Genomic DNA, 144,179 nt, shown 5'->3' with positions numbered 1-144,179 from the left:
GAATAGGATGAATAAAATCTTTGATATGAGAGCTCGACCAAGAGGTTTCCTTAAAGGAGATGAGGTACTGTTGTGGGATAAGAGAAGAGAACCAAAAGGTGCCCATGGAAAATTTGATTCATTGTGGAAAGGTTCGTTCAATATCCATGAAGTAGTGGGACTGAATGCATTCAAATTGAATTATTCTGATGGAACAGTTATGCCCTATACCTATAATGGGTAGGACCTTAATCTCTATAAACTTTGAAATCTGTGGTTAAGAGTTCCTATACATAGTAGATTAGTTGTTTGTTTTGTGTCTATTTGGTGTGTGACCTCTTTGCCCCCTTTCAATTTTTGTTGTGCGAAACCAAAGATTTAGAGTTCTTTGGATTTTGTACAAAATGCAATCCCCAATCAGAGCCAATGTTATCCTATTATTCATCCTTCATAAAAAGAGTAAACCACCTTACCAAAATTTTATATGAGTCTTTATCTTTTTAGAATTTCCTTGGTTCAATCCTTAATTTGCTGGTAAAATGTCTCTCAATATGTAGCGTCAAGTTTCAAAGGTCGGTTTGAACCTCACGAACCCCTTGAACCATTTTGAAAAGAGTTCAGAATTTTCATTTAGGTACTCCAAGTTCTAAGTTGTGTCTAAGATGTTTTTAGGCTAACGTTCACTCAAGTTTTTTGTAGCAGCTCTACTTCATGCTTGCAGGTGATGTTTCATTTTCCCTTCCCCCAGGCTATGAACCCATTGAACCTAGTTCAAGCAGTTCAGTCATGTTCAACATGTTCAATGAAGTTCAAAAGACCAGCGACACTTAATAGAGTTAATCTTTTTAAAGAGATTTTTCTTGGCGCAGCATACGCTTCGGACTACCTAAACCCTCATGAAGTCAGTTCAAATTGTTCATGCGTGTTCAAATCAGGTGGGTCCCATGGACTTAAAGACATGATGGTGCATTTATTGCTGAGTATGATGAAGATTGAACCATATCTCGGGTGACGTCAACTGGCCAATTTTTGAAGGCAAGTAATCATTTTTGGGAATTGGTGGTTACTCCAAAAACGCCGCCATGCATTCAATGCACGCATGTGATGTCAAATCCTAAGGCTCAGCAAATAAAGTGATTGGTCTTTGAAACTTGTTCTTCATTGCTACGAAGTGTTTGATAGAAGGTTTGTTTGCTGGTAATTGTTCAATTGGTCTCATCTATGAAGGTGAGTTTTGTTTCCTATCTTCTCCAGTGATTTTTAGCTTCTTTTCTCTTTCATAATAAAATTTGCTGGGGAAAATAAGGGTTGTTGTTTATGAATTATGAAATCCACTCTACACCTTTTCGGAAATATTTTTAGTCTTTCTTGCACAGAGCCCATTGTCAGTGATACAGACCTGAAAGGAGAAAATTTGGAAGTTTTGAAGGAAAGGGTGTTTAAAGGAATTGATGGTTCTTTTGGTTTAGAAATTCTAAGTAGTGGTCTCGTAGAAGTGGCAGCCTTTCCTCCTGCTATCCCTTGCCCAGAATTAGTTCGGGAGTGTATTGCGAGGTACAATCCTATTTTCGAAACTATCAAGAGAGATAATGGTGAAACCCACCTCATGATTAACAGGGAAGTTATTTCCTCTGTTTTCAAATTACCTAATTATCAGTTCTCAAATTTTTCTCTATCCCAATCAATCAATGAATTCAATGCAGATAAAACTCGACACCGAAATAATATAGTGAAGCATTGATTGAAAGTTCCTCAAAGGGGTGGCTCCAGGTTATCTTAGTATCCCAACAAGAATCACATGCTTCCCCACATCCATGATGTTATATTACTGTTACACAGATTTAGAGGTTCAGCTGAGGCCTACAGCTTCGATGATTTGATTTATTGTTATGTGCAACTGGTGTTGGAAGGAAAGCAGTATGTTGACTAGGCAGAGCTTATTACCGACTCCATGAGGGAACAACTAAGCATGGTGAAGAAGTTCAAGCAAAATGTCTTCATGTCCTCATATCTGATATATTGCCTAGCATGTGTTAAAGAGATAGTGGGAATACCTAGGCAGCTCACCGAGGGAGAGGTTTCTATGTATGACTTCTACCCTATGTTGCAAAAAGATAATGCATTGCAAGATTTTAGGAGAGTACATAATGCTTTCTTGGTTGATTTGTGTTATGAGTTAAAGAACATGAAAACTAAGAGAATGTCTGAAGATGCCCACGCATTAGTGAAAAGATATGGTAGTTTCTTTGTTCATTTTTCACGTTTCTGTTATATAAGGGTAGGTGGTTTTGAAGAAGAGCCTTTCAAACTTCCTCTTTTTTGTTCAGATTGTTTTGTCCTTGCTAAGATCTGTAGGCAGTTGTCTATTGTAATTAAGAAAGCTCAACCCAGAGATAAATGGGAGGATCATTTTCCTATTCAATTATTTTTTTGGTCTAAGACCAACATGTTTTGTAATTATGTAATTTGTTTATTGTCTGGTGGCCGACCTGATTGTTTATGGTCGAGGGTTTGTATATATAGATGTAAGATCTCAGTGTAGATCATCATGGTTATGGTCAAGGGATGTAATGTGTGAATAATGTCATATCATTCAGGTAGATGATTTGGTCGATCATTGAAGATCAAATTGGTTTTATGTAAGAGGATTTAGTCCTCCAGTATTGAGCTTAACCGGAACTGTACTCAGGCATAGGAGATGTTATCTTTCCATTTCAAACACTTCTCCAGATTGTAGTCTAGATTTCTATGTAGTCAATGAGACTCCTTTTGTGATAAGCAATGCACTCTAGGCTATAGGCCTTCTTGGAAGTGGAGGCCCCTCAATTTAATTCACACACTTACTGCAAAAGTATTATCTGATTGTGGGTAGGATTCCCATAGTGGTTTTTCCCTTTACCGGGTTTTCCACGTATAAATCTTGGTGTCATGTGGATGGTGTTTATTCTTTGATTGATGTTCATGCTTAATTGGTTTACCTTCTATTTTGGTATTTAGTTTAATTATTTTGATATTAATGTTTTGGGTTTTGATATTAAAGTTTTAATTTCTTAAGGTTCTGGTAATCTATGACAACTGATTCACCCCCCCTCTCAGTTGTCTTCCGGTTATTTAAACTGTCTAACAATTAGTATCAGAGATTTGGTCCTCTTTGTAGAAAGCTTAACCGCTTGAGGAAGATCCTCTAGCGTCTAACAGTTCAAGTTCATCTAGTTCATTTGGAGCTATCTTTCAGAGAGATATTCCTAGGCTTGATGGAACAAATTACATAGTATCGAAGATTCAGATGGAGACTCATCAAAGATGTCTTGGAAAGGAGATTTGGGAGATCACACAGAATGGTGTCACACCTTATAATCCGGCAAAGCTAGATAAGGAGCTTGAGAATGATTCTAGAGAAAGAGAAGCCCTCGTGTGTGCACTTTCTGATCAACAAATAATGGGATTGACTGACAAATCATCTAGAAAGGCTATATGGGATAAGTTGGAGACTCTTAATGAAGGTGACCCTATAGTGAAGATTACTAAACTTGATGGTTATCGGGTGAGATAAGAAAACCTAAAGATGGAAGAAGATGAAAGGATTATAGCATTCATGAAAAGGGTAAATGAGATTGTTATGGGAATTCAATGTTGTGGTGGAGCTCTGAGTGAAGATGAAATTGTTTCTAAAGTCTTGAGAGCCCTACCACCGGCTTACAATATGAAGGATACTTCTATTAATGAGTTGAGAACAATGGCTAATACATTTGTCAAAAAAGATACTTTGGTTGAGAAATTATCTACTTTTGAGCTTGAAGAATTTGGACCTTTTGGAGATGTGAAGATTGAACCTTCTTTTCATGCATCTACATCTGCAACCGGTAAGCAAGATTAGAAAGCTTTGTATGCAAAAGAATTGGATGATATGAAGAGAGAAGATGATGAGTTTGATAAACTTGAAGCACTATTTGGTAGAAGAGTACCTAAAGGACCGGTAGGAAGTAAGTATGAAGGAAAATCACCTTTTAAATGTTTTGCATGTAATAAGATTTGTCATTTTGCATCTAGATGTCCTGAAAGGAATTCAAGATTTGAAGAAAGAGTTAGAAGATCTCTTAAGCTTAACCCTAGATATCAGAACAAGTATAAGTACAAGAAAAACAAAGATAAATCATGCTACATAGCGGATGAGGAAGGCATTACTGATTCTAATGATGAGCCGACAAAAGATTCTGCTAGTGGTTCGGGCAATGGGAAGGAATGGGTGTTCCTGGCTATCAAGGAAGATGCTTCGGCACTAAAAGAGAATGTACCTAAAGAGAAGGCACTTGCTGCTAAAATTGAAGACAAGGATGAATGGGTAATTGATAGTGGTTGTTCACATCATATGACTAGAGATAAAGGGAAGTTTCTATCTTTGCAAGAATTTGATGGCAGTTTGGTTAGATTTGGAGATGACAAAGCATATATGATCAAAGGAAAAGGAACTATATCATTGGATGGTAAGAACAATACTGACAATGTTTATCATGTTGAAGGTTTAAGGCATAATCTTTTGAGTGTAGGACAATTGGTGGATAAGGGATTTCAATTACAGTTCAAGGATGGAAAATGCAAAATCATTAACAAATCTAGTTTGGAGATTGCAATCGGTACACAGACAAAAGGTAATATATTTCATTTGAATTCTGGTGAGAAGACATGTTTGATTACACAAATTGATGAGAGTTGGCTATGGCATAAAAGGTTGTGTCATGTAAATTTTGATTGCATTGTGAAGATCAGTTCGACTAAGGCAGTTAGAGATATACCTAAGATTGTGAAGCCCTAGAATCCAGTATGTACAGAATGTCAAATGGGGAAATAGGTCAGAACCTCTTTTAGGAGTATACAAGATAAATCTAATGATGATATTGGTCGTATTCATACTGATTTGTGTTGCCCTACTAGAGTTAAAAGTTTTCAAGGTGATAGATATTTCATGCTAATCATTGATGATTATTATAGAATGATGTGGGTTACTTTTCTAAAGGAAAAATCTGAGGCATTTGAAAAGTTTAAAATATTTAAGGTTAAAGTGGAAACTAAGATAGGAGTGAAGATTAAATGTTTGAGGTTAGATCATGATGGAGAATTCACACCCGGTGAGTTTAATAGCTTTTGTGAGAAGCATGGTATAAGAAGACAATTTTCTGCTCCCCGGACACCTTAGCAGAATGGAGTTGTGGAAAGGAAGAACAAAACTATCTTGGATGTTGCTAGAACAATGATGATGGAAGCTAGTCTAACTCATATCTACTAGAGAGAAGCAGTGAGAACAACAGTTTATACATTCAATAGAGTACATATCAAAGGAGAAACCGGTAAGACACCTTATGAATTATGGTTTGGCAATACACCTATAGTTAAGTATTTCAGAATCTTTGGTAGTAAATGTTATATCAGGAGAGATGATATCATTGGAAAATTTGATCCTAGATGTGATGAAGGCATATTTCCATGTTATTCTAATGAAAGAAAGGCATATAGTTGTTATAATAAGAGATTCCAGAGAATTGTGGAGAGTGCTAATGTCAAAGTAGATGAGCTAAATATAGGTCAAATCAGAGTTTATGAGAAGAAAACGGTGGTGGAAATGTTTATATCTGAACTAGTAGCACCTTTACTAGAACAAAGTGTTGAATCAATTACTCTAGTAGTATCAGAAAATTCTACAATAACTGAAGAACCGGGAAGAGTAACAGAGAGTCAAAAGACTCCTAGGTATGTGAGATTGAATCATTTAGAAGATCAGATCATTGAGGATAAGAACAATGGAGTAATGACAAGAAGAAGACTGACAACTAATGAGGTATGTTTAATTTCACAAGTTGAACTGGTATCAGTAATTGAGGCATGTATGGATGAATATTGGTTGAAAGCTATGGAAGAAGAATTAGATCATATTGAGAAAAATAACACATGGAATTTGGTTCCCCGACCTAAAATTAAGAATGTTATTGGAACTAAATGATTTTGTAAGAATAAATTGAATGAGGATGGTCAAGTTGTAAGGAATAAGGCTAGATTGGTTTGTAAAGGATATTCTCAAAAGGAAGGAATTGATTATGGAGAAACTTTTGCACCTGTAGCTAGGATTGAAGCTTTAAGATTATTCCTTGCCTATGCTGCCCATAAAAACTACAAGGTTTATCAGGTGGATGTTAAATGTGCATTTTTGAATGGGGATCTTGATGAGGAAGTTTATATTGAGAAAACTAATGGTTTTTCACTATCAGATGATACAAACATGGTTTGCAGGGTAAGGAAAGCTTTATATGGATTGACACGGGCACCTAGAGCTTGGTATGCAAGGTTGGATAAATATATTTTGAAGCTTGGTTTTGCTAAGGGTAATGCTAACAGTAATCTATATAATAAGATCACTGATGATGATATACCAATTATTTAATTATTTGTTGATATCATTATTTTTGGAGGTGAAGATAAGTTATGCATGAAATTTTGTAAGAATATGAAGAATGAATTTGAGATGTCTATGATTGGTGAGATGAAATTTTTCTTAGGCTTGTAGATTATTCAAACTGATAAAGGTATTTTCATCTGTCAAAATAAGTATGCTAGGGAATTGTTGAATAAATTTGGTATGGGAGATTCTAAACTGGTAAGTACTCCTATGGTTACAAGTGATAAATTGACAAGAAAAGATGTTTTTGCACCAGTAAATCCTACAAGATACAAATCTATGATTGGAGGTCTGCTTTATTTGACTCAGACTAATCCTGACATAATGAATGTTGTTTGTATTGTATCAAGATTTAATAGTTATCTTAGAGAAAATCATGAGAGTGCGGTGAAAAGGATTTTTAGATACTTACAAGGTACATCAGAATATGGTTTATGGTACCCTGAGGTTGATAACTTTACTTTATGTAAATATACAGATGTTGATTGGGTTGGAGATGTTGATGACTGGAAAAGTACGTCTGATGGAGCTTTCTTTCTTGGAAAGAAGCTTGTTTCATGGATCAGAAAGAAACAATCATGTACTTCTTTATCTACTACTTAAGCTAAGTATGTTGCTGCTACTACTAACTGTACACAGGTTCTATGGATGAAGAAAATGTTGAAGGATATAAAGGTGGATTGTAATGCACCGGTAGTTATTCACTGTGATAACTATGCTGGTATTGACATATCAAAGAATCCAATATTTCATTCTAAGACAAAGCACATATATATCAAGTACAACTTTTTGAAGGAAAAGGTGGAAGAAAATGAAGTTAGACTAGTTTATGTGAACACTAAAGAGTAGATTGCAGATATCTTCACTAAACCTTTCCCTAATGAATCATTTGAGTACCTGAGAGATAGATTGGAGGTTTCTTCCCCCCCCCCCCCCCCACCCGACAGAGAATTGATTGATGCGGTTTTGCATTAGTTCAATATGCATTATCAAAGATACTATTCATTTTGGCACTGATGTGGGGATGCTATTGCTCTGGGGGAGTAGTTAGCTTTGAGTTTTTAGTGGTTTATGTTTTTGCTTTGATATTTTCATCAGATTTCTTGCATTGATGTCAAAGGGGGAGAGATATTGATATAAAAAAGAAAAACTTAAGGAGTTGTATACATTAGGGGGAGAGATATATGTATAATTCAGAGCTTTACAAAGATATAATTCATAGGGGGAGTTTGGTCTGTATTTTAGAACTATTTGTGGGAGATTGTTGGTTGTCTTCGATTCGGGGAGACTTGTTTGGCATTTCCTGGTACTTAGATGTTTTTCACATCTAGTGTTGCCATCAATGCCAAAGGGGGAGATTGTTGGCCATTTGGAGGAATTGATTATGTGTTGCATTGATGTTTTGTCATTGATGACAACACTAGTTGTTTGGATACTTTATCAACACCCTTTTGGTCCCGATAGGTTGAGTAGTTTCTGGTTGATTTGGATCTGGCATGATCCGGTAGGCTCTGGTATGATTTGGTAATGAAATTGGATTATTCATGATATTCATGTTCATATTTAGTCTGTTGGTTTTGGTCTGGTGATCAGATGCTATCTTATTTTCTTGGAAGCTTGGCTTGTAGTTCCAGTAAGGGTTTCACCAGTAGAGCTTTTGATGAAGATCTTTGATGATATGCATAAGTGGTGTTGGTGCAGCTTCTGGTGGAGTTTCAAGATGCTGTTGGGGATCATGTTTGAGACTTGGCGGTTGGAGATCATTTCTTTAGCGTGTGGACCTATATTGGGTCTCGATTGATCTAGGTTATGGACCTACTTAATGTAACGTGTGGATTGGACCTCTCGATGTGTTTCCGGGATATCTTATGTGTTGGATATTATTTGTTTGGTCTAAGGCCAACATGTTTTGTAATTATGTAATTGGTTTATTTTCTGGTGGCCAACCTGATTGTTTATAGTCAAGGATTTGTATATATAAAGGTAAGATCTCATTGTATATCATCATGGTTATGGTCAAGGGATATAATGTGCAAATAATGTAATATTATTCAGGCAGAGGATTTGGTCGATCATTGAAGATCAAATTGGGTTTATGTAAGAGGATTTAGTCCTCCAGTATTAAGCTTAACCGGAACTGTACTCGGGCATAAGAGATGCTATCTTTGTAGTTCAAGCACGTCTCCAGATTGTAGTCTGGATTTCTATGTAGTTAGTGAGTCTCCTTTTGTGATGAGCAGTGTGCTCTAGGCTATTGGCCTTCCTGTAAGTGCAAGCCCCTCAATTGTAATTAACATACTTACTACATAAGTATTATTTGATTGTGGGTAGGCTTCCCATCGTGGTTTTTCCCTTTACCAGGTTTTCCACATATAAATCTTGGTGTCATTTGGATGGTGTTTATTTTGTGATTGTTGTTCATGCTTAATTGGTTTAACTGCTATTCTAGTATTTAGTTTAATAATTTTGATATTAATGTTTTGGGTTCCGGTATTATAGTTTCAATTACTTAAGGTTCTGATAATCTATGACAACTGATTAACCCCCCCCCCCCCCCTCTCAGTTGTCTTCTAGTTATTTGATTTGTCTAACAAAACCACATTTTGATATTGTGTTATAGCCTCTCCTATAAGAATTTCTTAATTGAAAAGGAGGAGAAATATTATAATGGATTTATTTGAAATTTATAGTGTAAGTGTGTTTAGAGGGAACAAAGGGACAAGTAGATGAAGAAGGAATATGTTGTGGGGGAGGATTTTCCTTCCTTTTATCATGCATATCCTCTTTGTTAGATTGGAAGGAATATACTTATCATGTAAGACCTCATATTTTATTTAAGTTATGTTGGGAGATAGACCATGAATTAAATGAATAACATCATCTTCTCTACAAATATTATGATGATTAAGCTAGGCTCTACGAGAATAAGGTGGATTTAGAGAGATAGAGACACTAATATTTTTATCTTTCCCCTCTTGCTAGGGTATGTGTATAAGAAGGAGATGGAGCCATGTTGCTCTTCAATTCTTTCTCTACATTATAGATATCATTGATATATGTTTTAGGTATTTCTTCATTCACATTAGATACCCCAGGAGAGGTACAAGTATTAGGTTTTCCATTAGAATCTCTAGGATTAGGATCTACAAAATCTCTTAGGTGATCTATATCTGTAATTCATTTCCCTAAAACTATTATCATAAGACAACATGCACTATAAATGAAAGATTTGAGATCTCATTGATTGAAAGGAAGAAATTTGGAAATTCCAAAAATGCAATATGCCAAGTTGTTATGTATGAAAAGAAGCAATGTGAAGTGAAAGAAACCATTATCCAACACATGATTATAGTAATTGTAGATAAAAATCAATGTAATCATATGTAAAATAAAAAATAAATCAAATCTATTAAATGCCACTATGAAATCAGATAAAAAAATTGATTTGAAAAATTATGCAAACCACAAAGAAAATTAACCAAAATAAATTAGGGTTTTTGTGAACTAAACCTCTAAATATAAGTGATTTGGTTAAAATAAGATCTATGACTGCAAAATTGAAATTTACAATGTTCACAAATTAGATCTGAGAAAATTAATCCAAATTAGACAACTCACAAACTCAATTATAGAATTAAAAATTGTGGTTTTTGTTGATTTAACCTCTAAATTTTTGAAATTCAATTGGAAATTAAACTTGTAAATGTAAATTTGAATTTTAAATTGCATAAACACTCAGATCTAAGAAAATAAATTATAAATAAAGGTGTAAGGATTCGGGTTCACCAAAATGTAGTGGCAAAAATATTAGTGCTTTCACCCAATTAAAGGAATGAAAATAACTAATATTTAGGCTTAGGGACCATTACATTAAAATGAGGGGTGACCCAATAGATCTAGCCACAAATAAAAAATGATAGGGTTAAGAATCCTTGTTATGTTTACTATAATTTGAATTGATTACCCTCTTTTAAGTTGAATTATAAAATGCTAAAATTAGAGTAAATGTGTCGAAATTGAAGTAATTATGCGTGAATAGTGAGCTACAATCACCAGATCAAACCACAAACATACATATGAGAAATTTAAGAATATTCAGATCTATTTCTAGAAGGAGCTCCTAAAATTTTGGGACTGGTATGCCCATCACACCGGCCCTCCGTACTTTTTGTCGTCCAAAGGGGAACTCGATCATCATTGTAAATAAAGCTAATCTTGAAGATCGTATCTCCATATATACTTCCTAGACATGCATAAAGAAGGGTAAATAGGTTGCAAATAAGGGTTTTCCTAAGTCAAACTTTGGTTTAGGAATTAACCTTGAATGAAATATTACAAATACTGAAATAAACAATGGAAAGATATACCTCAGATTTGCAATGACTAAAAATGATGCTTTTCTTCTTGAATATAATCACATATGTTGTATGAAATGACATGAACATGAAGAAACCCTAATCAAACACACATGCTTGCATATGAATGATGTAATCTTGATCTACAATGATTGAATGCAGAGTATGCAGACTGTAGAGTGTGTAGCCTTAAAGATCTATGAAAATGCTTTATGATGAATGCTTCAATGCTCAATTTCTTGGATATGGAGACTTAGAATGCTAGATCCATTAAATTAGGTTGATCAAATGTCTTTATATATGAGATTCTATGTTGATTTATCGATTAGGCCAACCTCCAATAGTCATATAGAACCATCAATTTTATTTCCTACTAGAGAGATAGGTCCCATCCTTCTCTTGAAAATTGAGCCATATTGATGGGGACCAAGGTGTTAGGCACTTTGGTCCTAGGACTAGGTTGCTAGTGCCCTAGCCCTCTTTAGTTAGGGACCAAAATTTAGACCTAGAGAGGAGGATACCCCTTCAAAGAGTCATTTGGTAGGTGTATATGGCATCAAAACTATATTTTAAGGCATTGAATAGACTCAAATAGGAAATGCGGGGGAGACACGATAAATTAGGGGCACAAACATGAGGTGTAAATTGACCAGGTGTCAATTTACAATGCTACACATAGACATATATATATATACATATATATCTATATATATACATGTATATATGTTATTAAGATGAGAGGGGGTGCGTGAATCATATAAACTCACAATTCAATACATTCCTCAGATTCAACCTCAGTAGCCTTTACTTCAATATGCAACCTAGATTGTAAATCATTCAAACTCATAAACTAACAAACTTAAAACATCACAACACATTTGACACCAGATTTAACATGGAAACCCAAATAGGGAAAAAACCACTATGGGATTTCGGACCCACTAAGAAATATACCCTTCTAGAGTATGCTCGGTAAAAAGCCAATCCTGTTATAGATTACATAAACAAATTGCTAGATGTGACCCGGTTAAGGGATTTGCCTTAGATCTATTAGAATCTTGCACTTTGTTAGAAGTGACCTTGTCAAAGGATTTCAAACACTCATTCAGAATGTTACCTTGCTAGAGGATTTACAAATAAGACTGTTAGGTCCACTCGGTTAAGAGATTTCATGTCACTTTAATAGTAATAAAATATATCTGCAACTTCACATCTAAAATGCTAAAGAAGATTCTATGTGCTCAATGTACTCAAGATAATCTTGTCATACGACTTATCTTACTCCTTGCTGGGCTTCTCAATCTGTTCATCAATCAGATCTTCAATCTTCTATGCTCGGTGATCACTACAGCAGGATCACTGTTCTTCTTTTTGCCCACCTACATTTTTCATCAACAATTCCTTATTTATAAACAATTCCTAACCGCTTAATCTCCTTGATCACATTTCCCATGATCAATCTTATCCATCAGATCATCATACTTGACTAGGTTCATTGAATCCTTTGATCTGAAAAATGTTTGACATCGCCTTGGATCTTGTATTCCTTCCTTGGTACTTGTGCTAGGTTATGACCGTTCAATCTGCGTTGTAGATCTGACTCTTGTATTTTCAATGTCGTAGATCCTCAACAAACTTCTTGCATGACATACCAATCATCTATACATCTCCAGCTCATTGGCATCCTTCATTTAATAATACTTTTATTCATCTAATGTGTTCTAATATTGCTCGGTTGTTACTCGGTTAATACTGAACTTCACTCGGTAGACATTCTGCCTTCTTTAACCGATATTGATAACCTTCATTTTTACCAACTACCTCCTTGCTCAGTAACATAGAACAGTATTAAACCTATATTCATTTTATTGCGTGAAATGTTTTCTCCTTCTTGTTCAGTCTTTAAATACGCATATATAGGATATCAAAACAATCAAAACAACAAAATATTATCACTATCTAACTCAGTAATAGTTTCCCATTTGAATAACATCAAAACATACTTCTTAAGATATGGCAACATCATACTGAATCATAAAATCAATTTCTTGACATCAATGACAAAATAATATTATTAAGACAGTAATTATCCTTTATCAGTTATATCAATAATTTCCAACAACCTTCTCAATATCCTTATACCAACAAATTTATTGAAATGCCAACAATCTCCCCCTTTGGCATTGATGGCAATACCAACTTGATTCATTTCAATTGATTCGGATTCAGATTGCTGTAAAATTGTCTGTTGTTATCCTTGATTCCTCCTGAAATTCTCTCCCCCAGTCATTAGTCTTCTCCTATCTTCTCCTATAGTCTTCTCCCTTTTTGACAACAATGCCAAAAAGTAAAACTAATTCATGATTCCTTCCCCTACGAAGTAATTTCCTTACAGTTAAAACATATACAAATGTATCATCACAGTCTCGGTCAAAGCATCTTGTCTTCAATCACTATTTCTTGCACAACTTTAGGCGACCTCTAAAGTGTGTAAATCAACATCAACTCATAAATAGTATTTTGTAGAGTCATAGAATTGATATTTTCACCGAACTCAGTCAGTGAGTAGAAGATAGGGGTAGGACCCCTAACTTGCTTCTGAGATACTCAAAAGTGTCCCTAGGAAGTGGCTTTGTGAAGATGTCTACTATTTGTTCCTTTGAACTAATATATTCCAGCACAACTTTCTTTTCTTGAACTTCTACTCTGAGATAATGATACTTTATAGAGATATGCTTTGTCTTAGAGTGCATTACCGGATTCTTTGAAATATTAATAGCACTAGTATTATCACAGAATATAGTTACTGGGTCGGTAACTTTCTCATTCATACCTTCCAACAATTGTTTGATCCATGCTATATTGGTGCAATTCAATGCTGCAGTGACATCTTCAGCTTTAGCTGTTGACTGTGAAATGCATCCTTATTTCTTGCTAAGCCAACTTACTAATCTTTCACCTAAGAAGAAAGCTCCACCACTTGTGCTTTTTCTGTCGTCAATGTTTCCTGCCCAATCAACATCAGTATAAACTTTTAAATCAAAATCATTCTCTTTTTATATACTAAACCATAATCTTCAGTGCCTCTCAGGTATCTGAAAATTCTCTTGATTGCTGTCATATGGGTTTCTTTGGGATCTGCAGAAAATCTTGCAACTATACCTACTGCATGTGCTATATCAGGCCTACTGTGAACTACATATTGCAACTTTCCAATCATAGATCGGTAAAGTGTCTCATCAACAGATGCAGATTCATCATTCTTTGATAGTTTACAATTGGTAGTCATAGGAGTACTTACACATTTAGAATCCTCCATTCCAAATTTCTTCAAGATCTCCTTTATATACTTGGATTGAGTAATGAAAATCTCATCTTTCATTTGCAGCATCTGTAAACCTATAAAATACTTTATTTCACCGATTAATGACATCTCAAATTCTTTGCACATTTCATTTCCAAAGTTCTTGCATAAAGAATCATTTCCACAAAAAATAATATCATCAACAAATATGGCTGAAATCAGTATTCCATTTTCTTCATCATTCTTCATATACAGGTTGTTGTTTTCACTTGTCCTCATAAAACCAATTTTGATTAGATAAGAGTGCAACCTTTCATACCATGCTCTAGGTGCTTGCTTTAGGCCATATAAAGCTTTGTTCAACTTACATACCTGATCTTTATTCTTCTCTTCAACAAATCCTTCAGGTTGTTCAATATAAAATTCTTCTTCTAGTATACCATTCAAAAATGCAAATTTAACATCCATTTGATATACCTTGAAATTTTTGTAAGTAGCATATGCCAACAATGTTCTTACACCTTCAAGTCTTGTCACAGGTGCAAAAGTCTCACCATAGTCTATTCCTTCTTCTTGAGCATAACCTTTGCATACTAGCCTTGCTTTATTCCGAATGACCTCACCTTTTTCATTTAGCTTGTTTATGAAAAATCCACTTTGTATCGATTACATTTTTCTCTTTTGGTCTTGGGACCAGTGTCCATGTTTCATTTTTCTTGATTTGTTCAATCTCTTCTGTCATAGCATTTACCCAATCTTCATTACTAAATGCCTCTTTTACTATCCTTGGTTCAAATTCAGATATCAAACATGTGTTCTGTCTTAGTTTGTTCCTTGTCATCACTGGATCATCCTTATCTCCTATAATCTGACTTGATGCATGATTCCTTTTGACATATTTGGCTAATATAGGCTCGATAAGGTCTGTGTGATCTTCTTCATCACTCGGTAACTGGGTATTTTCTTCATTTTCTTCATCAACTTTCTCGATAGGACTTCTTGGTTGAACATATACAAACTCTTCATAATCTTCTGGTTCTTTGGAATTTCCTTCATCATTTCTTTCTGCAAATTCATCAATTTTCACATTTGTACTTTCCACTATTTTGTCAAATGATTTGATCAGACATTTAAATGCTTTACTTCTAGAAGAATAACCAAGAAATGTTTGTTCTTCTCTTTTCTGATCAAACTTTCCATTTCTGTCATATTTGTGAACATAACATCTACTCCCAAATATTTTAAAATAACTCACATTAGGTTTCTTGTCATACCAGATTTCATACAGTGTCTTCAAAGTTCCTTTTTTCAGTTGTACATGGTTCAAGGTGTAGACTGCAGTGCTTATTGCTTCTCTCCAAAATGTTTGAGGCACCCTCTTTTCTATCATCAGGGTTCTAGCACAATCTACAATAGATCTGTTTCTTCTTTCAGCTATTCCATTTTGTTGTGGTGTTCTCGGTGCAGACACTTGTCTTTTTATACCATGATCATTGCAAAATAGGTTAAATTAATCAGAAATGAACTCTCCTCCTCTATCAGATCTTAGACATTTCAGTTGTCTTCCTGTTTCATTTTCAACTCTTGCCTTATACCATTTGAACATTTGAAAGGCTTCTAATTTTTCTTTTAAAAACATAACTGACATCATCCTTGAGTAATCATCCACAAATAATATGAAGTATTTATCACCATAATAGCTTTGAACTTTCATAGGACCACAAAGATCAGTGTGCACAAGGTCTAGAATTCCTTTAGAAGTGTAGGACTTACTTGTAAAGCTTGATCTTGTCATCTTACCCATCTGGCATCCTCGGCACATTGCATTCTCAGGTTTTTCCAAGCTCGGTAGTCCTCTTACTCGGTGCTTCTTACTTATTTTGATTAGATTGTCAAAATTTACATGATAAAACCTTTTATGCCATAACCAGGTATCTTCTATTTTTGCATACAGAAAATTGTTCCGAGTTGAGTCAAGATGAAATGTATTACCTCTTTTTTGAGTCCCAGTAGTAGCTAACTTTCTATATTTGTCATGAACTTTGACAATTCCGTTTTGAAATTCTATTCGGTATCCTGTATTGTTTAGCTGTGCTACACTCAACAAATTGTATTTCAAACCTTCAACCCAATATACATCATCACATTTAGCATTGTCAAGAAGTGTGATAGATCCTTTACCTTTCATCAAACATGGTGCATCATTACCAAATCTTACATAACCTCCATCATAGTCTTCTAATTTAACAAACTTGTGTTTATCACCTGTCATGTGATGTGAGCATCCACTATCTATGATCCAAGAATCATTTTTATTTATGTGAGATATTAAGGATTTTTCTTTATACCTTTCTTCATCTGATCCATCTTTGATAGCCACATAAACAACTTCCTCTATCTTAGTTTCATCAAATTTATCATCGTTGGATTCCTCATCAGCTAGTAGGCATGTCTTTCTATCTCTCCTTCTGAAGTCTTGGTGTCCTCTGTAATGATTGTCTTTCTGTCTATCATCTCAGTATTCTGTCTTTTCACTAGATCCTTTGTCAGGATAGTTAGAAGCCATATGTCCTATTTTATCATAGTTAAAACATTTCAAAGGTAACTTTCCTTTATACTTACCTTTACCTCTCGGTAACCTTCTGGCTAATAATGCTTCAAACTCTTCTTGCTTTCTGATTTCCTCATATAGTTTGTGTACTTCTTCCATGTTTTTGTGAAATCTTTCACTTGCTCCACTGTGATTTCCTTCAGTATACTTATACATTCTATCATTGTAATCATTAGATTCATCAAGATGAAAAGAACTGAATGCAGATTCAACTTTATTTACCGAAGACCCACTATTATCAAAATTACTTAACTCAAATGCATGTAGCTTACTGATAGTAGCATCCAAGGAGACTGACATGTTTGTTACAAACCTTAATTCATTAATTGCAAAGACTCGAATGGCATAAGTAGGTAGAAGTGTTCTAAGAAACTTACTTGTTACATCCTTTTCTTCAATAGTTCCTCCTACTCCTTTGATTTGATTGACAGTTTCTTTTAACCTTGTACTGTATTGGATAATGTTTTCACCTTCATTCATTCTCATGGATTCAAGTTGACCTCTTAGACTGTCTACTTTTTCTCTTTGAACATGTTCATCACCACCATACACAAATATGAGCTTATTCCACATAGCTTTGGCATCATTACAACCTTCCAAATCATTAAACTTTGAGTCGATCAATGCTGACGTTATTTCAATCATTGCTTGAATATGTTCTTGCTTTGCCTTTATCTCTTCCATTGTCATCGGGTAGGTGCTAGGTGCACTGTAATCATTCTCTAGATAATATGTTGCATATTCTCCAATTCATGATAAGTGCAGCTTCATCCTTTTCTGTCATGTAGAGAAACTTGACTTGTTCAACTTTGGGGCATCCCTCTTATACATCTTCAGATCTTGCCTCAAGTTCCTTTAAACTTTTCTTCTGGAGTCTAAAGCTCTGATACCAATTGTTAGTAAGATGAGAGGGGGGGGGGTGAATCATATAAACTCATAGTTCAATACATTCATCAGATTCAACCTCGGTAGCCTTTACTTCAATATGCAACCTAGACTGTAAATCATTCAAACTCATAAACTGACAAACTTAAAACATCACAACACATTTGACACCAGATTTAACATGGAAACCCAAATATGGAAAAAACCACTATGGGATTTCTGACCCACTAAGAAATATACCCTTCTAGAGTATGCTTAGTTAAAAGCCAATCCTATTACAGATTACATAAACACATTGCTAGATGTGACCCGGTTAAGGGATTTCCCTCAGATCTGTTAGAATCTTACACCTTGTTAGAAGTGACCTTGTCAAAGGATTTCAAACACTCATTCAGAATGTTACCTTGCTAGAGGATTTACAAATAAGACTATTAGGTCCAATCGGTTAAGAGATATCTTGCCACTTATAGAATAAATAATAGTAATAAAATATATCTGCAACTTCACATCTAAAATGCTAAAGAAGATTCTATGTGCTCAATGTACTCAAGATAATCTTGTCATACGACTCATCTTACTCCTTGCTAGGCTTCTCAATCTGTTCATCAATCAGATCTTCAATCTTCTATGCTCAGTGATCACTACAACAACGTCACTATTCTTCTATTTTCCCACTTACATTGTTCATCAACAATTCCTTATTTATAAACAATTCCTAACCGCTTAATCTCCTTGATCACATTTCCCATGATCAATCTTAGCCATCAAATCATCATACTTGACTAGGTTCATTGAATCCTTCGATCTAAAAAATGTTTTACCTCGCCTTGGAACTTGTATTCCTTCCTTGGTACTTGTGCTAGGTTATGACCGTTCAATCTGTGTTGTAGATCTGACTCTTATATTTTCATTGTCATAGATCCTCAAAAAACTTCTTGCATGACATACCAATCATCTATACATCTCCAGCTCATTGGCATCCTTCATTTAATAATGCTTTTATTCATCCAATGCGTTCTGATACTGCTCGGTTGCTACTCGGTTAATACTGAACTTCACTCAGCAGACATTCTGCCTTCTTTAACCGATATCGATAACCTTAGTGTTTACCAACTAGCTCCTTGCTCGGTAAAATAGAACAATATTAAACCTATATTCATTTTATTGCATGAAATATTTTCTCCTTCTTGTTCAGTCTTTGAATACACATATATAGGATATCAAAACAACCAAAACAACAAAATCTCATCACTGTCTAACTTGGTAATAGTTTCCCATTTGAATAATATCAAAACATACTTCTTAAGATATGGCAACATCATACTGAATCAGAAAATCAATTTCTTGACATCAATGACAAAATAATATTATTAAGATAGTAATTATCCTTTATCAACTATATCAATAATTTCCAACAACCTTCTCAATATCCTTATACCAACAAACTTATTGAAATGCCAACAATCAATATATATATATATATATATATATATATGTATGTATGTATGTATGTATGTATGTATGTATGTATGTATGTAAATCTAGTTTTTATGCCATATACACATATATAGGTATATGCATATGTATGTATGTATATGTATATATACATATATATATGTATATATATATATATACATACATATATACATATATATAACTATCTATATATATAATTATATATATATATGTATGTATGTATGTATAGATATGTGTATATGTATAGATATGTATGTATGTATACATGCATATATATGTATATATACATATAAATATATATACATATATATACATGTATAGATATGTATATATATATATACATATACATATAGATATACATATATATACATATACATATTGTTTTATTTCATGAAAATTAATTATAACCAATCGATAACAACCGGGTTACATCATACTGACTCATAGGCCTGGTAGAACATACAAAATAGGTGACAATCGGGACCTTGAATCTTGAGATCTATCTGCTATGCAGAATCTAGCTACTTGATTCTCTTATTGATTACATTACAATGTGTAATTACAATTATATATACTGATCCAAAGGATATAGTCGACCCAAAAAGGATAAATAACCCAAAGAACAAGACCTAACATGTAAAATAAACAAGGTCAGCCTCCGCCAAGAGATTCCTTCGAAAAATCCAAAGGATGAAACGTAGATCATGGGAAAATGGTCCACGCACCAAGGAGCATAAGAATCAATGTCCAAGGCTCCGCAAGCTTTGGAAAGTGGTTCCAGTAGATCAGCAAAATGGGTCCAAGCAATCGGTAACAAGAACTGCCAACTGGTAACAAGAAACTATCAAGGAAACCGATAGCGATATCTTACCGAAAAATGATCCAAATGCGATGTGGTCTGGAAGAAAGAAAGATGATCAAGTCTTCAAGTATAACCCAACTCCACAGGATCTGGTGAGCAAAAACCGGTATGCACAGAAAGAAAAACTGAAACTGCAAACAAAAAGAAAATGTTTTTTTGGTTGATGCGAGATTGCTATGAACTGGGGATTCTTTTACATCAGACATATGGGTTTATTGAAAAAGTAAGCCACTCACTTTGTCGGGGTCAAAGGAAACCCGAGGTGATCTACCTCTGCCTGAGAAATCCAAGATGAATCTTCAACTAGTCTGACCTTCCACTTCACAAGATACTCCTTATACTGACTGCTTCGGGTACTATGCCCAATCCTACTGTCTAAAGTCTCTTCAATCTGATCCGGTTCCATCCAGGGCAACTATTTATCCAAGTGTGGAATACTATCCTCATTGAATTTTGGTTCATGATACTCATGAAGATCTACAATGTTAAACATGGGTGAAATACTTAGACTCTCTGATAACTCCACTTCATATGCATTTCCAAAATTGAACTTCCTCAATATCCTGCAAGGTCCAAACTTCTTCATCTACAACTTGTTATAAGTTCCAACTAGGAGTCTCTCTTTACTTAGATATACCATCACTTCATCGAATTCAAATTCCTTATGTCTCCTCTTCTCATCTACCTTCTCCTTATACTTGTTGTTCATGTCTTCCAAATGTTGCTTAACCTGAATATGCAAGGCTACCATGTGATCTACAAAATATTCCTCTTCTGAACTTCTTCGGTCTTCACTGCTAATGTCTCTCAATTATGATATACCTCTATGATGCACTCTAGTAATAATCTCAAAAGGTGATCTTCCGGTACTCCTATTCACTGAATAGTTGTAGGCAAACTATGCTTGTGCAAGGATCAAATCCCAACTTCTAGTTTTATCTTCAACTAAACATCTCAACAAGATTCCCAAGCTCTGATTAACTATTTCTATCTGTCCATCAATCTATGGATGAAAAGTAGAACTAAACTTCAAATATGTCTTCATCTTCTTCCAAAAATAGCTAACAAACTTAGTGTCTTTGTTTGAAACCATGCCCTTAGGTAATCCATGCAATCTCACCACTTCCTTTAAAAATAGGTCTGCTACATGCAATGCATCTGATGTGTTCTTACAAGTTATGAAATGAGCCATCTTCAAGAATCTATCCACTACAACAAATATAGAATCATTCCCTCTAGCTGTTTTGGCCAATCCAAGTACAAAATATATGCATATATCCTCCCAAGGTCTTACCCGTACTGTCAAAGGTTTATACAATCCCACATTCTGACTACTACCCTTTGCAACTTGAAAAACTCTACAACTCTGCACATATCTCTTAACATCCTTATGAATCTGGGGCCAAAAGTGTTAAGGATGTAGCCTCATTCGGATTGAAGCAAGCAATATATTATGATATATATATATATATATATATCTTTGTGTGTGCGTGTGTGTGTGTGTGTTTGAATAGAAATACACACACACACACATATATATATAATGAAAGTAACATTAACATATTATCATTGTATCTAATGACTTTCAAATTGTATTCATTATTACTACTACCGAACTGTTATTAAGCACAATAGTATCGAGCACCGTAAGTAAATTCGGTGCATAACTAATAATGGTTGACAACGTATAGTGAAGCACTATGGCTACGTAGGGTCATGACCCTACATGGCATGATGCCACCTAGGGGTCATGCCTCTACATAGACATAACTCGTCACCGATATACATATGATATCGATGCTTGCAGAAAACGATAATCAATAAAAGTGGCAATTACGTTTACAACAAGCAGTCGATAATAAATCAGTTATTCTTTGATAAAATCAAATATATATATATATATATATATATATATATATATCAGATATACATTAAAGAAAAGACTATTATTTTCTCTATCTTTGATCTATATTCCTTAACATGGTATCAGAGCCAGGTTGGTAGAGAAATAAATTAAAGATAGTGACATTTTTAATTAAAATTCAGACTTGCATTTAGAATCAAAGGAAGAACAATCATGGTGAACAGTGTTAGAGTGGAAGATAGACTCGAAAGCGCATCCAACTTTGTCTCATGGAAAATTCAAATTATAGTAATTCTTCAAGAACTTGAACTAGATGAATACTTAGAAGAAGACACAAAGATGCTCGAAGACGAACCAAAGAAAACAACCTGGAAAAGACACAACAACAAGGCTAAGAAAATAATAATTGATGTTGTTAAAGATCACATTCTTCCAACCATATCAAAACTAACTACAACTTATGATATGTTCAAGACCATCCAAAATTCATATGAAATAAATAATGCAAGCAGATTGCTCACTTTAAAACATCAATTAATGCATATCAACATGAACAAAGGAGAAACAATCACATCCTATTTCATGAGGATTTCAGAGTTGAAAGACCAATTATCAACTATTGGAAATAATGTAGATGATATGGAGCTACCTCTAATAGCACTTAAGGGATTACCATCTGTATACACCTAAAAATGGTCAGAAGATAATTAATTAAATAAGCAATTATTTAATTAATCCCCCTTCCTAATTTCATTGAATAAGTTAAGCAATTTGATTAAATTCTCCCTTTCATCTACTTATTAATAAATCTATGGTTTTATTTAATAGGTTCATTTCAATGGTCCCCTTTGATTAATTAATTCAAATTAATTAATCCTCCTCCCATTTAAATCAATTCTTCTAATCCTCTAATTAATTAAAACAAATCAATTTATGAGTTGTTGAGAATTAATTAGTCTTTTCCTATTATTTGAATTTTTAAATTCAAATTACCCACATGCCTCCTAACTTCTAACCACCTAACCTAACCATCCCTCTAACCTAACCCATTCCACCTAACCTTGGGTTTGCCTAACCCTATCCTATCTTTCACATTCTAACCTCCTTATCCTAGCCTCCTATGGTGTGGATATTTTCTTCTTGAGACACATGGCACTTTGGCCACATGTCTCCTCTCTTGGACACTTGCCCTTTTATGAGCAAAGCTCCTTGACACTTGTCACCACGGAGATGACAAGTGTCTCTTCCTCCACCCTCTTCTCCAACCTCCTCCAATTTCACCCTTAATATCTTCAGACTCAATCTTGACCGTTGATTCCTGCCACCTCACTCCTGACCTTAGAAATCCTGTAAATATCTCCCATTTTGGAGCAATAAGGATCCCATCTCATTTTCATCTTATGCATTGTTACTATAGGCATATCCATTCTAGCATATCATTTGAGCATTGTTATTATAGGCAATTGCATCTTAGATATAGTTTAATTTGATCTAGCATAATTGTTGAATCATGTAGCTTAATCAATCTCTTTTCTAGCTTAATTGCATATCATCATAGCCTAATCATGCATATCATTAGCTTAATTAATCTCTTGGATCAATCTAGCATAATCAATCTCATCTTTGCATATCATTATCATTTCAAGTCCTCTATCTAGGTGTAGTCAAGTCACTGGGATTGCTTATCTAGATCTAAGAGCAAATCCATACTCACATCTCTTAGGAGGCGATAGGTCGCTTTGTCATGGTTCATCTTTGTTTTCTTATTATTTGCTAACCATGCTTGTACTGATCTATTGAGTGTTTGTGTTACAGCTGTCAGTATCATACTTCACAGGCATGTGATTTTGGCGCCCACCGTGGGGCCAGAAATCTCATTTTCGGCCTCTCAAGCATCATCAAATCTTCATTTCTGGCCGGGTCGGAATCAGGATTTCGTACGAGCTCCTTTTTAGTCTCGTACGAGCTCCTTTATGCACTGATAGGATAATTCTTTATGACTCATACAAGCTTGAAGGAGACTGAATTGTTGTACGAGCTCTGTTTTACACTCGTACGGTCCCAGAAGGATACTCGTACGGTCAGGTAAATTGTATCGTACGAAATTTTGCTCCTGTGTTTTCAAAGCTGATTGCATTTTAGGGTTTTCATGCTTTAATTTGATTATTACTGTAGACACCTAAAATTGTCCAGTCTAATTAAAGAAATACTTTTATTTATTTAATTATTTTATCCTAATTCTTCTATTAATTAAATAAATCTTTATTTATTTAATTAATTCATTTATCCTCTTCTAGCCTTATTTCAGGTATTTAAATAAATACCTTTATTTATTTAAATTACCCTTTTCCTAAATTAAATAAATATCTTATTTATTTAACTGATCCTACTTCCTCTATTGATTAAATAAATCTTTATTTATTTAATTAATTCATTAACCTTTTCTACCCATGACACATGTCATTCATCTCTTAATTCCTACACTACCTACCCTCTCATTATTTTCTTATTTCTTTTACCTACCCTCTAGTCCTAGCCGACCATTTATCTTTTACAACTCTCAATCTTATCCCTCCATTTCTTATAGTGTCTTCTATATAAGGAGATGCTTCCTTCATTATCAACCCTAATCGATCTTTGAAGCATTCTAGCATTCAAACTTTCATATGCGATCTAGCTATCAACCACATTTCCGTTCTTTGTTGAGCTCTTGTGCACACATAAAATCTAAGAGCAAATATATCAAGCAAGATCAATGGAGATAGGAAGAATGGAGATCCAAACCCTATTGTAAATGTGATGGTATAATCTTTGTGATTTTATTTGATTTGAATTGTCTTAGGTAATATTCATATGTTATGGTGGATCTTTGTTGATTGTTAAGCTAGGATTTTGTGGTTGAATCCATTTAGTCTTTCAATATTGTTGTTTCCATTTTTACCATAAACATTTTGGCACGCTCGGTGGGACCCTTGTCCCTTTTGCATTTAACATTTTTTGTTGCAGATTTTCTATTTTTGAAGTTACAGATCTGATGTTTCTGACAACTTTTGACATTTGTGCGTCTCTACATCCTGTAACCATTTTTTCTTTTATTCTGCATCTATGATCTTCGTAATTGCATTTGCGGTTGATGTCATTTAATCTTATTTTGCATATTGCAGGGTTGCGTATGTGATTTCAAACCGCATCTATGAATCTCTCAATCACGTCTGCGTTCGAGACTCGCATCTGTGTGATCTACTCGCGTCTGCGACGAATTTAGACACGTTTGTGATTTTTTGTCCTGTCTGAGTTAGGTTTAATCACATTTGTGTCTCAGATTTTGCATTTTCAGTTTTTGATCCATTTTTTAGGCTTTATTTCGTCATTTGGATTTCAAATCTAGTTTATTTCGAGCTAACATCTTGTGATCTAGCTAATAAAATTGGTGCAACTTGTCTTGAAAGCAAATCATTTTGTCAAAGGCCCCTATTTCACAATGTCTTTTTGGATCTAAAATTTACCTAACTTGTGTGCTTGTAGGAAGGGGTGATCATTTGAAACAATCCAAACTATTAACAAATCTTTGTTGCAGGACCTTAACAAGGGTTTTCTTTTGATTTTTATTGTGTGCCTTGTTTTCATAGATTACCAAACACTTCAATTGGTGCACTAAAATTCAACCAGTGTCTTCTGTGTCTTGAGCAATAGGATCTTTTTTGTTTAATCTCTAGAGGGCCTATCTCCCCGTGTGGTCATTAAGGCTACTAGTGAGGAGAGAACGACCCAAGTGGTAGCGAGGAAAACCCACCTCTTCCGAACCACTATAAACAATTGTATCCATGGTGAAAGCTATGGGTAACGTGTGCTGATTAGTTCATACCGACACTATGTCTCCCCATAAACCCATTTGATCAAATTTATTTGATCATTTGTAGGGCATAACCCCTACCAGCTGGGAGTCTTCTATATTTACAGAGCTGAAAGTACCGCATGTATGGCCAGACGAGTGGATGCCCTTACTAGTACTTTTTTGTTTTAGAAAGCCAAAATCCTTCTAGTTGTTGGGGCAGGAGGTTGGACCTCTAGAGCGGCCCACACACATACGGTTCTTAGTAGAGATATGAAGTTCACCACGAGGAGTTTTCATGGGGACTGATGCTTGGCTACCCCGAGAAGTGGATGCCAAGGGTGGAGCTAGTGGGCTCAAGCATCTAAGTATCCGCTCTGAATAACGTAGCCTTGGGGGAAACCCCATGTGGGATCAATAACTATTGTCCTGGCCAACCATAAGAATCATGCTTGTCTTCTTTTAAACATTCAAATATTCAAGATCAAACATCAAAACATTGTGTTTTTTTGTGTCTTCAAGTGTATGCAAAACATTTTTACATCAAACAACACCCTTTCTTTGGAGTCATTTTGAGTCTAAACACTTGCAAACATTGAGTCTTCATCAACATTGTGTCCCTTTTTCACCAAAATCAATCAAACAAATTCAGATTTGGTCACAACAACAACTTCACAAATTGGAAAAATTGCACTCAGTTTTTAGAAATTCGTCTGTGTCTGATAGAATCGCGTCTATGTCATTTAGTTGTGTCTGTGAAGGGCAGAAACACGTCTGTGTTCTCTTAAGTAGCATTGCAATCAAAAAATATCAGAAACGCGTCTGTGCAATGTTCAACCACGTCTGTGTAATTTAACCGTGTTTGTGAAGCATACAGGCATGTCTTTGTTCAAAATTGGAAAAAAATACAGTCCAGCAAACAAGAGTAGTTAGTTTAAGAATTCTTGAGCTTCCTAGGTTATCTCTTCAGGTTTTCATCTAGCATTCAACCTATTTCTAGGTCTCACAAAGTTCATCATTGCTTTACATCTTGCATTACATTCACATTTATCTAAACTTGAGTCAAAAGGTCACTTGCTTGTCATCTTGCTTTGTCAACACACTACATACAACAACATTTTGCTAAGTGGTCCCTCATCAAGGTCTATCACCTTTGGGTCTCATTTGGTCTTACTCAGAGTCAAGGTCAACTTACCTCATCAAGAGAAACTATCATCTCTTTGGAAGCCACACCTACTCTAATACATACATACTTGGTCTTGTTAGGTCCCAAAAACAACTGAGAGGGGGGGGGGGTTGAATCAGTTGTCAAATGAATTTAAACCAAAAACAACTTAATCAACTTTCTGCTTAATACTAGTGAAACAGTCTATTATACCGATGGACAATTTTATCAGATAATTGCAATACCGGTAAAGATTAATGCATCAAACAAAAAGACAAAGTCATCCACAACACATAACACCAATATTTGTACATGGAAACCCTGTAAGGGGAAAAACCATGATGGGAAACCTTACCCACAATCAGATGATACTATTGTAGATAGTAAGTGTATACAAATGGCATCTGCACATGCAGAAAGGCCAAGCGCCTAGAGCTCACTACTTAAACACAAAATGGGAGTCACACTAACTACAATTGGATGGTTAAATCCAATAAGAATGTACTTGTTGGCATTATAATAGACAAAGGGAGATTGTTGGCATTTCAATAAGGATATTGAGAAGGTTGTTGATGATTATGGATATAACTGATTAAGGATGTTTACTATCTTCATATTATTATTTTGTCATTGATGTCAAGTAATTGATTTTCTAATTCAGTATGATGTTGCCATATCTTAGGAAGTATGATTTGATGAGTATAAAGATGTCGGTAAAAGACACAGAAAGAATGTGATGAATAAGGGGAGGAATAAGTTATTCAATGGGCAACTATTACCGAGTTAGACAATGATGAGATCATGATGTTTAGATTGTTTTGATATCCTACATATGTTATTGATTGTAAGGTTAATACTATACTATGTTACCGAGCAAAGAACCTAGTCGGTAAACCCTAAGCTTATCGCTGTCGGTTAATGAAGGTAGAATGTCTACTGAGTGAAGTTTAGTATTTACTGAGTTGCAACCGAGTAATAACAGAATCCATTGAATGAATAAAAGCATTATTTAATAAAGGAAGCTGATGAGTTGGAATTGATTAAATGATTGGTATGCTGTGCATGAAGTTTGTTAAAGAATCTATGGCAAAGGAAAATGGGCAAGAAGATCTACAACGCAGATTGAACAGCAATACCCTAGCACAAGTTCCAAGAAATATATGCAAGTTCCAAGGTGGGGTAAAACTTTTCAGATCGAAGGATACATTGAACCTAGTCAAGTTTGAAGATCTGATGGCTATGATTGATCATGGGAAATGTGATCAAGGAGATTAAGTGGTTGGCAAATTGTTTATAAATAAGGAACTGTTGATAAACAATGTATGCGGGCAAGTGTATGCATAGGGATGCTACATAGTGATTACCAAGCACAGAAGCTTGAAGACTTGCTTGAATAATAGAGTATAGAGCCTAGCAGATGGACAAGATAAGTCCTATTGTATTGAGAAAATAAGAATCTGCTTTAGCATTTTTTATGAGAAGTTGCAGATAGATTTTTATTACTGTTATTTTGTGAAGTGATAGAAAATCTCTTAACCGAGTGGACTTAACAGTTTTATTTGTAAAACCCTCTAGCAAGGTGACATTCTGATTGAGTGTTTGAAATCCTTTAAACAAGGTCACTTCTAACAGGGTGAAGATCCTAATAGATCTAAGGGAAATCCCTTAACCGGGTCACATCTAGCAATATGTTTGTAATCTTTAACAGGATTTACTTTTAACCGAGCATACTCCAGAAGAGTATATTTCTTAGTGGGTCTGAAATCCCACAGTGGTTTTTCCCTATTTGGGTTTCCACATTAAATCTGTTGTTATGAGTGTTATAATGTTTATATGCTTTTGAGTTTGCATGTTTAGCAGTTTTGGTTATATTGCTAAAGTATATGTTACCAAGGTTGAATCTGTTGTTTTTATGGAAGATTAAGTTTGTATGATTCACCCCCCCCCTCTCATCTTGTTAGCTTGGCATCTGTACTTACATTAAATATCACAACTATCAATTGGTATCAGAGCTTTGGACTCCGAAAGAAAAAAAGTTTGAAGGTACTTGAGTAAAAGATCCAAAGATGTATAAGAGGGATGCACCGAAGCTGAACAAGTCAAGTTTCTCTACATGGCAAAAAAGGATGAAGATGCACCTATCAGGAGCTGGAGAATATGTTGTATATTATCTGGAGAATGGTTTCATTACACCAAGCACCTATCCATTGACAATGGAAGAGATAAAAGCAAAGCAAGAACATATTCAAGCAATGATTGAAATAACATCTGCATTGACCGACTCAGAGTTTAATGATCTAGAAGGCTGCAATGATGCAAAGGCAATGTGGGACAAGCTCATATCTGTGTATGACAGTGATGAACATGTTCAAAGAGAAAAAGTGGATAGTCTAAGAGGCCAACTTGAATCTATAAGGATGAATGAAGGTGAGAACATAACCCAGTATAGTACAAGACTAAAGGAGATTGTCAATCAAATCAAAGGAGCAGGTGGAACTATTGAAGAAAAGGATATAACAAGTAAGTTGTTAAGAACCCTTCTACCAACTTATGCAATCAGAGTCTCTGCAATCAATGAATTGAGGTTTGTACCCAATATGCCAGTTTCTTTAGATGCTACTATTGGTAAGCTCAATGCATTTGAGTTAAGTAACTTTGATAACAGTGGGTCATCGGTAAATAAAGTTGAATCTACATTCAGTTCTTTTCATATTGGTGAATTTGATGATTACAATGATAGAATGAGTAAGTACACTAAAGGGGATCACAGTGAAGCAAGTGAAAGATTTCGCAAGAACATGGAGGAAGTACACAAACTATATGAGGAAATCAGAAAGCAAGAAGAGTTTGAAGCACTATTAGCCAGAAGGTTACCGAGAGGCAAAGGTAAGTATAAAGGAAAACTACTTTTGAAATTTTTCAATTGTGATAAGATAGGACATATGGCTTCTAACTGTCCTGACAAAGATTCTACTGAAAAGAGAGATTACCAAGATGACAGACATAAAGATAATCATTTCAGAGGATAATGAGACTTCAAAAGAAGAGATAGAAAGTCATGCTTAATAGTCGATGAGGAATCCAATGATGATAAATCAGATGAAGCTGATACAGAGGAAGTAGTTTATGTGGCTATCAAAGATAGATCAGATGAAGAAAGGTATGAAGAAAAAGCCCTAATATCTCACATAAATACTAATGTTCTTGGATCATAGATAGTGGATGCTCACATCACATGACAAGTAATAAACACAAGTTTGTTATGTTAGAAGATTATGATGGAGGCTATGTAAGATTTGGTAATGATGCACCATGTCCGGTAAAAGGTAAAGGATCTATAACACTTCTTGACAATGCAAGGTGCAATGATGTTTATTGGGTTGAAGGTTTGAAATACAATTTGTTGAGTGTACCACAACTAAACAATACAGGATACCGAATAGAATTTCACAAAGGAATTGTCAAAGTTCATGACACGCATGGAAAGTTAACTGCTACTGGGACACAAACAAAAGGTAACACATTTCACCTTGACTCAACTATGAATAAGTTTCTGTATGCAAAGATAGATGATACCTGGTTATGGCATAAAAGGTTTTGTCATGTAAATTTTGATAATCTGATCAAAATAAACAAGAAGCACTGAGTAAGAGGTCTACCGAGTCTTGAAAAACCTAAGAATGCTATGTGTCGAGGATGCCAGATGGGTAAGATGACAAGATCAAGCTTTACAAATAAGTCCTACACTTCTAAGGGAGTTTTAGATATTGTGCACACTGATCTTTGTGGTCCTATGAAAGTTCAAAGTTATGATGGTGATAAATATTTATATTATTTGTGGATGATTATTCAAGGATGATGTCAGTTATGTTTTTAAAAGAAAAATCAGAAGCTTTTCAAATGTTTAAATGGTACAAGGCAAGAGTTGAAAATGAAACAGGAAGACAACTGAAATGTCTTAGATCAGATAGAGGAGGAGAGTTCACATCTGATGAATTCAACTTATTCTGCAATGATCATGGTATAAAAAGACAATCCTCTGCACCGAGAACTCCACAACAATATGAAATTGCTGAGAGAAGAAACGGATCTATTGTGGATTGTGCCAGAACCCTGATGATTGAAAAGAAAGTACCACAAACATTTTGGAGAGAAGCAATAAGCACAGCAGTTTACACCCTGAACCGAGTACAACTGAAGAAAGGAACTTTGAAGACACCATATGAAATCTGGTATGACAAGAAACCTAATGTAAGTTATTTCAAAATCTTTGGAAGTAGATGCTATGTACACAAAGATGATAGAAATGACAAGTTTGATCAGAAAAGTGAAGAAGGAACATTTCTTGGTTATTCTTCTAGAAGTAAAGCATTTAAATGTTTGATCAAGTCATCTAACAAAATAGTAGAAAGTGAAAATGTGAAAATTGATGAATTTGCAAAAAGAAATGATGAAGGAAACTCCAAAGAATGAGAAGATTATGATGAATTTGTCTATGTTCAACCGACAAGTCCTACCGAGAAAAATGCAGAAGGAAATGAAGAGAATATTTAGTTATTGAGTGATGAAGAAGATCATACAGAACCCACCGAGCTTGTATTAGCCAAGTATGTTAGAAGACATCATGCATCAAGTCAGATTATAGGAGATAAGGATGATCCAATGATGACAAGGAACAAACTGAGACAGAACACATGTCTGATATCTAAATTTGAACTGAGAATAGTGAAAGAGGCATTTAACAGTGAAGATTGGATAAATGCTATGACAGAAGAGATTGATCAAATCAAGAAGAATGACACATGGACACTGGTCCCAAGACCAAAGGATAAAAATGTAATTGGTACAAAGTGGATTTTCAGAAACAAGCTGAATGAAAAAGGTTAGGTCATTTGAAATAAAGCAAGACTAGTTTGCAAAGGTTATGGCCAAGAAGAAGGAATTGTAAGGAAGTTAAGTAGCGGAAACAACTTCCTACGCTAACCTTGAGAGGAGGGTAATGCAAAACTTTTTCAGATCATTACAACAGTTATAGAAAATAGAAATAGATATAATAACATTCATACCACAACACAATGATTTACGTGGGGAAAACCCTTTCGGGAGAAAAACCCCACCCTCCAAAAGCAGCTCAATATTTTATTCAGCAATCAAAAATAGATTACAACATACTTGCAGAGCAAGCTCTTCGCAGGAGTACCATTAATCAGAGATTCAGAGGCAACTCAATAGCCATAAGACTCTTCCACACAACCTCTATCTCACACACCTCATAAATAGGAGATACAATACAAGAAACCGTCAAACGGTATTACAAAACCATGGGCTAAAACCACCCAATAAGGTGTAGCCGACCTTATCTCCCTTCTATGACATGTTAAAGCACACATCAACACGTGTCGCTCCCTTTTATAGCTCATTTATGTATCTGATACAAATTATTTTTTCCTATTTCAGGAGTACAAACTTCCGGAGGCCATAACTTGAGAACCGAGTGTCCGATTGACGAACCGTTTGAAGCGTCGGAAAGCTCGCGAAGTGCTCTATCACCTTGTAACCCGCTTCACCGGTTATGGAAACTTTTCAGGGCGTTTCAGAGCCTCTAAAGTCCCCAAAATTAAGTTTAAACATTTTATTGCACCCCTCCAAGACGAAAACTTTAATATCTTCAAAACTAGCTGTGACCTTGCGACGCAACTTTACCGGAATGCTTATCTAGCCAACCAGAAGCTTCAGGGAGAGTTTCGCACCATTTCGTGCTCAAATGAAAACTTACTATAAATAGTAACCTCACATAAATGCAAGGTTGAGACACCATTTTTCCCAACAAATCTCCCACTTGTCGAACACCTTGCAAGAGCGGAAGGGAATGTCAACACAATGAATCAATTGCCAGGGGCCATAAGGCCCATAGACTCTGAACACCATCTGAACTTCTCTGTGCTCACAGCCTTAGTTAAAGCATCTGCAACATTCATCAAAGTTTCCACCTTAACCAGCTTCACCCTACCATCTTCGACCATATCTCTAACAAAATGATACTGAACATCAATATGTTTGGTCCGGGCATGAAATGTCGGGTTCTTAGCTAGGCTAATTGCACTCTGACTGTCACAGTAAACTGTCACTGTACCTTGTTTTATTCCAATATCCGAACATAGTCTCTTAAGCCAAATGGCCTCTTTACAAGCATGAGTAGCTGCCATATACTCTGCTTCAGTAGTGGATAAAGCAACCACAGCCTGTCGCTTACTCATCCAACTAATTGCACCACCAAACAAAGTAAACACATAAGCACTGGTGGATCTTCTGCTATCAATATCACCTGCCCAATCTGAATCCACATAACCATGGATATCAAGGAAAGTCATGTCTCCAACTGAATTACCATGATAACACAAAGAATACTCTAAAGTACCCTTCAAATATCTGAAGACTCTTTTGACTGCATCCCAATGAACTCTACCAGGATTAGACATATATCTAGAAAGTACTCCCACTACTTGGGCAATATCTGGTCTAGTATAGACCATAGCATACATCAAGCTTCCAACTGCACTCTGGTAAGGCACTCTGCTCATGTCTTCCATCTCCAATGGGGATGTAGGACAATCTGAAACAGATAGTTTCGTTCCAACTGTAAAAGGAACACTCAATGGTCTACAATTCTGCATGTTGAACCTCTGTAACACTGAATTCACATACTTACTCTGGCCTAGCCATAGCTTTCTGTTCGCCCTATCTCTTCTAATTTCCATCCCAAGAATGTGCTTTGCTGCACCAAGATCTTTCATTTCAAATTTAGCAGCGAGCTGAGACTTCAGTTCTGAAATCATACCTTTCCCTTTACCAATGAATAACATATCATCAACATACAATGCAATGAATAAGAAATGATCACCATCAGATTTATAATAAAAACAGTGATCTAATTTAGAACGTTCAAATCCCAAACTCAACACATATGTATCAAATTTCTGGTACCACATCCTAGGACTTTGTTTGAGGCCATACAAAGATTTCTTCAATTTACAGACCAAATTACTTTTGCCTTTCACCACATAGTGCTCCGGCTGTGTCATATAAATATCTTCCTCCAAATCACCATGAAGGAAAGCGGTTTTCACATCCATTTGTTCAACCTCTAAATCATAAGTAGTAGCAATAGAAAGCAAAAATCTAATAGACGTCATTTTTGCAACAGGAGAAAATATCTCACCGTAATCAACACCCTCAACCTGAGAGTAGCCTTTTGCAACTAACCTTGCTTTATACTTCTCAATGCTTCCATCTGAACCAATCTTTTTCTTGAACACCCATTTACAACCAACAGGTTTTCGTCCTTCAGGCAATGGTACAAGATCCCATGTATCATTCTTTTTCAAAGCTGCCATTTCTTCCTCCATAGCAATCTTCCAGGATTCTGCATCATTCATACCTAATGCCTCTTCTACAGATTTCGGTTCATCCACACTAGTATTCAGAGCAAAAATACATCTCCAATCATCAGGTGAATACCTTTCAGGTGGTTGTCTATGTCTTGTAGACCTTCAAATAGGCTGAGTTGGAGGTTCTTCCTCTTCTTCTGAAGATTCAGAGCTAGATGAGCTCTCCTCAAATTCTTGCCTATCTAGGGGTCTCGATTCAACTCTTTCAGGTGTAGAAGGAAGTTGAATCACATCTTCTTTTTTAGTCTGTTCTGGCTGCAATGTAACAAAAGGAGACTTAATTTCTCTAAAAATAACACTTCTACTGTGAATTACCTTTTGTGCAACAGGGTCCCAAAGCTTGTATCCTTTCACACCATAACTATACCCGGTGAAGATACATTTCACAGCCTTGTTCTCCAACTTTGTTCGCTTCTCCTTTGGCACATGTGCATATGCCTCGCAACCAAAAACTCTAAGATATCTCAATGAAGGCTTGTGACCTGACCATGCTTCCATAGGCGTTTTATCAACAAGAGCTGATGTAGGAGACCTGTTAATCAGGTAGCAAGCAGTGGCAACAGCTTCAGCCCAAAACTTTTGTTCAAGACCAGCACCACTCAACATACTCCTAGCCTTTTCCATCAGTGTCCTATTCATTTTTTCTGCAACTCCATTCTGCTGTGGAGAATACGGAGTTGTCTTCTGCCTGTTAATTCCACAGTCTTTACAGAATCTATCAAAATCATTAGAGCAAAACTCACCGCCATTATCAGTTCTCAAACATTTTATTTTCTTTCCAGTCTGCAACTCAACCATTGCTTTAAATTCTTTAAAATGACTAAAAACTTCAGATTTACTCTTTAGAAAATAAACCCATGTCCTTCTACTAAAATCATCAACAAATGAAACATAATATGTGGATTTTCCAATCGAAGAGACATCTAATGGACCAAACACATCAGAATGGATAAGATCCAAAACACCACAAGTTTTATGAGAACTCGAGTAAAACTGAACGCGGTTTTGTTTTCCATAAATGCAATGCTCACAGAAATCAAAGTCAAGGTTACAGTCATTCAAACCTTCAACAAGGTTTTTATTTTTCAAGGTCCTTAGACCCTTTTCTCCAATGTGGCCAAGTCTCTGGTGCCATAACATAGTCTTCTCTGCAGGTAACTTTGCTTCAGATGAAAGAGCACCCTTAGGTACCCAAAAACCATTTCCATCTGCTGAAGGTGAAACCTTCAAATCTTCTAGTGAAGTATCCGCAGATTTACTTTTTACAGAAGTGCTATTACACTCAACAGTGTATGCTTCAAGCTTATACAAAGTGCCAAACCTGACACCTCTAGCAACTACCATAGCACCCTTAATCATCTTACATCCTGCTTCAGAAAAGACTACCTGCACACCCGCATCTATCAGTTTGCTCACAGATAACAAGTTTTGTTTTAATCCAGGGATATGCAGCACACCATTAATCCTTTTTATTCTACCATCAGAAAACCTGATTCTAACTTTACCTCGACCAACAATGTCTAGATGTGAATCATCACCCAAGTACACCTTACCTCCATTAAATCCTTCATATTCAGAAAACCAATCTCTATTGGAAGTCATATGAAAAGATGCACCTGAGTCAATTAGCCAGGCATCATTACCTGCATGAGTCGCCAAAGCCGCAATAAAGGCATCGCCATCTTCCTTGTCAGACTCAGAATCAGAATCGAACTTTTTCTTTTTCTTCTTCTTTTCTTCTTTGCAGTCCTTACGGATGTGACCCAGTTTACCACAATTCCAGCAAATGACTTTGGACTTTCCAGGAGATTTCGATCTCCCTTTGGATTTGGACTTGCCACGCTTCTCATTCTTCTTGCCTTTCTCTTTAGGTCTTCCACGAACGGTTAGGGCTTCCTTTGAACTGATGGATACCTTCCTTCGCATCTCTTCACCGAGTAGGGCACCCACCACATCTTCAGATTTCAAAACAACAGAAGTACTACCGATAGCCATAACAAGAGAATCCCACGAATCAGGCAAAGAACAAAGCAAGATCTGGCATTTCTCCTCCTCGTCTATCTTAACACCGACGGATACTAATTGAGCCACCAACATATTGAATGCTTCCAGGTGGTTTGCAATTCCTCCACCCTCTTCCATCTTCAAGGAATACAATTTCTTTCTTAAGAAAATTTGATTTAATAAAGATTTCACTTGATACATCTCACCGAGCTTAGTCCATAGCTTCTTTGCAGAGTTTTCTTCATGGACATTGATTAGAACAGAGTCTGCCAGGCATAGTTTGATTAGACCCTTGGCTTTTTGGTCCATAACATCATACTGAACTGCCATAGTAGGATCTGAGGGCCTTTGGACATTTGCATCAACAGCATCCCAAAGATCTCGATCTATTAGCAGATCTTCCATCTTTAGCTTCCACATCTCAAAATTACTTCCATTAAATTTCTCCACCTCTATTCTCCCTGACGAACTCGCCATCTGAATATTCCTGCAACAAGATCAAAAAGTGTCTTCTGCACAAGCTCCCACTCAAATCTGGATTAGTTCAAAAAACCCAACTGCCCACAATTGAAACCAAAGGTGATCAGGCTCTGATACCACTTGTAAGGAAGTTAAGTAGCGGAAACAACTTCCTATGCTAACCTTGAGAGGAGGGTAATGCAAAACTTTTTCAGATTGTTACAACAGTTATAGAAAATAGAAATAGATATAATAACATTCATAAGACAACACAATGATTTATGTGGGGAAAACCCTTTCGGGAGAAAAACCCCACCCTCCAAAAGCAGCTCAATATTTTATTCAGCAATCAAAAACAGATTACAACATACTTGCAGAGCAAGCTCTTCGCAGGAGTACCATTAATCAGAGATTCAGAGGCAACTCAATAGCCATAAGACTCTTCCACACAACCTCTATCTCACACACCTCATAAATAGGAGATACAATACAAGAAACCGTCAAACGGTATTACAAAACCATGGGCTAAAACCACCCAATAAGGTGTAGCCGACCTTATCTCCCTTCTATGACATGTTAAAGCACACATCAACACGTGTCGCTCCCTTTTACAGCTCATTTATGTATCTGATACAAATTATTTTTTCCTATTTCAGGAGTACAAACTTCCGGAGGCCATAACTTGAGAACCGGGTGTCCGATTGACGAACCGTTTGAAGCGTCGGAAAGCTCGCGAAGTGCTCTATCACCTCATAACCCGCTTTGCCAGTTATGGCAACTTTTCAGGGCGTTTCGGAGCCTCTAAAGTCCCCAAAATTAAGTTTAAACATTTTATTGCACCCCTCCAAGATGAAAACTTTAATATCTTCAAAACTAGCTGTGACCTTGCGACGCAACTTTACCGGAATGCTTATCTAGCCAACCAGAAGCTTCAGGGAGAGTTTCGCACCATTTCGTGCTCAAATGAAAACTTACTATAAATAGTAACCTCACATAAATGCAAGGTTGAGACACCATTTTTCCCAACAGGAATTGATTATGGTGAGACTTTTGCACCTGTGGCATGACTAGAAGGAGTAAGAACATTGTTGGCATAAGCTACTTACAAAAATTTTAAGGTATATCAAATGGATGTCAAATCTGCATTTCTAAATGGCATATTAGAAGAAGTTTTTATTGAACAACCTGACAGATTTGTTGAAGACAATAATAAAGATCAGGTATGTAAATTGAACAAAACCTTATATGGTTTGAAACAAGCACCTAGAGCATGGTATGAAAGATTACACTCTTATTTAATCAAGATTGGCTTTATAAGAATAAGTGAAAACAATAATATGTACATGGAGAATGATCTCAGCCATATTTATTGATGATATTATATTTTATGGAAATGACTCTTTATGCAAGAACTTTGGCAATGAAATGAGCAAAGAATTTGAGATGTCATCAATCAGTGAGATAAAGTATTTTATAGGTTTACAAATACTGCAAATGAAAGATGAGATTTTCATTACTCAATCCAAGTACATAAAGGAAATCTTGAAGAAATTTGGAATGGAGGATTCAAAACTAGTAAGCACTCCTATGACTACCAACTATAAATTATCAAAGAATGATGAATCTGCATCTGTTGATGAGACACTTTATCGATCCATGATTGGAAAGCTACAATATGTTCTTCACAGCAGACCAAGCATAGCACATGCAGTAGGTATAGTTGTAAGATTCTCTACAGATCCTAAGGAAACACACATGACAGCAATTAAGAGAATTTTCAGATACTTGAAAGGCACTGAGGATTATGGCTTAGTATATCAAAAAAGAAATGACTTTGATTTAAAAGTTTATACTAATGCTAATTGGGCAGACAACATTGATGATAGGAAAAACACAAGTGGAGGAGCTTTCTTTTTAGGAGAAAGACTAGTGAGTTGGCTTAGCAAGAAACAAGGATGTCTTTCACAGTCAACAACAGAAGCTAAATACGTTGCTGCAGCATTGAATTGTACCAACATAGCATGGATCAAACAAATGTTGGAAGGTATAAATGAGAAAGTTACTGAGCCAACAACTATATTCTGTGACAATACTAGTGTTATTAACATTTCAAAGAATCTTGTTATGCACTCTAAGAAAAAGCACATCTCTATCAAATATCATTATCTTAGAGAAGAAGCTCAAGAGAAGAAAGTGGTGTTAGAGTATGTTAGCACAAAGAAACAAATAGTAGATATCTTCACCAAGCCACTGCCAAGGGACAATTTTGAGTATCTCAGAAGTAAGTTGGGGGTCCTACCCCTATCTTCCATTCACTGACCGAGTTCAGTGAAAGTATCAATTCGATGACTCTACAGAATATCTTTTAGGAGTTGATGCCGATTTACACACTTTAGGATGTCTTCTAAAGATGTGCAGGAAAGAAATACAAGGAACAAGAATTGGAGACAAAATGCTCTAACCAAGACTAAGTTGACACACAACAACAGGAAATCACTTCATACAAGAAGAAATTATGTTTTAGTTCTTTATTTTTTGGCATTGTTGTCAAAGGGGGAGAAGACTGAAGAAAAAGAGAAGAAAAGGAGAGAAGACTAATGTATGGGGGAGAAGACTGATGACAGGGGGAGAGAATTTCAGCAATTTGAATCCAAATCAATTAGGTCAAATCAATTGGTTTTGCCATCAATGCCAAAGGGGGAGATTGTTGGCATTATAACAGACAAAGGGAGATTGTTGGCATTTCAATAAGGATATTGAGAAGGTTGTTGATGATTATGGATATAACTGATTAAGGATGTTTACTGTCTTCATATTATTATTTTGTCATTGATGTCAAGTTATTGATTTTCTAATTCAGTATGATGTTGCCATATCTTAAGAAGTATGATTTGATGAGTATAAAGATGTCGGTAAAAGACACAGAAAGAATGTGATGAATAAGGGGAGGAATAAGTTATTCAATGGACAACTATTACCAAGTCAGACAATGATGAGATCATGATGTTTAGATTATTTTGATATCCTACATATGTTATTGATTGTAAGGTTAATACTATACATGTTACCGAGCAAAGAACCTAGTCGGTAAACCCTAAGGAACCTAGTCAGTAAACCCTAAGGTTGTCGCTGTCGGTTAATGAAGGCAGAATGTCTACCAAATGAAGTTTAGTATTTATCGAGTTGCAACCGAGTAATAACAAAATGCATTGAATGAATAAAAGTGTTATTTAATGAAGGAAGCTAATGAGATGGAATTGATTAAATGATTGGTATGTCGTGCATGAAGTTTGTTAAAGAAACTATGGCAAAGGAAAATTGGTAGGAAGATCTATAGTGCAGATTGAACTGCAATACCCTAGCATAAGTTCCAAGAAATATATACAAGTTCCAAGGCAGGGTAAAACATTTTCAGATCGAAGGATACATTGAACTTGGTCAAGTTTGAAGATCTGATGGCTATGATTGATCATGGGAAATGTGATCAAGGAGATTAAGTAGTTGGCAAATTGTTTATAAATAAGGAACTGTTGATAAACTATGCATGTGGGCAAGTGTATGCACAGGGATGCTACATAGTGATTACCGAGCACAGAAGCTTGAAGACCTGTTTTGAATAACAGAGTATAGAGCCCAGCAGATGGACAAGATTAGTTCTATGTCTAGATTGTATTGAGCAAATAAGAATCTTCTTTAGCATTTTTAGATGTGAAGTTGCAAATAGATTTGTATTACTGTTATTTTTTAATGTGACGAAAAATCTCTTACTCGAGTGGACTTAACAGTCTTATTTGTAAAACCCTCTAGCAAGGTGACATTCTGATTGAGTGTTTTAAATCCTTTAAACAAGGTCACTTCTAACAAGGTGAAGATCCTAACAGATCTGAGGGAAATCCCTTAACCAGGTCACATCTAGCAATGTGTTTGTAATCTTTAACAAGATTTGCTTTTAACCAAGCATACTCTAGAAGAGTATATTTCTTAGTGGGTCCGAAATCCCATAGTGGTTTTTCTCTATTTGGGTTTCCATGTTAAATCTGGTGTTATGAGTGTTATGATGTTTATATGCTTTTGAGTTTGCATGTTTAGCAGTTTTAGTTATATTGCTGAAGTATATGTTACCGAGGTTGAATCTGTTGTTTTTATGGAAGATTAAGTTTGTATGATTCACCCCCCCCTCTCATCTTGTTAGCTTGGCATCTGTACTTACATTAAGTATCAGAACTATCAGTACTGCTCAAAATAGCATCTTCATATGTTGGATTCAATACCGGTGTAGTTTTGATTGTCTTTACAAAAACCCTCCTTCAGCCTTCAAATGATGTCTGCATGTATAGCTCTACTTATTCTTGCATATACCTACACACAATCCTTTTTCACATTCCACATTCGATCTTACAAATAAGATCTTACATTTATACCATAACCTAGGACCAATTTTAGTAGGTCGGCTCTACAAGATATATTACAATAAAATCATTTTACAAACAAAACAATATCCGATGCAATAACCAATTCAACATGTCAGCTTGATGCATTTACAGCAATAATAAATCATCTCCATAGCATGTCGTGTTGATCTAGAATAGATAAACATGTCAATGCATAACCTGGACCTATTTGCCGGTAACAACAAATATGCAAATACGAATATACAAATAAACAATACTTCAAGATAAGATGTCCAAACAATGTCTTTGACATAACTAAGTGTTTTCCATGCCATTACAAGTGTCGGTGGTCATTATATCCTGTCGGTGTACCATATACCAGTGACTGTGCATAAGTCACTAGCTTGTTGGTGAATGTTGTTGAATCTCCAAAGTGCTAGAGTTTTAGTAGGTGTTGACATCAATGACAAAACCATACCAAAATACCAACAATCTCCCCCTTTGGCATTGATGGCAACACAAGATGGAAAAACCATCAAAGTGCCAAAACAAAAATGCCAAATACCAAAAACCAACAATCTCCCAAAAAGAGATCATAACCAGAAATCAAAATATAGATACAGAGAGTAATAATCTCTCCCAAATAACAATCTCTCCCCCTGGGAGAAACATGTGTTTTCCTTGTGTTTTTCCATACCAATCTCTCCCCCTTTGACATCAAATGCTAAAGTTATTACAAAACCAATTTCATATACAAAATACCAACCAATTTAGTATACCAACTACTCCCCTTGAGAAGTAGCTTCCTCATCAAAGCCGGAGTAAAATATTTCTCTACTAATTTTGTCGGTTGATGACAAATATCAACTCTCTAAGTATCTACTTGTGGGGGTATGACCCCAAGCTAGTCTCTGAGATATTCAAAAGTCTCCTTAGGTAGAGGTTTAGTGAAAATATCTGCAATCTGCTCTTTAGTATTCACATAAACCAGTTTTATTTCTTTTGCTTCAACATTTTCCCTTAGAAAATTCAGTTTGATGGAAACATGTTTTGTTTTAGAGTGTAGTACCGGATTCTTAGATATATCAATTACTGTAGTGTTATCACAATAGATAGTAATAGGTTCCTTGCATTTTACCTTTATGTCTTTCAACATTTGCTTAAGCCATAGTACCTATGTACAATTAGTTGTTGCTGCAACATATTCTAATTCTGTTGTTGATAAAGATGTACAACTTTATTTCTTACTCAACCAAGAAACTAGTCTGCTTCCAAGAAAAAATGCTCCGCTGGTGGTGTTTTTTCTATCATCCACATCTCCTGTCCAATTTGCATCTGTGTATGCATATAGTTCAAATTTTTCATCTCTAGGATACCATAATCCAAGATTTATAGTGCCTTGTAAGTACCGGAAAATCCTTTTTACTGTTGATTCATGATTTTCTCTAGGATTACTTTGAAATCCTGAAACAATACATACTGCATTCATAATATCAAGTCTAGTTTGTGTCAAATACAGTAAACCTCCTATCATAGATCTGTACCTTGTTGGATTTACAGGTGTAGATTCATCCCTTAGTGATAGTTTGTCATTTGTAGTCATAGATGTGCTTACCGGTTTAGAGTTCTCCATCCCAAATTTCTTTAGTAACTCTTTCAAGTACTTGGATTGACTCAAGAATATACCTTTATCAGTCTATGAAATCTGCAATCCTAAAAAGAATCTTATTTCACCAATCATAGACATTTCAAATTCTTGTTGCATTTCAATAGAAAAATCTTTACATGATCCATCTTCTCCTCCAAAGATTATATCATCAACCAAATATTCTATAACCAAGATGCCATCATTAGTCACTTTATAATATAAGTTGTTGTCAACATTACCTTTAGAAAAACCAATTTTTAAAAGATACTTATCCAATCTTGCATACCAAGCTCTTGGAGCTTGCTTTAGTCCATACAAAGCTTTCCTTAACCTGCAAACCATATCTTTGTCATCTGTCAAAGAAAATTCATCAGGTTGTTCACTATAAACTTCTTCTTCAAGATCTCCATTCAGAAATGCACATTTAATATCCATTTGATATACTTTGTAGTTCTTGTGTGCTGAAAAAGCCAAAAATAATCTGACTACCTCAATTCTAGCTACTGGTGCAAAGGTTTCATTATAATCAATTCCTTCTTTCTGCAAATATCCCTTACACACTAGTTTTGCTTTATTTCTGATAACCTTTCCATCTTCATTAAGTTTGTTTCTGAATACCCATTTGGTTCCAATTACATTTTTATCTTTAGGCCGGGGAACTAATGTCCAAATCTTATTCTTCTCAATTTGTTCTAATTCTTCTTCCATAGCTTTAGTCCAATATTTATCTTCACATGCCTCATTTACTGATGATGGTTCAATTTGAGAAATAAGACATACCTCTTCATTTGCCAATCTTCCTCTTGTCATAACTCCTTTGTGCTTGTTTCCAATTATCTAATCTTCAGAATGATTCAATCTTACATATCGGGGTGTCTTCATTTGCTGCTGATCCTCAGTCACAGTGGAATTTTCAGATGGTACCAGTGTAACTAGATCTTCATTCTGTACTGGTGGGTTCAGTGTAGGTTCATTTGTTAGAATTTCTATTGCCAGTTCAAAGTCTATATACCTTGAAGTTCCTCTGAATTGTTCATCAATCTTTACATTTGTACTCTCAACAATTTTCTGCAATCTTTTGTTAAAACATCTATATGCTTTGCTCTTAGATGAATAAACAAGAAATATTCCTTATCACTTCTAGGATCAAATTTTCCAATATACTCATCTCTTTTGATATAACATTTGCTTCCAAATATTCTAAAATATTTAAGAGTAGGAGTAACACCAAACCATAGTTCATGAGGGGTCTTACCGGTTTCACCTTTGATGTGAACTTTGTTGAATATATAGACCACTGTAATTACTGCCTCTCTCCAATATACATGTGGTAGATTTGCTTCTAATAACATACTTGTAGTTGCATCTAGGATAGTTTTGTTTTTCCTTTCAACAACTCCATTCTACTGTGGTGTTCGAGGTGCTGATAGCTGTCTTCTGATTCCATTCACTTCATAGAATGTATTAAATTCCTTAAATGTAAATTCTCCTCCTTGATCTGATCTTAAACATTTGATTTTCTACCAGTTTCATTTTCTACCATAGCTTTGAATAGTTTGAAATTTCCAAGTGCTTTTGATTTTTCTCTAAGAAAAGTAACCCAACACATTCTAGAATAGTCATTAATGATTAGCATGAAATATCTATCACCTTGTAGGCTTTTAGTTCTAGCTGGACCACATAAATCAGTGTGAATTAAATCAAGAGTATTATTGGATTTTTTTGGAATACTTTTGAAACTAGCTCTAACTTGTTTTCCAAATTGACATTCCTTACATACTATATTGTGAGGTTTGACAATTTTAGGTAGATCTCTAACAGCCTTAGTAGTACTGATTTTTACTATGCAATCAAAGTTTACATGACAGAGTCTCTTATGCCATAGCCAACTTTCATCAATATGTGCAATCAAACATGTCTTTTCATTGTTATTCAAATGAAAGATATTACCTCTAGTCTGATTACCGGTTGCAATTTCTAAACCAGTTCTATTCATGATTTTGCATTTACCATTTTTGAATTGTAACTGAAATCATTTCTCAACTAATTGAACAACATTCAAAAGATTATGCTTTAAACCTTCAACATAGTAAACATTGTTAGTATTATGCTTACCATCAAGAGATATTGTACCCTTTCCTTTGATCAAACAAGCTTTGTCATCTCCAAATCTCACTAAGCCTCCATTATATTCTTGAAAGTTCAAGAATTTACCTTTATCTCCTGTCATATGATGTGAGTATCCTGATCCACTCATCTTTTACTTCAATTTTAGCTGCCAAGGCCTACTCTACCAGTTGGACTGTAGATGTCGGTTGATCTTCTATTATAGCAAAAAAAACCCATCCATTGTCTGACGGATCCTCATCAGAATCATCAGTCACACCTTCATCAGCAAGATAGCAAGATTTTTCTTTATTCTTCTTAAATCTGTATCTCTGATATTGAGGGTTAGGCTTGTATGTCCTTCTAGCTTCTTCTTTTAGTCTAGCATGTCTATCAGGACATCTTGAAGCCATATGACCAATCTTATTACAATTAAAATATTTAAAAGGTGCTTTACTTTCATACTTACTTCCAACTGGACCTTTAGGCATTATTCTTGCAAATAGTGCTTCAAGTTCTTCATTTTCTTTCCTATTTTCTTCAAGTTCTTTTTCATAAAATGCTTTCCAATCAGATTTGTCAAATGATGATGTAGATGATGTTGATGCTTTAAAGACTAAATCTATCTTTATAGTAGCAACAAGACCAAATTCCTCAATTTCAAAGGCTGAAAGTTTTCCAATCAATGTATCCCTAGTTACTGATGTATTAGGCATTGTTCTTAACTCATTTATAGCAGTAACCTTCATTTTATATGTCGGTGGCAAACCTCTTAAAACTTTTGAAATAATTTAATCTTCACTTAAGGTTCCTCCACAACATTTAATACCCAAAACAATTTCATTAACTCTTTCCATAAAAGCAGAAATCCCTTCATCTTCTTCCATTTTCAGATGTTCATACCTGACCTGGAAGCTTTCAAGTTTTGCAATTTTGACTGTGGAATCTCCTTCATTCAGTGTTTCCAAATGATCCCAAATAGCTTTAGTAGTAGACCTATCTGATAATCCAATGATTTGTTGATCTGATAAAGCGCTCAAAAGTGCTTCTCTTGCTTTGCAATCATTTTCTTCATCTTTAGTAAAGTTAGGTGGATTACGCTGACTAGAAGTGGGAGCAGTATAACCATTCTTTGTAACATCCCATATGTCCTTTCCAATGAAATTTAAATGTGCCTCCATTCTGATCTTCCATATGCCATAGTTGGTTCCATCAAGTTTAGGACTATCCTTCCTAAAGTAGTTAGTAGACATTTGGATCTCCTCAAGCTGTTAAACTTCTACAAAAAGAGGACTAGGCTCTGATACCAATTGCTAGGTCCCAGAGACAATTGAGAAGGGGGGGGTGAATCAGTTGTCAAATGAATTTAAACCAAAAACAACTTAATCAACTTTCTGCTTAATACCGGTGAAACAATCTGTTATACCGGTGGACAGTTTTATCAGATAATTGCAATACTGATAAAAATTAATGCATGAAACAAAAAGACAAAGTCATCCACAACACAAAACACCAATATTTGTACATGGAAACCCTGTAAGGGGAAAAACCACGGTGGGAAACCTTACCCACAATCAAATGATACTACTGCAGATAGTAAGTGTATACAAATGGGGTCTGCACATGCAGAAAGGCCAAGCGCCTAGAGCTCACTACTCAAACACAAAATGGGAGTCACACTAACTACAATTGGATGGTTAAATCCAATAAGAATGTACTACTCAAAATAGCATCGTCATATGCTGGATTCAGTGCCCGTGTAGTTCTGATTGTCTTTACAAAAACCCTCCTTCAACCTTCAAATGATGTCTGTGTGTATAGCTTTGCTTATTCTTGCATATACCTTCACACAATCCTTTTTCACATTCCACATTCGATCTTACAAATAAGATCTTACATTTATACCATAACCTAGGACCGATTTTAGTAGGTCGGCTCTACAAGATATATTACAATAAAATCATTTTACAAACAAAACAATATCCGATGCAATAACCGATTCAACATGTTGGCTTGATGCATTTAGAACAATAATAAATCATCTCCATAGCATGCCATGCTGATCTGGAGAAGATAAACTTGTCGGTGCATAACCTGGACCTATTTGCCAGTAACAACAAATATACAAATATGAATATACCAATAAACAATACTTCAAGATAAGATGTCCAAACAATGTCGTCGACATAACCAAGTGTTTTCCATGCCATTACAAGTGCCGGTGGTCATTATATCCTACCCGTGTACCATATACCGGTGACTGTGCATAAGTCACTAGCTTGCCGGTGAATGTTGTTGAATCTCCAAAGTGCTAGAGTTTTAGTAGGTGTTGACATCAATGACAAAACCATACCAAAATACCAACAAGTCTTACGCTTAGGACATTGCAAGTAAACCTCATATTCATTTACATTTCATGCAACTCTTGGTCTTCCATACTCTTTCCCATTTTCATCTAGTCTCCCACATCTTGATCAAGACCTAGTTCATGGTTGAAACCCGTTACCAAAAATCTAGGAGAGAAACTAAAGAGGCTCAGGAACCCACAAACATGAGTGCCTATGAGTATGACAATGATGTCCTTTTCAATTATGATCATACCACATTACCTGACATGGGTGTCTATAGAAACATTCCAAATTTTGAGAACATGGACACTACAAACAACAATGATACACATAATGACAATATGGACAACTTTTTCGTACATTCAGCAGAAGTGGAAGACTCCATTATGGATCCCCATTTTAATCGATTGGTTGAGGAAATAATGAGAAGACATAGACAATATTTCTTACAAGTGATGGCACAAAGTGGAGCCAAGATCTCTCATGATTTTGACATGTCTCAAATAATGGAACATCGACCTTTGCAAGAACCTCACCTCAACATGGATCAAAGGAGGCCTAATAGTGGTGGCAATAGAGGATCACATCTTGTGTCTGAATCCCCATCATCTTTATTTCAAAAACCTAAGGTCCCCCATACACATGGTCAAGCATATGATACTCACCTTCGCAGACCATTATAGAAGTCTTATGCAGAAAAGTATACTCAACCGCATACCAATGCTAAGGACCAACCACCAAAACAATTGGATATCCAAAATCACAATCAAAATCTGGACACAAGGAAACCCCGCATCAAATTTGGGGGCAGCACATTAGAACAAACTCATGACATGCCTGTAGAGTATGGTATACATGGACAAAACAAATATTCCATTCCTCATCATGACTCTATACCAAGTGGTCCTTATACGCAACATCATTATAGACCTCCTCCATATGAACATGTATATGATCAGTATCATCCATATATGCAATATACTTTGCCCCCACCCGATGGCTCAGGCATGGGGTATGGTCCAAGAAGTCAGTCTCCACCTAAGAACAATTTGGAACAACAAATTAAGGACTTGCAAAAGAAAATGGAGGACATAAATACACCGAAGCCAACTTACACAATGAGAGACATATGTCCCTATCCATTTGACAAAAGCATTCCAATGCCTCCATTTCCTACACACTTTGTGACACCTAAGTTTGATAAGTATAGAGGAAAAGGGGATCCTAAGGCACATATAAGACAATTTTTCATAGCTTGCATTGAGGTAGCAACATAAGAGACATATTTGATGAGATTATTCCCATAAAGCTTAGGTGCTCAAGCTATGGAATGATTCTACCAACTCCCACCTGGAATTAAGTCATGGGGTGACTTAGCAGAGGCATTTATCCAACATTTCTCATACAACATAGAGACAAACATATCAGTCACTACTTTGTGCAATACCAAGCAAAAGGATGGAGAATCATTTTCATCATTTTTACAAAGATGGAGAAATCTAGCCAACAGATGCTCTTGTGAAATTCCACAAAAACAAATGGTAGAGATGTTCACCCAAAATTTTAACAAAGACATTGGTTATGACTTGAGAAAATCTTGTTTTTCCACCTTCAAGGATGTCATTGAAAAAGGCTTAGCAACAGAGAAGGTCCTGATTGAGCAAGGCATCATTAAAATATTCAAAGAAAACAAAGAGGACTTTAAAGGAAAAGATAAACCAAGATTTTGGAACAAGAACAAGAGCACAGTCAATGATGGTGTTGTTGATGCCAATACTGTACGACCCAAAATCATTTTCTCCAGATCAATCTCTACAAACAATCAAGTGAATACTCAAACAACTTCCAAATCACGAAGGAAGTACACCCCATTGGGAGAACCACTGAAGTCAGTTTTCAAGAAGCTAGTGGCAAACAAAATAATAACAATTCCAGATTTGCCTCCATATGAGCCAAAGGTTAAACCAAATTCATGGAATGATGATGAGTATTGTGAATTTCACAAGAGAAAAGGAAATAAAATAGGAAATTGTCATCGGTTGAAGAACATCATACAAGATCTCATTGATAGAGGTGACATTGAGATTGAGGGACACTCATCCAATCAAGAACATGATATGTTTAAAGAACCATTCCCAAAACATGACAAGGGAAAAACTAAAGATATAGATGACTAGGCCAACTATACCCAAGCATCCTATAATTATGATTCAACTATCAATAACATTTCGATGGATAATTATGTCTCTGCCATTATCGTCAAGGACAAAATGTCTAAAAATTCTACCCAAAGACCCAAGATTGTCCTAAAAGGCATTGGATCTTCTTCCGAACCTACCTCTGAATGTAATGTTACAACTTGTCAAGGTAAATTCACTTTGCAAGGTGCTCCAGCTAAAAACATCGCTTCCTCATCAACCAAACCTGAATACAATCTAGTAGAACAGTTAGGAAAGACACCCATGCTTATCTCCATCCTAGAGCTCTTACGTATATCCCCCGCACATAAAGCCATTCTTGACAAAACTTTCAGAGACACTTCTGTCCCCACTGATCTCAACGTGGACCATTTTCAAGCCATGATGGGATACCTTTCTATTCCACACTCCCTTACATTCATAGAAGCTGACGACGCCTCTGTGAGCCAACCACATAATGCACCTTTACACATTGAAGCCTTCCTACACAAACATTGAATAAAATGAGTCTTGATAGATGGAGGAGCTAGTCTCAATATATGTACTTTGAACACAATAATACAATTGGGATATTCAGACAAAGCTATGAATGCTACAAATAAAATTACCATCAAGGCATATGATGATGAAGAGTGATCTTTCAAAGGCACAGTCACCTTGCCAAATAGAGTTGGGCCAGTTACAAACGATGTGGTTTGTCAAGTCCTAGACCTCGATCTCACATACAACATATTGCTAGGACATCCTTGGATTCATGAGATGAGGACAATCCCATCTACATACCACCAATGCATTAAGTTTCATCACAATGGAGTTGAAGTAACAGTTAATGGTGATCCTAATCCATTTATATACTACAATAATTTGAGACCAAAAGCTGAGACAACCATTCCCAATAATAAAGAAGCTATCCCTTCTTCTGCATACATTGACCCTGAATCACTAAAACCTTCAACATCAAAACAAGGTGAGCTTAAAGGGAAATATCAGGACAAAGGCATGGGTGAATACACTTTGAATCAAACCATGTGCTTACAACAAGTTGTGAGTTCACCAAAATAATATGGATGACCACATCCTTCTAAATAGGTATCTATCATTACACTCAAATGGGATCCTACTATCTTCCAAAAGTGGGGTGAAATGGAAGAAGACTTATACAAAATGCTTTACAAGGACCCTGAAAATGGAACACAAGATCACATCAACATACCATGCGAAAAATATGGCAAATGATTCAAGATCCTACAAAAGTTTGGGTATGATGGTAAAAGCCCTCTCAGCTTAAGAAAGGAAAGTATCATTCAATCTTTGCAACTAGAATTGACATTGAAAAAAGAGTGCTCGAAAGGGCTTGGTTTCATATCTTCCAAGGTAAATACTCGAAAGATAGCAGAAGCATTACAAATCAAGGCTTCCAAAGGTCAAAAAGAGAACCTGCTATTCCATAGACTCTGATGAATGGGAATGGGGTTCAGACAAATCCTCCAGTGACTATGAACTCACTGAGACATTCAGAGAACCAGGTGAACCCACAGAAGAAGAGGAATTTTATAGAAAATTCAAAGTTTGTCAAGAAACAACCCCTGAGGATCCCACATAGTCTTTGACTCTAGGTTCTAGGTCAAAATCATGGAGGATGAGGACACCCGTCCCCGAATGCACTTTTAGTGATGACAATTTGGACTCATTCATGATTGAGATAGATGAGGAGAGTGCCAATGATGACCTTGACAATTACCTCGACATACCTGAATATAACTACATCTTTGCTCTTAGTCCTATTGACTTTGAAAATATTGAAGGCCTTCCCCTTGTTCACCACCAACTTATTGACTAGGACCATGAAGGACCTGTACAATTTGACACATTTCAAAATGATGAAGCCTTTATTGACTATCTAGGCATACGAGATGATCTTCCGCTTGGGGACCATAAGGCAGGATACACTATAGAACTCAACAGTGTGGAATATTTTGGTGAGGGTGTTGGGCCTTCCAGTCGCAAAAATGTAAAAATAAAAACAAATCATGGGTCTTATGGTGAAAACCACATTGTGGCACTATCTGAGCCCAAAAACATAAAAAGAAAGGATGTATCTGAGGGTGAAAACCTCTCTGAGGCACCCAAAGATGGAAAGCTCGACATTCTCCCAGCATCATATGAAGAGAAATCATCTATGTTGATAGAGGAGACCATGAAAACAAACATTGGTATAGAAGAAATTCCACATAACATATTTCTGGCACAATCTCTGACAGAGATAGAAATACCAAGGTTCATAAGTTTCTTCACAGAGCGAAAAAATAATTTTGCATGGTCATATGTTGATATGCCTGGACTGGATCTGGATTTAGTAATGCATCATTTGACAATTAAACCAGGGGCAAAACTAGTGAAACAGAAATTAAGAAAGATGCATCCACAAGTGGCATTATTAGTCAAGGCGGAGCTTGAAAATCTATTGAATTTCGGATTCATACACCCAATTGATTATCCTGAATGGATCTCCAACTTAGTACCTGTCACTAAGCCAGATCGTAGCATCAGAATATGCATAGATTTTAGAGACATCAACAAAGCTTGTCCTAAAGATGATTTTCCATTGCCAAATATCGACCTGATTATAGATCTCATAGCAGGTCATGCAATGTTATCTTTGATGTACAGATTCTCTGGCTACAATCAAATAAAAATTGCATCTAAGGATCAGCACAAAACAACATTTACTTGTCCTTGGGTAACTTTCTACTGGAATGTCATGCCCTTTGGGCTAAAGAATGCAGACGCTACATATCAAAGAGCCATGACTACTATCTTTCATGATCTCATGCACGTAACTATGGAAGATTATGTTGATGACCTCTTGGGAAAATTAATAGATAGAGATACACATTTGGACAATTTCATTCATTTTTGATCGATTGGAAAAATAAAAAGTAAGACTAAACCCCAAGAAATGTGTCTTTGGAGTAACCTCCGAGAAGCTCCTGGGATTCATTGTCTCAAAAAGAGGAATTGAAGCCGATCCAGCAAAAGTAAAGCCAATCCTAGAGATGCCACCACCGAGAAATATCAGCCAAATTTTCTCTTTGCAAGGGAGACTCCAGTCCATATGAAGATTCATAGTACAACTTGCAGATAAATGTCATCCTTTTCAGCACTTGCTACACAAAAACATCAAATTCAAATGGGATGATAACTGTCAATAGGCTTTCGAGATACTCAAATATTATCTTCTGAATTCACCAGTCTTGATGCCACCAGTTCCAGAACAACCCCTATTACTCTACATATCAGCTACACCAACAACACCAGGGGCACTCTTAGTGCAACAAGATGTTGCAGGCAGAGAAAAGGCAGTCTATTACATCAGTCATACTTTGGTAGGCTATGAGCTAAACTACACACAAATTGAGTGTGCATGTCTTGCTGTGGTCTTTGCTTCACAAAAATTATGACACTACATGCTAACTCATAAAACTAAGTTGGTCGCAAGGATTGATCCATTGAAGTACCTTCTCAATAAAGTGATGTTTATAGGTCGACTAGCCAAATGGGTGATGCTCTTGAGTGAATTTGACATTGAATATGTAGACAGAAAAGCAATAAAAAGACAAGCTATCATAGATCAATTAGCAGATGCTCCCATGATAGATGATGCTCCTCTAACTTCATAATTTCCAGATGAATCCATCTTGACGGTATCACACATGAAGCCTTAGAAACTATACTTTGATGACTCATACACACAGCATGGTGTAGGATCTGGCATCCTCTTTATCACACCTCAAGGGGATTCCATTCCAAAATCATACCAATTATCATTTCCTTGCACTAATAACATAGGAGAATATGAGGCATTAACAACTGGATTACTGATTGTAGTTCAGTGGAAGATCCAGGAACTTCAGGTTTTTGGGGACTCTCAACTTGTAATTCGTCAAGCGACTAATGACTACCAAACAAAGGATGAAAAATGAATGCCTTACAAAATAATGGTGGATGACCTGAAGCAACATTTCATGAAGTTAACCTTTGAGCAAATACCAAGAGAGCAGAATCAAGTCATAGATGCCATGGCTACCATTGCTTCACTGATCGATCTACCACAGAATGAAACCCGCTATGAGTTCTTCGTGGATAACCTTTTGGTTCCCTCATATGAGATCACTCCTACTAAGATGATATGTGTCGTTGGTCCTGATTCCCAGTTATACGATTCCACTTTCACATACCTTCGTAACAACATCCTTCCTCCTAACTTATCCAACTACCAACGTCGTACTTTCATTTGTCAATCTTCCTGATACATCATTTTAACTGATATCCTATACCGTCAAGGTCTAGATGGCACTCTTCTTAGATGTTTAGAAAGAGACGAAGCTCAGATTGCGTTATGCAAAGTTCATGAAGGGATATGTGATCCACATTCTAGTGGTCCTACCTTAGCCAAGAAACTCATTAGAACTGGATATTACTGGCCCAATATGGAAAAAGACTCATATCAGTTTGTCAAGAAATGTAAGCAATGTCAAATTCATGGAAACCTTATTCATGCGCTAGCACAAGAACTTCAACCAATTGTGACTCCTTGGCCCTTTTGTTAGTGGGGACTCTATCTCATAGGCAAGATTCACCCTCCTTGCTCCCAATGGCCACAAATTCATCATCACTGCCACAGAGTATTTCACAAAATGGATTCAAGTCGTGCCTCTTACACAAGTCACTAGAAAATAGATTGCTACATTCATTCTCAACTACATCATTTGTCAGTATGGTATTCCTATTTCTATCATCACCGATAATGGATGTCCCTTCAAAAATCAAGATGTTCGTGAACTTTGTGATCGCTTCCATATTACCCATCATTTCTCCATGCCCTATTACCCCTAAGGTAATGGTCAAGCTGAGGTGTCTAATAAAACCGTTCTTAAAATCCTAAAAAAGACAGTCGATGACGCTAGCCACAATTGGCATATCCAACTAAATCTCCCACTTTGGGCTTATCATACAAGTGTTCACACACCTACAGGAGCCACACCTTATTCACTTGTCTATGGCATTGAAGCTATCTTGCCTATTGAGGTCGAGTTACCATCTTTACGAGTCTCTTTGTAAAACATAATCAGTGATGAAGACTACAGGGTCTCTCGCTTATAGGAACTTAGTCACAGTTACAATCACAAGGTTAAGCCTCACACATTTGAGGAAAGTGACTTAGTTCTCAAAGAAAACCCTAAAAATTATTAAGACAGAGAGAAGAAGGGCAAGTTTGAACTGAATTGGCTTGGTCCTTACATCATCACGGTAGCCTATGGATCCGATGCATATCAGATCTCAACCCTAGAGGGTGAACCTTTGGAGGATCCTATCAACAACATGCACCTTCACAGATTTTACACATAGCTCTTCAATTCAAAAATTCAAAAATACAAAAAAAATCAAAAAATTCAAAAATACAAAAATACAAAAAAATCAAAAAATTCAAAAAAACAAAAAAATTGAAAAATCCAAAAAAAATAAAGAGAAACATTTTGTCCAATGGTGAAAACCACTAAGGTGATGCCCTGGGCTAGTACCGTGATGAAAACTGGATCATCGACGCCATGCATAGAGACATTGCTCCTCCCTCCTTCAGGATTCAATGTCAATTTCATCCTTTCACTTTGCATACACTCACAACCTTTCCATCCATAATAAATCATCTCCTATCTGTGGCTAAGGCAAATCCTACGTCTAGTGATGGGTTTGGAACTGAGAGCATCACACGTTCCAAGGAGTACAGTTTCCTTCAGTCTATCCATGCACAATCCACAATAAAGAAACACTTGCATCGCCAATCCGCAATAAAGTTCCATCTTCTCCATAATAAAGTACCAATTTCATGGATTCGGTCAGTTTCAGATGAGACACCATAGCAGTGGACTTTCAACAAATCATCTCTTTCAATAGACTCAAACAACATTATGGTTTTGTGCTATCTATCCTTTTGTGAAAGTAAACATTGTGACCACAATCCAATAAGACTTACACAAGTGACAAGAGACACTAAACTTGAGGACTATAGTGGATGTTGGTGTCAAGTCTTGGTTTTCTTTTGATTTTATCTTTTGGTGACATGTCTTTTATCTTTTCCAGGATGTCTTTGACTAGATATTTTATCTCTAGGATGTCTCTAACTAGAAAGGCAAGGATGGGGTATCGTCACCTATTTTTCTTTGTTGTCTGTGTATGGTCTCTTAGTAATGCTATGACTTGTCCAAGGATATGAGGACACTATGAGTCTAGTGTGAATTGGGGCATTCCTTGTTTGTGACTGTTTGATCTCCATGCAAATAGGTACAATGACTTTCTGGGTCGAACATATGTCTGGATTGTCATAACCTATTTGCCATACTAAAGCTCAATGATGATAACGCACAAGAAGCTCTTTCACTTACATATCTTCTATCTTTCATCCCCCTTTCTTGATTGACCTCCATCGTCCCTGAGTCCATGTAGCCTGCTATCACATGACTGAGTATAATGACACAACAAAAAAATTTGCATTTCATGTAGTTTGCACCTGCATCATCACATGTTAGCATATCTCATTTCATACATACATATATATATCACAATTGCATCACATCCTGCACACAACACATGTTAGCACATTTTACATTTTCATCATGTAAATAGTTATTTGCATTATCATCTTCATTTACATTTCATACATTCACATTTGCATTTGCATAAATATATACAAAACATAAAAGAACAAAAATATTGCATTCCACCCCACATCATAAGCATCACATAGATACATGCATCACACAGAAACATACATCACATAGGTACACACGCATATAGCTACCACAAAGATGAATCATTTCATATATATAATCATAAGTGTCATGATACAACGATGTCAAAATACATATGGCTACAATCACTCGAAGGTGTCATCATACAAAATGATACAAAACTAATACATAGGGAGCCCTCTAAGGCTATGATGAATTCCCTCCCTTAGAGCCGGCTGGCCAGGATGGAGTCTGAGCCCTGGAAGGACCCACCCTAGGATCATCTCTCCTGTCTCCTCTATCTAGTAGTGGTGGAGGACCCATAACCCCACCGCCAGATGCCTGTCTCCTGTCTCTCCCTCCAGTGGTCATTACAGTTTGTGATGGTCTACGGAAGCTCCTAGCCTGCTGCTCTGGTGGCACCGCTCCATAGTATAGGTCTCTCCAGTAGCCTATCTCCTCCCTTGATCACAGAACATAGGTGTATCTGGCCCCTATGTCCTATGCTGCCTGCCTCCCTGCCCTTAGTGCTATCTTAACCTTTGTATAGCATTGAATAGCCTAATCCCTCTCCTGCTCAGTATCTCTCAGCTGTCTCTTGAGTGTAGCTCTCTCCCTCTCTAGATACTAGATCTCATCTACCTTTCCCTATCAGATCTCCCTCAAGGATAGTAGCTCATCCTCCTCCTCTCTCCCCTCACCCTGTCCCTGTCCTTGTCTAGGAGCCTGTACCTGTTTGGGAACCTATGCTTCTAGCACCTGTAACGACAATCCACCTCTGCCCCTCACTATGTGAGCTGGTGGAGCCTGTCTATCCTCTCCACCCTCTCTCGACCAAGCCACTCTCCTCTCTACCACTACACCTTGCCTCCTTCGTCGACCTCTACCTCCACCATCTCCATCATCATCTTTGTCACCTCCACCATCTCCATCTATTGGCTCCCCTGGATCCATCAGTCGTGGAAACGGATGCTCTACCCAATATGCAGTGTACTCTTCATCCATCCCTACATCCTCTATATCTGGCCATATATCCCAAGGCAAGGGAATCATCTCTACTAGTTGTGTCACTGCCTGATCAAAATAAATAAATGGCCTCAGATGCATCTTATCCCTCGCTATCCGTGCATACATCCCCGACCCCCGTGGCATCCTCTGTATCCTACCAAACTGCCTACCCACTCTATCTACCAACTACCTCTCAATAACATATGGTGTCTGACCAATCAGATATCTACTCTAGAATACATATGGTAGCTCCACTGCATCATCCTCCCACTCCTCGTAGTCTCAGTACGGCCTCCATACCACACTGTCTATCTCATCCATAACCTGGTGCCAATACTCCAGTCTCCCAATCTATGGCAAAGAAATAATCATATCATATAAGCGAACATAGCTGCACCCATGTCCTCTACCCCTGAAGTGTATCGGATGTGTAACCGACAGATGCTCATATGCCCACACCTACAATAGTGTCACCCCGCATCCCAATCCTGCTGACCCATTATACACAAACTAATGCAGCTCATAATACAAGTGTACCAGTAGACATGGTCCCCATGAAAACTTGGTGTGCTCAATCACCAATGTCTCCAGAGTCCTCCCCCATCCCACTACCAACTCTTGTGTCACCCTATCTAGACACAAGAACCCACTCATCGCTCCCACCAGCACTATCAATAGTGCCAATCCTGTTGCTGTCATGTTGTCTCAAGCCACATGTCCAACCCTCATCTTTAGTCCTAGATCCTAAAACACTCATCTCAGTGCATCCCTATCTCCCTCTCAATAGTAAGGAACTAACTCACCATCAATCGGTATCCTTAGTATCTTGTATACATCCTCTAAGGTGATTGTCATCTCACCCATCGCCAAATGAAATGTGCAAGTCTCTAAGTGCCATCTCTCAGCTAGCGCAGTCAGTAATCCTATGTTCGCCCAAAACTCAGGCACATACAAAATATGTCGCAAACCCATGATCTCAATTACTACTCTATCCTCGATCGTCAACTTTGCCCACAAACTTTGAGTCAAAGGGAATCTCTCCCGTGACTCTAGCATTGGTAGGTCCTCTTGCAGTCAAGCAAATCAACTGTGTCAATCCTAGTGGTACTCACTGTTCAAAACAAAGTATTGGTTTTTATCCTAGTGGCATTCCCTGTTCATCACAAAGTGTTGCTTCCTATCGTAGTGGTACTCACTGTTCGTCACAAAGTACTGCTTTCTATCCTAGTGGTACTCCCTATTCATCACAAAGTGCTACTTTTTATCCTAGTGCTTATATCTATCATATGGCACTCTATTCTAGTGGCATTCCCTGTTCATCACAAAGTTCTTCTTTTTATCCTAGTAGTACTCCCTGTTCATCACAAAGTATTGCTTTAGTCCTATCTTTTAGGGTACCTACTTGAGTGTATCCTCTTAAGTAGCTTATCCAATTGGCAACATATGTTCTATCACAAAATTGTCAATTTCTTTGGTACTCCCTATTCATCACAAATTGCCTCACTCTATCCTATCCTAGGGCCTCGGCTTGAGTGTATCCTCTTGAGTAGTTTCCTGATTGGCAATGTATGTTCTATCACAGAATTGTCAATCCTAGCCCTATCTGCTACCCTAGTCTTCCCTAGAGGACCTGCTTGAGTGTATCCTCTCAGGAGCTTATCCAATCAACAGTGTATATTCATCATAGAACTGCCAATTTGGCCTTGAAGACATAAACGCGCTTACATACTGCACATACACGTCTGTCCTGCACAAACATGCTTGAATCACACAAACATGCCTCTGTTTGGCACAAACGCCCCTATCTTGCACAGACGCACCTGAATTACACATGCATGCCTCTGTTCGGCATAGACGTGCATGTCGTGCATAAACGTGTCTGCAAGACACAGACGCACTCGCATCTAACACAGACGTTGTTGTATTCATAGATGCACCTGGCACAAACACAGACACGCCTAGCCTACCCAGACGTGCCTGGCACCAACGTAGACATGCCTTAGTGTTTTTTTCCTCCCTGCTTAACATATCTAAAGTGCATTTATTGCACTACCTAGCATGCATTTATGACAACAATTATTGCAACAAAGTACAAGGAGGTTTTGCGGTACTCATCAGCTCTCCTGCATTTGCTGGCCTCTGATATCGGTGAATGCGATCAAATCTATGCACTAAAGCCATCATTGTTGACTGCTAACTCCTCTCTGCTCTCTGCACTCTAATCTCTTGGATGTGTGGATGAAAATGAGGATGTTTTCCCCTCGTAGTCTATCTTATAGACTACCCTAGCCCTAGCCCTAGTCTCCCGAGTTAGTCTTCCTTATCCTGTGACTCTGTCACTTTATCCTGTCTTGTCAGTCCATTCTCGCCTTTCTTTCTTATCGAGAGATTGTCTACGATCTTTTCAGACATTTTCATCCAATCTCTCGAAGGGGCATATCATTCCCATCTTGGGGCAACTTTGTATCAGTTTATCTCATCTTCTTTGAAACAATGCGACAAGTTGCATTGTCTCAAAGAGGGGCAAAATATAGACACCTAAAATTGTCCAGTCTAATTAAATAAATATTTTTATTTATTTAATTATTCAATCCTAATTCTTCAATTGATTAAATAAATCTTTATTTATTTAATTAATTCATTTATCCTCTTCTAGCCTTATTTCTCATTTAAATAAATACCTTTATTTATTTAAATTACCCTTTTCCTAAATTAAATAAATATCTTATTTATTTAATTGATCCTACTTCCTCTATTAATTAAATGAATATTTATTTATTTAATTAATTCATTAACCTTTTCTACCCATGACACATATCATTAATCTCTTAATTCCTACACTACCTACCCTCTCATTATTTTCGTATTTCTTTTACCTAGCCTCTAATCCTAGCCGACCATTTATCTTTTACACCTCTTAATCTTATCCCTCCATTTCTTATAGTGTCTTCTATATAAGGAGATCCTTCCTTAATTATCAACCCTAATCGATCTTTGAAGCCTTCTAGCATTCAAACTTTCATATGCGATCTAGCTATCAACCACATTTCTGTTCTTTGTTGAGCTCTTGTGCACACATAAAATCTGAGAGCAAATATATCAAGCAAGATCAATGAAGATAGGAAGAATGGAGATCCAAACCCTATTGGACATGTGATGGTATAATCTTTGTGATTTAATTTGATTTGCATTGTCTTAGGTAATCTTCATATGTTATGGTGGATCTTTGTTGACTGTTAGGCTAGGGTTTTGTGGTTGAATCCATTTAGTCTTTCAATATTGTTGTTTCTATTTTTACCATAAACAATTACTAATTCTAACCCTAGTCTGTTTGTGAGTTTTTCGGTAGCCTAACTAGTTTTTACAAGATGATTGTTGAAGATTACGCTTGTCAAAGCTTCATTTCACCAAAACACTTCATGACTACTAATGCATCTATTTTGCAGGTTGCCTAGGAGGACTCAACCAAACTTTATGTCTTCTTTAATTTTTCTAGGCACACTTGCTTTTGCTAATGGAAATGAACAATCATGTTTTATGTGTTTTGATGATAGGAAAGTATGCTCTCACCTTTCTTAGTTTATCAGAAAGCTAGACTCATCCTTTGCTTTCATTAGTGCATATCTTTAGCAAGCCTGCCCTCCCGAGGAGCTAATAACTTGTAGCCATTAAGTCCTGTGAGAGGGGAACGACCCAAGTGGGAATGGCTAACGCTAAGTAATCCAACCCACTATAAAATAAATGTGATTTGATGAAAATCAAGTCAATGAAAGTTCTCGGGAATAGCTCTCTTCCATACCTTTGGGTATATCAAACCTTGGTTTTCAAGTTTGGGAGACCTCTTAATTGATTATTATACCCCGACGATCCGAACAGATCCCTTACTAGTTCCAAATTAAATTAGAAGCTACCTAATTCACCTCCGAAAGGGTGATAATCTTTGTGCAAGAGAGAGAGATAGTAACTCTCCCAAGACACTTGTCATATCGTGCCCCCATTAGCGTTTGGAGTTGGATAATATGGTGTTGAGAATCCATTGTGTGAGACTCAGCGAGGGTGAATTCACAAAACTGGTTCCCACTTTTGCCAACGAAAGAATTTGGCGAAAGTGGGAATTTCGGATTTGACAATGTTCGAGCGAAACATAAATGTTCGCTCGGACTACCCCTGGGAGTCCGAGCGAACCAACCGGTTCAGCAGGGTTCGAGCGAACAAGGTGGTTCGAGCGAACCCATTAAAATATCGATATTTAATGGGTTCACTCGAACCCCCCGTTCGCTCGAACCCTTGGCAGTTAGGGTTTTTTTTTAAATTTTATAAATATCGAAAATGACAGTTAAAAGGTCATTGTTATATTTGACTTTTTCTGTCTGGTGGGGGTTAGATCGAACCAGTCGTCAGCATCACGTCATCGAGCATTGTCTGCAGCAGTTAGCATCTTTCTTATTTCAGTTTTCGACCCTTGTTATATCAGGTGCACAAAATAACCCTTTGTTTGGTTTAATAATGTTTTTTTTAATTAAATTTGTAAATAATTTATTTGTTAATTTAATTTTTTAATTAAATAATTATATATAGTTATTGGTTTTGAACATTTTAGAAAAATGTTTGATAATTTATTGTTTTTCATTATTTTAGAAAAATGTTTGATAATTTAATATTTTGATTGAAATGTGTAAATTTGTTTTTAAAATTACGTAATTGTATCTAGATGTATATTTTTTTCAACATTTTAAAAAATTGTTATGAAAAACATAGAAAACTACCCTGTAGTAAATCAGATCTTAGAAAAACATTAGCAAAAAAAGAAAAACGTTAAAAAAATTAATTTAAATAAACATTAGAAAATTTAGATACCAAATTTAAACAAATTAGACAAAATAAATTTCCTCTACAATGTGACCTATTTTCACATCCTATTACACGCACAACATGACCCCTTGAGACCACATATGACACTATACGTTCTCTTAGGAGGTCATAGAGGATCACATATAATATAATAGTGTACATGTATGACATTCCCTTTAGGATCACATCTAGTGTCCTAAGGGGTCATACGTGGTTCTAAGGTGTCACACGTGTTATAACACATGCGGGACCCCTTAGAATCGCATATGACCCCTTATAAAATTGTAGGGTGAATGACATACCCCTTAGTCCATCAAATAGTGTCTTAACACATACGTGACCCATTAAAATCGCATATGACCCTTTATAAAATCAATCTTAGTGTGAACGACATATCCCAAAACCCATCACATAGCGTCTTAAGGGGTCGTATGTGGTCCTAAGGGGTCACGCATGCTTTAACACATGCGTGACACCTTAGTAGGTCACATAGGACCCCTTATAACATCCTACTATACATATGACATTCCCCTTAGGATCACATAGTGTCATAAGGGGTCATATGTGGTTCTGAGGGGTCATGCATTTGTTATAACATATGCATGACCCCTTAGAACTGCATATGACCCCTTATAAAATCCTAGTGTGAACGACATACCCCTTAGTCCATCACATAGTGTCTTAAGGGGTCCTATGTTGTCCTAAGGGGTCACGCATGCATTAACACATGTGTGACCCCTTAGTAGGTCACATATGACCCCTTATAACATCCTACTGTACATATGACATTCCCCTTAGGATCATATAGTGTCCTAAGGGGTCATATGTGGTTAGACCCACATATGACCCCTTATAAAATCCTATAACCACATATGACCCCTTGTAAAATCCTAGTGTGAACGACATACCCTTTAGTTCATCACATAGCGTCTTAAGGGTCGTATGTGGTCCTAGGGGCCACGCATGCATTGACACATACCTGACCCCTTAGTAGGTCACATGTATGACCCCTAATAACATCCTACTGTACATATGACATTTTCTATGTGTCCTAAGGGGTTGAATATGTGGTCCTAAGGGCTCACGCATGCATTAACACATGCGTGACCCCTTATAGAATCCTAGTGTGAACGACATACCCCTTAGTCCATCACATACTATCTTAAGGGGTCGTATGTGGTCCTAAGGGGTCAACATGCATTAACACATGCGTGACCCCCTTATAACATCCTACTGTACATATGACATTCCCCTTAGGATCATATAGTGTCCTAAGGGGTCATATGTGGTTTGACCCACATATGACCCCTTATAAAATCCTATAACCACATATGACCCCTTATAAAATCCTAGTGTGAACGACATACCCCTTAGCCCATCACATAGCGTCTTAAGGGGTCATATGTGGTCCTAAGGGGCCACGCATGCATTGACACATGCGTGACACCTTAGTAGGTCACATAGGACCCCTTATAACATCCTACTATACATATGACATTCCCCTTAGGATCACATAGTGTCATAAGGGGTCATATGTGGTTCTGAGGGGTCATGCATTTGTTATAACATATGCATGACCCCTTAGAACTGCATATGACCCCTTATAAAATCCTAGTGTGAACGACATACCCCTTAGTCCATCACATAGTGTCTTAAGGGGTCCTATGTTGTCCTAAGGGGTCACGCATGCATTAACACATGTGTGACCCCTTAGTAGGTCACATATGACCCCTTATAACATCCTACTGTACATATGACATTCCCCTTAGGATCATATAGTGTCCTAAGGGGTCATATGTGGTTAGACCCACATATGACCCCTTATAAAATCCTATAACCACATATGACCCCTTGTAAAATCCTAGTGTGAACGACATACCCTTTAGTTCATCACATAGCGTCTTAAGGGTCGTATTTGGTCCTAGGGGCCACGCATGCATTGACACATACCTGACCCCTTAGTAGGTCACATGTATGACCCCTAATAACATCCTACTGTACATATGACATTTCCTATGTGTCCTAAGGGGTTGAATATGTGGTCCTAAGGGCTCACACATGCATTAACACATGCGTGACCCCTTATAGAATCCTAGTGTGAACGACATACCCCTTAGGCCATCACATACTATCTTAAGGGGTCGTATGTGGTCCTAAGGGGTCAACATGCATTAACACATGCGTGACCCCCTTATAACATCCTACTGTACATATGACATTCCCCTTAGGATCATATAGTGTCCTAAGGGGTCATATGTGGTTAGACCCACATATGACCCCTTATAAAATCCTATAACCACATATGACCCCTTATAAAATCCTAGTGTGAACGACATACCCCTTAGCCCATCACATAGCGTCTTAAGGGGTCATATGTGGTCCTAAGGGGCCACGCATGCATTGACACATGCGTGACACCTTAGTAGGTCACATAGGACCCCTTATAACATCCTACTATACATATGACATTCCCCTTAGGATCACATAGTGTCATAAGGGGTCATATGTGGTTCTGAGGGGTCATGCATTTGTTATAACATATGCATGACCCCTTAGAACTGCATATGACCCCTTATAAAATCCTAGTGTGAACGACATACCCCTTAGTCCATCACATAGTGTCTTAAGGGGTCCTATGTTGTCCTAAGGGGTCACGCATGCATTAACACATGTGTGACCCCTTAGTAGGTCACATATGACCCCTTATAACATCCTACTGTACATATGACATTCCCCTTAGGATCATATAGTGTCCTAAGGGGTCATATGTGGTTAGACCCACATATGACCCCTTATAAAATCCTATAACCACATATGACCCCTTGTAAAATCCTAGTGTGAACGACATACCCTTTAGTTCATCACATAGCGTCTTAAGGGTCGTATGTGGTCCTAGGGGCCACACATGCATTGACACATACCTGACCCCTTAGTAGGTCACATGTATGACCCCTAATAACATCCTACTGTACATATGAAATTTCCTATGTGTCCTAAGGGGTTGAATATGTGGTCCTAAGGGCTCACGCATGCATTAACACATGCGTGACCCCTTATAGAATCCTAGTGTGAACGACATACCCCTTAGTCCATCACATACTATCTTAAGGGGTCGTATGTGGTCCTAAGGGGTCAACATGCATTAACACATGCGTGACCCCCTTATAACATCCTACTGTACATATGACATTCCCCTTAGGATCATATAGTGTCCTAAGGGGTCATATGTGGTTTGACCCACATATGACCCCTTATAAAATCCTATAACCACATATGACCCCTTATAAAATCCTAGTGTGAACGACATACCCCTTAGCCCATCACATAGCGTCTTAAGGGGTCATATGTGGTCCTAAGGGGCCACGCATGCATTGACACATGCGTGACACCTTAGTAGGTCACATAGGACCCCTTATAACATCCTACTATACATATGAAATTTCCTATGTGTCCTAAGGGGTTGAATATGTGGTCCTAAGGGCTCACGCATGCATTAACACATGCGTGACCCTTTATAGAATCCTAGTGTGAACGACATACCCCTTAGTCCATCACATACTATCTTAAGGGGTCGTATGTGGTCCTAAGGGGTCAACATGCATTAACACATGCGTGACCCCTTATAACATCCTACTGTACATATGACATTCCCCTTAGGATCATATAGTGTCCTAAGGGGTCATATGTGGTTAGACCCACATATGACCCCTTATAACATCCTACTGTACATATGACATTCCCCTTAGGATCATATAGTGTCCTAAGGGGTCATATGTGGTTAGACCCACGTATGACCCCTTATAACATCCTACTATACATATGACATTCCCCTTAGGATCATATAGTGTCCTAACATACATATGACGTGTTAGATCTCTCTATTCTTGAATTTTTTATGTATGTCAAAGATTTAAATATCATGTACATGTACATTAGATCTCTCTATCTCTTTGAAATATATGTTATCTCTAGATCTGAAATATATGAACTCTCTCTCTCTCTCACTGAAATATTTGAAATTTTTACATGTATTTTTTGAAAATGAAAATGATCTCTCTCTCTCTGTCATGAAGATTTATATGTATATAATCTCTCTCTCTCTCTCTCTCATGAAAATGATCTCTCTCTCTCTCTCTCATGAAAATGATCTCTCTCTCTCTGCTTACGTATTTATTTTAACTTTATGACATGTACCTAGATAGATGGCATCCCAGGATATACCTTCGCAGGCTCCTGATCAGGATCCACCTTTGCCGGCTCCTGATCAGGATCCACCTTCACAGGCTCCTGATCAGGATCCACCTGCGCAGGTTCCACATCAGGAGCCACCACAGCAGGATCCTCCACAGCAGGATCCCCCCTTGCCCGATATTGCCACTATTTTTCATTATAGTGATCGAGAGCTGCATAGGTTGAGGGCCATACTATATGACCCTCGTACTGATGGCGTGTACAAGAGTACGTGCACGTCCATTTTTGACAGTTTGCAGACATTGAGGGATCGCTTAGTATCTCATACCTCATTCTCACCTGAGGTTATAGAGGATATATATAGACAGTTGAGGAGTGAGGTGAGGGGTCCTCATTCTTTTGCTGATGTGGTGGGGGTGGTCTCGAAGGAGACCATCAAGGAGAGATGCTTCCCACAATATCAGGAGAAGAGTAAGGTGAGGGGATATCAGGTTACCAGATGTATTGACCCATAGGTTGCGTCACTGATTTACCCACGATTCTTAGCAGCCCATGGTCGTTATCCTAATAACGACCAGATTCCATTATACTTTGCACAGCAGGTATTTGCTGAGGTTCATTGTCAGATGAAACCAAACTACCTTGATATTCCGGGATATTATGGACAGGGGAGGGGCAGGATTGCTGATAGAGATGCATACCGTAGGCGTGATAGAGCTTCGCCTAGACACAGGGACCTTGTTGGCCAGAGATTTCCTGCAGTAGTCCCAGCCATGGCACCCATAGCAGATCACGTTGTGATTGCTTCTCAGAGAGAAGCAATTGATAGGATTGGACATATTGCATCAGCAGCAGCCACCATATCTTCTGACAGGGTGGGCAGATATATGATGACTCGACCACGTTCGCGATCATCCATAGATCATGCATCTTCTAGTCATGGGGGGGCTTCAGATTCAGATGATCGGTATATTTCTGCTGGCATCCCCTCCCCAGATGAGGTAGCAGCTATAGTCGGAGGTAGTAGACATGTACAGATGTCGCAGTATTTAGTCGAGGACCTACTACATGCTTATAGTTTTATTTCATCTCGACTTGGGATACCATTGGGTGATGTTAGAGAGGAGATTCTCAGAGATGTTCAGGCTACAGCGGCATCGACGCATACCCCGAGGCAGTCATAGCATTCTCATCACTCTACGCATGCTCCAGGCACTGACCCACCTACAGATCACTCTGTTGCTGCAGAGGAGGAGCTACGAGCTGATGAGCTCCATATCACAGATGAGGGCCGGTTGGATTCATGTGAGGAGATACGAGCTGATCAGGTACATATCACAGATGAGGGTTTGGACTCATTTGAGGATCAGCTGAGAGATTTGAGCCATACTGGATTTATGGACATGCTACTACAGTCAGACACTTCATCCACGATGCCCAATCATCTAGTTAGCCCCTTGCACTCCTTAGTGATATGTACAGCTAGAGAGAGATATACTGGCACGAGTGATGTTGTTGATATGATTACGGGACAGGATCAGTCTACTATACAGCCTACTCCAGGTGATACACAGGTATGTACATGTACATGTGCGTTTAAAATTTTAGAAGATATGTATACTTACATTGCAAATTTGTACCTAATAAATCTATATATATATATAGATCTCATGTTTAATTTAAATAATCTAGAACTTTCTAAGTTTTAATTTGTAGATCATTTAAATTGATTGTGGACTAATCCTTAAATTGACAGTTAGCTCATGTCACTCCTTCCTTGAGCTTTGAGCATGTGCATAGGAGAGATTCTTTAGATGCTGACATTAGTGTACAGGTTAGTTATGGTTTTTGGTATATATATATTTGATGTACATGCACGTCTAGAGAGATCTATATATATTATATTTAATATTTAAATAAATTCTACTTTTGCAGGACTCCCCCTCAGATGGTCGCTCAGTTCGTAGCTGACATGATGATCCCCAGTGTTGATTTGCTCCAGACTTTATAGCTCATTTACATTTATCTTTTTATATACTTTCATATTATATATATATTCATGCACGTACATGGAGTTTAGACTCTAGATTATACTTTATACCTGATTTATGTTTGACTCTGGATTATACTTTATACTTTATACATGGAGTTTAGACTCTAGATTATACTTTATACCTGGTTTGTGTTTGACTAGAGCTAGATTATACATGGAGTTTAGACTATAGATTATACATGTTATAAGTTTTATACATGTTTGATTATATTATATTTATACACATGTTTGATTATATTCTAGATTTATGTACATGATGTTTGATTAAATTAGATTTAAATACATGATTGATTAGATTGTATATTTCATGCATGTGTACAACGACTTGTTTAGACTCTAGATTATACTTTATACCTGGTTTGTGTTTGATCAAGATCTATTATACATGTTTGATTATATTAGATTTATACACATGTTTGATTAAAGATTAGATTTAAATTCATGTTCAAGATTAGATTGTATATTTCATGCATGTACAATGACTTGTTTAGACTCTAGATTATACTTTATACCTGGTTTGTGTTTGATTGATCTATTATACATGTTTGATTATATTAGATTTATACACATGTTTGATTAAAGATTAGATTTAAATTCATGTTTGATTAGATTGTATATTTCATGCATGTACAATGACTTATTTAGACTCTAGATTATTCTGTATACCTGGTTTGTGTTTGATCATCTATTATACATGTTTGATTATATTAGATTTATACATGTTTGATTAGATTAGATTTAAATACAAGTTTGATTTTCAAACAAACTTGATTTAAATGTATTCAATTATAAATGTTTGATTTTCAAACAAAAGAGTATGTATGAAATGAACAAACTAAACTAAGATAGGTCATGTATTGAATAGTTCACATCCAGTACATGTATATTACATAGGTATGTATATTTGTAGGTATGTGAGCTTCTAGGTATGTATATTGTAGTTAAATAGTTCACAACATGTACATGTCCTAATTCCATATTAAATATATCAATTTTACAAATGTACATATTATGTATTCTAATTTAAATATGCATTTTTTAATTAAATACAAATACAATTACATACAATTAAACACGTGCACATTTAAATACATCCTAATTTGATATAATGTATAAATAAACTTAAAAAAATATTTATCCTAAATAGTTTCAAAACAAGTTACTTGAGATCTAGAATTTATAGATTGAACTTTTACATTAAAATTCAATTCAAGTGGATTACTAAATTATGTATATATAGTTCATACCACATCAAGTGGTTCACAACGCTCTTCAATAACACTTAATATTTTGTCATGATCTTCACTATCTAGTCTCCACTTTTGAGTCCGCCCTCGACGTGGAACTGTTTGAAGAATTAGGCCAACAGCAATGACCAAGTGACTATACTGATATACCTTGTTATCAATTTGGTATTCAGTGAAATGAATCCCATGTTGAACAATTTTAACTTGTTTGAAATATGTCCCTTGCACTACAACTGATCCTGCATGTACATGTATATAAGAAACATGAGAAATTAAAAAAATTCACAGAAGCGATTTGTATGTATGTACATATTCAAATCAGAACTCAAACCTGTGGGAAATGACATTCCATCACTCATCTCAGATTTTGATAACTTCTTTCTCTCTTCTGTGCAACGCAATAAATAATAACTAACACCTTCTATATTTCCATCTTCTGCTATGACTGCAAAAATATCTCCTGCAATTTGACACAATTTAAATAAATTCTAAGTTATATGTCATTTTTAAGGAAATGTTTACATGTGTACGTCATGTACATACATACCTTTTTTAATCAATCCTGAAATATGATCGTAATCACCAGAAATCAAAGGAATGTCTTCAAAGTTTTCATCCTCATTTGAATCCTCGTATGTGTCAGAAACATCTAGTGGCACCATTTTCCATTCACTAACATATCCAAGCTCTTGGTTCTTGCAATCAACATAGTTTTCGAAAATGCATTCAGAACAAAAACATGAATAATCTCTAGTGTATAATGTCCATGGGCGATTATCTGTACTCATGACACAATGCAAAGATCTTGTCCTCTCCACACTCTTGCATCCATGCATTGATTTTCTATCCACATCTGTAAAATGTACATGTGTACAAGAATACATACATGTAGATCAAGTTGTTAAATTAAAAAAAAATAGAATAAAATACTAAAAGAGAACACGTACCGGTTATCTCCCAAAACACTCTATATGGAATGGGCTTATATGTTCTTGATGATGATTCCCCAGGATAATTAGGTTGTTCAAAGTGTTTCTTACACCATTCAACAACATCATGTGCATTTTCTATACGTTCTCCTGTGTACTTTATTTGATGCTTTCTTATAGCACGTTTGATACAAGCTCCTGCACCATCATGTTCACCCTTTCCATGACCACTCTCAAAAAAACTCCAAACATGTGGTATTTTGTCATTTCGATGATATCTACATAGTGCATAAAATGGCCTCAAAGATTTGAATTGTGCCGCACATCCATCAGACCAAACAAAATGTTTAACTATTGTTATGCCTCTATCTTTCAAATATTCAAAAAACTTCTTAAAGCAATGTTGTACAAAAAGTGTGTCATGCTCCTTATCATCACTGATATAGAAGTGGTACTCTTTCTTAATGACACGATTTTCAAATGTACTATCAACACCATCTAAATTCATCTGTGCATGTCGATAACACACATGCACGAAAATAGTGATTTGCTTTGAAAAATAATACTCTGATTGAATCTCTTTTTGATGCACAAAAGAGTAATTCTCTGCGAAGTCAACTACAGATAAAATAGTTCCAAGTGGGAAAGTGTCTCTTAATCTTTTAAATTGTTCTGCTTGCCACTTGGTAAAAAAACCATGGCATATGTATGGTTTTATCAACTTACGAAAATTTTCCATAAATGTTCCAATAGGTATTTCTTCTTCTACATAATCTAGTCTTGTAGATTCCTTTCCAAATTTTGTTTCAATTTTTTTGTACTTATAACTCTTGCAATTTACCATCTTCTTCATGTCAGTATCTTCATCTCTCAAAGGCAATTTAGCCAAGTCCCCGCATGTTCCACAAATTCCTCTTATGCAATTTATTTGACCGGTTGCATTATCATCTGATTTATCACATAAGATGGATGCTATAAATTGACTTGTTCGTTTAGGAGGAGCATTTTCATAACCATCATTATCTTCTCTAATCTTTCGAAACACCTGATAGTACAAGTCAAATTTGATGTGATAACGACAACAACAAGTTTCGAAAACTTTGTTTAACTTCACATAATATGGCCTTAACCATTCAAACATGGTTTGTCCAATCTTTATATGAGGGTTTGTTTTAGTAAACAATACATACAATTCATGTTTTGTTGTGTCTAGCCAATGTTTTACATGGAGATCATAACGATCAGGACCAATCCTTTGCTTGATAACATCTCTACTATTTGATGAAGGGCGAGTATTATCATTCCAAAAACTTGTCACAAAGTTCCTAACAACATCTTCAATTCTATCAGAACGAGGAGCTCTACACATAATTGCCCAATTCCCTTCTGAGGTAGTATCATCCAAAATCTTTCTCCTTTTAACATATTTAGATATTGTCCTTCTACTAAAACCAAACTCAGATGACAGTGAAGAGATTTGTCTTTTTTGAGGCAATCTTTCATTTACTAAAGATGTCAACATCACTCTTCTTGAAATGGTCTTATCTAGTTTTCGAGATTTTTTACCAATGTTCACCAAACCTTTCTTAACATTATCAACAATAGATTTTTGTAGCTGAGAATATTTCCTCTTTTGATTTGTTGTATCTATACCCAACAATTTCATTGGATCTATTAAGTCTTTATGAGTAAGTACAATTGATAACAATTGAGCTTTTTCTAGTGTAGTATCAAGATTGTTGAAATGCGACATTATTTCTTTTGCACTTTTATTCATTGACCTCCTTTTAGTATGTCTAGGTTCTTCACTGAGACGTTTCAACTCATCCACATCCATTTCAAGTAAATGATCTAAATTTTTATAAGAAATATTTCTCTTCACCTGTTTAGCTAGATCCACAATATGCTCATCCATATCAGTGGTAGGAGGTAAGGAGCCTGACCCCTCTCCTTCAAAGGTCTCCATTGGTTCAACTTGGACAATCTCCTCCCTATGTTCATCAACTATATTGTGTTCTTCAACAGGTTCATTTGCCCGTTCTGCACATAATTTAAGAGTTTGTGTAAGGTTCTTGAATTAATCAGAGATTATTCAATTAGGATTAAGAATAGGGGTGAATTTGGCTTAAAGCTTTACATGTTAAAATTAAAGCCCATTCAATTTGGTTTATTAAATTTAAATACTTTTTTAAGACCTTATTGTTATAACTCTAATTAAATTACTTGTTTAGGTTTAAAGTTCAATTTGTTCTCAGGTTAGGATTAAAGTTCAATCTCTAATTTTGAGCACTAATTTAACACATAAAATAAAATTTTGATAAATTAGAAATTCCAATTTTGAAAATTAAAAGTACAAATATTTTGATGCATGCATACGATAACTTAGGTGACCTCATATTAATTTGTTATGGACCATAATGTAAGTGGACTATAATTTGTCACATGTGAGTATATTTAAGACCTATTATTGCATAATAGACCTCCTAATCTGAAATGTTTTTGCATGTACGTGAAGTTGAATATAAATAGTTCACCTAAATTATTCAACATGTTTAATAGGAGAAAAATGCAATTACACAACAAGCAAGTTGATGGAAATTGAAATTTGCAAATACACATGTATTATCTCAAATTAATTATGTTTTCCAATTAAAACAAAATTATTTTTAATCCTATTAAAAATATTAGATAAAAAATATTGAATTCTAATTAATTGATACGTAATACATATTAAATTAAATATCTTCTTTGTTATAAATTTATGTCACATTTAAGAACTATAATCAATGTAATAGTCCTAATAGGCCTTATTATTAAAATCAATATGACCACATTTCACAAAATTAATATGCTTAACTACCCTTAAGACAAATATATTATGTGATATTAAAGGACCTATCACATGAAATTACTTGTACATGTAGATTAAATATTCAATATATATAATTTAGAACCTAAAAATTATGACATAATAGGTCTTATCTATTATAAATGAACTTAATTATATAGGAGGAAAATGCAATTACACAACAAGCAAGTTGATGGAAATTGAAATTTGCAAATACACATGTATTATCTCAAATTAATTATGTTTTCCAATTAAAACAAAATTATTTTTAATCCTATTAAAAATATTAGATAAAAAATATTGAATTCTAATTAATTGATACGTAATACATATTAAATTAAATAGAAATAAAATTAAAAATACATACTTGCATCATGATATCTTTGTCTTCTTTGTTCTCGATATCTTTCTTCCGTTTCGGGAGAATAATTCCTTGCAGTTTTATTTTGCCTTCTCTTCTTGTTCCCCATGCTTTTACAAAAAACCTTCAAATTATTCGCTTTCAAAATAATTTTCAAATATCTTCTCTCATCCAAAAGTGCGAATTATTTTAATCATTTGAGTGATAAAAAGCGAAAAAAAATTATAGATATTTATACGATTCCACAAATGAAAAAAAAACAAAAAATGCGTCGGCCCGTGTTCGAACGAAAGCCGACAGTTAAAAATTGTTGGGTTCGCTCGAACATGGCAGTTACCAAAAAATGCGTGCCGAAATTTAGCTTGGGGGTTCGAGCGAATGGGGGTTCGCTCGAACCCACTTTGGTTCGAGCGAACCCAATCCGATCGAACATGTGTTCGATCGAAACCCCAAAATTGGAAGTTTCTCCCAAAAAATTTCAGAGTTCTGAAGAATTAATGACTTCGGAGCTCTGGTTCAGTACATGAATGAAATAATCTTCATAACCCAAAAATATTAGATGGTAGTACTCGAAACAAGCTTTCCAACGGATATAATTTTGTTATATTTTGAATTTATTATGTTCTTGATTTTTTAATTTTATTAAAAGTTGGTTTTTAAACGAACATGAACTTCTCTGTTCAACGCATTGGGAAAAATAAGAAACTAATTCAAAAAAATTTTGAAAAATATCTATGCCCTTGGTATTGATGTCTTCTTTCTAACAAAAAAAATAAAATTGAATTTCGATTTATATAGAACAAGTTATGTGTTCAAACGTAAACCTATGTTTGAATTATGACTAGTCGGACTTCAAAACTTTATAAAATAAAAAATATTGAACATATCACTATAAAACCAAATGCATGCCCTGGATATTGATGTTACAAACCAAAATTTGAAAGAATTGATTTTTTATCATTTATAGAAAAAAAGTTATGCGTTACGGAAGGCACATCACTCTTAAAAAATGTAGTTTGTTGTAAAAAACTACTTTTCGAGGGAGATGGAAAATTTTTTAAAAAATCTTTCAAAAAAAATTGAAAAAAATGTATATAGAATCTACAAACAAAATGCTAGAAATCACTAATTTACATCATCTCCAAATTTTTAATAGTTTAAAAGTTATAGTTCTCGGAAGTTGAAGATTATTTTAAAAATGTACATCTCAGTGTCAAAAGTGGCAAAAAAGTGGGAACCATTATTGTGAGTTCACCCGCGACCGTATTCTAATTAGCTATTGGGTGTGTACCTAAGCTTGCAAGCAAAGGTTTTATCTCTCAGCCAACTTCCTTAGGTAGTGCAATGTACTTGAGGTCACTTATCATATCATGTGTTTTCTGTGTATTCATCCCTAAAACAAGAAAATCAGACATTTAAAACTGGAAAACGCAAGCAAAACATCAAATTTCAATGATCAAAAATTTGTCCAAACAACATTTTTTACCTCTGTTCTGTCTTGAGTCATATGAGCTTGTTTTTTGTCGTACAAGCCTTCTAGTTTATCGTTTTGCTTAGTAAGTTTTGTCGTACGAGTCCTCTGGTTTATTGTTTTGCTTAGTAAGTTTTATCGTACGAGCCTTCTGGTTTATCATTTTGCTCAGTAAGTATTGTCGTACGAGGCCTCAAGTTTATCATTTTTCTCAGTGGGAAGTGTCGTATGAGCTTGTGCTTTGTCATATGAAATTCCTGATTTGTTATATGAGCCTGTATGTCATGTCATCTAAAGCTGCTTAAATTGTCATACAAATTTTTGTCTTTGTTGGTCCAGAGTTGTTTTCTTGCACATCTTTTTTAGGACTATCATATTTGCTTGGTGACTTTACAGTGATCATAAACACCTGATATTTATCATTTTGTGCTTACATTGTCTTCTTTGTTCTCTTCATCAAGTTATCATCTTTCAAATCGGATTCCAAAGCTAAACACCTCAAGATTTTCAAGTACTCACCCTCAACAAGTTCAAGATCTAAACATCTCAAAGTGCATCATCACCCTCTTTGATAAAATGATCCTTCAAAACATAGTTTCTCATCAGGATCTATCATCCTTTATCACAAAACTACAATGTATGGTCAAGATAATCTTGTCCCACATCGTAGGATATATCATTCCTATTGGACTTGGTTTTTATCAAATCATCATCATTGCACCCCAAAACCGAAGATCGAAAAACTTACAAACTTTTAAACACTTGAACCAGCTTTTCATGTCATATCACTCTATCGCATTTACATTGATAGTTGATCACTTATCAAAACAATTTTTGGACAATCAAATCCTAGCACAATATTTAAGACACGTGTATGTCTGTTTTAACCAAAGCTTAGAGATGAAAAATCACAGAGACGGAAATCAAAACATTTGAAATAGTTGAAAATCATAACAACATGAAATACCAAAGCAAAACACAAGAAGACATAACAAGACAACATATTAGAGAAATCAAACAAATCCAAAATCAAAATCCAACTATGTCAAAACCTCACAAGGATTCAAATACATATTCAAATAAAGATGGCTCTTTTATGCAACTCTTAAAGAGATCCCTAAAGGATTTTGCTAAACAAGATCAAAATTACGCACCTATGTCTAGTAATGGCTCACCCCCCCATAAGCAAATTGACTCTCCAAAGGCATCTATTCCTACACTACTTGAAATCTTGCAAGAACCATCCATATCGTCCTCACCAAACAATATACCCATCAAACCTATTTCAGAGGACCCCATTCAAAGCTCATCTCCTTCATATCCAAGCATTGATTCCTTGCAACATCCCCATAACGCTCCCTTGTAAATCAAAGTCATCATTCATAGAATGCTCGTTAAACATGTCCTAATAGATGGGGGAGTTGGATTAAACATTTGCTCTTTGAGTCTTGTCTCTACTCTAGGTTATTCTTAAGATGCAGTTAATCCTCGAAAAAAGATAAAAATCAAAGCATATGATGAAGAAGAACATTCCTCTAAAGGAATTGTGATATTACCCCTCAGAGTGGGAACTTTGCATAAAGACACAACATGCCAAGTTCTAGACTTGTACCTACCATACAACATACTTTTGGGAGGACCATGCATACATGACATACAGGATATTCCATCAACATGTCATCAATGCCTGAAATTTCCATATAATGGGTAGGAAATCACGAACTTAGCTGACTCAAATCCATTGCAGTGTTGTAGTAATCCACATAACAGAGAGGTATCATCTTCAAGCATAGAATCCAAAGGACAATCATTTGCATCAATTTTGTCAAACATTGAAAAGAAAATGCAGCTAAAAGATCGAGGGAATGGAGAATATTTGCTATCATGGAAAAACAAACAAGAGCAACTTAAAATTGAAAGGGATGAAGAAGATGGAGGTGTCGATATAGTTCACACGTATGCAGGACAAACGTTAGGAACTATCCCACTTGAATCAGGATCACATTCAGTTGACTTGGACTTAATCGAGGATAATTTGGAGCTACTTGTGTGAGGTCATTCTAACGAGACTATCGTTCTAGACATGGAAATACATATTGAAATCTTTGACATCTCTATCATAACCCCTAATATCATTGACATAATTCAACATGAGGATCCTTTATCCTTAATCCCTCTTGAACCTATGGACTGGGAAAATGAAGGACATACTACCATTGACATCTTTCTGAATGACCACGCCATATCCTTATATCTTAATAAAATAAAACCCACAACAACTTTCACCAGGAATTCTGCTAACGTATCTTCGAGTCAAGTGGGTTTCAAATCTCCTAGTCACAAAAGTGAAAATCAAGGAAACAATATCAGGTATAATGTTGAAAACCATTTATTGGAAACATTAGACCAAGAAAAAGTAAAAATAAAGGATGCATCTAACAGTGAAAACCTCCTCGAGGCGCTGGGAGATGGGAGATTTGACACCTTACCTGAATTCTATCAAGAAAGGTCATCCATTTTGATCGAACCAACAGAAGAAGTTACCATTGTCACAACTGATCTATATCCAGCAATTTCTATATCAGAACATGAAGTGCAGCAATATTTTGAACCCTTCAAAAGATGGAAAATCATTTTTACCTGGTCATATACAGACATTCCAGGGTTTGATCCATATCTTACAATACATCACTCGAATATCAGTCCAGGAGAAAGCATCAATAATGGAACACAACATGGATCAGGAACAGGTATTTTATTCACCACACCACAAGGTCATGCAATCCCAAAAGCATACAAATTAAGCTTTCCATGCACCAAAAACACAACAAAGTATGAAGCTTTGGTTATGGGTATCAAAATGCCTATAGAATGGAACATTACACAACTTCAAGTCTTTGGAGACTCTCAGCTCATCATCAATCAAATCAATGATGATTATCAAACAAAGGACGAAAAGTTGATACCTTATAAAAAGATGGTTGATGATATCAAGAAATACTTTGTAGAAATAAATTTTTAGCAAATTCCAAGGAATGACAACAAAGCAGCGGATGCCATGGTTACACTTGCTTCTTTCCTTCAGACACAAGAAAATCAACATCGTTATGAATTCCTAGGGGAAGAGTTGTTTTACCCTACTCATAATTGTTCTGATTTCCAAACTATATGTCACCTTGTTGGGCATGATTCCTCCCGTTATGGTCAAACTTACACATACCTGAAAGATAATATACTCCCTCTTGACTTATCAAAAAATCAAAAGAGAAAATTTATTCGTCAATCCTCCCATTTTACTCTCGTTGTGGATACTCTATTTAAACGAGGTCTAGACGGTACTCTTTTAAGATGTCTCGAACAAGAAGAATCTAAGAAGGCCTTACATGAAGTCCATAATGGCATTTGTGGCACAAATTCAAGTGGTCTTACCCTTTCAAAAAACTCATACGCTTGGGCTATTATTGGCTAACTATGGAACAAGATTATTTTCAGATAGCTAGAACATGCAAATAATGTCAGATCCATGGGAATTTGATTCATGCACCAACACAAGAACTTCATGTTTTAGCAACATCTTAGCCTTTCTATCAATGGGGTCTTGATCTAGTAGGAAAGATAAATCCTTCTTCATCTAATGGTCACAAATTCATCCTTGTAGCTACATAATATTTCACAAAATGGATTGAGGTAGTACATCTCACAAATATCACAGGAAAACAAATTGTTGCATTTATCTTGAACTACATCATCTGTCGCTATGGAATACCCATGACCATTATCATTGATAATGGGCAACTGTTCAAGAATCAGGATGTACAAGAGCTATGTGAGAAATTCAAGATTAAACATAGATTTTCCACACCCTACTATCCACAAGGGAATGGAGAAGAAGAAGCATCAAACAAAACTATTTTGAAAATCCTCAAAAAGACATTAAATGATGTTGGAAGAGATTGGCATATTTAGTTGAGCCCTTCTCTATGGGCCTACCATACTAGTATCTGCACACCAATAGGTGCCACACCTTTCTCTCTTGTTTATGGATCAGAAGCAATACTACCAATAGAAGTAGAGATACCTTATCTATGAGTATCATTAAAAGGTCTTATTCCAGATGAAGAACAACAAGTATCTAGACTGCAGGAGTTAGAATTGATCCATGAACAAAGACAAAATACCTTTGATCATTTAAAGGTATATCAACAAAGAATGTGTTGCAGTTATAATCACAAGGTCAAACCATGAGTCTTTCAAGTTGGGGAACTAGTAGTAAAGGAAAATCCATGCAACCAGGCAGATCGAGAAAAGAAAGGAAAGTTCAAACCAAACTGGTTAGGTCCATTTGTAGTCACAACAGTATCTAGGTCAGGAGCATATCAGCTATCAACACAAGATGAAGATCAACTCAAAGAACCCATCAATAGCATGCATCTGAAGAATTTTTATGTTTGAAAAAGTAGAAAAATCCCAAAACAATGAAAAAGAAAAAAATCCAAAAAAAATCAAATATGAGAAAAAGTGCAATAAAAATAGATGGTGAAAACCTGGCAAACAGGCGCTATCTATCCACTAGCTCTTCCACCTATTAGTTCATGCATCCTTTCACTTGCATTCATTTAGCATTGTTCATATCCATAAAAAATCCTTTGGACATACGCAGGCATCCCGGGTGGCTTCTTACCATGGTCTGGATCATTGGGTATATCATACCGAATTTGTTTCTAGGCTTGGGGCAAAATCCTGCACCTAGTTGGGGGCAAAAATTTTGATCATTTTGAGCTTAATCAAACATGTAGAACAACAGTTGGACAACTCTTATCAAGCAAAAACTGAGACATATCCAACATTGAACACGAGATCAAACTGTCAACCATCAAACTATCACAAAGTCAGTCTAAGAACATCGATGATATCTTTTGGATAATGATTTTAACATGATTGTTCAACTTTTCTATCTTGATTTTCACTATCATGATTTCTGAGTGACTCCAGGATGTCTTTGACTAGAGAAACAAGGAAGGAACATGATATTTTTCTTGTCTGTTGTCTGTAAATTAATCATTGATATGTGCAAACTTGTCTTGGGACATGATCATCAAAGTATCATCAAAGACATTTCTGATATGCATATTGAAATCATTAATATTGCCTGTTTTACACAAGCAACACTCAAGTCATCTCGGTTCAATTATACCTCAATGCTTGTGCTAACTTGCCATATCAAAATCCAGGAAATTCATTCTTAGGTCATCATGGTTTAATTATACCATCGATATTTGCACTTACTTCCCACATTTAAAAATCTCAATGATGACAAAATGCAATAACCCAGTGACTGGTCTGGTCGTAGCTTTGCATTTAGCTTGCATTTCATTCTTGCATGGGATCTCGCATGCTCTTTTTATCCAAGCTTAAATCTATGGCATGAATCATCAAGGTATCATCATAAGAGTATACACAATCCAACTGATGACTCATCTCTATCTAGATATTATCGACTCAATGAAAATCTTATATATTTCCCCCCTCAACAGAACCAACATCAGCATATCTAAATTTTCCTACAACTTGATATCAACAAACTGTCAGTTCTTTATCCAATCAATCTTATCAATTCTATCAATCGATCACATCTCATCTATGTAATCTTTGTCTCATATGAGATGTATCTTTCCTAAAACTAGACATTTTGATCATGTCTTATACAGGATATATCGTTCCTAAAACCAGACACTTTGATCATCTTTGTCTTATACAAGAGGTCTCATTCCTGAAACTAGACCGAATCTCAATCTTATCAATCTAATCAATCAAGATTTATGAATAATCAAGAACCACATCATCGTGATCGTAGAACTCGTATTTTCATCAACCACAGTTGTAGAAATTAAATCATTTCTAATCGGGATATCAATTTCACAAAAAATCCAAACACTCCAAAGGTCAATTATCTCAATTGATCTCCCGAGGGGGCATCATCGTATCACAATTTATCAATCAATAGCTAGGGCATCCTATCAAACTAATACCATCATCAAAATGAGATTATTCTTTGAATCAACGTGTCATCACACCTTGCTTCAAAGAAGGGCAAAATGTATACACCTAAAAATGGTCTGAAGATAATTAATTAAATAAGCAATTATTTAATTAATCCCCCTTCCTGATTTAATTGAATTCATTAAGCAATTTGATTAATTCTCCCTTTCATCTACTTATTAATAAATCTAAGGATTTATTTAATAGGTTCATTTCAATGGTCCCCTTTTATTAATTTATTCAAATTAATTAATTCTCCACCCATTTAAATCAATTCTTCTAATCCTCTAATTAATTAAAACAAATCAATTTATGAGTTGTTGAGAATTAATTAGTCTTTTCCTATTATTTGAATTTTTAAATTCAAATTACCCACATGCCTCCTAACTTCTAACCACCTAACCTAACCATCCCTCTAACCTAACCCATTCCACCTAACCTTTGGTCTTCCTAACCCTATCCTATCTTGCACATTCTAACCTCCTTATCCTAACCTCCTATGGTGTGGATAGTTTCTTATTGAGACACATGGCACTTTGGCCACATGTCTCCTCTCTTGGACACTTACCCTTTTATGAGAAAAGCTCCTTGACACTTGTCACCATAGAGATGACAAGTGTCTCTTCCTCCAACCTCTTCTCCAACCTCCTCCAATTTCACCCTTGATATCTTCAGACTCAATCTTGACCGTTGATTCTTGCCACCTCACCCCTAGCCTTAAAAATCCTATAAATATCCCCCATTTTGGAGAAATAAGGATCCCATCTCATTTTCATCTTATGCATTATTACTATAGGCATATCCATTCTAGCATATCATTTGAGCATTGTTATTATAGGCAATTGCATCTTAGATCTAGTTTAATTTGATCATTTTCTAGCATAATTGTTGAATCATGTAGCTTAATCAATCTCTTTTCTAGCTTAATTGCAACATCATCACAACCTAATAATGCATATCATTAGCTTAATTAATCTCTTGGATCAATCTAGAATAATGAATCTCATATTTGCATATCATTATCATTTCAAATCCTCCATCTAGGTGTAGTCAAGTCACTGGGATTGCTTATCCAAATCTAAGAGCAAATCCATACTTGCATCTCTTAGTAGGTGATAGGTCTCTTTGTCATCGTTCATCTTTGTTTGCTTATTATTTGCTAACCATGCTTGTAATGATCTATTGAGTGTTTGTGTTACAACTGCAGGTATCACACTTCACAGGCATGACACCATCTACTTGGGAATCATTTATTCAAGTCATTAGTGCCCGACCGACACTACCAAAATTTGATCAACTCAAGAACAATTGCACTCAAGAAGAATCTCGACTACTTACAAGAGGGATGGGTCCAAACAAACAGGGAGAAATTCAAGCACTACATGCTAACACAAGAAACAAAGGGAAGAAAAAGAAGTTCAAATGGAAGAGAGGAAATAATCACAAAAACATAGACTTCTCCAAGATTCAATGTTACACATGTGATAAATTTGGACACACTCATAGGTTCTTCCTAGAAAGAAAGAAAGCCCAAGCAACCAAAGCTAAAGTCAAGGAAATAGAGAATCCTCTATTCTTCTTAGCCTTATCAAGCGAACTAAATTCAAACAAACATATGTGGATAATCAATAGCGGAGCATCCCAGATTTAGAGATCAATTTGAAACTTTTGAAGGGTACTCAAATGAAGAAGTTACAATTGGAGACAATTCTACCTATCCAGTGAAAGGAATTGGAACCTGTTCAATTCAATTAAGAATAGGAGTTACATTACAATTGAAAGATGTTATTTTTGTGTCGGGTATCAAAAGGAATTTGGTCTCTATTTCAGGACTAGATGATCAAGGATATCACATCACCTTCCATGAAGATAAAATTCTACTTTGGCCAAAAAATTCCAACATAAAGAATGCTATTCCTATAGGATCTAGAGATGGTACTTTATATAAACTATGTAATGCTCAAAAACAAGCACTAAATCTTGAAGTATAAAATTCTAATGAAATTTGGCATAGAAGATTAGGACATCTTTGATTTAGTGCCCTACCTTCTATAGGAAATATCACCACAAGATTACCTAATCTAAAATCTGATCATGTTGGAACTTGTAAAGGATGTGCTCTAAGGAAGAACTCAAAAGGGTCCTTTCCTTCAAGTGAACACAAATCAAAAGTTGTACTAGAACTTGTCTACATTGATTTGTGCAGCCCAATGTCATTACCATCACTAGGGGTTTTTTGTATTACGTGATATTTGTTGATGACTACACTAGGAAAACTTGGATCTATTTCATAAAACTCAAAGAATCAAATGAAGTGTTATTGAAATTCAAAGAATTTAAAGCCTTAGTGGAAAATCAAACTGGGAAGAAAATAAAGACTCTAAGATCAGATAATGGGGGTGAATATATCTCTGAAAATTTTAAACAATTTTGCATTTCTGTTGGGATTAAGAGGGAGTATACAATACCTTATAATCCTCAACAGAATGGAGTCACAGAAAGGAAAAACATAATCATCATCGAAGCCACTAAAGCCATGATGTATGATCAAAATCTACATATCTCATTCTGGGCTGAAGCCTCAAATACAGTTGTGTACATTCAAAACATATGTTCTCATTCAATCTTAGAGAATATAACACTTGAAGAAGTCTTTATAGGGAATAAACCAAATTTAAGTGATCTAAGAATCTTTGGTTGTCACGTGTATATTCATGTTCCTAAAGAAAAGAGGACCAAACTAGAACTCTCCAGGAAGAAAGGCATATTTGTTGGCTACAGTGAAACCACTAAAGGATACAGAGTCTATATTCCAGGATGAAGATCTATTGAAATCAGTAGAGATGTCAAATTTAAAGAAGATTCTTCTTATAAACTCTCTCTAAGTGTAGAAGATGATCAAACCACATAATCAGATGAAAATCCTACAATTGAGAATCAGAAGTAGAATATCATAGAAGATCATGAACCTCAATCATCTAATTTTGAGAATGCTGAAAATCCTAACAACAAGAAAAAACCACTATGGGAAAGAAAGATGATTGAAGAAAATAATGTGGAACCTGATGAAATATTTAGAGAGAATAAGAAAACAAGAAATCAATCATGCTATGTTGCACTCATGACCGAGATTACAAAATCTGAACCATTAATTATTGAAGAGATTTTAACATGTAAAGCTTAGAAAGATGCAATGATTGAGGAATACCAATCTATCTTAAAAAATGATGTCTAGGACATTGTACCTAGACCAAAAGACAAATAAGTTGTCTCTTCAAAGTGGTTATTCAAAATCAAATATGCACCAGATGGTAGCATTGAAAAACACAAATCCAAATTCATTGCCAGGGGATTTTCTCAAAAGGGTGGAATTGACTATGAAGAGACATTTGCTCCAGTTGCCTGATATACTTCTGTAAGAACCATTATTGTCATTGCAACGTCTAAAGGGTGGAAGATACATCAAATGGATGTAAAGACCATAGTTTTGAGTGGTGTTATTAAGGAAGAAGTATATATAGAAAAACCTGAAGGCTTTGCTACACATGATAGAAACCTCTATGTTTGTAAACTAAAAAAATCTCTCTACGACCTTAAGCAAGCTCCCAATGCATGGTATGAAAGGATAGATAGTTATCTCTCCAAGCTAGGATATTCCAAAAATGAAGCAGATCCTAACATATACTTCAAAATATTGGATGGTAACATGTTAATACTTGTTCTCTATGTTGATGACTTGTTGATAATAGGAGAAAATCATCTTATTGCAAAATGTAAACAAGATCTTGTGGCTAAATTTGATATGAAGGATCTAGGTCTTCTACACTATTTTCTAGGTCTAGAAGTATGGGAAAAAGAGAATTATATTTTCCTAAATCAAGGAAAATACACCACTGATATCTTGACCAAATTTGGTATGATGGATTGTAAACCTCTATCCACTCCAATGGAAACAAATCTTCATAAGCTCAAAAGTGAAGAAGTAGATTCAGAACCTATAGATCTTACATACTATAGAAAGATTATTGGATCTCTTATGTACCTAGTAAACACACACCATGATATTTGTGATGCTACTAATGTGTTAAGTCATTTCATGTGTGAACCCAAGAAGATTCATCTAATGGCTGCTAAGCATATTCTGAGATACTTGCATGGTACTATTGGACTTGGCCTAAAGTCTGAAAATGTTGAGATACAACTCCAAGGGTATTCTGATTCTGACTAGGCAGGCAGTTTCATTGATCGTAAAAGTACAAAGGGGTGTTGTTTTAGTCTTGGATCAGCTATGATATCCTGGTTTAGCAAAAAATAGTCAGTAGTCTCTCAGAGTTCCATTGAATCTGAATATATGGCTGCCTTCATGGGAGCTTGTGAAGTATTATGGTTAAGGAAATTGCTAGTTGGACTATTTGGGAAACCCCTAAACCCCACTATGATTTACTGTGATAATCAGAGATGCATCAAAATTTCTCTAAATCCCATTTTTCATGATTGATCCAAGCATATATAAATCCCTTACCATTACATAAAAGATATGGTAGACAAAGATGTTATCAAATTGACCTAAATCAACACTGAAGAGCAAAGTGCTGACATATTCACCAAACCTCTTGCAAAGTTGAAAGTGGACTACTTTAGAGGTAAACTTGGTATGACTAAATTATAATTGAAATTTCTGATATTGAATCTCAATCATATGTAATTTGATATATTCATGAATATTTTTGATGCAATATTGCAATTGTGTGTTATGTCATAAAAGGTGACTATCTTTCATGTGATGTATGTGTAAGATCGTTATTGTAAGGTGACAACCTCAACAATAGCTTGATCTATTATCAAGATTGACTACATTAAGTTGTTGTCCCAGAATGTGCCGAAAATCTTGATACTAAATTTGTTATGTTGAGTTATTGATTTGTTATCATTAAGTGTTGTTTCAAATTATGTTAGAAATTATGATAACAATCATATCATGATTGACTACATTAATTGGTTGTCCCGGAATGTGCTGGATGTCATGATACAAAAATTATTGCACCTACGATAATGACAATTTTATAGTTCTCACTAAGATCAAGGTTGTTATCTGGTAGACTTCATGTAATTGTTGTCCCGGAGTGTTGGTTATCAGATAATTCATATCTCCCTAAGATATGAAGTATTTCACTGGCAAGCATTACTGAGTGAATGTATATGCTCATGCCAAATAAATATATATCTAGAATGTTGGTCCTTAAAACATAATTATGAAATTCAATCCTCTTTTTCTAAGAGTGTTAAGGTTGTAGCCTCATTCGGATTGAAGCAATATATATATATATGTGTGTGTGTGTGTGTGTGTGTGTGTGTGTGTGTGTGTGTGTGTGTGTGTGTGTGTGTGTGTGTGTGTGTGTGTGTGTGTGTGTGTGTGTGTGTGTGTGTGTATGTATATATGTATATATATATATGTATATATGTCTATATATGTATATATGTATATATATATGTATATATACATATATATACATATATACATATATAGACATATATACATATATATATATACATATATATATATACATATATATATATACATATATACATATATATATACATATATATATATATGTGTGTATATATATATATGTATGTATATATACATACATACATACATATATATATGTATATATATATATATACAGATATGTATATATATATATATACAGATATGTATATATATATATATACAAATATGTATATATATATATATATATATAAACATATCTATATATTTAATGAAAGTAACATTAACATATTGTCATTGTATTCGATGACTTTCAAATCGTATTTGGTATTACTACTACCGAACTGTTATTAAGCATGATAGTATCGAGCACCGTAAGTAAATTTGGTGCATAACTAATAATGTTTGACAACGTATAGTGAAGCGTTATGGCTACGTAGGGTCATGACCCTACGTGGCATGATGCCACGTAGGGGTCATGCCTCTACGTAGACATAACCCTTCACTGATATACATATGATAACAATGCTTGTAGAAAACGATAATCAATAATAGTGACAATTACGTTTACAACAAGAAGTGGATAATAAATCAATTATTCTTTGACATAATCAAATATATATATCAGATATACATTAAAGAAAAGACTATTGTTTTATCTATCTCTGATCTATATTCCTTAACAAAAATTATTGCTCACTCACCAATGCTACTATTTTAGCAATGTTAAAATGTTCAGCTAAACCTCCACTGTGTTTCTCCTTTATCAGATTTTCCCTCATAGAAATCTTAGGTATGCACAATTGGGTCTTCCAAGGTGTTTTTTAGTTCCATTTAACCATTGCTTGACTTGGTCTTGTGTAAGGATATTTGGAATTAGGGATTACCAGTTGAGTTTGTGAGCCTTAGAGGTTGGTTGGTTCAAGGTTATCCTTTCGGTCTGATACCTCCTCATCAATATGAAACCATTCTTCATATATGCAACCATTTTTTATATATGTAACCATTCTTCATACATGTAACCATTTTATTTTTGTAAACAAAAGATCATTCTTCTTGAAATACATATTGAACCTCAGTTATACACATACATTCAAAAAAAAAGTAAATGCTTGCAGACTATTAAATGAACCTACTCAATATGATATGACTATAGCCATTCATTTTATTTTTTATTCTAAGAAGATAACTTATAAGAGCTTTGCATGGATTTAATAGTCATAAGACTAGTCAAGTAATCAACATACATCTAGAAGGATACATTATACATAAGAAGACACTCAATTAAGATTGATTCTGCATTTAATTATTTCATCTACAAAGGTTAAAGAAGTGTTTTTACAAATTTATGATGAAATCAGATGATTATAGCATCAAAATGCATTTACATAAAAATACAAAACTAAAACGATAGGGCTTCATACATTTTTTTTCTCCTTTTTTCAATCCACTTTTTAGATGAATACTTTTGGATCCTTCATACACATGAAGGAAGACATCATATACCTAATAAATTAAAATACCCATGATCTATATGATTTCCAAGTATCCCCATATTCCTTGGGCACCATTTTTTTAATATTATGTCATAAAATGGATAACAAATATTCCTAAATTTACTATGGAAGCATGAAGGAATAAATATTAAGTGAATCAATTATATGGTGATCTAACTGCATTTGACATGAGAGAGTTTGAAAAAGATTCTCCTAAGAGGGAAGTATCATTCAAAGTTAGTAAGAAGGTAGAAGATGATGTTGATCAGGATGATGGCTTTGATGAATTGGTAGCAAAATTTGTGAGAAGGTTAAAAGGGGACACCAAAAACTATAAAGGAAGTTACCCTTCACATGTTTTAATTGTGGAGGAATTGGTCATTTTTCTTCTAAATGTACGTTTAAAGAGGATAACAATAAAATAGGAGAAGATAGAAGTAAAAGAGAGAAGTCAAAAAGAAACCTTTATTCCAAGGAGAACAACTATTCATCAAAGGATGAATACCTTGACCTTGATGACCAAATGATGAAACACTCTTCATGTCCTTAAAGGTAGATGAAAAAGGGATGATGTTAAAAAATGTAAGAAGTTTTGTATGTTGCAAGTTTACAAATATAATGAAAAGTCAATGATTGTGTGGACTACCTTCCAACAAAAAGAGGAACCAAATGCTTGAGTAATTGATAGTGGTTTCTCCAATCACATGATGGATGAGAGGAGAAAGTTTATCAATATTAAAAAATGGAAGGGAAGATCTATGAAATTCAGAGATGAAGGTTTAGCACAAATTTGTGGAATATGTGTAATAACTATTGATGGAAAACATAAGGCAAAGGATGTTCATTATGTTAACTTGGACTAAAACATACTCTGTTGGTGTAAATAATTATTCATCATGGATATTATTACACTTTACTTAAGTTTACTTAGGATAATGCATTTTATAGTAGTTTGGATATGAGACACTTGGGTGTTTGTGCCACATTGAGATAGTGTGTGTAGGAGAAATTCCACCTTTTATGGTGTTGATCTTGTTGTTACACTCCACTCTTGTTGTTACACTCCACATTCAGTGAGTGATCCACCTCATGTGGACTATTATATTATTTCTCCTACCTACCCACACCTATTTCCTACCTACCCCTGTTTCTTATTGAGCCACATGTCATGTTTGTGTGCTCACATATCCCTAGCCTTTCCTATATAAGCAAGCTCATCTACATTGTATGTAACTATTGAATCATTATTATTGATCATTTTCTATTGATGAGAATACAGTTTATTCTTGTCCTATATTGTGTCTCTATTTTGTACATTTCATTGAGCTCTTGATCTTGGCAAAATCTCACATGGTATCAGAGCCATTGGGGCTTCATTGATTCATCTTGAAGAGGCATTATTGCGACGTCAAGAGGCAGATCTGAGGAGCAACATCTTTTGGAGGCGCCCTAAACTAGATCCGACTTCACCATTGCGTCCAGAAGGTCGTTTCCATGAATTTTGGTTATAAAGTTGGGCTATTTTGGTGAGAAAAAAATTTTCTCCAATTTTGCTATAATCGTACGGATTTTCAGAATTTTATTATATTTTTTCGAAAAAAAAAAAAAAATTTATTTTTCTGAAATATTTTTCAAAAATCAAAAATAAAAAAAAATTGAAAAAATTTAGAAATTTTTTTTGAGAAAATCAAAAATCAAAAAAAAAAAAGGCAAAAGTGTTTTTTGGGGGTCCGCAGACCCCCCCCCCCCGCTGTACGTGTGTTGCAGGTATCTTCTGACGTACCTGTTGTCGGCGCGTACCTATCCATGCCGCCGTGCCCCATACCTAACTCCTCCCGCCGGCGCCTCCCCCCCGGGAACTCCACCACCGGCGACACCCCGGCAGCAGCACCATCCAGCACCACCACCGGCATCTTCCCGAGCTTCCTCCGCTACAGCCCAGCGCATGCCACAACCTGTGCTCCCTAGCCTCCAACGCCTCAGCTCCACTGCAGCCACCGGCCGTCCCATCCTCACCGCTCGCTGCTGCCACCGCCACCCGAGCGCCCGCCGGTCTCTGCACGCTGCCGCCGGCTTCCCTTGGCTCCAACCGCTTCCTCCGCTGGCGACCACCCAGACAAGAGAACCCGTGCCGACCATGTGGCAGGTGGCCACTGGCCCATGGGTTAAATCGTACACACACATCAAATTTCCATACAGCGACACACAGGCCCTCCGTACACACAGTCACCGTGCCACGCCATCCGTACGGACTACACAGTCATCTGCCACATCAACCCGTCCGTACAGTACGAACGCCCAGTTAGCAGAGGGATAAGTTTTTGTGATGGTCATACGACCGTCAAATTTAACACAGTGACTTGCTGATGTCAGCACCACATCAGCATTTTTCAAAAATTTGGCAGACCCCTCTCATTGAGCTTTTTGATTTTGCAGTTCAACTTCAAATGGCCATAACTTGCTCATTTTTGCTCCTTTTTGGGTGCAATTTTTTTTGAAATGGGCTAGAATTCCATGCTCTCCGCAGTGGTGAAGAAATTTTTTGTTTTTGATGCACTTATTTTTCATAAAATGCAGTTTTTGGTGACTGTACCTGAGTAATCCCAGTTTTTGCAACTTCAGAGGCTTCGTTTGGGGTCATACGACCTCCTTTTCAGGTGTCATTTTTTTTGAAAGTGTGTATTTTTTCATCTACTTTCACATGATGCTATCAGATTGATGCCATTGTAAGTAGAAATTGTTCTTTCAGATTTTGGCCATTTTTGGCTCTTTTGGTACTTGTATATTTGCTTGAATCTCAGTTAGATTCATTGCACTATTGATTGAAGTCTCTTGTATCTCATTTGGGAAGGTGTAAAATTTGCATCATAAGTCCACTTTTCCTTATTTTTCAAGTGGCTCATTGTAATCGCACTAAGTATAAAGTGCCAAAATCATCACTTTGGGGGGGTTACTTTGATTGAGTGAATTTGGGGGGGTGTCTCTTGTGCTTTTGTGCTCTTGTGTTCTTTCCTTTTTTGCTTCTATGGGTTCTTCTAAGTTTCCTCTCTTAACTCCACATAATTATGCTACTTGGAAAATTGATGCATGGAGTAAACTTATGGAAAAAGGACTCACTCATTACATTGATGGAACTATTGTTGCTCCAGCTGATCCTAAGGTTGATCCAGTTTATCACTTGGATTGGCTCACTAAAAATATCATGGCAATTGGTACCTTAAGAAAGTATGTATCAAAGGATCTCATTTTTCATATTGAGAAGTGTACTCTAATCAAGGATGCTTGGCAAAAGTTTCAAGACTTGTATGGTCAAGTTGATGAGATTAGGGGATATCAAATTGATAGTGATCTCACCATGTTAGATCCCAAGAACTTTGATACTATACAAGATTATGTCACTAAGGCAAATGAGTTGAGGGCACAACTCAAAGATTGTGGCATTGATAAGAAAGATACTCAATTGATATTCAACTTGATAGGAAAGCTTCCACAAGAATATGCAGCATTTGTTTCTAGTTTCCAAACCCATAGGATGACAATGGGTTCAAGCTACAAAATGCCTACATTTGATGCTTTCAATGAAATGTTGATGATGGAACAAACTAAGTTGATAAGCATGGGCATTCTTAAGGCTTCTAAGTCTCAAGCATTAGTGGCAGATCAAGGGAACAAAGGAAATCAAGGAAAGGACAACTCAAACAAGAAGAAATGGCAATCAAAGCCTAAAGAAAAAGCACCATCTTCTCCAAAACAAGGAGATTCATCCTCTTCCAAGAGAGATAATTCACCAAAGAGGGAGAGACCTACTTGTGCTTATTGTAAAAAGATTGGTCATGAGGAGAATCGTTGCCATTCTAAGAAGATTGATGAGCTCACACATATCATCAAAAAGCATAACATTGATTTGCCTAAAGTCTACAAGAAGGATGATTCATCAACTTCCACTTCCTCACATTCAAAAGGAAAAGGGCAAGCATTCATGGCTTCTACAAGTGGAAAGACTCACTCTTTTGGAACAAGAAAAGGAAAAGCTCTATGTGCTACTATCAGTCATGATTCAGAGAGATGGCTTCTAGATTCAGGGGCTTCTCATCATATGGCATCTTCGCAGTCTATGTTCTCTACATTTGAGCCTTGCACCATGCCATAGATTTTGATGGGCAATCATACATACATGGATGTGATTGGGAAATGATCTATTGACATTGGGGATAACTCCTTCAATGATGTGTTGTGTGTACCCCACTTGACAAACAATCTCCTTTCTATCTATCAAATCACACATGGTGCAACTAAGAGAGTTGTGGAGTTCACACCTGACTCAGTTTTCATTAGAGACTTGGAGACTAGAGCTATCATTTCAACTGGGGTGGTTGATCATGCATCTCGGTTATACTCCTTTTCAGATTTTGTTGATGATGATGATTTCACATTTGATGATTCTACATATGTTGATCACAGTTCTTGTGATGGTTAAGATTTTGAGGAGAACTTTGGACACTTGAACATGGGGATTCTCGCATGTAACCCCATTCTTGAGTCTTGTATTTCATCTCCTCATATTGATATCACATTACCTATTGCACCTAATGATGCGGATAGTGTGACAGTTTTGCCTTCATGTGATTCAGTGCAGCAGGATATTCATTGTCTTCCAGCTTCAGATTCATGGGATGATTACTTGACAGATATTGTAGGTTTATTTATGGAATCCTACATTGCAGATTTGGGAGACATCATTGATGACATTCATCTTCTCTTTGATGAAGATGATCCTTCTTCAATTGTTGCGAGGGAACACTCTGACCCTCTTGTTCATTCTCTACATGATCATTCTTTCAAGGTTGACATGATTGTGGATACTTATGTATAGCAGTTGGAGGAGGTCTCTTTATTTTTTGGGGAGACATGTGAGTCTTTGGGACATGTTCTACATCCATCTCCACTAGATCTTGGAGTGCCTTTTTCAGTAGTGTGGCACAGTTTACCACCTTTGGAAGGGGTATCTTTTAGCATCGACATGGGGACACTTGAGAAGTTTTTAGAGATTCCTTTCATCATGAGTTTTCTTCATACATCTTCCCTTCATGATTGGGGAGACTTCATGGATACACCTTTGGTTTTGTTTCTTCCTAAGGGGAGGAATGTTGTTCGACGTTCATGGAGCAGTTTCTTCATACATCGAGCTTCTTCCATTGGTGCAGATTCTCCATTGAGGGGGGGTCACAGTTTGACTTCTCTTCTTCTCTCATATGGGGGGGACTTTTTCCTCACATGGGGTATTGTTCTTCACATTCTTCTATGAGAGTTCTCTTGTATGTTTTTCATCTCTCTTTTGGGGGAGGGTTTTTTCCCATTGGGTTTTTCTCTCTTTCCCCACTTTGTGAGAGATTTCATTGCATTGGTTTGCATGCATTTGCATTTGTTCATGGGTACCTAACATGGCCTCATAGCCAGGACCCATCTTGCATTGCTTAGTTGCATTGTAGACTTAAGTGCATTCCCCTAAGTTGCACTTAAGGGAGGGTGTTGGTGTAAATAATTATTCATCATGGATATTATTAAACTTTACTTAAGTTTACTTAGGATAATGCATTTCATAGTAGTTTGGATATGAGATGTACTTGGGTGTTTGTGCCACATTGTGATAGTGTGTGTAGGAGAAATTCCACCTTTTATGGTGTTGATCTTGTTGTTACACTCCACTCTTGTTGTTACACTCCACATTCAGTGGGTGATCCACCTCATGTGGACTATTATATTATTTCTCCTACCTACCCACACCCATTTCCTACCTAGCCTTGTTTCTTATTGAGCCACATGTCATGTTTGTGTGCTCACATATCCCTAGCCTTGCCTATATAAGCAAGCTCATCTACATTGTATGTAACTATTGAATCATTATTATTGATCATTTTCTATTGATGAGAATATAGTTTATTCTTGTCCTATATTGTGTCTCTATTTTGTACATTTCATTGAGCTCTTGATCTTGGCAAAATCTCACATACTCTTCTCATTGTTATTCAAATGCATAGCAAAGAATTTCATCTTACATTTCATGACAAAGGTTGTGAAAATAGGAAAGAAGGGCTTGCAAGATTAGTACCAGAATGATGTAGGACTAGAAGCAATCTTTATCATCTAAAGGAGGCTAATCCTTTCATATCTTTCAACGTAACAATTGAGAAATATATTAGACTTGAACACATGGGAACTAAAGTAGTAGCTAATGATATCATTTATCCTAAATCAAATCTAGAGACAATGGAACCAAAAGGTTGGGACTTCAATCTAGATGATTATGAGGTAGATCTTGAAGGAGAAATCTAGTATTTCTTTAAAGACATGGACATTGCAAGGGCAAAGTGCAAAGAATTTAAGACTGGATTCAATAAGGTAAAGAGGACAATTGTAAAAATGAAAGATCAAATTGAAAAGAGCAAAGAATGTGAAATCAAACTCAAGAAGGAAAAAGAAGAAATTGTCAAGTTGAAATATAAGGTTGAAGAGAGAAAATATTGTAAAGAAAAACACAAAAGGGATGAAAGTGTCAACGTAAAAATTATAATTGAGGAAAGAAACATGATTGATAATTGTTTGGATTCCAAGCTTCATGAAAAAAAATATTAATGCAACAAGCTTAGAGAATACCCTTTTACTCTGAGAAAAGAATTGGAAAATGCAAAAGAGCAATTAGACAAAATCTTAAAACCTCAAAAGTGGCAGTGATAGCCTTAATGAGGAACTAAGTTTTTAAAAGGGGGGAAATCTCTAAAACAATCAAGGCTAATGTTAAGGCTAGAAAGAAGGAAACATGATGAATATGAGAATTCAATTGAAAAGAAGAATAACTTTAGACAAGTTTGAAAACCAAATAAAAAATTGAAAAGACCTATTCATAAACAAACTAATCTAGCTAGGTGCTTCCAATATTTCAATGGTAAATGCTATTCTTGAAATATGTTTGGGCATAAGGTTATTGAATGTAGAATCAATATGAATATAAATTCATTTAGGTTTCCAAGACACAATGATATGGATTCTCAACACTTTCATGGTCAGTGCTATCATTGCAATAGATTTGGTCACAAGGTTGATGACAATAGAAGTAAGATGAGGAATAACTATATGAGAAATAACAATACTATGATGTCTCATTCGAATATCTTCTTTATTTTGTAGTCACCACATCCCAAATATGTTAAAATCCTTAATCTTCACACTACTAATCTACTCCTAGAAAGGAACTCAAACCTAGTGAAATTTCCTTCTATCTTGTTGGATTAATTTTCCTTAAATAAAATAGGCCCACAATTTTAGGAAGATTTCAATTTAATTTCTCCTCCAATATGATCTCATACTAAATAATAAATATCCAAAAATATTATAAAATATTGAATAATATTACAAAGCAAATACTTTTGATATGATTTTCATTCAATATTACATGTAGAGGAAAGAAATATCTTATATTATAAGAGGATTCTTATACCTCTGATAATCATTCCCCTATATCTATGAGTTGTTTAAATAACTCAAATAAAAACACTAATTCAGATTTATTTTACTATTGGAATGATGTAATATTACCAACAATGAGTAGTTAGCTAGTGGCTACCTGAACTCCTAATTAAGTCATATTATATTTATTATATATAGTTATTTAGGTTTTGAGGCTACACACACACACACACACACACACACACACACACACACATTAACATACACATACACATATATACATAAATATACATATATAACATATATATATATACATATATATATGTATATATATATATATATATACATATATGTATATGTATACATATACATATATATATATATAGTATACATATATATATGTATATGTATATGTATACATATACATATATGTATACATATACATATATACATATACATATATATATATGTATATGTATATATATATGTATATCTATACATATATATATACATATATACATATATCTATACATATATATATACATATACATATATATATATGTATATGTATACATATACATATATGTATATGTATATGTATATGTATACATATACATATACATATATGTATATATATACATATATATATATATATATGTGTGTGTGTGTGTGTGTGTGTGTGTACACTATATATATCTATGTGTGTGTGTGTGTATACACACACACATATATGTGTGTGTTTATATATATGTATATGTGTATATATATGTATATATGTATATACATGTATATATGTATATACATGTATATATGTATATACATGTATATATGTATATACATATATATGTATACACACACACATATATATGTGTGTGTGTATACATATATGTATACATATATAGGTATATATGTATATACATGTATACATGTATATATATACATGTATACATATACATGTATACATGTATATATATACATGCATATGTATGTATACATACATATGTATATATTCACATATGTATGTATGTATATATATATGTATGTATGTATGTATGTATATTTATATAGATATATATGTATATGTATATATATATTTATATGTATATGTTCGGGATCCAATCTCCCCTACTATTATAAGGCTATGTCAAGGGCTGGGGGTTCAAAACACAAGAGGGTGAATGCTGGTAGAGACTATGGCAACATAGCCATGCATTTCCAGATGAAGGTTGGACGAGTCCCCAACCAATAAACCCTGTTACTCTTCTGATAAACAATTATTGATCTCTGGACAGGTGACTTTGGCAAGGCCAGTGATCCATTGAAATGTTATAGAGAAACCTGAATTGCGACACAACATGCTTTCAGGTAAGTCAACCAACGAGATCATTATATATATGTATGTATATATATACATATATACATATATATATAGATACATACATATACATATATGTATATATACATATATAGATATGTATATATATGTATATATACATATACATATGTAAATATATGTATATATATATACATATATATGTATATATATATATACATTTATATATTGTAACGTCATAAATTGTACGCACTTGCTAAAGCAGTACAATTTCACACCTAGTTTAGCACCCGCCTTGGCGCAGTTGCATTTTGCATTGCATTTCTCCTTTAGCACTTAATTAATCAAATTAATTAGGTCTAAAGGTTCTATTTCATCATTTTCCACATCATAAAGTCGGGCCCTTTCATTAAAGCGTGCCCCTTTCATTTTATTCCTCCAATACATCATCTAATCAAAAACCCTAATTAGGCCCTATTCTAAGCTTGGGGGCTTGATTTCGAGGGTCAAAACATCTCGAAATCACCTGTAACTTCGGGATTCTCTCTAAAATCATCATATCTGACGGCCCTGAAAATTTGGTGAAAAGTTGTCGGGACCGTGGCGCCCGGAGTGCACATGGTCCTGGACATTTTTCCCAAAATTTTAGGAGCGTGATCCAATCATAAAATAAAGCTTAACCCCAAGAAATTGGCGGGATATTCAATCTCTAGGTCGGCCAAAAGTCGGAATTAAGACCTAGGGTTTCATACATAAGAGCTCTCTTTCTTCATTTGAAGGGATCCGATTTTTGTTTTCAGGAACCTCATATGCAGCAAAAGAGCAGATCTTTGAAGACTTCAACCACTTTCAACATTCATCCTCCAAGCATTCATCAAATCCATTCATTCACTTAGGGCTTTGAAGGCATTGAAGAGCAATAAGGGATCACCAACTGAAGATTGGCTTGTACCCCTCCCTTGGGGTTGGGTATGATTTCATGTTGTTTTCATGTCTTTACATAAGCTTCATTATATCACTTACATTCATGCTTTAGATCACTTTGCATCTTGATTTAGAGCATTTACATTATCATCTACAAGCAATTAGGGTTTACTTCCTAGGTTGCTCTAGTTTGCTTACTTGCATTTTAGATATTGCACACACACAAGGTCTGCACACACATTACTTTTACAATACAACTTGGCTATTCATGGAGGTGGAAATCACCAAAGCGGGGGTTTGACTAAGGTAAAACCCTATATAGCTGCCCAAACACCTTTTTCAGATATAAGTGCAGGTTTCGGGACTCGGACGACGCCGCAGGTTGCAGATCCGGGAAAAGCAAGTCGAGACAGCACCCCACACCAAATTGCAGGGCAAAAGACCAGGACAGGGGTGTGGGGCGCCCTGGTCCTGCCGGGACAGGGGCGCTGGGTGCCCTGGTCCCTTGGACAGAGGCGCTGGGCGCCCTGGTCCTCCTGATAGACAGCATTTCAGACAGTTTTCCAGAGTGCAAAACAGCAGTTTTAGGTGCAGAATCAGGACAGTGGCGCCCGCGCCCCCATCCCGAACATTTCCACTCAGATTTTGACTCCGGGTACGCATTTGCATTCTTTTCTTATCTTTGTATTTACAGCTTTCCATTGTTTAAGTTCAATTCTGCAATCTTGTTATTAGTTCATACTTGCATTTTAGGGTTAGGAATTGGACTTGCATAATCTTACCTTTCAATTACAACAAAGGAATAGAAACCCTAATAGGTAGCCCATGGCTCTCTCTTTCACCAAAAAGAAGTAGCCAATTGTGCGATACCTCTAGGCTCTTTCGTATTCCGTAATGTGTGATAAGAGGTAGGATTAGGATAGGTTAACCTAGTCTCGCTTTTTCCCCCACACATTTTGGTGAACCCGACGTGAATCTATCATTGCTTCCTCTTGCATTGCATTTGTTAGATCTAGATCTAGATTTAGTGTGTTTTCATTTCATTTTTATTAGAAAGAAAAAAAAAAGGAGTGTGTTTCTTTGCATTGTGTGTTTAAATTTCATGCAACTTTTATTTCAAAATGTCAGACTTTTATTTGCAAAATGTTCATGTTTATGATGATTATTATGAGTATAGCCAAGATGAATTAGATGAAGCTTTAGATGAGTTTTTGAACCCTAAAGATGCTAAACCTTCATTTTACCAAAAACTCATAAACCTTGTTACTATGCCATTTCGTTGTGATGAGAAAGATAAGTTGAATGATTCCTCTCAAGGGTACATTCCTATCAACTCTTCCACTAAATCTAGTAACATGGTTGTTTTCAATAATCCCCTCTATGATGAGATGTCTCCTTTTGAATCAAAAGATAAACCTTTTAATAGATATGATCATGCTTTGTTGGATGATGCTCTTGATGACTTTGTGGCTTTATCAAAATCTCTAAACAAGAACAAAACTTCTAAATTGGTTAACATGATAAACTTGAATGAGCATAACAAGCCTCTCTTTGAAGTCCAAGGTGCTTGTCCTTCTCCCACCTTTCAAGTTCCTAATCACCTCTCCTTACTGTCCAAGGAGGGTATGATTCCTTTATTACTCCAAATAAACCTATCATCACTGTGCAAGGAAGAAAACCTATAAGTCCTTATAATTATGCCAAGCAATTAACTAGAGAGAGTTATCACGCGGTTGCCCATACTTATCATACCAGAAATAATAGGCAGCCTAGTCCTCCTCCTGTTATTCCAGTTTCTCTTCCGAATCCTCAACCAATTCTTCCGCAAGCTCCACGTATTTCACAAGTTCTTAGTAAGGAATATGATCTTATAGAACAACTTAAGGCTACCCCTGCTAAGATATCCCTTTGGGATTTGATTCAAACTTCTTCTACTCATCACGGAATGTTACAAGATGCTTTGAAAGATTTGAATGTTCCTCCACCGAACGCATCTAGTAATATAGCATCTTTGGTTAACTCTGTGATGAATCCTAAAGCTCAAATTGTGTTTACCCAAGATGAGTTGCCTACTAGTGAAATTCAACATCAGTATGATCCCTTGATGATTGTGGTTATCATGAAAGACACTGCTATAAGATGAACACTAGTAGATAATGGCTCTGGTCTCAATGTGTGTAGGATTAATCTTTTGCATAAGATGAATGTGGATACATCCCTAATTGAGCCTGACTCTCATCCTATTCGAGGCTTTGACAATGTGGCTAAGACTTCATTAGGTATTATCACCTTACCCCTCACAGTGGGGCCTGTTACTTTGCCTACTCCTATCCATGTTATGTCGGGAAATCTAACATACAACTTGCTATTAGGGAGACCTTGGATTCACAGTATGAAGGCTATCCCCTCTACATTGCATAGACAAGTTAAATTTATCTATAACAATAAGACATATACCTTGATAGGTGATACTAATTTTCAAGCTTGTTTGCAAACATCCACTTCCAAAGGGGGTTCTTCTAAGCCATCCTCGTCTAGTGATGACTCTTTAAGCAAGATACCTATCGGTGAATCCTTGCTCTCTGATGATCAAAATTCTTTGGATGAGTCTGAAGCTCCTGAAGAAGACTCTTCTCGATTTGAAACTACACATAAGAAGGACTTTGATCCTGAGAAGATTCTCGCAGACGATGATTGGGGATCTCTTGATTTTAACCCTACCTTTGTGGGTGAATATAAGGTTCCTTCTAGAGAGCTTAAAGCTGAAAAGAAGGAAGAAGCTAAAAATCAATCAACATTACCTGAGCCTATGAGTAATAACTTTGTGGCCGCTTCTCAAACTTCTTCTCCTCACACCTCTAATTCTGAAGAGTTTGACTCTTTGTCTTATGAAAAACCACCTTCTCTTTCTGAAATGGCTGATCGTTATGGTCGTGGTTTTCGCATTTTTGCTAAGCATGGGTATCATGGAAATGGTTGTGGCGCTCACAAACAAGGGATAAAAGTTCCTCTAGAGAATAATCTTCACAATTATGCCTCTAGACTTGGCTATAATCCCTGTAAGCGCACTAAGGCTTCTAGGAGACCATGTATTAGTGTTAATACTATTTCTACATCTCTATCAATGCAACACCCCAAGTATATTGATGAAGATCCTTCATGTGCTTGTGCTTTGGATGTTTTTCCTACCGATGATGCTTTAGCTGAGTTTTTAGGAGCATATGATACTCTTCCTCGTTATCATCACAATAGGGGACTCCCTTATTGTTTGAACACTGAAGCCTATTTTGGAAAAGAGACGGATAATGATGAGATTGTGAAAGAATTCCCTCAGCTAAAGGATACTCCTCAACAAAGTAATCTTCTCATAAGTGACACCACTGATGTTAAGATGGATCCTTGCAATGAAGAAAAAGTTATTAAAATTGGAAAATGTCTGGATGAAGAGGAACAAAAATAATATGATAATTTATTGCATGAATTCCCCGAGATCTTTGCTTGGACATACTCTGACATGCCTGGTATAGATCTTAAGATTGTTACCCATAATATTGTCTTAGTCCCTGATGCTAAGCCCGTGAAAAAAAAGATTCGAAAAATGAATCCTAAGGTGGCTCTGCTTGTTAAGGCTAAGATTGAAAAATTATTGGAGGCTGGATTTATCCGCCCTATTGACTATTCCCCATGGATTTCAAATATTGTCGCTGTGGCTAAACCAGATAATAAAATAAGAATGTGTACCGATTTCCGAGATTTAAATAAGGCTTCTTTAAAAGATGATTTCCCTCTTCCAAACATTGACATGATAGTTGATTCTACGGCAGGACATGCCTTGTTATCCTTCATGGATGGTTTTTTAGGATACAATCAAATTTTCATTAACCCTCAAGATCAATTCAAAACCGCTTTCACCACTCCTTGGGGTACGTTTTGTTGGATAATGATGCCTTTCGGACTTAAAAATGTCGGCACAACTTATCAACGAGCGATGACCCTTATCTTTCACGATTACATGCATAAGATTTTAGAAGACTATGTTGATGATGTTTTAGCCAAATCCATTTTTCGTATAGATCATATTAAAATCCTTCGTCAAATCTTTGAAAGAATTCGTAAATATCACATGTGCTTGAATCCTCGAAAATGTGTTTTTGGTGTGGATAGTGGAAAACTATTAGGATTCATAGTTTCGCATCGTGGGATTGAGGTGGATACTAAGAAAATAGATGCTATTGTCAACATGCCACCTCCTAGAAATGTGTCTCAACTCAAAAGCTTACAAGGAAAGATTCAAGCTATTCGTAGGTTTGTATATCAACTTCCGGATTGTACTTTTCCTTTCACTCAACTTCTCAAAAAGAATATCACTTTTCAATGGAATGAAGACTATCAACAAGCATTTGAAGATTTAAAAGTATATTTGGCTAATCCTCCTATCCTTCGACCGGCCGAACCTTCTAAACCCTTCCTTCTTTATACAACTGCTTCCTCTCATGCTCTTGCAGCATTATTGGCACAGCATGATAAAGATGGTAAGGAGTGTCCGGTTTATTATATAAGTCGTACCTTACTCAATTATGAGACCCGATATTCTGCGATAGAAAGACAATGCTTGGCCTTGGTGTTTGCGACTCAAAAATTGAGACACTATCTCTTAAATTCAGAAGTCCATGTCATGGTAAAGTTTGATCCGTTGAAGCATCTTTTCTCTAAAACTGATTTATCAGGATGCCTAGCTAAGTGGGTTATGATGTTAACTGAATTTGACCTTAAATTTGTTTCACAAAGAGCAATTAAAGGGCAAGCATTGACCGATCACTTAGTTGAGGCCCCTTCACCTTTCTCCTTCCCTAACCCTGAGTCTTTTCCTGATGATTTCATCCTTTGTACAGAGAAAGATGAAACTTGGGAGTTATACTTTGATGGCTCTAAGTGTCGTACGAGATTGGGGGCGGGTGTTGTTCTGATTTCTCCTACAAAGAAGTCCATTCCCTTATCTTACCGTCTCAATTTCCTATGTACCAATAACATTGCTGAGTATGAGGCTCTTATAGCAGGAATAAAGGCAGCCTTAGCTTTGAATATAAAACACATACATATTTTTGGAGATTCTCAACTGATTATAAGACAAGTAACAGGACTATATCAAGCAAAACAAGACAAGTTATCACAATATAAAGACCTTGCTATCTCTTTGTTACAAAAATTTGATTCTTACACCATAGAACCTATTCCTCGAAAAGATAATCAACATGCGGACGCAATGGCATGTGTGGCTTCTCTTGTATCTTTAGAGGACCCTGTGGTTGATCTTAAATTTGTTATTCACAACCTTACTTCTCCAGCTATTGTAGATGATTCCAGTCTGGTGACATGTTGCGACTTCATAGACTCAGATGAATGGTACTCGCATATCGTAAGATACTTGACTGATGGTACCTTTCCTGATTCCACCAATAGGAACACCAGGGCTAGAGTTCACAAGTTGTCTGCTAGGTATATCATTCTTTCTAATGTTCTTTACCGAAGGGGTTATAACGGTCTTCTCCTTCACTGTCTTAACAAATCAGAAATCCCTATTGCTCTTGAAGAGGCACATTCAGGTGCCTATGGGGGGCATTTTGGAGGTAAATCCTTGGTTCAAAGATTACTTCGCATGGGATATTATTGGCAAACTATGCAGCATGATTCTTTTTCATTTGTTAAGAAATGTCATCAATGTCAACAACACAATATTTTGATTCATGCTCCTGCCCAAGAACTCCATTCTCAGGTAGCCTCTTGGCCTTTCTCTGCATGGGGGTTGGATCTCATCGGTAAAATCTCTCCTCCTTCATCTCAAGGACATATTTTCATTATAACCGCAACAGATTACTTTACAAAGTGGGTAGAAGCTGTTCCTCTTCGATCTACCACCGCTGAAGTGATTTGTCGATTTCTTCTAGAAAACATTATTTCTCGATTTGGGATACCTTCCACTATAATCTCTGATAATGGGACATCATTTAAGAATAAAGATGTGAAGCAATTCCTCAAGAAATATCATATCAAACATCGATTTTCTACACCATACTATCCTCAATCAAATGGTCAAGCCGAATCATCCAATAAAATAATCGAACAAATTCTTCGCAAAACAGTGAATAAGCATGGTAAGGATTGGAGTACTCAGCTAATCTATGCTCTTTGGGCCTACCGAACGAGTGTACGAATTGCCACAGGAACTACTCCTTATAATCTTGTTTATGGTGCTGATGCTATTATGCCTTTAGAATTAGAGATTCCATCACTTAGAGTTTCTCTAAAAGGTATAGTAGATGATGACTCCTATAGAGAACAAAGACTTCAACAGCTTGAGATGCTTGATGAACAACATATAAATGCTCTTGAGCATATTCAAGCGTATCACAAAACTCTACAACGAAGCTATAATGATAAGGTTATTCAACGTTCCTTCTCAGTGGGTGACTTAGTGCTCTATGAGAATCAGCGCAATGTGAATGCCTTACCTGAAGAAAAAGGAAAATTTAGTCCTAATTGGCTTGGACCGTATATCATTATTGAAGATTATGGATCAGGTGCTTACAAAATAGTGGATGTAGACGGTACGCCTCTTAAAGACCCTATAAACGCTATGCACTTGCGTAGATACTGTGCTTAATTTCTCATTCCCTATCATTTATCTATTTCCTTCCTCACTTCTTCAAAATTGGATAATATGTTAGCATATCTTTGTTAGAGCAAATAGAATTAAATGATGTTTTGTTTAATCTATATTGCTTCGTTCCTGACAAGCATGTTTCTTTACTTTATGGTTTGTCTTGAATTCTTTTATGTAAATTACAAAAGATTTACATTTTCATTATGTTGACATATTATACAATGTTTTTATGTGTTAAGTTGAATCATGTCATGTTGTGTTTAAACTCAAATTAAATCACATTGGTTATATGATTTGTAGGCTTAATACATACTTTCTTCCCTATCATCAATGTAGTACTTGATCAAATATTTTTAATTAAGTCACACATGTATCAATTTAATCATGGAGCATTGAGAAATCAATCACATGGAAATTAAATTCAGAACATACATGTACATCTACCAAATGTATTAACTTTAACCACAATACACATTGTTTAGGCATTAAAGATAACACATTTGAGACAAAGAAGCATGTATATATATATATGTGTGTGTGTGTGTGTGTGGATCAATATACAAAGGTAGGTCCCTATACACCCAAAATGTGACCTACCCTACATCATAAAATCATCTCCTATCCCTAGGGCTGGTGGCTGGAGAGTGACGACTAGATGCTCCCTCCTGATCCGGCCGTGCAGGTGGACCCATGGGGGTATACCGTGATATAGATCGTGAATGGCTCCGAGAGGAACTCCTACGATCCCTATCCATAAGGATACCACGATACGAGGTAGCCTCGGCCTGAGCTGCTACTAGATCACGCTATGCCCGCTGAAGGTCCTCTGATAATGCTCTCTCTCTCTCCCTCCATATCTCTACCTACACTTGAAATGGGGAAAACAAATCATCATGCCGACCCGCGTTCCCTTGAGGTCTATAAGCAACCTGTGAGGAACTAGGGATCTGCGCTGTCGTGGAGATATCTGTCACTGCTTGCTGGATCAGGGAGCGCCACTCCTACACATTAGCTGTAGCAGTAGAACAGATTTTGTGTTAGTACCATTTTATATCATCAAAACATCAATCAATCAATTTAAACCTACTATACCTGGATCTCCCTTACGCCAGTAGGGATCGTGATATGGTAGCATCTGTGACTGGGAACTACTAGGCTCCCCACGCTCGAACGATTTGTGCGCGATAGGTGCAGGTCTCTGTAGCGCCTCATGTTCCCCCTTTTGGGGAATAACGGGAGGATCTAAGGCTATGGTATCATCTCCTGAATGGTGAGGAGCTGCATCTGACTCCTCCTCATCATCTCTATCCTCCTCCTCCTCGTCATCCCCGTCCTCATCTGCATCCTCATTCTCCTCATCATCATCTCTCTCCTCCTCCTCGTCATCCTCATCCTCCTCCTCGACACTAGGCTGATCTCCTATAGGCGGATCAGGACCTCCTGCCTCCTCATGACCCTCTCCCTCCTCTGGCTCCTCCGATCTGGATCCTTGATCCTCATCTCAATCTCCATGTCTCCATGGACCTGGATGGCCTGTCGGGTGATCTGGTGGAAAGATAGGCCCTGGGTATGATCTCACAAACCAGGAATGATACCTGCGCTGTACCCCGGGGTCTGCAGCATAATCAGTAACCACATCCTGATCAGACCCCTCTATATCTGTGAGCTCGATATCATCTATCGTGGGTCTCGCTACTGCTCTAGGTCTGGGAAGGACTCGTGAGTGTCGAGTGTAGATGGGCACATCGGCTGGAACACACTGCTCTAGCCCAAACTACCTCCATACTCGGTCAAAGTAGAATGGGACTATGATGTGTGGATATCGCCCTCTCAGTAGACGGTTCCTCTGTAGGCATGCTAACTGTCTCTCCATCTCATCCCATCTGTGCATCTGCAGATATGGTCTCCACACGGTCACCTCAGCTGTCAATCTGTCAACCATCACTCTCCAATACAATAGATCTCCAAATCTCCACTCGCTGGTAAGTGGATAAGCAAATACCCTAGGTCTCTCGCTAGTCGTACTCATCGGATAGCCGACAGGCCTGGTGCATGTAAAGTGCTCAAATATCCACACCTGCAGAAGTGTGCATGCCATCAAGCTGCAACCCTGTCCAAAAACATACTCCTCAAGGTTGTGATAGAGATGTGCATGCATACTCTGACCCCAGGCGTATACTCTCCTGTGTCTCTCCATGGCCCTGATGCACCATGTGAGACCCCCATGCATGTGCGTACCTCGCCCGTTAGGGCAGACAGCTAGTGCAATGATGGCTATCATAAGACGTCTCACGAGGGGCACCTCTCCTGTAGGATGTAAGAGCCAGCTGACCATGATACGACCTCTCATCTCACTCGGCATGACTCTCCCTATGCAATATACCTACTCCCTCTGATGATCCTCTACTGACCGATCGGTCGCATATGTCACGGTAGCTCCTCTGATCGGTAGGTGAAGAATGCGGTACACATCCTCAAGCGTCACCGTCATCTCCCCTACTGGAAGCTAGAACGTGCATGTGTCAGGATCCCATCGCTCCATGAGTGCCATCAGCATCGCGGGATGAAATCGGATGGCCGGCATAAGAATCATAGACCACAAACCTACTATCGACAATGTGTCTCTCTCTGCCTGAGTAAGTCGGGGAATCTGATCACACAAACTGTGAAGAATCTGCCCCGCCATGTGCTCTCTCATGTACAGGAGACCCTGCATCACAAAAACATAACTATAATCAGTACTCAATCATCAAAATCATTCATGCAAACTGTCGAACATCGTATGCTAACCCTGGTATCTCTCGCCAAGTCCTGATTGGGACCATGGCGCCCTGTCAGGGACCATGGCACCCTGAGGGGACCATGGTGCCCTGAAGGGACCATGGCACCCTGAGGGGACCATGGTGCCCTGAGGGGACCATGGCGCCCCACAAGGACCATGGCGCCCTATGTGGGACCCACGGTCGGGTTCCAGGGCCCACAAACGATCACAAAAAGTCAAATGCAGAAAATCAAAAGTCAAACGTTCAGTCAACTCACCTCATCTAGTGGCTCGTCGTCGATCACGGCCTGTCGCATGATCTCAATCCTTGTGGGACGCTCCGGTCGTCGTGAAGGCATGATGATGGCTATGTGGGCTCCGCTGCAATGAACAATACTCAGAATCAACAAAGTGACAAATGCAAATGTCTCTTTCAAGGTATATACGTTCATTCCTTTACCTTTACTTTCAAAACCCTAATTTTCCTCTTTCACTCATTTCATCATAACTTGAGTTTGGGAGATGTGATTTTCGAACTGTTTGTTGCGTAGGAATTGTATTTTCATTCCCCTACTCTCGAGATGTTCTAAAAAGTGCTCTGATGAAGCCTTTTCAGTGAACATCCCTCAGCAATACTCTCTTACATAATTTGTCGTAAGTAAACATGTTACCCTGTTTCACCTCCCTAATAAGCAAGTCGAAACAGGGGGGGCATATAGCTACTCACAAATTTCATCACCTTCCTTAGTAAGCATTAGGTGATTTTGTGATCTAACGTGTGTTTTGTAGGGTGCGGTTCCTAACTGTGTACTGCAGATACTGCTGGGGGCTTCGTTCGACAACTTATGGATATATCCTTTTTCAAATAATGTTTACTTTTCTGTACTTTAGCTTGCATATGCACGTAGTATTCATATGACCGCTAAAGTGGGGGCTAAATGTAACGTCATAAATTGTACACACTTGCTAAAGCAGTACAATTTCACACCTAGTTTAGCAACCGCCTTGGCACAGTTGCATTTTGCATTGCATTTCTCCTTTAGCACTTAATTAATCAAATTAATTAGGTCTAAAGGTTCTATTTCATCATTTTCCACATCATAAAGTCGGGCCCTTTCATTAAAGCGTGCCCTTTTCATTTTATTCCTCCAATACATCATCTAATCAAAAACCCTAATTAGGCCCTATTCTGAGCTTGGGGCCTTGATTTCGGGGGTCAAAACATCTCGAAATCACCTATAACTTCGGGATTCTCTCTAAAATCATCATATCTGACGGCCCTGAAAATTTGGTGAAAAGTTGTCGGGACTGTGGCGCCCGGAGTGGACATGGTCCCGGACATTTTTCCCGAAATTTTAGGAGCGCGATCCAATCATAAAATAAAGCTTAACCCCAAGAAATTGGCGGGATATTCAATCTCTAGGTCAGCCAAAAGTCAGAATTAAGACCTAGGGTTTCATACATAAGAGCTCTCTTTCTTCATTTGAAGGGATCCGATTTTTGTTTTCAGGAACCTCATATGCAGCGAAAGAGCAGATCTTTGAAGACTTCAACCACCTTCAACATTCATCCTCCAAGCATTCATCAAATCCATTCATTCACTTAGGGCTTTGAAGGCATTGAAGAGCAATAAGGGATCACCGACTGAAGATTGGGTTGTACCCCTCCCTTGGGGTTCGGTATGATTTCATGTTGTTTTCATGTCTTTACATAAGCTTCATTATATCACTTACATTCATGCTTTAGATCACTTTGCATCTTGATTTAGAGCATTTACATTATCATCTACAAGCAATTAGGGTTTACTTCCTAGGTTGCTCTAGTTTGCTTACTTGCATTTTAGATCTTGCACACACACAAGGTCTGCACACACATTACTTTTACAATACAACTTGGCTATTCGTGGAGGTGGAAATCACCAAAGCGGGGGTTTGACTAAGGCAAAACCCTATATAGCCGCCCAAACACCTTTTTCAGATATAAGTGCAGGTTTCGGGACTCAGACGACGCCGTAGGTTGCAGATCCAGGAAAAGCAGGTCGAGACAGCACCCCACACCAAATTGCAGGGCAAAAGACCAGGACAGGGGCGTGGGGCGCCCTAGTCCTACCGGGACAGGGGCGCTGGGCGCCCTGGTCCCTGGGACAGAGGCGCTGGGCGCCCTGGTCCTCCTGACAGACAACATTTCAGACAGTTTTCTAGAGTGCAAAACAGCAGTTTCAGGTGCAGTTTCAGGTGCAGAATCAGGACAATGGCGCCCGCGCCCCCATCCCGAACATTTCCACTAAGATTTTGACTCCGAGTATGCATTTGCATTCTTGTCTTATCTTTGTATTTATAGCTTTCCATTGTTTAAGTTCAATTCTACAATCTTGTTATTAGTTCATACTTGCATTTTAGGGTTAGGAATTGGACTTGGATAATCTTACCTTTCAATTACAACAAAGGAATAGAAACCCTAATAGGTAGCCCGTGGCTCTCTCTTTCACCAAAAAGAAGTAGCCAATTGTGCGATACCTCTAGGCTCTTTCGTATTCCGTAATGTGTGACAAGAGGTAGGATTAGGACAGGTTAACCTAGTCTCGCTTTTTCCCCCACACATATATATACACACATATATATGTATATATACATGTATATATACATGTATATATGTATATATACACACACACACATATATATATACATACATACATATATATATGTATATATGTATATATATACATATATATATGTATATATATATATATATACATACATATATACATGTATATATATGTATATATATATATATACATACATATATACATGTATATATGTATATAGGTTTATGTCTTCAGTTTATAAGTTTTTGGTGAATTCAAACTAATGTTTAATCTCCAATATGAAATTCCATGGATCTAGTTTTTAACTTGATTATCATCTTCTTTTCCAAGTGTGTTCTCTCATTTGTAAATAAATTATGCATCATACCATTTGTATACATCTAATCAATTATATGCTCATAGAATTTATATTATTTATCTCTTGTGTGGAAGGTTTTTTTGGTTGCAAATGATTCTTGGTTCATATTAGAGGTTCAAAATTTTTATATTAATGTGTGCTCAAATTTATTAAGTTGGTCTCCATATAGTTTATCTTTTAGTGTTTGAGCAATTTTGCATACAAACTTGAAGGCTTAATGAATGTTATAAATGTAAACCTATTATTGTTTGTGTTTTTCTTGCGCAAGTAGCTAGTTGTGCGTAGGTGCAAAATTCACATTTTACTAACTTATATAACCCAAGACACAATCAATGGATAGTGGAATTCATATTCCTGCATGTGTTGAGTGTTGGCAAAGCAAATTGTAATTGGCCATTGCACACTAAGAATTAAAATAGATTAAATGTGGATATGGCTACACTTGTTGCCAAACAAAAAAATAAACTTAGATTCAAACTCAAGGCATGGGCATATTTTCCCTAATTAATTCCAATCTCAATCTTGATACATGAGTTTATTATTATAGTTGTTTTTGTGAACTGTGTGTGTGTAAAATTCTAATAGTTGTAATGCCTTCTTAAAGAGGAGCAAAATAATGAAACCTAAAATGCATTCCTATATTCTCCTATCATTATACAATGACTTTTCCATAAATCTAGTTGCATCATTAATTAAAAAAATATTTTAATTAATTTAAGAAATCTAGTCTCTTTTTTTATGTTTTAAACTTTTAATTGAATAAACCATACTTACCTAATAAATCAATCATTCCCCTAGAATTCCTCATATATTAAATAAGTATACAATATTCATTTAAATTCTCTAAAATCCCCCTCATTATTAATTAAATTCTCTAAAATCCCCTTCATTATTAGTTAACATTAATAATGAGGGGGATTTTAGAGAATTTAAATTAGTATTGTAGGATTCTTGTTTTGTAGACTATTTCTTATCATTTTCCTCTATATTTTAATATACATATAAATAAAATTTATGTTACAATTTAATTGATATTCTATTAGTATTTGTGTATTTTATTTTGCTGCATGATTAGATAATTTTTCAATAAATCTTCAAACGTGATTAAAAATACCAATTCCAATCAACTTACGATGAATATGACTTTAAAAGTGATAAAGAAATGAATATGACTTTAAAAGTGATAAAGAAATGACAACGAAGTGTTGTCACGCAGACTTAACAACAAATTATTAATACTAGCAATTGCACCAAAACAAAGGTGCAATGATTAGCCGATTGTAAAATATACTTTAATCATTATGTTGGAGAGTATAAAATTAGGGCATGAATATTGTATCTATTAATCATTTCAGATGCAATTGACATAAAGTATCATATGAAGCTCATCTCATAAATGAAAATGTATTGTACATAGTTCATGTCTTCTTGGAGCACGACAATGCATATCATATAAAATACTCTTTTTAATTTGAACAAAGCCAAAGTACATAAGAGACCATCTAGATAAATTAAGAAAAGAGTTTTTAAATCTTCATTTTATCGCCATTAAGATATACTCAAATTTTAACAGAAAATGAATTGTTTTTAACATTATTTACATTATTTATTTAAAGATTATATTCAAAACTATTTAAGAATCATTTTTATATATTTATATTATTTACTTTTAACGTTTTACTTCAAGGTTATTTTGTTTTACTCTAACCTTAGATGAATACTCGTTAAGGGATTGTAATGCTTTCACTGTTTAAGACTATCAAAAAATTAAATAGAATTTAAAGTAAATAATATAAATATAAAAAAATTAGACAACACGCATAATAATGCAACTCACTAAAAGGACACTTCCAGACCAAAATTTCATTTCTGCTAGTTTTAACAAGAATTTAACTTGCAAAAATCACAAAGAATAAATCAAATACAATATATAATAATTAATATATTTATAATATAAATTTTAGATAAATTAAATTTATAATTTGAATTGCTTTTCAATTACATTTTATAAATTTTTTTTATTATTGACCATTAAAATATTATAACATAAAATTTATTATTTATATATTCTAATTTTTATATGTTATTAAAAATATTATAAAAAATTTTAAAAACAAAAATAATGTTTAAAAAATTTAAATATATAATTTGTTTATATATTATATTTATTATTTATATTAAAATTGTAATATATTTTTAATAAAATATTTGAATTTATGAAAAAACTAAATCTCTCAATTAATTATTTATTTAAAAACTAAACCATTATGTATGATTTTTGGGCTAAATGAAAGCAAAAACTAATTAAATATTACTTACAACCTAATTAGCCGATAGGCCATTTAACGTGGGCATTGCCCACCAAGATTGTCTCACACATCTGTCGGGAAAATGAGATACGGTTGTCGGAAATGTCTCACGCTGCCGGGAAAATGAGATACGGTAAAATGATATACGGTTGTCTGGAAAATGCTTTGAGTGGTGTAAATATTTTACTTTTTTCGCCGCTTTGATTTGTCTCACTCTCGGGTAAATTCCTGTCCGCTAAATGAAGATTATTGCATTCGTTTGATTAACCGACACATGATGCTTTGCGCTACCAATACATTTACACCCTTTCGTAAAGATGGAAACTTGCCACGCCAATATGCAAAGAGATACGTGGCTGCAAAATCCCACATTTAATATATTTTTACTGTCTGTGTGTTACCGGATGTCTTCATTCACTATGAAACCACTTTTCACGTACAACCATATCTCATTTTCCCGACAGATGTGTGAGACAATCCTGATGGGCAATGCCCACGTTAAATAGCCTATCGGCTAATTAGGTTGTAAGGAATATTTAATAAATAAAGGTAACATCAAATTAAAAGAGGAAAATAACAAATCTGTGATAGATTACAATGCCAATAATTTGAGGACGAGGAAATAGAATAAAAACATCAAAATCAGCACCATTATCTTAATGCTATAAAAGCTCCCAACGGAGGTTGTTATGCTGATTTGACTGGGCAGCCATTTCTCTTTCTCTTTCTCCTTGTTTTTTCCAAATATTTTATGGGATTTTGTTGGACCTTTTTCAACATTTCCAGCTCATTTTTTCACGGCTCTATCGACTTTGAATTTTTATTCGACGTAGAAAATGTGTATTAAAACAAACATGATGGGGAATTCAGTCAAAAATTTGTTTGATGTGCTTGTTTTGAATTTATCCAGCATGTTATTTTACTCATATAAATACAGGCCCTTATTCTGCTCTTATTCTGTCTTACGCCTGCTTTCCAAAGGAAGTTTCATGGAAGATAATTATTGTATGATAAAAACAATTGCAGATAGTATCGAACATGGCTATTTGTAAAAGAGAGAAGTCCAAAAGAAACCTTTATTCCAAGGAGAACAACTATTCATCAAAGGATGAAGACCTTGACCTTGACCTTGATGACCAAATGATGAAACATTCTTTGTGTCCTTAAAGGTGGATGAAAAAGGGATGATGTTAAAAAATGTAAGAAGTTTTGTATGTTGCAAGTTTACAAAGATAATGAAAAGTCAATGATTGTGTGGATTACCTTGAGCAATTGATAGTGGTTTCTCCAATCACATTATGGGTGAGAGAAGTTTATCAATAATAATAAATGGAAGGGAAGATCTGTGAAATTCAGAGATGAAGGTTTAGCACAAATTTGTGGAATATGTGTAATAACTATTGATGGAAAACATAAGGCAAAGGATGTTCATTATGTTAATTTGGACTAAAACATACTCTTCTCATTGTTAGTCAAATGCATAGCAAAGGATGTCACCTTACATTTCATGACAAAGGTTCTGAAAATAGGAAAGAAGGGTTTGAAAGATTAGTAAAGGAGGCCAATTCTTTTATAGCTTTGAATGTAACAATTGAGAAATATCCTAGATTTGAACACATGGGAACTGAAGTAGTAGCTAATGATATCATTAATCCTAAATCAAATCTAGAGACAATGGAACGAAAAGGTTGGGACTTCAATCTAGATGATTGTGAGGTAGATTTTGAAGGAGAAATCTAGTATTTCCTTAAAGACGTGGACATTGCAAGGGCAACGTGCAGATTATTTAAGACCGAATTCAATAAGGTAAAGAGGACAATTGTAAAAATGAAAGGTCAAATTGAACGAAGCAAAGAATGTGAAATCAAACTCAAAAAGGAAAAACAAGAAATTATCAAGTTGAAATATAAGATTGAAGAAAGAAAATATTGTAAAGACAAACACAAAAGGGATGAAATTGTCAACCTAGAAAATATAATTGAGGAAGAAAAGATGATTGCTAATTGTTTGGATTCAAAGCTTCATGAAAAAAAATATGAATGCAACAAGCTTGGAGAAGACCTTTTTACTCTGAGAAAAGAATTGGAAAATGCAAAAGAGCAATTAGACAAAATCTTAAAACTCAAAACTGCCAGTGATAGCCTTAATGAGGAACTAAGTTTATAAAAGGGGGAAATCTCTAAAAAAAACATGGCTAATGTTAAGGCTAGAAAGAAAGAAACATGATGAATATGAGAATTCAATTGAAAAGAAGAATAACTTTAGACAAGTTTGAAACCCAAATAAAAAATTCAAAAGACCCATTCATAAACAAACTACTCTAGCTAGGTGCTTCCAATATTTCAATGGTAAATGTTATTTTTAAAATATATTTTGGCATAAGGTTATTGAATGTAGAATAACGATGAATATAAATTCATTTAGGTTTCCAAGAGACAATGATATGGATTCTCAACACTTTCATAGTCAGTTCTATCATTGCAATAGGTTTGGTCAAAGTTGATGACAATAGAAGTAAGATGAGGAATAACTATATCAGCAATAACAATACTATAATGTCTCATTTGAATATCTTCTCTATTTTGTAGTCATCACATCCCAAATATGTTAAAAGCCTTAATCTTCACAATACTAATCTACTCATAGAAAGGAAATCAAACCTAGTGAAATTTCCTTCTATCTTGTTGGAATAATTTTTCTTAAATAAAATAGGCTCACAATTTTAGGAAGATTCCAATTTAATTTCTCCTCTAATATGATCTCATACTAAATACTAAATATCCATAAATATTATAAAAGCTTGAATAATATTACAAACCAAAGACTTTTGATATGATTTTCATTCAATATTACATTTAGGGGAAAGAAATATCTTATATTATAAGAGGATTCTTATACCTTTGATAACCATTCCCTTATATCTATGAGTTATTTAAATAACTCAAATAAAAACACTAATTCATATTTATTTTACTATTGGAATGATGTAATATTACCAACAATGAGTAGTCAGCTAGTGGCTACCTGAACTCCTAATTAAGTCATATTATAATTATTATATATAGTTATTTAGGTTTTTAGGATATGTGTGTGTGTGTGTGTGTGTGTGTGTGTGTGTGTGTGTGTGTGTGTGTGTATATATATGTGTGTGTGTGTATATATATATATATATGTATATATATATAGATATATATGTATATATATGTATATGTATATATATGTATAGATATATATGTATATATATATATAGATATATGTATATATATATAGATATATGTATATATGTGTGTGTGTGTATATACACATACATACATACATACATACATACACACACACACATACATATATATATATATATATATATATATATATATAAACACACACACATACACATACATATACACACACATACACATACACATACACATACACATACACATACACATACACATACACATACACGTACACGTACACACACACACACACACACACACATGTATATATATATATACAAATTTGAAGGCTTAATGGATGTTATAAATGTAAACCTATTATTGTTTGTGTTTTTCTTGCACAAGTAGCTAGTTGTGGGTAGGTGCAAAATTCACATTTTACTGACTTATATAACCCAAGACACAATCAATGGATAGTGGAAGTCATATTCTTGCATGTGTTGAGTGTTGGCAAAGAAAATTGTAATTTTACATGCACAATAAGAGTAATAATAGATTAAATGTGGATATGGCTACTCTTGTTGCCAAACAAAAAAATAAACTTAGATTCAAGCTCAAGGCATGGGCATATTTTTCCTAACTAATTCCAATCTCAATCTTGATATATGAGTTTATTATTATACTTCTTTCTGTGAACTGTGTGTGTGTGTAACATTCTAGTAGTTGTAATGCCTTCGTAGAGAGGAACAAAATAATGAAACCTAAAATGCATTCTTATATTCTCCTATCATTATACAATGATTTTTCCATAGATCTAGTTGCATCATTAATTAAAAAATCATTTAAATGATTTAAGAAATCTATTCTCTTTTTTTATGTTTTAAACTTTTAATTGAATAAACCATACTTAGCTAATAAATCAATCATTCCCCTAGAATTCCTCATTATTAAATAAGTATACAATATTCATTTAAATTCTCTAAAATCCCCCTCATTATTAGTTGAGTAAGCAAATTAGGCTTAGGGAACTAGTTAATTGTTTGCTCATCCTTCAATTACTTTCTTTAAAATAAATAAGGTCAATCTTGCCCAAGGCACAAGAAAGACCATTATTAATCTTTGATATCTATTTCATCTTAATGTTTGTCCTAATCATGTGAAGAAATTGCATAATGTCACTTGTAAACCTCTCATTTTCCCTCGCATATTGATAAACAACATTACTTCATTGTGAAAAACTCATTCATTCATTACTCTCTTGTAAAATCCATAAATCCATTTTTCTGAAAGTCTTTTTAAGAAAAGAATTAGATATAGGGCGATGTTGTGGTACTAGTTTCAACAATCAATCAATCAATCAATCATTTTGAACATTGTACTTTCTCAACATGTGTTTAGTAAGAAGATGGTTTCTTTTATCATTTGTTTTCATGGCTTTCTTCTATTGAAGGTATGGCTACATATTATTTTATTTTGCTACATGATTAGATAACCCTTCAATAGATCTTCAAACATGATTAAGAATACCAATTCCAATCAACTTATGATGAATATGACTTTAAATAAGAAAAAGTGATAGAAAAATGACAACGAAGTGTTATCACAGAGACTAAACAACAAATTATTAATATTAGGTTGTAAGTAATATTTAATAAATAAAGGTAACGTCAAATTAAAAGAGGAAAATAAAAAATCTGTGAGAGTACAATGCCAATAATTTGAGGACGAGGAAATAGAATAAAAACATCAAAATCGGCACCATTATCTTAATGCTATAAAAGCTCCCGACGGAGTTTGTTATGCTGATTTGACTGGCCGGCCATTTCTGTTTCTCTTTCTCCTTGTTTTTTTCAAATATTTTATGGGATTTTGTTGTACCTTCTTCAACATTTCCAGCTCATTTCTTCACGGCTCGGTCAAAAATTTGTTTGATGTGCTTGTTTTGAATTTATCCAGCATGTATTTTACTCATATAAATACAGGCACTTATTCTGCTCTTATTCTGTCTTACGCCTGCTTTCCAAAGGAAGTTTCATGGAAGATAATTATTGTATGATAAAAACAATTGCAGATAGTATCGAACATGGTTATTTCCAATGCGTTACGTTAATTTACATCCTTAATCCTCTTTGTAAAATACATTGTTTGTCTGTTTTTATCGGACGCATAAGAAGAAAAGTTTTGACATTTTAAAACCCTTCATCGCTTACTCGGGATTGGTCAAACCACCAAACTATGGTTTAACACCCTAATATGAGTGCGTTTCATTGGCTTTTCTATTATAAGCCCTAGAGTGAAATAGTCCTCTAATATTCACTTGACCCTTTAACACCCATAACTTGAAAGAAAACCCATGAAATGTCTTAGGGTCCTAATGCAAAATTGAATGACTTACACTTTTGTTCCATCAAATATATAAATGGTAGCAATGATTACATCAAACTGTCACATTGCACATTTGAAACATACATATTTGTTTTGGAATTTTTCCTTCAAATGATGTATCAATAATTTGTTGAAAACATATATAATGTTGCATTTTCATATGAGGTGATGTAGAGCATGTCAAATTAGAATTGTTATGTTGGCTTCAATAGTATTACATATAAGATATAATGGGCCATCTATCTTATGTTTTATTGAGTTATCAAGCCTAATGGATGATGTTAATGAAGAGAAATATTACAACCTCTTATACTCTATAGGTCTTATCAAATCTTTCAAGCTCTTATAGATCAACCACTAATAGTTCATAGTGATGACATATTATAGTGGTGCCACTTCCATATAAGATTATAGAAATAGTGATATTAGTTATTATTAAAAAATAAAAATGATTATTAGTCTTTAATCATTAAAATGTATAGTACATAACTTTATCATTGTTGTTCAAAATCTACTCATGGTGGAATATGTGAGATTATTTTCTTACAGGATAATTAATATCCATAACATAATTAATATCCATAACATTGTAACTAAGAAGATCTTGTATTGAGATCAATAGTTTGAGAAGGATTGTTGAAAGTGACAACTCTTTAAACATGTTAGAAACCCCAAAAATCCTTGTGACATGTCCTACATATGAAGTCTGCATCTTTGCCCATACACCTTTGAAATATTTGATCACCTTTGTAAATTCTCATGCCTTGAGTTTTCCACATTTATGTTCCATGAATTTCATGATGTTACATTCCTTTTTGGCCATGCTTAACTGGTCATACTAGCTTATAGCTGCCTTGTCACTAGTCCCCACAATCCTGCAGGTATCATGTTTGAGAATAACTAAGGAACAACGGGATGACAGTAAGAAAAGGGTTGTTAGAGTAATGTACTGCACTCCCATAGCCCCCTATGGTCGGGTTACTTATCTTCTAGCGGGATGGTGGTGTGATGAAAGTGAAAGCAAAGATGTCTCGCTACCCCGCAAGGTTCATTGAAGGTTAACTTGGCATGTTTGCGGTTTAGCAGTTTGGAAAAATTCATTCTAAAAGGCTTACTGCTATCCTGTAATCCTTAATACTCAATTCATGAATCATGTAGTGGGCATGCGATAAAATCGGAAATCTCAGTATATGTCCCCGCAGTCTCGCATAAGGCTTGATAGCAGCGTGTTGTTTATATGCAGGTTAGCGGTAAGGATGATATATATCGTCGCAGTCCCGCGGAGTTAATATCATTAATTGAAGTTATCCTTGCAGTGTTGTGGTGAAAACCGCAACCCCGCAAAAAGAAATATTGTCTAGACAACCAAGCAATGGTATTGCACTAAACATAAAAAGGTGGTGGAAAAAGGATTTCGAGACATTGATTTTGAATTAATATTACAGCTTCGAACTTACTGAGTTAATGAACTTGGCATGAGTGAAGTAATTTGATCTGAATGATAGATTCGGATGACAACAGAACTTGCGGTATTGTGGATTTATTTACATGAACAAGGTAAACATGGAATTGAAGAAAGCCAAAAAGTAATCTATTCAATTCGAAAATCCAACATATATCAGTTCATGAGATTCCAAGAGTCACCAAAACCCCTTGAGAATCGAAACCCAACAGTCATATTTGTTTATTTACATAATAAATCCAAAACTACGAAATTTTCAAAAAACTATATGAAATTTTATCCTAACTTTAACTAGACATAACTTTCTACTCAGACTCGAAATCGCGAGCCATTTAACTCGTTGGAAAGGTCTCTAAGATTTTAAGGCGAAGTCCTGAAAGAACCTACCTATGACAACGTTCTAAGATTGGCCAAAGTTTCAAGGGCTGAAAATGCCCCGAAGGCCTTCAAAAACGCCAATATTACTAACATATAGAAAAACTAGAAAAAATATGAAAATATTATTTTCAATATTTTAAAATTCTTCTGATCATAATTGGTAAAGTGATATTTGCAGCATCCAAAATTCATAAGTCTCATTCAGTCATTTTGTATTTGCGATGGAGATCACTAGAGCTCTTTGAGAACACGAGAAAGTAACAAGTTGGGTCGAGTTGGTAATAAGTAAGCTGGTTGTGCCACTGCTTTGGAATTTCATTTTTAAATTCATTTAGTAGAAGCTGCAAGGGGAAAGAATTTTTCCATAATGTCCCAAAAGGTTGATAGCTCCAAACAAAAGGATGAATCTTCAAACCCTAAAGAAAAGAAAAGACCATTTCAGTAGTCTTTGTTGGATATTTTGCTATAGTTAGAGGATATAGACTCTAGAAAGGTATGTAGAGATGCCCTAATTCCCATGGACATATAGGATTTATTTTGGTACTTCTATGACAAACAAGATGAGAAGGTTCCCTTGTCAAATCCATGGACCTTAGACCTCACCAAGCTAATTGTAATAAATGCGTTCATGGATGTTGAGTTGATTCAAGTGTTGGCACAACACTATCATCATGTTACTTGGACTATTAGAATGCCTAGTGGAAACCCTTTGCTAGTTGTGACAAGGTTAGTGATTGTTCATTGTTTTATGTTGAACAAACAAGCCACAACAAAGGTTGATGTGGCAAAACTTGAAGAAGACTATGCTAGGTTGAGGAAAACCTACAGGAAAGATGAGCTCCCACTATATGGAAAGTAGGGTTCAATAATAGGATTATGGAAATTATGGGAATCAGCTATTTGTTGTTGATGAATTTCAAGTTTATTTTCAAAGGACATATTTTTGTTTATGCCAAATACTAGGAGAAGATCCAAAGGATAAAATGCCAGTTGCTTTGATATATCTCGCCATGATACAAAATTCTGAATTAAATCTTGAATTTGACTTTGTCCTACAAATTGAAAAGAGAATACACGAGCAATTTGTTAAGATGAAAGAGAAGAAGGGGTCATATGACTTTCGTCATTAATCATTGTTATGTCATTTGATTTTATATCAAAACAGGCAACCTTTGGAATAGAAATTGTGGAGAATATGGGAAACAAAAGGCATGTTCAGATGTGGTGCTATGTGTGGGATAAAATATGTAAAAACAATAGTTACATGGTATTACATGATGTGTTTGTTGACTTAGTGATGCATTCTTTGAACCACCTTGTTGAAAGATTATCTGCTAAGACCATGGAATTAATAAGGCCTTTTGCCATGAAACCTAAAACAGGGAATACAAATAATTTTGGAGATTGGTTTAATATGGCTAAATATACATTGATCAAGGCATATGGTTGTCCACGGGCTCCTCATCAATTGCCATTGTTTGTATTTGACAGAATTGAATTCCTAGAGTTTATGTGGCAAATGATGTGGATGGAAAAGGACGCAATCGAGAGATAGAAGAAGGGGACATTTCTACCCCATGTCACTAGTTATGTTGGGTTTTCTATTGGATTTGATGTCCTTGAGGAATTGCAGGGATATATAAGAACAAATTATTCTTTGAAATTGGGCCAGGAGAGATTATGTGACCTTGAAGGTCACATTTATTTTTCTTAACAAAAATTATTAACCAATATAGGGGTTACCCATGAAGTGTTACTTGATGAAGATGTAATCAAGAATTGTGTTGCCTTTGATGACAATTTTCAGAGAAAAAGAAAGGAATATTTTGATAAATTTAGAGAAAGGGAAAAGGAAAAAGGATCCAAGTTTGTCATCATTTTTCTTAGAGGAAAAGAACATCCTTAAAAAAGATTGATTTGTATCTAAACAAATTTGAAAAACTATATGGAAAATCGATTGGTAGTGACTCACCACCCAAACCAACAAAGTTGTTTGCAAAGAGACCCAAAGGGGTTGTAATCCATGATGCTCCTAATGTTGTGTTTGTTCAAGAATATTCACCTAGTCCACCCCCCACTTAAAAAACCAAAGAAAGATGATCATGTACCCTTCGTTCCATATGATGACACTGAAGAGGTAGGCGATACAGATGATGTTGTTAGTGCCTTGAAATCTTTAAAATATGGTGAGGGAGTTGATCAACCCCAAGGATCACCCTCAATATATGAAGAGGAGTCACATGGAAAAAGGGCTCAGACTGAGGAAGAGGCATTGCCCGAGCATCATGAGGATGAAAGGATTGTCGCATCTATGAGATTCATGAAGGATGATGAATTCATTAAGACACCTGGATTCAAAGATTTTTGGATCAAAATGAAGATGAAAGAATTCAAAGAGGAAAAAGAAGATGAACATGATGGGTGTTGATGAGTCTCAACATGATGTGATCACTTTGCAAACTTTTAGGGAATTGAGATTTGATGACATAGATGTGACCCCAAATGAGGCTAGAGATATGGTGCTCAAAAATAATATGTTGATTATTCCAGGGATGTCAGTGAAACAGATGGTTTTTTTTGGATCAAGTCAGACACTAAGAAGACCCCATGTTGGTTGCAGAATTTAATTCAGAACAAGGGGTGATCGGAATAGGGTATAAGCCCCGGATAGAGACTTTGTCTACATGGGTGAAATTCAAGAGCACAGACAAACCTAAATTGGTTGATATAGTTAAAGAAACGAAAGTGGACTGCTATACTTAAGGTGCTGAAAGATACTTCTCTCTTGGAGGCTACCATAATGACTATGCATTTTGCTATGTTTACTAGGGATGTTGTGAAGAAAATGCAACAAAAATTGGTTGAATATGAAAAAATTCAAGTTGACATGAATGAAGAAATCAACAAATTGTATATTGAAAATGTAAAACTGAAAGATTAGTTGAAAAGTGGTGGGGCGAATCCTAAGTTATTAACTTCTTAATTTGTAATTCCCTTTGTGGGAACTCTTGGTGAGGTGGCATGCTACATGGTAGGTGATGAGATGGCATATTCCCTATATTTAGGAAGTTGGCATCTACTTGGAAGATGTTGTATTTTGGGATGATATTGTTTTAGCAATTTGCTATGTTCACTAAAGAGCCTTGGTTTTCAATTTTTATTATGTATTGGAGTTGTATTTTAGCATTTAGCATTTATGGTAGAGTTCACTTTTGACAATTCGTGTAAGATAAGGAAGGTGCCCATTCCTAGTCATAGGAATTTCTATGTTTTACTTACATTATATTTGTCAAGATGATCATTATGGATGAGATAGGTGTTGTTGCCTTAAAAGTTTCTATGAGCAACATGTCATGGGATTAACAAGATGTTGTTTATGACATAACTTACTTCTTAGGCTTTGAAGATAGTTTTGAAACCATGGGCACCTACCTCTTTGTGTTGAGCTTTATATATATGTTGATGCCTTAACTGATTTATGAGAGTAGAGGAGTTCATTTCATAGGGGTTACACTGTTGGTTTTTCTCTAGGATGGAACAAGTTGCAAATCTCCATGTAAAGGCTTATAGCCTGAAAATATATTGCAACTTGTTACTGAATGATATATTGGCTTGACGTTTTGGAGTGTGGGGTTTTTTATCCAAAAGAATTTTTCACATGTACATTTTTGTTCTCTCTTTTGTCTCATTCTTCTCATTTCATGATTCTAATTTATAAAATTTGTATATCGTAGTGCTGCTGAAATTTTCATAGGTTTGTAAATTGTATCATTTTTCCTTCAAGGTATGGAAAATCAACTATGTATGTTTCTTCTTTTATGACATAGTAGTATGTGCTTGTATCAACATGTGTAATTTATTTTAAAGAAACACCTGATAGTGTAAGTGCATACTGATCTCAGTGGTTTTATTGGGATGCCTCATTTCCCTTCACTTAACTATAGAGTTTCTCCTTAATTCAAGCTTGCATATCTTGCTAGCCCCTTCATTGTCTTTTATTTTTCCACCCTAATTTAATTAAGTACATGTTTCACAAAATTGGATGTTAGCTGCTAATCTTTTTAGGAATTCATTTCACCTCTATCATCTTTTAAGCATCCTCTCTTATTTTAGATGCATTCATGGTGAAATTAATAGCGAAACACTTAGATTCGGTGCACTATAAGGAATCCATACTTGGATGATCATCCTAGGAACATATTCATGGTTAAGAAATATTATCCTTGATCTTTTGCCAATAAAATACAATTAGTTATCGATAACAGAGAAAAGGAAGGAAGCAAAGACAAATTAGACAAAATAGAAAGTAGCGAATACACACCATCTTGACAAACACTACTTTGACCTACTTTGACCTAAATTTGTTGACTTTACCTTTCATGTAAGAAAAAAATATTCTTAAATCCAAAGACAAATTATATATTCTCATAATCATCTTTTTAATTTGATATCCATATTTAATCTTTATATCAGATGATTGTACATTTTTAATTACAAAACTAAAAATTTATTTTCAAATCAATAGTTAATATTCCTATTGCCTAATAGCCACGCTTAGGATACGTTCAAGTATTCAGTTAACTAAGTTAAAGCTTTAAAAACATTATCCTTTTTAAAAAAAATTCACAGTTTTAATTCAACATATCCCACAACCGTTAAATTAGTAGAGGCACGGGGCACTATATCTTCAAGCCTACATAAAAGCGGATACGCTGGATACTTGTGGCGGGTATTTTCTCTAACGGATATTATTGGTGGCCGATGCTGCATGCATTCATGGCTTCCTCGAAGCGACATAAGTCCAATCAGACCTTCCCTAACCGACATTGTCTAGTTTTCATCTCTTTTTTTATTTCATTTTTCTTCGTTTTCTCCGAGAAGACCCCCCTCTGCCCTTTAGAGCGTTTCATACATTTTGCAATTCTAGTCCTGCATTCATGGCTTCCTCCAGCCGAAACTGTCTGGTTTTCATCTGTTTTTTCCTTCATCTATCCTTCATCGTCTCCAAGGAGAATATCATATCCCCACCCTGCTGCAATTCTAGTTCCGCATTCATGGCTTCCTCCTCCTCCTTTGCTAAGGAAAGATCAACTGCATCTTCTAAACAATACGATGCATTCATCAGCCACCGAGGCCCTGACGTCAAAGAAACCCTTGCTAAACAACTCTATGAGGATCTTAAGGCTAGACAGTCCGGGGCATTTCTAGACCGTCAAGAGATAGAAGGGGGAGATTCTATTACATCTGCCATTGAAAATGCCATACGCTCATCTGTTGTGCAAATAGCCATTTTTTCTAAAAGATATGCAGAGTCAAAGTGGTGTTTAGAGGAGCTTGTCCTTATGTTACAACAAACTGATGCCCTCTTTATTCCTGTCTTCTACGATGTCGAGCCCTGGGAGCTTCGCCACATAGAGAACAACAAGTCTCAGTATGCTGCGGCATTTTCTGACTATCGAAGGAATGGCAGGAATGTTGATAAGTTGGATGAATAGAAAAAGGCCCTTGCATTTGCTGCAGACATATCTGGTTATGAACTTAGCCAATATCAAGAGTAAGATTACTTGATTCACCATGTTTTTTTTTCCTCAAGCATGTGACACTCATTTTTTCTTTTTAAAGAGATTTTTAGACTTGGTTTCCAGGGATTTGTGTGAAAAGATTGTGTCCCGTGTGCTGCAAGAAACGGAAAAGATGAAACCGTTACATGTTGCAAAATATCCGGTTGGACTTGCAGAACTAGTCCAAGATTTTGAAAATTCTTGTTCGCAGACAGCAGGGACGGCAGGGATCTTTGGCCTTGGCGGGGTTGGCAAGAGAATTGTTTAACAGGAAGCGTTCAAGTTACGGTGCATCATCCTTTCTCTCTGATGTCAGAGAATCACATGCCAAAGGTAAATTGCACTACTTGCAAAGTCAGCTATTAAAAGATCTTTTCCCTGAAGATCAAAAGAATAAAGATTTAGATATTAGGAGTGTGGATCAAGGAATCGGAGAGTTAAAGGATCGTCTGGGAAGGGCAAGGCATTTGCATTTCCTTATAATCCTAGATGATATCGATCAAGAGAACCAGTTAGACGCCCTATTACCTGAAGGTGTACTGGGTTCTGGTAGCCTGGTAATTATTACAACCCGTGACCAGAGTGTGTTAAGGGGTGCAGATATCCGTTATAAGATGAAGGGAATGGATAAGGATCATGCTAAGGAGCTTTTCTGTAAACATGCTTTTCGTGGATGTGATCCACCCGATGCATATAAGAAATTAATTGAAAGCTTCGTGGAATTCTGTGGAGGTTTGCCCCTCTCACTGAAAGTTCTGGGCGCCCATGTTTATCGTAGGGATGAGCATTATTGGGAGCTAGAATTGAAAAAAGTTAAGCAAATCCAGCCTATGGATATAATGCAAAGGCTTAAAATTAGCTTTGATGGCCTGGACAGAAAGGAGAAACAGATATTTATTGATATAGCTTGTCTTTTCAATAAGAAAGAAATACCTGAAGTGGAAAGGGGAGTTAGAGTTGTAGATTATATGCCTATAAAAGATAAAGCTATATCAATCTGGAAGGCGTCCGGTTGGAGCGCAGAGCATGCAGTTCAAACCCTGCAAGATAAGTGCCTAGTCGAAGTGGTTATGGGTTTTAAATACCCACTCTTTCATATGCATAATCACCTCCGCGATCTGGGAAGACAAATGGCAGATGAGTTGGGCCCTCCTCGACTGTGGAGACCAGACATTCTCAAATCTATGGTGTGCTCCTTTACTATTTTGAAAATAATACAATAAAAAGCGTTTGAAAAAACATTTCAATTAGTGTTTTTTTTCATTTTTTTTCCAGCCGGACAGACACTTAACCATGATCTTTATATGCAGGAAGAAATAGGATTTCAACAAATCCTAGAAGAAAGAAAGGGCAGGAGTTTCCAGTCATTCTGGGATTTGGCGCTTGAACAAAAAATTACTTATTTTATAGCAGAGACTGGCCTCCTGTGGCTTGAAATTAGACCTAGCTTTGTATTAAAAAAAATTTCTTCACGAATTCCTTCCTGGATTCCTCTACAGAAATTGTACTTTTTAAATGTTTGGGAAGTGGAAGAATTTTGGAGCATATTCGAGCAACAGTTCCAGACCAATATGCAGGTATTTCACTATTCTTTGCTGGAAATGAAGTCTACTTTCAGAGTACTAGTTTGGCAAAGATTGTTTACTACTTAGAAAGCTATTGTTGACTCCACAATGTGGAGAATCTCAATAGTCTGAACATAGAAACAAAGCATTACCAAGTTTACAATAGTTTCTACTCGATCTAAATAATATTAGGAAAAATATCCTAATGTATTAGAAATTTTGTAAGTTTTATGTTTGAGTGTAATCTACTTAAATTATCAATTAAATGTAAGTCTCAATTGTAAGTTTAACTTTCAATTCCAGGCCAGTTTCGAGCTGAGAAAGTTATGGATTTGGGACTCTCCCTCTTTGGGAAAGCTTCCAGAATCAATGGCAATGTTCAGGCATTTGGAAGAATTACGTATAGTAAGGTCCTTGGAGAAGACATTTAATATCCTTGGTGCAATCACTGGGTCAGACAGATATAACATCCTTGGCGCAATCGCTTAAACAACTTAGTAATCTTAGATCATTGTTCTTGGAGTGCACCGAGGAGTACGGCTTCTGCAGAGGGAGTTTTGATCTGAGCAAATCTGTGGCTTCAACTGATTTGGATTCTTCTGCAAGCAGCTTCATGGTTAGACTTGAAAAAATAGATCTCAGTGGTCCTAATAATATATCAAAGTTGCTAATTAGTGGAGAAATTTGTCCCATACTTCGATCAGTGAAAGTTGGGTGGATGGAAAATTTAAAAGAAATGGACTTAAAGCAGCTAGAGATACTAAATACTCTTACAGTGTATCAATGTTCGAAATTGGAAACAATGTCAGGCTTATCTACTCTACATCGTCTGGAGGAAATCATCATAGAAGGATGTGGTCAGCTGCAACACGTAGAAGGGGTGGAAGAGTTGCCAGGATTGAAAAGTCTGGTAGTTGAAATGCCTGACGATGGATGTGCATGGGTGCGGAATTACATTCATGGATTGGAGGTAATACTACCCTTTTTCAATGCAATCAATTAATTTTGAATAATGATTTTTCCTTTGGTATTGGACAGGGAAAATGAATGTTACTCATTTTATGTGGTGTTTTAAAATTTGTGTTTTACCCTCAATATTTTTATCAATTATTTATTATCCTTTCTTTTTACGTTGGTATTTTAAATGTTTCAGATGCTGCCGTTGAAGAAAATCATTTTGATACAGCAGGCAATGGGTGAAGCATCATCCAAATTTAATGCAAATATCTTTTCTGACGTGATCGGTGCCCAAGCAATCTCAGAGATTGGGAGAGAAGAGTATACACAATATGATAGCAAGGTGAAGATGAAGAGCTCATCGAGCGAAATCACAATATATGCTTTTCTTGCAACATCACTGCAGGATGGTCTAACATTTAAGTTCGATGAAATCGAATATTGGTTGCCATCTCAAGGGGATGTGTTAATTACAGTTTTACTCAACAAACATGATAGTGAAGGTAGACTAGTGAGCGTGACAATAAAGAAGGGGTTTAAGGTCACATTGAAAGTTGGGGAAGAAGGCAAAGCTTTAGCTATATTACAAAGAATTGTTGATCGATTATACAGATAAAAAATGGCAGATGTCAAAACAAATGAAAGTATGGTAGTAGATTACGTGGAAAAAGTATGAGGATTTTATTGTCCATTTTATTGATTTCATTTGTTTTCTGGATTCAATTGTGTAAGAAATTTTTGTATCGATGTTTCAGGTCACACTCCATGAACCATCATTAGGATGAAAGAACAGTTGCGAAAGAATAATGATGAAAGTGAAACAGAAAGTAGATGAAAACAGATGAAAGTGAAAAGAAAAGCCAAAGTTTTAAACATCCTGATTATTGTTGTTTTCTTTCACTATTTGAAAATAATAAGGGGTTTAAGGCCATAGTGAAAGTTGGGGAAGAAGGGAAAGCTTTAGCTGAATTGCAAGGCATTGAGAAGTGTGATTAGTTTGCTTTGACTATTTGCTATTAAAAAGCTTGTCATCTTTATGTTTTCTTAATCCGTGTAATATGGGATCTTTGAAATTGATTCTAGTTTATATTTTTTTTTTAATTATGCTTTTTATTTTTAAATAAAGTAATTTAAAATTAAATATTGATATTTAGATTGATTATATTGAATGTTTACCTAAAAATCTCAAAAAGATATTTTTTATAAAATAAATGGTAAAATATAAATTTAATGGTTGTTATTAGTAGTTGTCGTATGCAATACTATTGCATTCACTTAAGTCGAATTAATCAATTATTTTGACCAATCAAAAGAAATTATTATTTTTGTTTTCTAAATAAACTTGATTTTTATAAAGTTAAGAAATATATTTTTAAACAAGAAATTATTTATCTACAGTATGATTGGATGAAAAAATTTGGTGTTATAGGAGTGAATTTATAGGAATGATAGATTTTTTAGGCTTTTTTTAGATTTATCTTTTCTTAGAGGAAAGCATCTAACATAACAAAATATTTGGGTACCAAACTTTACCGCATATGATGTGGTAAAGCTAAAAGGAAAGAAAAAGCATTGACAAGTGTGATCAACTTGCTTTGACTATTTGTTGTTGAAAAGCTTGTTTTACTGAAGTCTTTGATTTAATGTATGTAAATCTCATCTTTGCATTTGATGATTTTTTATTAATTGTTGTAAAGCTAAAAGGAAAGAAAAAGCATTGACAAGTGTGATCAACTTGCTTTGACTATTTGTTGTTGAAAAACTTGTTTTACTGAAGTCTTTGATTTAATGTATGTAAATCTCATCTTTGTATTTGATGATTTTTTATTAATTGTTGTACGGGATCTTTGAAATTGAATTTAGTTTGCACTTTTTCTTTTGTATGGCTTTAATTTTTTAATAAAATAATTTAAAATTAAAATTTGTATTTGAGATTAATTATGTTGAGTATTTACATAAAATTACAAAAAAAAATTATAAATTTAAATTGCAAAATATAAATTTAATAGTTACTATTATATCGATTTTATGTTTTTTTTGTGATAACATTAAGATTTATTTAGTATATTATTAGTATGGATGTTATTTCAATTTGTGTGGTGAATTTCTAAAGTTGGTTTCTCAAAAATGTAGGTGATTCCACCCCAACCTAGGAGCCAATCTGCAAGACGTCATCCATAGCTAAGAGAGATTCAACATATGAGATTGTATCAAGCTAAGAGGTGAGTACAAATGTACAAGCTGCCTTGCTTAAATAGGCAAGAGCAGGGTGGAAGAGTGGACAAGATTTAGACATGTGTCTCAACCTAGAGAAGTTAGAGTCCTAATATGACTCTACAATTATCCACCTAACCTATTAAATGTTGTTACCTAAGTTAAAATTATGTAAACCTAAATTGTAAAAACTAGTACTCCAACACCCCCCCTTAAGTGCAATTTAGGGAGACAAGCTATGCAATATGAGATGCCTCATGGGTATTGGCAGCAAAGCCATTTTAGGTACCCACATACACAATTGCAATGCAAGTTATTCTCTCACAAATGGAGAAAAGGAGAAAGCCTTGTGGGAGATCTATAATCCCCCAGAATTGGAGAGAGCCACCAATTTACAGTTTGCATCCCATCACAATAAAATTGAGGTAATCACAAGCAACATAAAACTCCCTAGTCAAGGAAAGTGCAGGGGGATAAAAACATAGCCTGCAGATAGTGCCACCATCTATCAAGCAAGAATAAGACACCCACTCACGTTATTTGTTGTGCCGGTTGCCAATAAAGCCACCACCACACATAATAAATGTGGGTATGCAAAACAGAACGTATGTTCAATGAGATAAATTAGGGACGTCTTAAAGCATACACTATAAGTTTACACTTTTAAGCTTAAAAGTATTAAACATTCAGAGTTGACTGACATTTTGTAGGCTTAATATCTTGCTTAATGTGTGTGGCCACACTAAGAATACATTTCTAGGCTTAAAAGTGTTAACCACTCAGAGTTGACTAACATTCTCCAGGCTTAATATTTTTCTTAGTGTGTGTGGTTTAAGACTAGTCAATGAATCACAATCCAAACAAATCAGAACTGTAGATGAGCTTATGTACATAATTTAAATATAACCCAAAATATATTTGAAATTGTTCTTTAAATGACAAAAAAAATCCAAAAAATAAATGAATTAAATATTCTATATATTTTAAATATTGATATTTTGAATTAAATTCACATAAACGAAGTTCAAACTTCTATGAACTTCAAAAATTATAAAATCATAACCACATAAAGTATATCTAATTTAGATGCTACACCTTTAGAGCTAAGTTAAGAAGACCAAAGTTTTATTTTTAATAATTTTAAAATGTTATAAATTTATCCATAATTTATTTCAATTTAGCACAAAAATGACAATAAATATGCATTACAACTATTCATGTTACATTCACTTATATATAATTTGAAGAAAATTCATATATTTTCTAGTATAGGAGAATGACACCTACTTTCTTATTCTACAAATATTTTGTTGCACCTTAGTGGAATACCTAATTTTCATCAAATTTGTTTATTGTTTCTTTAAATTGTCCATGGATAAACTAAGATTAATTTATTCAAATTTATATTAGTGCTTTAAAAAAAAGTAATTTTTTTTTTTTTAAATGCACATGTTGAGGTCTCAAATATAGGATCTATTCTCACATTTCACATTTGCTAATGTTTAAAATATTGTTTTGGAATAAAATCATACAATATGATAGAGCACAAATGGACTTAAAATGAATTAGTGAAAACCATGCCAAAGTAGGTGCTAAGTAGAGTGTGAAATTGTTCATGTATACAATTTATGACAAAACAATTCTTACCTCAAAAAATTGTAAAGTTGAAAGGGAATGAATTCACAATGTTGAAGAGTGTAAAAGAAATTCAATTAAAGTTGCATGTAAACTTTGATGTGTAATTGTTCTGGGTTTAAGATTATGATTTTTGAATTAATTACATTTGTTGCAAGAGAAATGACAACCACATTCCCAAGAATATAACTTTCCTTAGTTAAATATAATAGAGAGAAAATAATGACACATAGGAATGATTAGAGATGCCAGATTTTGAGGGTATAGCTTAGAAACATGTGCTTTCGTCCATTACTTGGACTCTTCTCCTTGTACATTTCATCTTTCATCTTCACATTCTTCATGATAATAGAAAAATAATACTATAGGATAATTCAAAGGCAAAAAATAAAATTGATAACTGAAAAAGTTGTCACATATAAATAATGAAGGAAAACAATTGAATATATGAAGTGAAGAAATTATCATAATTAATTTTTATTGGTGTGGTGCCCCATGCACACCATTGGTACCATATTTACATATTATAGCAAGAGCCTTGTAAGTTTTACCATTAGATGAAGATGCTTAAAAAAGGATTGCAAGGTAATCATACATAGTCATTACCATTTTAAAGAAAAATATCCTAACTTTGTAACCTTTCAAAAATTTTGAGCTACAAATGAAGGTTGTGCATAGTATCTTCAAAATTTATACCAATCAAAGAGTTCTGAAGGATAACTAAAAGGTTAGAAACATAGATGGATAAATTGGCATAAACAAACATATTTCAAATGGGAGAGAAGGAAAGTTATAAAGAAGATAATTATGTAGAAAAACTTGTGATTAATCTAAAGGATGATATGTCTATACGTATGGGAGAGGGAATTATGTAAAGAATAGGATTTTAGAAGGGTAATTTTCTATGACAAAACATTAGAGAAAAGTGTGAGAATGGAACAAAAGTAGAGCCATAAATCATAAGCAGGTCAATAAAATAAAAACTTATATTTAATAAATCATGCTTTAGCAAAAAGGGACAAGATATATGGTAATAAATGGATTATAGATGAATTTCAATAAGAAATTTAATGTGCGAGATCTTCCATGTCATAAAATAGGATTAGGAATCCACTTTCAATTTCAAAATTTAAGACTTAATTTTATCTTATGTTGAACTGGTAAACTTATAGTTGGGTGATCCCACAATAGTGGGTTACAATATCACCCATGAAGGCAAAACATGGATGGCAGAAAAATATTTGCCAAGGGTGTACGATCAAACTGGCATGTTTGATCAAACTAACATTGAGTGTTCAATTGAACACCCTAGTTCGATCGATAATGTGACATCACAATCCTTCGATTGATGGGTTTATTTATTAATATTTTATAGGGTTCACTTGAACACCCCCTTTGAGTGAAGCGTATTTTAATTGATTTTTTTTTACAAATAGGATATAACCTTGAGGCGACAATTATTCTTTCATTTTCATCAATTTCTTTGGGCTCCACAAGGTTTTAGAGAAAACCCCCTCAAAAAATTTTAGTTGATGAGGATCGTGGACACACTACATCACCCAACACTTTAGCTCTAGTATACTAGGTGCACAAAATTATTATTTTTCTTGTTTAAAATTGCTTTTATGTTGTTTTTGTTTTGCATTTTTTTTATTTATTGTTAGATTTTTAATTTTATTTAGGTAAGTATGTATGTTTATTTTTGTATTCTTTTATTTTTAGATAAATAATTTCATATTTCAATCATAGAGAAAACCTTAAAAAATATTAGATATTCTTCAAAACCATTAGAAAAATCTTTGAAAACCTTAGAAATTTCTTTGGTAACCTTAAAAAAATATTACAAAACCTTAGAATTTTTTTAGAAAACCTTGGAAACATTCTTGTATTAGACTAGAAAACCTTAGAAAAATATTTAAAATATTTTTATTAAAATCTAGAGCATGAAGTAATAAAGTAATTAGAAGTAATTAGAACTTAGATTGAATAACTCAAAGAACAAGTATAACTAATAGAGCTAAAGTTTCATGATAGAAAAAATGATGTACAATATTAGGGATAATGCACGCATGTACTATATGAACATAATGTAATATATGATAATTAGGCAATTATAGATTGATATTATAAGCAATTATTATATTAGGGTTTATGAAACTCACTTATGAGTTTACACACACTCTCTTTCCCTCTCTCATTTTAACCCCTTAATTCTTTTTACTCTCTCTCTCTCTCTCTCTCTCTCTCTCTCTCTCACACACACACACACACACACACACACACACACCTTAAGTATTTTTACACACACATTCTCTCTCTCTCTCTCTCTCTCACACACACACACACACACACACACCTTAAGTATTTTTACACACACATTCTCTCTCTCTCCCTCCTTAAGCTTCTTAGTAGAGAGATAGACTATATCTAAACTTAAGAGGGAGGGATATATATATATATATATATAGAGAGAGAGAGAGAGAGAGAGAGAGAGAGAGAATTTTAAGTGCACAATATTATTAGTATTGTGTTATATGTTGTCATTGATGTCAAATACAGTGGTCCAGATTAGGTCTGGATGTGATATGTTGAGCAGTAACATTTGTATGAGTTGGTGTTGGGCATTTGGAGGTTTCTCAAATTCTCGAAATATCTTGACTTTTTGAAAGATGTGTTGTCAATATTGCTCATGCTATTTTTGGGTCTAAATTATTCGAGAAGTCAAGGTTGTGGTCCAAACGTCGAGATTGTGCTATGATGATTGTGTAGTGTATGGATAATGCTTTAGGTCCAGCTTTGGCGATGTATGTAGTGTGTTCATGTGTTTGATGGGGAACATTGTGATGTGGTATACTTCTCATTCCTTCCCACCACCATAATGTTTAGTGAAGACCTATTTTATATCTTTGTCTTGGCCAACAAAGAGGATTATGTTTTTTTAGAGACAATATATGTAGGAGTATAACATGGATGAGTTGGAGTGTGCTTTTTTGTGTTGAAGACATGAGATATTGAAAGAATCTAGTTGATGTGTAGAGTTGTGTTGTGAATTGTTACCGAAAGTAGTTCCGACAGTGCAAATTGTGTTTTAGTGGTGGATTCTCTTTAGCAATGAGCCTCTTTTTGGGTAGTGAGCCCTCTGGTAGTGAGCTTTTTTGGGAACTGAGCCCTCCCTTAGTGAGCATCTTGGCAGTGAGCTATCTTTGTAAAAATCACAATAATCGGCGTTTCTATATTGAGAATTAACATTCTTTGTGGTTTTTCCCTTCTTGGGTTTCCCATGTAAATTCTAGTGTTTCTTGTGTCTGATCTGTTATGTGCATATGCTTTCATGTTTATCTTTTTTGATTAATTCTGCTAGTTGTTCTAGATCTATGGATAAAATTAGAAAAATAATTTTTATTGTCAATTGATTCATGATCCCTCTCAGTTGCCCATATATTCAACAAATACATGCAAAATTAAATAGAATAGTAAAGATGCATACCTATTTTATCTATAAAATATCTTTTTATTCTTCGCTCTCAATATCTTTATTTTGTCTCACGTGAATACTTTCATGAAGTCTTATTTACCCTTGTCTTTTTATTTCCATGTAGTTCCTTTGAAATTATGGCCCTTAAAAATTTCACACAAAAAGTAATCACGTCAAAATACCTCTCTACCAAAAAATTTGAATTAATCAGCTATTTTAAAAAAAAGTGAAATATAAAATATATATTTATATGGAAATATTAATTAAAAAAAAACTTTGGTTGGCCATCGATTCATATGAGTTTATCGATTTTTAAAAATAGGTCATGTTTGTGTGAACATGTATGTTACAAAAATATTTGTGTTGGACATGTTTGGTCAAAAATGGGTTTGATTGAAGGCTTTAGGGTTCATGTGAACCATTTTCACTTGAACATGATTTCTATGAATGTGCCCCCCAATCTTTGCAAATTTATACAATCTTTTAACCTTCAAATCTTTGGTTGAAGGCTCAAATGGAACAATATTGACAATCCAAGATGCAAACTGTAGTCCTCGGGGTAAGCTTTACAATGACTATAATTTCATTACATGTATTAATTTTATTATGAATTTGTTTTTTTAATATTACTAAATATAGGTTGAATTTTATTATGACTATAATATTTTTTTAATTTTGATACATGCAAAACAAGTCATGAGTTAAAAAATACACCTATGTCTAAATTATAATTATTTGGACTTCAAAACTTAATAAAATAAAAAAAATTCAATATATCATTATGAAACCAAATGCATGCCTTGGATATCGATGTTACAAACCTAAATTCAAAAGAATCAAATTTTTATCCTTTGGAGAAAAAATTATATGCCTTATAGAATGCACATAACTCTTTAAAAATGTTGTTTGTTGTTAAAAATTAGTTATCGAAAGTGAAGATTTTTTTTAAAATATTCATTTTAGTGTCAAAGTTGGCCAAAAAGTTTAACCAACTCTTGTGAGATCACCCACCATTCGTGAAAATCACATGCTTGGTTCACTTTCATCACATTTCCATCAACTAAAATCTTCCTAGGAATGTTCATTAATATATGTAAATATGGAATAGTCTTCTCCTCGACAATATGAAATTCTTGAAATAAAGCAACTATGGCTTGAATTCTATCCAAGAGAACTACAAATTATCCATGCACCTAAATTAATTCTTCCAATCCATCCCTTTTTTTCTTGACTTGTTGGCCTCATTCCTTCCAAGTCGTCAATTGATTCTTTTTTAAAGTGTTGTAGGATGTACAAATGTTCTTTCAGTTTGCCTGACATGATTCATTAAATGTTGTATGTAGTTTCTCAATTGCCTATTTTTTTCCTTAAATAATTCTTCTTTTCTTCCTCCTTTTTCAATCTTTCTATAATGGTTATTATGAAACCTTGCAATTCCTCAATTTCATTTAATTTTGTTGTTGGCCCTAAATCAAATGTTGTAACGTCATATTTGTTCAGAATGATATATTCCTTTGCCTTATCAACCCTTCGAACTACAATCTATATTTTGCGAGACATGAAGATTTCTTTTATGAACTTGGAGTATCTTTTTGGTTTTTTTTTTTTTCAGTCTTGCCTATCTGGCTTTGAAATTCTTCCAATTCCTCTACTAAATCACTTTCAACCATTCAAGAATTGCATTTTCTTCATCCTCATCTAGTTCTTCTTGTTCTTGAATTCTTTGTAATGTTGATATCATCCCTTCATTCAAATCTTCATCTATTTTGCCTTGATTATGAAAAGTAAGATCCTTTAAAGGGTAGAGAAATGATTGTATTCAAATAAAGAATATTGTGTATATTAAAGATATAATCCTCGTATTTGGTGGAATCAACATTTGCCTAATCGAGAAATAAGTGATTATGCAAACATGAATATAAAGGACCTTAAGGATAAAATGCAAAGTATCTACTTAAAGGCTACAAATTCTATTTCAGAGGATCATATGGAGAACGTTAATTTTTTTTTAATTTTCATGAATGGTATATAGGAATTAGGATCAAAATGGGGAAAGACTCTTGCCATGTGTACTATTGACTTGTAAATCAATGAGTATTATGTGGAGAACATACCATGTGTACCAATAGATGTGCTTGAAATTATCATGTCTAGGTTCATCGAATTTTACATTAAAGAAATAGATAAGGGAATTCCATCCTAGTTGATGCAGGAGCATCCCTGGTTCTTGGCAATCTTGCATCAACCAAAAACATTTTCTTTGAGTTTGTTTCCTATTTTGTAGTTTCAACATTTCTTTCTGCATTTTTTTGTATTTGCTCATCGGATATTGCAAAGATGGATTTTATTTGTGGACATGTTCATCTACCTTATCCTAAGTCTGTGGGATGTTTGAATATTTTTCTGGCAAGTTATCGCTTCTGGAATCTGAGACAGTTTCCTAGCCCGGATTACTGAAACCGCTTGGATCTATTTGCTAATGGTGAATCTAGCAGATCATTTTCGTCACTTGCGGAGCTTCGTTTCATTGTTTTCAATGTTCCTTGTCTTGTGGCCGACCTTCCCTTGGGTCCTCACTTCATTCTATGAATTTTCTAGAGGGATTTCTTTGGTGAAGGCAAACCTTCTTGTTCTACACATTACATCTTCTTAATTAGAATTTGTTTTCATCTTGGGCCAATGCAGATCATCCTTGATCATATAAGTCAATGTAATTAAGAATTTAGAGATCAGTGAAGCATTATAGAAGATCATTTTGAAGGATAGAAGGTCTAGAGTTGGCTCACATTCTTGCTTGAGCCCGGATATTGTATTTGAGCATGTTTGTAACTAAGCATGTATGTCGAACTATAAGCCCGCATGTTGTTGACCAGTTTGTATTTGAATTCAATGATATAATAAAAAGTTGTTTATGTCATGTTAACTCTTGTTTCATGGTCCAAACTATTCTCTTTGAGGACTTACTCCTGTCATGATTGCACCACTAGTCAACATGGGAATTTCTTATTTTCTCTTCTTCCTTGTAGTTTGTGTTGATGAGAATATCTTATATCTCATTGGTTAGCTTAGTTGGTGGGGTGGTGGTTATAACTATCCTCAGAGTTATGTTGTCTTAATCTTGGCCATTGATTTCAAATCAATCTGGGTGCTTGGTTGTAATTAAGAGCTCTATATAAGACTTTCCCATTTTATTTTTAAAGGGATACTTGTGTTAAATTGTTGCTAAGATACTGTCAAATTATTTACAAACACATTGAAGCTTGGTGAGCCTATGTGTTGTTTTTAATTTTAGCGTGGTTTTCTATTTCTCAAGTTAATTTTAATATCATTTTTAATTATGTTATTTTAGTTGAATGGAGGATATTGTTGTTTATTTATGGTGAAACCTCTTATGTTCATACCATGTGTGGTTTGTTGATTGCAAATTACAATGCATGGTAAGTTTGAACTCATTTCAAAAGATTAAATACAATTTCTTTATACCCATTTATTTGCGTGCTTATGGTGTTAATGTGTATCAGTAATTTAAATATCATTAGCATACCTTAGAATATTCCATCATCTTTGTGTAGTTGTTATCTCATGGCAAAGCAAAGTATGGTTTGGTTTCACTAAGTCAATAGTAATCTCTTGCACTGTTAGAAGTAGAATAAATTTATAAACCCTCATTGCTTTTGCATTTTATTTCAAATCCTTCATTAGGATTAGTTTCAAGAATCTAATTGCAAAATCATAAGTTATGCATGCCTTAGAGCCTAGAATTGTTAGTCTTCTTTGTGAAAGAGGTGGTGAAATCCTTGAACAATTGTGTAAGTCCCTTTCTGATGCTAGCAATATCACATTGATCACATTGTTTATCATTTGGGGTTTCCTTGTTTAAGAAAGGATAGAATACTTAGTGTTATATTTTGTGTTTAAGGTGTCACATAGTGTTATATTGTGTGTTTAAGGTGTCATAAAAAAACATCAACAAATACCTTAGATAAGATTACCAGAAAAACTATTGAAAAAGATAACCAAGAGCATCTATAGCTAAGAAAGGGAAATGAGTTAAGGACGGAAAGGTGATAGGCATGAGAAGTTGAATTTTACAAAGGAAGCCAAGAAGAAAGGAAATTATTGACAAAAATTCTTGCACTACCAACATTGTTAACATGATTATTTCTCATTGGTATAAATCCCAAATATTTTAGCATATTAAGAAAAAATGGACAATGTCACTAATACATTTGGCCTAAAATTCCGATGGAGGTTTCCGACGAAGAAGGTATATTGTGATCAAATTTGATTTTTTTTTTGAAAAAATGCCTGCTTTCATCGGAATTCTGACTATAATACAACATATGGTTTCGACGGAGAAGGAATTGGCAATGACATTTGTGTTTTTTTAGAAAAAGTGCCTGCATTTGTCGAAATTCTGATGACCGCAAGCATTACTTAAAAAAAAAAAAGACCAAGTCATTTCCTAAATCTCGCCTCTTCGTCCCGCCTCTGCCATTACAAAATCCTGCCTCTTCGTCTCACCTCTACCATTACAAAATACTAGCTATCCTAGCTATACTACTAGTGTATGGCCCGATCGGGATGCATTCGATCAATATGCTGATGCGCTCAACTGAACAAAGAGATCAGATCAAGTGCTCTTTCTCATATGAAAAGGGATAGGTAATTTATGTGCTGATTGGATGACTGTGGGACAAAGACATCGAATCGGGTCATTTATGTGCTCGATCGACCGGGGAGAAAGAATAAATCTAATTCACACGACGTCAAGGCTCGACCTCCTAATTGTAGTCACCGCTCGGATGTCTGAAGGAGATAGCTTCTTGTCATAATTCATTATGTTCCTTGCCCACATCTCTCTTCTGGATGGATGCTTCGACACTATGACGGAATAAATGAAATCAAGTCAAATGGTTGGTTCCTAGTAGGACCTTTATGCCATAAATGCTTCAGCCACAGAATGAAGTGGTTCCTCCCATACCAATTCTGGTGAAAGAATCTGGATCGATTACGCGCTCAAGAAGTTGTGGGTGGGGGTCTAGTAAGTCGAGAAGTTATTGCTGGGCCATCCCCTGATGAACACGAAGGAGGGAGGCAGACATAGGTTCCCTATGCCGGTTTAATCACTGCAGGAATGTTTTTGTCAGGGCAGCCATTTCAATTATCATCGCTTCACTCTAAATTGGGCATTACAAGATCCGGTTGAAGAAAAAAGGTAGGGTATAATCAACAAATTCATTATTATACATATTCAAATATTTAGATTCAAAGTTTATTATACAATTATCAGATTAATTGCCAATAGCAGAGATGGTGAGAGGTTTCTGTAATATGATATGATTGATTTGAAAGAAGAATTTATTACAAGACCTAAACCAGTGAACAATCCTACAATCATGTATTAATTAAACACTACATTTTAAATAATGAACAATATAGTAAGCCTAAAACATATTAACACTACTTTCCATATTTAAAATATATCCTAATTAAGGAGAGGGATGACCCAAACCTACGTGATCGAGTGCCATTATGTAAAATATATCCTAATTATGGATGTTGGTATATATGGTTGTGACAGAAAATCCCTGTTGCAGAACCGTGAGAGCACTGTGTAGTGATCGAGTGCTATTTTTTGCCGGTGTTTTGGAAGGGAGCATAAGTGTACCATTAGGAAGGTGGTATAAAATGGAAGTTGAGAGGTATAAGGTTATGAGGTGTGGGTTAGGATAAGATAGGGAGATAAGTGATGAAGGATGTAATGGTGAAAGAGTAAGTTAGGATATGTTAGGGGTTTGGAAGGTAGGAAAGTGATTGGGGGGAGATAAAAGGATGTGAAGGATGGAATGGGGTTAGGTAGGTGAAGTAAAAGGAAGTGTGTATGAGGTTAAGGTTTAGGATAGAATGTAGGAAAGTGGAGGAGGTTAAGATAGGGATATGAAAGGTAGATGGAAGGTAATAATGATAGGAAGTGAGGTAAAGGTTATGAGGTGTGGGTTAGAAAATAGGGTGTAGGAAATGGAAGGAAGGGTCATATCACTTTGAGAGTTTTCACCAAGATGAGTAGCCTGAGTATGGACCTCAAATCTTACAAGCCATGAGGATCCACTTGTAGTAGAGGAGCATATACTTGCATCATGGGAGCTTATTAGGAGTTTGCCTTGAATTTGGGAAATGCACATAGAGGAGATAGAATATTGATCAATACACATTACCTAGCCTTATCATGCATAAATACAAGAGGTATAGACTATAGCAAGCACATATCATGAGCCAAAGGTTCATATTCAAGAGTTGCTTCATCTCCAATCCTCTACATTTTTAAGATCCACAAATGGGGTTGAGGATAAGTCTTGGTTACTTAGCTTGGACTTATGCTTTGGGTTGCATCTATATGTGAGCAACGTAAAGGCATAATTTTCAATGCAATTTTTGAGAGGAATTGATTCCACCTTGTGGTACTGGGAGGATAAAATGCACCAACTCACATTGGAAACCCTCTCCAGATACCATTTTGGAGTGCTTCAAAGTGTGTTCTATTTCAAAATATTTTTGACAAAGATTCATAGATGAGTTTCACAATTTACATAATAAGGTTTCATAGTGGCTCAACATGAGAGTTAGTTTTTGGAGTTCTTGTAGTTTGTAGATTACATTCAAGACAAGTTACTTGTCAATTATTTCATTAGGGGTGGAAAGCCCAAAATTTCAATTTTCCTACACATGGCCAACCCAAATGACTTTAGGGTTGCTATGGCAAAGTCTCTTATGGAAAAGGAGGTACATGGGAGGACACAAGAGGCATGAGAGAATTTTGTAACCTTGATGAAGGGACTAAAGTGTCCATATGCCTCCCCATCCTTCAAAGGATAATTTAGAGCATAATAGGGGCCATAGGATAGTCACATGTGACCATCATCGACACAAGGATATTCTAGGTATGAGAGACTATAGGGCTATCAAGCTAGGCCTTTTGTGACTCAACAACCTTTTAGGGGAGAATCTAGTGTTTTTAGTAATTAGGATCTTCTAATTATGGTGGGGCCTAGCCAACATAGGGTTATATGAGAGGCACATGTTATGTATATGTTAGTATTAGATAGAGAGTTCCCACAAGGTTTTAAAGTAGGTGGACACCATCCTAGGATGTCAAAGTAGATAGTTGATATGTGGGTCTTTACCCTCCCAACCCCACAAAGGTCAAAGGAAGATTCACTGCTGCAACACTCACTTTTTGTGACAGTCTCAAGCACTTAGGACAGTCACTCCTTTCATGGCCATTCTTCTTCACACAACACTCTCTAACATTAATTATGATGATAGTGTACCTCCTTAAACCTTCCACCAACACCTAACTCAATACCAAACTCTTTCCCAATCTCTCTAATGGACTAATTAACTCAACTCACTATGAAATTGTGATGGTCAATCCAAGGTTTAGGACAATAGTAATTAGGATCTTCTAATTATTGTGGGGCCTAGCCAACATAGGGTTATATGAGACAGGGGTAAGTTCAACAGTGATGTGTATTAGATTGTCATCAAAGTTTCCTGTTAGTGTTACTTTGTATTAGCATTAACCACTTATTGTCATGGTAATCAACTAATAGACAACATAGATATTTATCATCAACCTCCTTTTTATTCACCAAAGGGATAAAAATTTATTAAACACAACGAGAATTACAGAGAAAGAAAGTACATACATAACCTAATCTAATATCCATTTGCATAACCTAAGAAGGTAGATACAACTAAATAATCTTGAAAGAATTGCATATGAAGGGCACTATTAGAAAAGAACTTATGTACCATGCTAGTCTATGTAGCTACTACTAATTATTGCAAAAAAATAGATACATGTGTTAGAATGTGTTGAAATAGTAGCTAGCTCGAATAGGACAGACCCTATAAATGTAACTTGTAATTTGGTCTGACACTAATTGGGTGATGTAACTTGTAATTTTGTCTGAATTTAACCAAGGATAAATATTCAAAAAGTATAATAATTACACTAATACATATATCACTCTCATGCTTTCCTTAATTTGATATAAGGTCCCTCTATCCTGTTAATGCATGATAGCCTTGGTAAGTCGATAAATGATTGAATGAGAGATAAATGAAGTCTCTCATTCAATCATCTATCCTATTGATAAACTATGATGAAAACTTCAAGCTATTGTTCCTTCATTTGATCGATGATTTGTATATATTCAACCATACTTGAAAATTTCAATCAATGCTTAACTACCGATAATCATCGGTTGTAAATCTCATAGCACACAATATGGATTGGTATTGGTTTACATTAAAACCAATGCACTCCGGTTAATATCAGTTAACATATTAACTATGAACATCGATTGTTATCGGGCTTAACCAATGCACTCCGATTAATATCAGTTAATGTATTAATTGTCAACATTGATTGTTATCGGACTTAAGTACTAATACATACCAATTAGTATCGGTTGTCTTGCATATGATAGACACGTTGATTAAGTATCAGCTAGTTTGTTAAGTGATATATACAGTGATGAAATATTTGGGTATAAAATAGATGAAATACACTCCATACTACTGCTGCACAATATTTTGGTCGATGATATTTTTAAAATAGTAAAGGAAGGTGTATGGAACTAGCCTACTCTTCTGCTTTTCATGCCATCAAAATTTGAGTTTGATTGTCATCATTTACTTTGCCAAATTCTTCACACGTAACTCCTGAATCAATTTCCTACACACAAAATGACAAAAATAGGTTTGTTGATGGGGGCTT

General features: G+C 35.5%; 1 protein-coding gene across 1 annotated transcript; it reads left to right on the top strand.

The window, feature by feature from the left end:
- The first annotated feature begins 125,041 nt into the window (after positions 1-125,041).
- LOC131037050 (disease resistance protein L6-like) lies at positions 125,042-128,686 on the top strand. Its single transcript, XM_059207917.1, has 6 exons — positions 125,042-125,469; positions 125,760-126,735; positions 126,859-127,125; positions 127,417-127,518; positions 127,637-128,083; positions 128,267-128,686. The coding sequence occupies exons 1-6, from the start codon at positions 125,042-125,044 to the stop codon at positions 128,684-128,686; spliced, it is 2,640 nt and encodes an 879-aa protein (XP_059063900.1).
- Positions 128,687-144,179: the final 15,493 nt, after the last annotated feature.

Source organism: Cryptomeria japonica, chromosome 7 (genome assembly GCF_030272615.1).
Source record: "Cryptomeria japonica chromosome 7, Sugi_1.0, whole genome shotgun sequence".
Classification (NCBI taxonomy): Eukaryota; Viridiplantae; Streptophyta; class Pinopsida; order Cupressales; family Cupressaceae; genus Cryptomeria; species Cryptomeria japonica.
Note: the sequence above shows the minus strand (reverse complement) of the source record. Positions and strands in the feature narration are given on the sequence as shown.

What these genes read in the sequence shown, in the direction of transcription:
- LOC131037050 (XM_059207917.1), top strand. Translation starts at nt 125,042, where the DNA reads ATGGCTTCCTCCTCCTCCTTTGCTAAGGAAAGATCAACTGCATCTTCT. An exon ending in ATTTGGAAGAATTACGTATA is followed by an intron (nt 127,519 to 127,636) that starts GTAAGGTCCTTG and finishes TTGTTCTTGGAG; the next exon opens with TGCACCGAGGAGTACGGCTT. An exon ending in ATTACATTCATGGATTGGAG is followed by an intron (nt 128,084 to 128,266) that starts GTAATACTACCC and finishes TAAATGTTTCAG; the next exon opens with ATGCTGCCGTTGAAGAAAAT.